The following is a 144,179-nucleotide window of genomic DNA, read 5'->3' on the forward strand; positions in this document are numbered from 1 at the left end:
CTTTGTTTGAGACAGGGTTTCTCTGTGTAACTCTGTCTATCCTGGAACTCACTCTGTAGACCAGGCTGCCCTCCAACTCAGATTTACCTGCCTCTGCCTCCAGAGTTCTGGGACTAAAGGTGTGCGCCACCACCGCCCCGCTTGAAGCAAGATTTTTGTGAACAAGATATATAGGAGCTGAAGAGATGGCTCAACAGTTAAGAGCACTAGCTGCTCTTGCAGAGGACCTGGGGTAGGTTCCCATCACCCACATTGCAGCTCACAAATCCCCTGTAATTCTGGAGATCCAACCCTGTTCTAGCCTCTGTGGGCACTAGCACACATACACAGTGAACATATACATGTAAATATACACATATATACATAAAGATAAATCTTTTATTTTGAATTTATTAGATATTTTGAGACAGTCTTTCTCTCCCTCTCTCTCTCTCTCTCTCTCTGATGTAGCTCTGGCTGGCCTAGAACTTGATATGTAGACCAGGCTGGCCTCAAACTCAGAAGAGATCCTCCTGGCTCTGCCTCCCAAGTGCTGGGAATAAAGGCATATACCACCAAAGCCGGCTAAAGCTTTTTTTGTCTTTGTTTTTGTCTTTCGAGACACAGTTTCTCTGTGTAACAGCCCTCGCTGTCCTGGAACTCACTCTGTAGCCCAGGCTGGACTCGAACTCACAGAGATCTGTCTGCCTCTGCCTCCTCAGTGGTGGGATTAAAGGCGTGTGCCACCACCACCACCACCTGGCCATGCTGAATCTTTTTGAAAAATAAAAAAGATGTAATTGTTTGCACTATTATGTCTTTCTTCAATGTTTTTCTCCTTAATGTTCTTGAACAGCTCTGCCCTATTTACCCATCATCACAGTGGGAAATAATTCTACTGTGAATTATTTATGCTAAAATGTAACTCTTGCCACAGAATTAACTTAGCCTTTCTTGAACAAATTCTTGTGACAGTGGAAACTATGATCCTGTTCATTTTGCATTGAGGTGTAAGGCTGTACCACTCAGGCTCAGTCCAGTAGAGAAGCCTGGTCCTGCTATATATTTTCACACAGGCCCTGTGCTGTAATGAAGACAGCTGTACCTATATTCATGTGCCATTGTCTTTTTTAAAAATTGTGTGTATGTGAATATATGTGTGTGTGTGTGTGTGTGTAGATGTCCACCGAGGCCAGAAGCAAGTGTCACAACTCACAGACACGGGGTTACAGGTGGCTATGGGCCATCCCACCAGTATGAGCACTAGAAATCAATGGAATCAAACTCAGCAAAAGATGGCTCAGTGGTTAAGAACACTGGCTGGTCCCCTAGAGGGCCTAGGTTCAATTCCCAGCACCCTCATGGCAGCTCACCACCGTCCGTAACTCAAGTTCCAGTGGATCTGACACCGTCATACAGACATATGTGCAGGCAAAACACCAATGCACATAAATGAAAAAACGAACAAGCAAACGAAACACTGCAAAAACAGCAGTCACTCTTAACTGCTGAGCTATCTCTCCAGCCCATGAATTGCAACATCTTTAACTGCAGCACGACCATGCTGAAATAGCTCTAAAGATCTTGTGATGCTATGTTGTGGAGCACCAACCCTGCATTAAAATCTACAATCTTAAGAAACCATTTCTAAGAACCTATAATTGCAGGGCCAGGGAGCTCAGGAATCCAAGAGTGAACCGAGAACCAGAACAAAGCTGCCAGATAACAAATCCCGGTCGGAATTTTGCCATGGCTTTGATAGCCCAGGGAGTGATTGATGACAAAATGAAGCCTGCCAGGGACCAGGAGTTGGAGACAGCAAAGTCCTAAAAAGCAGCGTCTGTGAGTTTAGTGCAGCATGCTTGACTTTCTGGGGCAAACTGCTAAGTACGGAGAGATAAGATGGAGAGTGAGTAATAGAAATGGGGAGAAGAGTGTAAAGATTTCATTGTAGATAGAACCAAAGAAGATCACTGTGTTTCTTCCCTAGAGACACTTACAGGTTTCACACTTCATTTCTGTCCTCATTCATCTTGTCACTAAGTGGGACTATAAACTACTATGGAGTCACAATGTATGTACATTTATTTTAACTAGCAAGCACTGTGAGGCTCACAAAGAGACGGAGAGAAAGAGGAAGGGAAATGGAGAAATGGAAGGGATGAGGAAAAGTGTGATCATTTAATTGGCCTCAGAAATAGTCTACTCAATGGAGAAGTGAAAACACTCCCTTTTCATTTCTGGCTTCTTCTCTGAGTGTGATCATTGAGCTCCAGTGCAGCTTTGCACCCAAAGATGCATGTTTTTCATGACTTGACCTCTTATACATTGGTGTCCAACGGAAGGAACAGAAAACTGTTTCTAATAACGGAGGGAAATTGGCTCTGGTGGCCTGAAGGACTTAATCTTTTCAGCTAGCATAGTGGTCTCATGCCTGTAAGAAGGGAGGCTGAAGCAGGGAATTTTCTGGTTCAAAGTCAGCCTAGGCTAGCAAGACTATAAGAGAGAGAGAGAGAGAGAGAGAGAGAGAGAGAGAGAGAGAGAGAGAGAGAGAGAGAGAGAGAGGTTTCTCTGTGTAGTTTTGGTGCCTGTCCAGGATCTCGCTGCTGGTCTCAAACTCACAGAGATCCGCCTGGCTCTGCCTCCGGATCTGGGATTAAATTCAAAGTACTGTGATTAAAGGCATGCGCAACAGCTACCCGGCGACTTAACCTATTTTTAATTTGTTAAAGTACAAAAGGAAGTATAAAAGATGATGATAGATATTTAATGTCATGAACTAATTAATACATGTTATTTTATTTGTGTGTGTGTGTGTGTGTGTGTGTGTGTGTGTGTGTGTGTGTGTGTGTGTGTGTGTGACAGGATTTCTCTGAAGCCCTGGCTGTCCTGGAACTCGCTCTGTAGAGCAGGCTAGCTTTGAACTCACAGAGAGCCACCTGCCTCTGCCTCCCAAGTGCTAGGATTAAAGGAGTGTGCCACCACTACAAAGCCATATTAAAATTTTCTAAAGTGGGGGCCTGGAGAGATGGCCCAGTGGTTAAGAGCACTGACTGTTCTTCCAGAGGACTGGGGTTCAATTCCCAACAGCCACAAGGCAAATCACAGCTGTCTATAACTCTAGTTCCAAGGCATGTTCCAACACCCATGGCAAAATACCAATGCATATAAAATTTAAAAAATATATATTTATTTAAAAAAATTTTTTTTCTAAAGTGATGGCTGTAGATAGTTCAATTGGTAGAATACTTGCTTAGCAGGAATAAAGCCCTAGTTTGATCTCAAGTGACACTTAAAACCAGGTGTGGGTGTGCACACTTGCAATCCTAGAACTCAGGAGGTGGACACAGGAGGAAGGTCATTTCATCCCTGGCTTCATAATGAATTCAAGGACAGCCTGGGATATGTGAGACTATCCAAACAAAATAAGATACAAAGTTCGTAAGTGAGTTTCCAAGTGTGTTTGGGACCATGTGTGTCTTTTGTGTTTAGTGTTGTGCTGTGTGTGTTATGTTGTCAAGATAGGCTATTACTATGTAGCCTACACTGGTCCTCATGCCTTGGGCTTCTTCCTGTGTGCTGAGATAACAGATTGTGCCATCATATCTGGCTAGCTAGTGCTATTAATCAAGGAAACTCCCAGGTCATAATACTCTTAAGTACCACATACATTCTGTTAATTATACATTGCTGTGCTCCAAGCTGATGAAAGTAACAGGCTTTTTGAAAAGTCCAATGCCTTCCTTCATTCAGATTTCTATGTGACTATCTCTGTGAGATAGTTCTACTGATGTCCTGTGTTTTCTACTACTTGTTTTCTGCTTCCAAGCTGCTTTGTTAGGCGAAGGCAAAACTGGGTACGTTTAGGTCATTTGAAATGGTTCATGATTGAATGCAGTGTCACTCGTTCTGTGCAATTGCTCTACCATGGAATGTAGAGTTGTGTCATTGCCCCTCTGGGAACTGGAAATAGGAACTGCGTTTGGAGATTGAGCACACTGTGTGTACTCAACCATGAAGTGTTTAGTTACTCTATACTCCACTATTGAGACCTCTACATTGGCTGACGCTCCCGCACTTCCCAAGGGTATGCAGTATTGAAATCTTGATCTGTTTCTTCCTTGGACTTCATAAGCCTACTGGGAATTCTCACAATAATCTTTTTCCTTCCTTTAATGTAGTAGTTACTTTTTGCTTCTTGCAGTCAAAAATACAAACAATACAATTTACTTTTCATATGCTCTTGGATATTTATTGAACAATTTAACATTTATCTATGTGTGTGTATGTATGTGTGTGCATGAATGCGTGTGTGTGTGTGTGTGTGTGTGTGTGTGTGTGTGTGTGTGTGTGTGTGTGTGTGTGTGTTTGGGAGGGCAGGGTGTTCCCATGCCAGGGAGCACATGTGAAAGTGTAAAGACAACTTGTGGGAGTTGGTTCTCTTCCTTCTACCATGGAAGTCCCAGAGATTGAACTCAGGTCTTCAGGTTTCTACTGAGCCATTTCGCCTGTCTGCTATTGCAAATTTAATTTTGTAAAAGCATTGTTGTGTCCCACATTACTCTATCCCTGTTTTAATTTGACAGGTGAAAGAATGGAGCCAACAACTACCTAATGTTGATTTTGGAAGCTGAACAGAACAGGAGAACTCCCATTATATGTTGCAGAAATGGTGTGAGAACTTTGGGGTTGCCTGTGTAGGAGCAAACAAGAATGGTTTAGATTTGGGGCAAAGCTGAGCAGTGGACTTTTCAAACAGATTATTTGAGGTCCCCAATGCATTATTAAATAAACCTCAAATTTTCACTTCACTCTCAGATTAGTGGGATCTAAAATCTGAGTGACATTATAAATCGTTGTGGGTTTTAGAACTTGAAGGAGGTTAAGTTGCATTATAGAAAATAAAGTTGAATTACAGAAAATAATATATATTTTTTTGAGACAGGGTCTCATATATATAGCCCTGGTTAGCCTGAAACTTACTGTGTAGACCAGGCTAGTCTTGAATTTACCGTGACTGCCTGCCTCGGTCTCCAAAGTGCTAGGATGAAAGGCACATGCCACCATATCTAGCTAGAAAATAAAATTACATATGAACTTTTACCTTCTCCTCTCTTCTCCTTTTCCTCCTCTGATTTGGCTTTGTTGTTCTTGTTTTTGTTGCTCCTTTTGAGATAGAATCTCATGTAATCCATTGTGATCTCAAACTTCTATGTATCCAGAGCTGGTCTTAAACTAATTCTCCTGCCTCTGCTTCCCCAGTGCTGGGATGACAGAAGGTCTGCACAACACAGTTGGCTCAAGTTAGAGTCCTTGTACATCTTATTTTGTAGTCTGATTTGCATGGAAGGGAAAGAGAAAATTTTCTAATACTTTAGGTGAAGCTTTATAAAATGCAAATTATTTGACCAGTCATTCCCATTACATTCTTTAGCTAGCCCGTCGGCTATCAAGATTAACTTTAAAATGTTCATCCAATCTTATGACATATCTTTGTTTTATTAAAAATAAAGATCAGATAGGGGTCTACGTCAATGTTTAACTCTGTGTGTGTGTGTGTGTGTGTGTGTGTGTGTGTGTGTGTGTGTGTGTGTGTGTCTGTGTGTGTGTGTGTGTGTGTGTCCTGAAAACATCAGAGTTCAGGTGCCCCTGGAAGCTTGAGGCATTGGGTCTTCCTAGAGCTGTAGTAACAGGTAGTTGAGTTGCTCAATGTGAGTGCTGGGAACTAAACTCTGGGGTTCTGGAAGAGCAGTAGGAGCACCTAACCACTGAGCCCTCTCTTCAGCCCCCACCCCCATGCTAATTTTTAAGTACTTCTACACAACAAATCCCCCAAATCTTGATTCTATTTTTAGAGATCAAACCAGAGGCTTGGCCCATATCAGAGTAAGCATTCTTTGAGCTACATCCCCAGTCCTATATCACAATGACGCTTATATAGTCACAGAGGTGTATGGACATATAAGCCCAGATCTATTGATCTATTGATCTGGTGGGATGGCTCAGCAGTTAGGAATGCTTTCTATACAAGCCTGACAGACTGTTTGATCCCTGAGACCATGGTGGATGGAGAGGACACATCCTGAAGTGTTGTTCTCTGACTTTCATATGCTCATGTGCGCACATTCAGACTTACATATGAAAGTAAGTAGTGAGAGAATGAAACAAAGGAAGGAAGGGAGGAAAGAGGGAAGGAGAGGAGAAAAAAAGAAAGAAAAAGGGAAGAGGGGAGGGAGGGGAAGAGGAAGAAGGAAGGAAAGAGAAGAAGGGAGGGAGGGAGGGAACGAGGAAGAAGGAAAGAAGGAAAGAAAGACGAAAGGTTCTCGATGGAGTCTAGGCACAAAAGAACTTCCTGTATCTCCACATCACCTAAAGCTTTTTAAGTAGTTTTGGACATTCTCATTCGATTCACTCAGTAACTGTCAGTATAATCGGGTAAAGTAAATACTGTCATCAACTCCAGTTGTGTATATTTCCTCTAAATCAATGTTGTCCAATCAAATTTTAATGTGAAGTTGGGCATGGTAGCACCCATCCGTATTCTAGCACATGGGAGGTGGAGGCAGGGGCAGACAGATCACTGCAATTTCAAGATCAGCCTGGGGTCCACAGCAAGACAAAAAAACCAAGTCAAAGAAATGTACACACATAATTAAAAATAAAATCGTATTGAATTAAACTCCTACATAATGCATTTGGTTCAACAGAGAAGTGATTATTCCAATATAAAAAGATTACTTTTTTTTTTTTTTGAGATAGGGTGGGGCCTAGATCTGCTTTGCTGAGCAGGCTGGTGTCCAACTCACAGAGATGCACCTGTCTCTGCTTTCTGATTAATGTTGGGATTAAAGGCATATACCACCAAGCCCAGCTCTCTTAGAATATCTTTAAAAAAAAATATTCAGGACATAGTCTATATTTAGTTAGTTCAGATTGGCTACATTTCTAGTGCTTATTAGCTGTGTTGTTATCAAACAATAAAGCCAAGTAATTGCAAATTTGTATTTTAAAATTTCAAGACTGGTTTTTTAAAAAGATTTTATATGTGTGGGTATTTTGCCTGCATAGATATGTGCACCATATAACATGTCTGGTGGGATGGATCCCTTAGAACTAGAGTTACAGTTGTGAGCTGCCATGTGGATGATAGAAATTGAACCTGGGTCCTCTAGAGGAGCAGCCAGAACTCTTAACTGTTAAGCTATCTCTTCAGCCCCTTCAAGACTTATTTTTATGATGTTTTGCATGCATGTATGATTTTTTGTGTGTTTTGTGTTTGTGTATGATGGGGAAAGAACATGCATATAGTAATGGGCTATCATATGAGTTTCAGGGACTGAATTCAGGTCAAGCAAGTAGTTTTTACTCACTGAACTATCTTGCCAGGTTCCCAGAAAGTTTCTAACGAGCTTTCATTTTTTTTTTTTTTTTTTTTTGGTTTTTCGAGACAGGGTTTCTCTGTGTAGCTTTGCGCCTTTCCTGGGACTCACTTGGTAGCCCAGCCTGGCCTCGAACTCACAGAGATCCGCCTGGCTCTGCCTCCCGAGTGCTGGGATTAAAGGCGTGTGCCACCACCGCCCGGCGAGCTTTCATTTTTAAAACTTTGTCTTCATATACAATATAGGTTTTGCCGGGCAGCGGTGGCACACACCTTTAATCCCAGCATTCGGGAGGCGGAGCCAGGAGGATCTTTGTGAGTTTGAGGCCAGCCTGGTCTACTGAGATCCAGGACATGCACCAAAACTACACGGAGACACCCTGTCTTGAAAAACCAAAACAAAAACAATATAGGTTTCATGAAAAATGAAAAACCTTGCTTTGTCGACTAGTATTTCTCAAGTGCTACAGCAACATCTAACGATGCTCTATAGTAAATGTTAATTACTTTTTGAGACAGTCTATATAACCATGGCTGTCCTGGAACTCTACGATTAGGCTAGTCTTGAACCTACAGAGATCCACCAGCCTCTACTTCTACCACACCCACCCCTAAATGTTCAATTCTTATTTACTAGAGCTCCTTTAGCTATAGGGTGTAACAACTATTTACAGGTTTTTGGTTGCCGTGAGTGCATGCATGTATATATATCACCCCATGGAGGAAAAAGGACAGGCAACTTGCCAGGGTACTTCTATTTGGCAGTGATCAACTGTTTTTCCTCGGCCAGTGTCCCTCCCTGTGGGTCACAGAAGTGAAGATGCCTGACTACAGGCCTCACACAGTACACAGAAACTGCTACTCTGGTGGCAGTGGGTCAAAGCCAGTGGGAGCAGAAATGGTATATTGCCCCAAGGCACAGAGATAACTTTCAGGAGATTCTGATGGAGTCTAAGATGCCATTCCTTCATAGCTGCTATATGCAAACTTCTGGAAACAACTCAATTACTTAAGTTGTGTACATTTCTGGAAAACATAACAGACTTCAGTTTTCCTTAAGGTCGATTCCTAGACTCTGTCCAAGCTCATAGTACCTGGCACATCATCTAACCAAAATAAAATGTTTATTATTCAAAAAAAAAATTCAATGCTTTTAAAATTCAACATTTTAATAAGAAACAGTTGATACTGATAGTCTGTTGCTCAAAGGAAGGAAAGATGAGAAAAAGAAAAAGAATGGAATATTTACCATATCTGCTTGTATCAAAAAGAAAAGATATGGGAAGGGAAAAGCAAGTTAGTTACTTTGCAGCTGGTATCCATCCATGCACTTTTATTTTTGTAATCATGTTGATTTTGTAAATAAAAACAAAACAATAATTTTCAAAACCCATTTATTTATGAAATCATTAAGTTGACCTGCATAATTTCAACAAGTAAGAGCTTCATTGAAAAAAAAAACTGTGACATATAATTCATTTGTTTTTAAGAAAAGTCTTATTTACACATTGAGGAACAAAGGTTTCTTTTTGTTTTTTTTAATGTAGAACTCAGTAGAACATCCATCAAGCAGTCCTAGCATTCTAAGAACGCTCCAGAAAGGGAAACCCAAAGGGAGCTGCCGTCCTTCTCAATCATACTCAGAGAACCGAATGTGCTGACTGGCTTGTTGAGTCTTGGCCAGTCTAATCTTCTCAGCTTTGGTGATTAACTATAGGGAAAAAAGTAAGAAATTAGAATGTCTTGGACACTCCAAAATGAAAACAAAACAAAACAAAACAAAACAAAACAAAAAACAGTCCCAACCATGAAGTCTTACAATATTAGACTGAATGACGTGGTTTTTAAAAGCCGGGGGTAGAAAGACAAATGGGATCATTATGTTTTACAGAGAACTGGAGTTTTTCATGAAATAGATCTGAAATCTCTGAAACCTCTCTTCCTCCAATTACAGTGCATAACTCAAAATCTTTCAATTGAAATATCTGTCACTCCTCATTGAAGACTCACAATTTAGCATTATATTGTATACCGTCTGGACTTGCTTATTAATTCCTAAGACGAAATGGTATGAGTGAGATTCGATACCTCTAGGCTGTGTATTACTCAGGTTTGCTTTAAAAACTGCTTACTGGCCAGGAATGCTAACGCTTGCCTTTAGTCCCAGCACTCCAAAGGCAGAGGCAGGTGGATCTCTGTGAGTTCAAGGCCAACCTGAGAAACACAGTGGGATCCTGGCTGTCCTGGAACTCGATCAATAGATCAGGCTGGCCTCAAACTCAGAGAGTACTAGGAAAAAAGGCATACGCCACCATGCCCAGTTTATTCATTTATTTTTGAGACCAAGTCTTACAGGGTTTCTCTGTGTAGACTTGGCTGTCCTGGAACTCACTATGGAGACCAACCAGCCTAGCCCTGAACTCCCAAGTGCTGGGAGTAAAAGCATGCATTACTACACTCAGCTAATGTTACAACTCTTTTGTGCTTATTACATCTCCTAAAAGGTTTAAATTTTGCTTTACAAATGAAAAATTATGATTTCAAATAATCTACTATTAAGACCCGTCTTTATTAAAGAAAAATGTACTATATTATATATTATATAAAATAATGTATATATATATATATATATATATATACTTTAAAGGAAGAAGATTTTTTTGAAACACAGAAGACAACAGATTGAAACACTCCCAAAGCAGTTGCTGCTGCTTTTCTGCAGTGGGTCTCTGTAACCCCGGGTAGTCTGAAGGTCACTCTTCTGTCTTCTGAGTAGCTGGGATTGCAGGTACAAACTATTGTACCAGCTTCCTTAACAGAAAAATTATAGCTTAGTTTTATTTTTTCTCTTAAAAATATAGGCTCTAGAGCTAGGGATGTAGCTGAGTTGGTAGAGTTCTTGTCTAGAATATACAAGGGCCCAGGTTTGACATCTAAACACCACATAAGCTTAGGTGGAGGGGCCAACCTACAAGTGCAGTACTCAGGTGGTAAGGGCTGGGTGATCAGAACTGCAATGTCTTTCTCAGCTATACAGTGAGCTTGAGGTGAGCATGAGATACCAGAGACCTTGTCTAAATCAATCAGTCCACGAATCAAATCTTGTGTCATTTATGATTGATAGGAGGTCATAACATAATTAAAATAAAACACTCTTTACAAGTGACAAGAGTAAAATTCAAGATTCCCCAGCACACCAATGATGTTGTTCACAAGTAGGAATTCTGCCTTTACTGGGAAACACACCAGAAATTTTCACTGAAAAGGCCATTTCGAAGCTCATCCAAGCTATTGGGAACTCACAGACTCTAGACTGACAGCTGGGGAGCCTGCATGGGACCACACTAGGCCCTCTAAATATGGGTGACAGTTGCATGGCTTGATGTGTTTGTGGGTCCCCTGGCAATGAGACCAGGACTTACCCCAGGTATACAAACTGGCTTTTTAGAGCCCATTCCCTAAGACAGAATGCCTCACTCAACCTTGATCCAAGGGGAGGGGCTTGTCCCTGCCCTAACTGGGTATGCCAGGCTGTGTTGACTACCCAAGGGAAGTCTTACCCCTGCCAGGGGATGGGGGTAGGATGGGGAAAGTGGGGGAGGGGGAGGAAGAGGGAACAGGGTATGTAAAATTGGTGTGTAAAATGAAAAAAAAAAATTAAATAAAAAAACTATCATTACAAAAAAAAGACCATTTTGATTAAAAACAAAGGCAAATATCTTAAAAAACAAAAACAAAACCATGGGTGGTGAGAGATCCTTTAGGGGTAAAGGCACTTTCTTCAAAGCCTGATAACCACAGTTCCATCATTAGGACCCACATGGTAGAGGGTGAGAACTGATTCTAGCAAGCTGTCCTTTAATTACCAAATGCATGCTGTGGTACATGCACATCCACATGAAATCTAAAAATATAATTTAAAAAATCACAGAATATTTAAACAACTGAAGAGAAGAAATAAAAGCTTTATTTTGGGGCTGAGAATGGCACTGTAAGGCCTTGGTTTTGATTCCTGACTTATCCTGACTCCCCTTTGGCAGATCCTTCCTTAAGTTCCCAATCCTGTGAGAGCTCATTTCCATGTGCCTCATTTTCACATGTAAATCTCTCTGTAGAGTAAACATACTCTGCACTGATTTACTTTTCTACTTTCAGTCCTAAAACTGAACAGGGATGCGGTCCAGACAATGTGTCCTACCGCATAGCATGAAACGAAGAAGAACTGTGAGGTTTTAAGTGGTTTTCTCCACTCAGGGCGCACCAGTCTCTACTGTGGAAACTGAGCTGTTGCATCAGGAAGGAATCATGCCAGAATCACTGAAATTCTGCCCTTGGTTTCCATACATCTACCTCCCATTCCTTTAGCCTAGAAGGCTGTGCTTCTGAACTCTCAAGTGAATGTAAAGCTACCTGGTTTAGTTTTCTGTGCCGCACTGGTAATGTTTATAGCAAGCTAAGGAAGAATAAGGGGATTTGTTATCCATGACTATTATTCTACTTGCAGGAAAGGGGCTAACACATTCAGAGAGTATTAGCAAGCTCCAGCAGATAGCTCAGCAGTGGAGCACTTACTTAATCTCTTCCAGCACCAGAAAACAACAACAAGGACAAGTGAGATTGGCAAACAAGTTAGCTGAGGTTCATTTTCTTCAAACAAACTTCCAACACCATTTACTTGGTGTGGAAGATCCATTGCATTTCACTCCATGAAATCTGCTGGCTTCAGCTGTTCCTACCTGGATCATAACAACAACAACCCTGATAACGAAGCATGTGAAAACTGGACAATGAGGAATGTAAATTGTTGTTGTTCTAGTTTAATTTTATAAAATACCCTGGAAATGTTTATTTCTTTGCCTGAGACCAAGATGAATCTTGATAAATTTCTAAAACAAAAAATAAATTGTTGTAATTACTAGTTAAAAAAAGTATAGACAATTTAAACAAAACTTCACACCAATTAGAAGAACAAATATTACTGGCCTGATTACAGTTCATTTATCTGTTCTGGATTACTGACTTTAACATCTTACCATCTCAAACAAGCTTTGAAATTAACACCTCCAAGACTAGAAAGAGCCTTGAGAAAGGAAGGGGGCCTCCCCATCTCAGCAAGATCAGGCTCCATTCAAGAAAAAAAAAATTCACAAAGAGCAATAGTCGCAAACATCCCTGTCAATCATCATAAATGCCAAAGGAGCACTGATGAAACATACACCAAGCCAATAAGCACAAAACATTTGAGTCAGGGCTTTCAAAGTTCTTAACAGGTTGTTCGAAGCATTTTGCCTAAACAATATTTAAAAGGGTAAAAATCTGTTTTCAAAGAATAAATGGCATTCTTGGTGAGAAGTTATATGAATATCATAGAAATAAAATTGTTGAATGAGTTTGTTTTAATTATTTTGGTTTGCTTGTACCACTTACTGATTATCAGAAAAATAATAAGTTTTAATAACAACAATAGTAATAATTCTCATTGTCACTGGGAACCTGATACATTAAGTCTCTCAATCCTATCTGCAAAAAACCATCTTTCTAAGGGAATCATGCCCAAACTACAAAACACAGCAGCTCCAAATCAAGACTGAGTCTGTTTAACATGCACTACTGCTTCAAAGCACAGAAAACTCTAAATTACAATTATGGATGCCTGTGAGTGAACGATTTTAATTTCACCCATTTTGAAGCCAGGAGAATCTGTATTCTTTCTCAGTTTGAAACAGTACTCTAACAGGAAAGCCAAAGTGAAAAGGTGTCCTCATTTATTGCTGTCAGAAGATGCATTTAACTCTGTCCTTACCTTCTCCGTGCCTCTTTTCTTCTCCCGAGGTTGATTAAGTTTGGCCTGTCTATCTACCAAAATCTTCTGCCAGTACCTCTGCTCGTGATCACCTTAAAAACAAACAATAGCTCTGATCAATGAATATAAGGATATACATTCTAATCTCACCAGCAGAGAATGTTTGGGAGGAAGAAAGCTACTTCCATTAGTCCAACGAAGAACAAATAGAAAAATTACCTACAATAACAACTGTTTATTAAAAAAAAAAAAACAAATTAGGTTTACCAGAAAGGACCTCGAGGTTCCAACAGTGCTTCTTTCTAATTTCAGTCTGTGCATTCATTACCGCCTGAGCATCCTCGGGAGTTTTGAACCGGGCATGGCATTCAGTATCTCCTTCTAGCAAATCAACGTAAACAACTTCTGAGATTGTGGCCAAAATATCCTACATGGTAAAGTATAAAGACTTAAAATCAACACACAAGATGTCTCACAATAAATGAATGTACCCACAAAGGTTGTCAAATGTATTACATCAATAAGCTACTCTGTAGTTGATGGGTAAATACATAAAACACTTCTAAAATACACAGAAAAACTCTTAAAAAAAGATTTGGACAAAAATGAGAAGCAATCTAACAACTCATCAAAAATTATTTTCCCTCACTCTCTTGGAAGTCTATCCTTAAAAGATGAACTTACATGGGGACCAGCTAAAGGCAAGGTTTGTAGAGGGGAATATAAATGACCCTTCTCCCAGCAACCTGGCTGTAGGCTAGTACAAGAAAGATTAAAAAGAAAGGGCTTGAGAAGTTTATTTTCACTCACCTATACAATACCATGTTTGACTTAGAGCACATGGAACCATCTTTCAACATTTTACAAAAACCAACAGGAATCTTAGGGTTCTTGGGTAGATTTACTGGAACACAGCTGACAGCTCTCAGTTTTCGATAAAATACCTAAGTAACCCTTTCTAAGTAACCCTTTTGATAAGTAACCCCTTCTAAGCAAGCTGAGGTCCCCAACAAGGGGGACAGTTTTACCTATAATGCCCCACTGTGAAGACTAATTAAGAAGATTCTTGCATTCTTAATCTATTTTTTTCTCACAGCAGGTTCTCTACAGAACATAATGCATTTATGCAGGAATGTTACAGTAAACTCAGTTGTCAAATTTCATTCATTAAAGCCAAAGAAATAAATAGATTTCCAACTGGAAAGAAACTCTAGTTTAGACCAGAATTTTCTAGACACAGGAACTCAAATTATTTTAATGTAATGACTTTCCAGAGCCATAGAAGGAATTGAATCTGAAAATATTATTTCATTGTAGAATAAAAAGTTTATTAGTTAACAGTAAAGGATAATAGGGATTTGCAAGTTTTTGGACGACAGAAACTAGTCTTAACTCACCCTTAGCACACAATATACTGTGATAAAAGAACACCCTTAGTGAAATAAAAAGAACTGGAGAGAATTGTACCTGAGAAGTCCTCAAAGGTTTTATCTAGTTAATCAGATGAACTAGGATACATAGTAAGAGATCAATCTGTATTAAGTTGATGAAATTGTGATGTATTCTCTGGTAGTGCTAAGATAGTTTAGAGTACCACAGTTCAAAAGATATTTACTATATTATATCCACTATAAAGTCAGGCTAATCTACTCATGTAAAATTCATATAATGACATATCTGTCTGGTAATCAGTAATAAGAGCACACACAGATTACAGGAAAAAAAAAACAAAAAAACTATTTCACTGTATTTTTCAATTAAAAAATGTAATTGGTACAGTTCTATAGAAAATAATGTAACAACATAATGTATAGTATTAAATGTCCTAAGATGCGAAAAAGTAATTTATTTTATACAGTATGAAATAAAGTGGCTAGGCTGGGAAGTAGAAACAGCAGAGTATCTGGCCTGGGCCAAATAATGAGTTAAGACAGCCTGTGCTACAACAAAAAACTTGTCTCAGAAAAACAACAAAAGGAATGATCATTTGGAAATCTTAGTCCTGGTTGATGAATATAAATCCATAAATACAGCAGGTGGTTACAACTTTCAAATAATCACTGAGCAAGTATATTATGAAATACATTTTTAAAAAATGATGGCACCAAATGTCTTTTTAGAACTCTTACAACTGAAAAAACTCTTTCAGAGCATAATACTGAATACATATTATTTCACCAACTGCAATTTAGAGTCTCTGCACTCTTCTTCTCTGAACTACACAGCAGCCAGCTATTAGTGACTCAGTAAGAAAAGGCAGTCAGACTGTTCGATGGGCCTCTCATTTCCTGAAGAATCAAGAGTTATCAGAGTTACCATGGATTCAAACTCTACAAGTAGTTTATCAGAGAGGTACAAATTCTAACTAGACTTGTTTTGTTTTCCATATTATTTTAAAAACGTTTCACACAGGGATCATAAACATTACCCTGACTTGCTTCCTGCCAGGTAGAGGCTCTGTGCTCGTGATCTTCACAATAACTCCGTTCACGAACTGTGGACCTTGTGCACTGGCCTTCCCCTGGGTGCAGCACTCTGGAGGGCCAACTGCTGATGTGAGAAGGAAAAGGCCAGAGGTCACTTTCACACCCCTGACATTTAACATGAGGAGCACTATCCTACAACAGCAGCAGTGATTTCTCAGGCTAATTTAAATAGCTTAGAATTGTGCATTTTAAATTAAGACTAATGCATTACACTGCCCATTTGGAAATTAACATGAAATAAAAGCATTATTGTCCTGAACAAAAGAATAAAACTCGAATAAAGGGGAACGGGGTTGGGGAGGCTGTGGCTGGGATGTAAAATAAATAGATGAATTAAATAAATAAATTTCTAACTAAACAATCTTTACTAATGTTACTATCAATAAGACCAATTCTTTAATATGTTCGTGTTCAGGGTTCATCTTCCACTGAAACTGCAGTCTTTACTGCCATGTCCAGGCAGTCATGAGGAAACTCGTGGTAATGAAGAGGGTAAGCAGGCTGTTAAAGGTCTACTGTTGAATATCAACACTGCAATTTCTTCTTTTCTTTAACCAGAGTCTCCAGTGCATCCCGACATTAATGCTGTGTAGTGAGCCTCACCTTTCCCATTATTCACTCCAGACTCAGCAGCCGCGGCACAGTCTGTTTCCATTTCTGACTCCAATTTTATCTGAGATATCGTTTTTTTCAGAGAAGCCATGCTGGCTTTCTGCAGCGCCAAGTACTCTTTTTTCAAATCCATCCACTCAGTTCTGTAAAACAAAAAACTGAGCGACTGAAAGAGTGACAAGATGACTCAAGGAGAAACCCGAAGTTGAACTAAAGATAGAAATTCCCAGTCTTTCCAACTTTCCTTTCTTTTAAAAGCATACACTTACTTAGTTTTTAGGCCGTAAATCTATCTAGTAAACATACAAATAAAGTTCTTTTTCATTAACATTCAGGTAAAATGCTTTAATCTTCCAGTTAAGTTCCTAATGTGTTTTTAAAATTTTTTAATTGTAAAAGCAAAATTTTGAGTTACTTCCTCAAAGTAACATTCACTAAATTAGGCAACTGTGGAGACAAGTGAGAGACTAAAATTCAAAGATTTGTTAAATTGCTTCCAATTTGAGAGATAACATTCCTTAGGATTTACTTAAATCAAAAGGAATTTCTAAGAAGAAAAAAAACACCCCATGGAAGCAATTTATTTATTTACATCCATTTACCATGTAGATGTCTCTTCAAACAGCCAAGGCTCCTCCAGAGAGCAGCACAATGCCTCTCCTGGCTCTGTGGGAGTGCTCATTGTTACCCTAATCTATGCCATCAAACAAGCAGATAGGAGATTTTTTTTTAAAGAGAAGGATATCTTGTGGTAATGGTTTTAGCAGTTAACATTGACATCTGTTTACTTCAAAAAAAAAAAAAAAATCCAGAGCTACCCAGGATCCCCAGGACCTACTTTCCCTGAGAGCTGATGCATTAAAATAACAAAGGCTCTTGTAATGATTCTCTGAGATAGAAAGCCAAAAGGAATTCAGGAGTTAGGAGTAGTATAAATAGAAGTGTTCGGAAGTCACTGGCTTTCACCCTCCAAGCAGAGAAGGAGATTCTTTGGGGCCAGCTCACAAAGGTAAGCTATCTCTGTGACCTGTGTCGTTTCTTTTCTCTCTGGTTGTGCCTGTCTTTTTAAACAAGTTGCCTTCTGGGTGGGTTCCCTTCCACTTTAACATGGGAGTGCTTTCTGTGTCACGTAAAAAGAGTAAGTGCTTCCATGTTTTAGTAGAAGTGAATTCAGTGTACACCTGGAGTGGATAAGCTAACAACTACTAAGTATGAAGGAGTCCCCTCTGCTTTAACATGGGGACACCTGCTGTGTCAGACAAAAGTAAGTGCTTCCATGTTTGAGTGGAGGTGTCTCAAACCATTCGGCATGCTCTTCTTAATTTAAAAATGTTGCAGGTTAAGAAGCAGAACTTGGCAACTATAAAGACTGGGTTCCCCATCACTTAAACGTGGATGTACTTGCTTTGGAACTAAGAAAGTAAGTGCTTCCATGTTTTGGTGATGGTGAGTTTTCCTTTTCCATTCTCGGGCCTCTTAAGAATTTCGCTGATACCTGTTGAAGGGGCCTCCTTTCTTTAACATGGAGGCACTTGCTGTAAGTTTATAAAAATAAGTGCTCCATGTTTCAGTGTGGTGGCTCCTGCTTATCTTCACTTTCTACTGCAAATGGACTGTAAGCCATCACTGTTGCTAATATGCAACTCTGTTGACTAGAGATTGGAATTGCACTTTAGCAATGGTGATGGACTGACTGCCACGGAGAACGGACGTACTTACTTGGACAACACTCTCAACGGTATAACCTCTTCTCCCATTTTATGTCTCTCCTTATGTTTTTTCTTATGCTTCCTCTTCACTTTCAGGAGTGAGTCACCTTTTGTGTCTCCAGTCTCTTTCTCCTCTTCTGTAGAGCAGAATTCTAAGTCTAGAAAAAACATTCTCTTAAGACAAGTTGTGGTTGGGAAACAGCTAAAAAGTCTGCACTATCTAATCCTAACACAGTACCTCTGCTTTCCTTGGAGACTTCAGAAGCAGCTTCGCTAAGGCCATCCTTCTGAGTCCTTTTCTTGGTTTTTGGCCTGGGGGGGAGGCAGTCTTCGTCCTCAGCGCTGCTTCGCTCCCTCTTCCCTGTTCTGACTTCAGGTAAGACGGATGCCTCGACCTTGTCTCGTTTCCTCTTTTTCTTTGCAGGTTGCTTTGGAACGTCAGGAATCTCTGCTTCAGAGCCTTCTTCGGAGGCCGTCCTTGGTCTCTTAGCTTTGCACACATCCGTGCTACCGGTGTCTATACTTAACTCTTTGGCCTGCACACTGTCTTCCTTCTTTAGTCTGCCTTTCTTCTTCTTCTTCTTTTTCTTCTCTTCTGTAACAACAATGTTGGAAAATGTTTATTTCTCTATGAATTCAGTATGTACCTCCTGTGTCTTAGGTACTCACCAGCTACTCTTAAGGAAGGGATGGGTTTGTTTTTAACTGTCTTGGGAAATATGCCAGGTTTTCTTGGTGCTTCTTCGGGTGGGTTGTTAAGAAACTGAAAAACAGCATCAAAAAATGATTGCAAGAAAAAATGTATTCATACTAATCCCGTGTTTTCTCTTTTTTTTTTCCCAAGGTCACACAGACCGTACCTCAATGGCTTTTGCTGCTTGTTCTTTCGTTTCAAACTCCACAAAGGCAAATCCCTTGGGATCCCCTGTAGACTTGTAATGTGGAATACTTATGTAAACCACATTGCCACATTTCCCAAATACTCTTTCAATCCAGCTATGAGTAACATTTTTGGGGAGTAACTCCTGGATAAATCAAAAGTGATATGAACTCAGTTTAAGCATTCTTTAAATTCCTACATTTTATCAATAAATGGAAACTAGAATCAAATTTGTGTATTTTCTTACCACATACACGGTGCGTTCCTCCTCATCCTTTGGCCTCTCACCTAGGGGCTTTTTTCTCCGGATTTTGGTTCCCTCTAAGTCCAACTTTAAAGAAAAAATTGAGGTTTAAAAGTACAGTTAATAATTAATTTGGTGTGATTAATTTGTAATGAAAAAACTTTACCTCTACCACAGATGAGCTTTTCAATGCTCTTGCTATTAGCTTCCCATCAGTGGTTAACTTCTTCATTTTGTTAAAAGATACCAGAAGAGAGATGTCCACATCTAGTTGAAATGCAGAAGGTGGTAAGATGTTAGCTTTTAAAAGTGGTGTGTGTTTGTGTTACTGAGCAATCTCTGCTTGTGATTTTAAATAAAATGCAGGCAGGCACTGGCCCCATAAACATGGATACCCATAGTAATTTTCTTAATGTGCATTGGTCCCTTGGAATTGGACAGTTATGAAGTGTTTGTTATGTGAGTGCTTGCAATTGAACCCAGGTCCATCTCTCTAGCCCCCCTAAAAAAAAAAGAAATGGGAGTTTAAGAGGAAGGAAACTTACATCCATCTCTAGATTTTTCAATTTGCTCGCGAAGAAACCTGTCCTTGTGAAGGTTTGCATCCCCAAACCAGAAGTCTACCTGCTTGGCAATATCTGCAAGCACCTGTTTAACCCTTGAGCGTTTCTTTTTTTCTTCTTTTCTCTTCTCAGTGCTTTCTTCCATAGTTTTTTTATTTTCAGTTTCCATTCTGTAAGTTAATATAGAAATGTACATATTACCCTTGAAGCCACAACCTTTCTGGACAAGAGGAACTCAGTGGCCCACTGTGTATATTATATATACATGGTATACACAGTATACATCTTCACAAGTATATGTACATATGCATATAATGTATGCCTCTGTTGCCTGAGCCTTCCTGCTGCCAGACTTAAAGCAGAAATAAATGTGTTTCCAAGGAGCAAGACCTTGATGCATCTCGCTCAACCAGTCAACTTTTGGCATTTTTAAAGCATGTTATAAAGCTGGTCAAGCACCAATTTTGAAAGTATAGAGAAAGCATAGAAAAAGATGTTGTATACAAGTATACAACATCTGGCAAAACAGTAAGGTGGATAACCAGGGGCCTCATAGATTTCATTCCTACCATTCTAGTGGAACTCTATTACTAGAGCTCAATGTCTGCTTGAGCCCAGTGCTTACCTGACCTCCCAGCAGCACTTACAGTCACAAATTCCTTCATTGTAGATCTTTTCTTCATAAAGTTTTAAAGAGTTTCCCTCTTCTAGTTTCTTCTACTGTGTTTTACCTTAATACGTTGTCTATGACTAGACTCATATCTTGGATCTTGGCCTCTGTTCTTGACTCAACCTTTCTGAGGGTCCTGCTAATCAGTATTGGGCTATATATATACCTCACAAACCATATTCTCTCATTAGTTCCACATTCCAATAGTCAATTGTACTTGACATCTCCATTTGTTCATTTAGAGGGTATCTTAAACTTAACATGATAAAAACAGAATTCTAAATTTATTTTTTAAAGATTTATTTATTGTGTATACAGTGTTCTGTCTGCATATATGCCCGCAAGCCAGAAGAGGGCACCAGATCTCAATACAGATGGTTGTGAACCACCATGTAGTTGCTGGGAATTGAACCCAGGACCTCTGGAAGAACAAGCAGTGCTCGTAACCTCTGAGCCATCTCTCCTGCCCCAAGTTCTAAAATTTTAACAGATTTTTATCACATTGAGAAATACCAACTACAAGGCAGAGAGTAAGATTAGAAAGTAGTCTCAATTCCTCCCACTGTACAGTCAATTCATTAGCAGTTGTACTAGCACTGGCTTTAAAATATAGCCTGAACATTAACACTTCTCATTCTAATAAACCACTCAACTCCAAGTTATTATCACGTCTCACTTAACTATCCAAGATCTTCCTTAATAGTTTACTTGCTTCTACTACTGCTTTCTTATAATCCATTTTCTGCATAGGCTAATAATCACTGAAATATGTAAATCAGGACAATTCTTTGTACAAACACTCCCAAAGACTTAACACATTCAGCACAGAGTCCAAAGACCTTACAGTGGTTTACTAGGTCCTATATAATCTGACCTGGACACATTTCTCCAACTTTATCTTCCACAACTCTTTCAGCAAGCTTATAACATGTCCACCCCTAAGTTCCTTAAATATGCTAAAGCCATTTCTGTCTGCAGGCCTTTGTTCTTTCTGCTGTCTCTTTCCCCAACACCTGTATAGTTTAATATTCACCCAGATCTGTGAATGTCACTGTCTCAAAGAGGCCTTTTCTTTCATCCAACCTAAAATAGTACCCTTGATGTCAAAGTAAACTATACTCCAAACTTTTCTTTCTATGCTCATCACTCTCTGGAATTAAGAGCTGTCTATCTACCCCACTATAATCTAAATATAGAGAGGCAGAGGCTTCAATTTGGTCACTACATATTTGTGAAGTGGTTAGATATATTTAAAAGTACCCAGAGCTGGGCATGGTTGTATACATCTAAATCCCAGCACTCATGAGGTACTGGCAAGTAGACCTCTGTGAGTCTGAAGCCAGCCTTGTTTGTATCACGAAAATATGGCATTAAGCATTTCAAATTCTTTTCTAAGGCGGTAAGGTATAAATATAAACATAGACTACAACAATCACACAGCAGGCTCTACTGCTAACAGTTACTTAGAAAGGGCAGACTTCAAACTATACAGTTCTCTTCCATTAAAGCCAACAGTCCAAGGCAGTGGTTCTCAACCTGTGGGTCGAGACCTATTCCAGGTCCCATATCAAACAGAAGTTTACATTACAATTCAGAACAGTAGCAAAATTAGTTATGAAATTGCAACAAAATAGTTTTATGGTTGAGGTTACCACATCATGAGAAACTGCATTAAAGGGTCGCAGCATTAGGAAGGTTGAGAAGCACTGATCTAAATAAGGCATACTGGAATCTCTATAGCCACACTATCTACATCTACTAGATCTAAAGCAGGGTAGACAGAAGAGTAGAAACACAGAATGTGGGGCTGGAGAGATGGCCTAGCGGTTAAGAGCACTGACTGTTCTTCCACTGGACCCTGGCTCAATTCCCAGCACCCACATGGCAGCTCAAGACTGTAACTCCAGTTCCAGGGGACAGACACCCTTACACAGGCAAAACAACAATGCATAATAAATAAATAAATAAATAAATAAATAAATAAATAAGAACAACCACAGAATGCCACAGTTATCAGTCCACTCTCTTAGCTTACAGGCCCTCCTTCCTGTTTCTCTTAAGGGTTACTTTTGTAGCTTAGCATATTCCAGCTCAGAATGATAAAATACATCTTCAATTTAGAACATGATACAGATTAAACAGAAAGTCACATAAACTATAGAACAATTTAGCCTCCTTACACTGGGCCTGAAGAGACCAGTTAGTGACATGGCAATACCTGGGTTACAGAGACCCTACACTTCACCCTCTTCTGTCTGTCTCCCTCATGCTGACGGTCTTCCATATCCTAGGCCAATATCCAACCACTGAACTACTCCTCAGTCCTTGCTATACTCTCAATGCTATTTGTAATTTCCCAGGGTTCTATAATAACATTCCAAAGGAAATTTATCCTTTCCTTCCAAAGCCCATTTACCCTCACTAACACTGTAACCCACAAATTTGATCAAGCAAGCCTGTATGTGCTTTGAGTAAGTTTCCTCATCTCTGTGGTTCATAAAATGTGGATACAAATCTTATCTATATAATAGAGTTACTGTGAAGATTAATTAGAAAAAATGTAATTTCAACACTTAAAAATGCTGCGGTGGAGAGGTCTGCAGAGATAGCATAGTGGTTAGGAACACTCACTGCTCATGAGGACACAGGTTCAGTTCCTAGAAGTCAAAGCTCACAAGCTCCTATAACTCTAGTTCTAGGGGATCCAAATCATTCTTCTGACCTCTGTGGGCATGTGGTACACATGCATACATTCAGACACATATATACTTAAGTTAAAAAAAGATTCTCAAAACAAAACCAGCTGCTCTGGAGAACATAATACGTAGCCATGTTATTCTTTACCAACTGGTCACTAAATCCTACCAATTTGATCTTTGAAATGGCTCTCATCCCCCTTTAGTGTTTTCCACAATTGTCATTAGAATATGATAAGTTTATAGCATGCTCTAGAAGTCATCTATCCTTTACAGAAGGCTATGTGTCACCTGCCCATAACATTGATATGGTTTGTGAAGTTTATTTCTCAACTTGCAACATTAGTAATTCCTTATCATTTTTCCTGTGGTGTCCTAAGTATTAAAATACTGCTAAATGGGCGTGGTGACACACAACTTTAATCCTAGCACTCAGGAGGTGGATCTCTGAGTCCAAAGCCAACCTGCTCTTCAGAGCAAGTTCCAGGACAGCTAGAAACACCCTTTCCACAAACAAACAAACAAACATGGTCTTGGAACAAAGAATAAAAAAATACTGTGAAACAATGCCAGTCACTTTATATACACTGTTCTAAATCTTTACAATCCTACTATGTAGTTTCTTTCAACTTTTTTTTTTTTTTTTTTTTTTAGGTTTTTCGAGACAGGGTTTCTCTGTGCAGCTTTGCGCCTTTCCTGGATCTCGCTCATCTAGACCAGGCTGGCCTTGAACTCACAAAGATCCGCCTGCCTCTGCCTCCCAAGTGCTGGGATTAAAGGCGTGCGCCACCACCGCCCGGCAACTTTTTAAAAGGAGGACAAAAGGTTATGGAATTTAGTCAAACCTAGCTAGGTAAGCAAACCATTGATATGTTTGAATGTTATATTGCCTATCTTTTAGTAGAAGCTTCTACAGTTTGTCACTATTCATATTATATCCTGATCGAGGAATTCTTTATCTGAAGTCCATGACACTTCAGGTGAATTTCAAGAAATCTTAGGAATCCATGAGATGGCTAGAAGATAAATTTTAAAGAAAAGGTAAAATCATGCTTGTACAAATACAAAATGAATATGGCAAAACTAAGTGCTACAAATCCATTTAAAGGAGCAAAGACCAGATCAGTATGCCATAGAAAGTTGAAATGAATGTTAACAGACATTGGTCAGGGCAATAACTAATTACGTCTTATTCGGGCAAACACGATTTCCATCTTTTACGCTTTTCTACAAGTTACAAAGTTGTAACGTTGTTCAAAGACAGTGAATGTCATAGATAATCTGGTAGTGAACTATACTAGATGTAAAGTAAAAAATTTTTTTCCCAATTTCAAAGTCACAGCTTTTGCTTGTAAAATCATACGCAAAATGTTTCCGTGGGTCCATGTAAAATTTCCAAAGAAACTTGGCCATGACATTTTTCAGGTTATGAACAAAAAGAAGTGTACCCAAAAGATTGAGAACCAAAGTTTGGTCATGGCAAGACAATATTGAAAGGTAGCAAAGCACTTAGTGGCCTGGATCTTTGCTCCCGAAGAACCTTCTAGTGTAAATACCCTTTATAAACCCATTCGACTTCCCACCACCGCCCTGCTTCGAAGGACTACTAAATGTAGTCTTCTTGAGGGCTTCCAGTCTCAGCGAACTGTCCACTCTTAATTTTCCTTAGCTCCTCATAAACGCACTCGGAACTTAATACTCATCACTTATTGTTAGCTCCTTCTTAAAACGTATTTTCTATAGGAGGCTAAAAGGACGAACGGCTTGCAAAAGAAAAGACAATTTTAGAATGCGAGTCCTCACAACTGCTGTCCTTTGGAAGGCGAAGCTCATCCCCAACCTGCCTAGCTCCCACAGCTCCACTCAGCAACTGCACTTCCGCAAGGACACCCTCCCAGAAGCCGGGCGTGCCCCCAAACTCCCAACACTAAGCTCGGCTCGCCCCCTCTGTCCTAAGAGTGGAACTGCAAGCGCGGCCAGAGAACTGCGCGTGCGCACAGAGTAGCCAAGCCAACGGACTGGCGGTGAGGGGGGCGGGGTGGGTCGGACCACAGCTAGGAAGGTGGACCTCAGGAGACCGGACTCAGAGTTTACACTTCGCCGGGTCTGAGCGGCTCTGCAAGAGGCCATCTGCGACTTACTCTGCTCGCGTCCCCAAATCCACGCTCAGCGACTGCCTTCTTCCACGCTTTCTGTCCCCCAAGCCTTCGAGTCGGCGTAAATTCGCGTCATCCGACGAGCGACGCGCTTCGTCTCAGCCCGCTGTGGAAAGCAGGGTCCGAGCCGCGGCTTCCGTGTGACGTCATAGGCGGCGCCTCTCGGGGGGCGGGATCGAAGGGGGCGGAGCCAGGCGGGGAGCGCGCTTCGATGTGGAATTCCATTGGTGGTTGGCGAACGGCGGCGGTGGGTGGGTGGGTGGGGCCTCAGCGGCACCGTCCCTGGTTGATGACGTCACGCCAGTTCGCGGGAGAAATTCGAAAGTGGATTCTGTGCCAGTGAGGAGGTGAAGACTTTCTTCTAGGGGATGGAGGGCGGCTAGGCCGGGAGACTTGGCACGGTTGGGAGAGCCTGGACACTGAGTCACCTCCACGGAAGCGGCCCACGGGGCGCCGTTAGGGTGCTGGGTGAGGCGGTCACCATTGAGCCCCGTCCTCGTCGTCGTGGTGGTTGTTTTAGGGGCTGACAAAGGACCGAGGCTCCATTGTTTTATTTAGGGACCCAAACCTTTGATTAGTCAAAATTTGGCAAGTGAAAGGTAATGTTTCTTTTAGTTATTTGTACTGGTGGTTTCTTAACAGGACGTGCGTGGTTTGGGCGGTGCTGGCGAGCGAACCTAGGACCTTGGGCTAGCTTGGTGAATGCTCTCCTGAGCCACTGTAGCAGCTTTCCTCATAAAGCAAGGTTATGCCAACGGCTCCCCGCTGTCTTCACGGAAAGCTCTCACGCCTCAGCATAACACAAGAAAGGTTGTATACATCCGATTACTGGTACTGATGACTCGCGCCTTATCGCTCACCTCGCCCTCTAGCGCTCAACCTGTGCTGTGCTAGTAAGGGATCAGGCCGCTGTGCATACTGCTTCCGGTTTGGGAGTCACCATCCCTGAAGAGGGCTTGTTGAGCTCCAGAACCGGACTTTCTAGTTTAATAGATCAAGGATAGGACCTAAAATGTTCATTACTGACTAGTTTTCGTGTAGTGGTCAAGTCATGTCTATGGAACGACTTGAAGATATGTGTACTCACTGTGTGCTTCAGTTCACCATCGATGATTTCAGATTTCAAAATTTGGCGCTCTCTCTCTCTCTCTCTCTATATATATATATGTATATATATATATAATTTTTTTTTCCAGTACAGGATAGTTACAGTAGCTGCGGCAACACTGTTCAAAAAGATTTTTCTTCCTGGGTGTTGTGGCACATTGCCTCTAATATCTCAGCTACTCCAGGGGCCAAGACAAGAGGATTGTGCAACAGGCCAGATCCTATTTCAGACAAACAGAAAGGACTAGGCATGTGGAAGCATTGTTACTTAGCTTACACAGGACCCTGTTGTCAGCCCCTTGAGTTGGAGAAAGAAAGGAAAGAAAAGATGTTTCCTTGAAGAGGTATAATATAATGCATATTTGGTCCAATGGTGTTGTATTACATTGACTAAGGTATATAGTCTGCCCTCTGTAACTGGATTCAGCTAGCTGTAGACTGGAAATATTCAGAAAAAAAATTGTCAGTACTGAGCATGCAGATTTTTTTGTTATAATTTCTTTCTTTCTTTCCCTTTTCCTTTTTTTTTTTTTAGACAGGGTCTCTTTTAGCTATGTAGTTCTGGCTGTCCTGGAGCTGTCTACGTAGACCAGGCTTCCAGGCTGGCCTTGAACACACAGAGACCCACTTGACTCTGCTGCCCTTGCTCTTGAATCAGAGATGTGTGCCAGCTGGGTTTGTGGTGGTGCATGCCTTTAATCCCAGTACTCAGGAGGCAGAGGCAGGAGGATCTCTGTGAGTTGTAGGCCAACCTGGTCTACAGAGCTATTTCTAGGACAGCCAAGGCTACACAGGGAAACCCTGTCTCTCTCTCTCTCTCTCTCTCTCTCTCTCTCTCTCACACACACACACACACACACACACACACACACAAACAAAAAACAAACAAAAAAAAAACCCCTACAAACAAAAAGATGTGTGCCACCAAGCCTGACTGCTTGCTTTGGCTTTTTCTCTCTCCCTTTTTTTTGGGGGGGTGGGGGCAGGGAGACAGGGTTTCTCTGTGTGATAGCCCTGACTGTCTTGGAGCTTACTCTGTAGACCAGGCTGGACTTGGAACTCACAGAGATCTGCCTTCCTCTGCTTCCTGAGTGCTGGGATTAAAGACATGCGCCACCACTGCCCAGCTATCATTTCTTAAACAATACAGTTTAATCACTCACTATATGCATATTGCTGACAATGCATTAGGTATAAGTAATCTAGGGATGATTTAATGTATATTGGAGAATGTGTACATGCTCCTGTATTATAAGCAAAAACTTTGACATTTATGTGAACTCAAGTGGCTACAGATGTTGATATTTGTGGTCCTGAAACTAGTTCCTGGATACGAAGGAACTACTTTAACAGGAAAAATTTAAGACACAAGGGGGCCATCTTGTGGTGAGTATAATACTTTAGGAAAAAAAATGAGGTTCTAAGGAGCAAAACATGTTGAAGGAAAAAAATCCATTTTCTGATACATATTAAGGAACCTAGAGAGATGTTTACAGATTACTAAAAAGTTTATGAATTTTACTTAGTTTCATTTTTATCTTTATTTTCCAGTATGTGTATCACCCAGTTGTGTCCTCCATGACAGATACACTTTTGTTTCACTTGGTGGCTAGGTAGACTGATAATCTTGGAATTCTTTGGTTTCTGTCTCTAGTCAAGATTTATTGGGAAACTTTGTATTTGATACTTATTCTTTTTATCCGGGTTGATTGACCATTTGCTGTTTTTCATTTTAGAGGATATAAACTGTTGAATAAAAACTGATTATTTTCTGGACCTGACTGGCTTATAATTTCAGAAGAAACAATGGAAAGTCAAGAATTTATTGTAAGTCTTAATAATTTTCCTTTTCATGGGGAGAGGGGTAGGGGACAAACTCTTGATGAAATTCAGTGTTACCTAGAATTTCTGATCCTTTTGCTTTTTTCTCCCAAGTGCTGAGATTATAGGTGTGCATGCCCACATTCTGTGTCTGTGGTGCTGGGACTCAAAACCAGTCTCCTGCGTACCTGGCAAACATGCTACTAATTGAGCTACTTCCTAAGCTCCTAAATCTGACTAATGTTTTCCTTCCTCCTCCCTTCCTTCCCTCTGCTTTTATTTCTTCCTTTCTCTCTCAAATGTCTTGTTAGCATTGCCAGATTCAGCAAAACCAAAAGAAACAGGATATTAAGTTAAATTTGAGTCTTAGATAAACAGTGAATAGTTTTCTAGTATAATTGAGTCCCAAATATTGTACTATATTTTATCTGGCAAGCCTATGTTGTCTTCTTCTCCTCCTCCTCCTCTTCCTCCTCCTCCTCCTCATTTGTATATACTATAAGAGTCATTTGTAAAAACTTCTTTGGAAGCTTTGGACTAGGAAACAACATTTTTCACTTTAAGACCTGCCAATGGTGACATCCCTATCTATAGTGACACACTTGATCTTAAGACCTTTTTGTATTCTAAAACAATATTGAAGACATTAAATAACTTTTGCATGTAGAGCTTCTATCTGTAATATTATTTATGTTAGACATAAAAACAGTGTAAAAATACTCACTAAAAAGTGGCTAATATATTACATTTTAATGTAAATTACACTTTTAATGGTAAGAAATTAATTTTTTTTTTTGGTTTTTCGAGACAGGGTTTCTCTGTGTAGCTTTGCGCCTTTCCTGGAACTCACTTGGTAGCCCAGGCTGGCTTCGAACTCACAGAGATCCGCCTGGCTCTGCCTCCCGAGTGCTGGGATTAAAGGCGTGCGCCACCACCGCCCGGCTAAGAAACTAATTTTGACAGGGTCTCTTATTGGCTTGGAGCTAGCCAGTTAGGTTCGATGGGCTGGGATCCTAGGTGTCCTCCTGTGTTTGCCTAGAATGCATCACCATGTCCAGCATTTTATGTAGACTCTGGGGCTCAAAGTCAGGTCCTCATGCCTTTGAGGCAAACGCTTTTTAGCTGAGCTGTGTCTCCAAACCCCTGCATCGCTAGGCATCTTTTCCCTCTAAATTTCTTTAACATTTGATTTAGTAATAGTCAGCTGGATTTTCACACTGTTTCTGTATTCAGTCTGTAATTGAATCTGGTACCACATATAATGCTTAGAAACTCGACTCTTCCACTAATGGAGGGGGAGTCTAAAGACAAAAGCAATGTGAAATTGTTCTGACCTCAGATGCTGTGAAGGTTGGGCAGACTGTCCAGTCTTTGGACTGTACTCAGAGAGCTATGTGAATAAGAAGTAATGTGTAACCCAGTAACTGTTTTTCCTTCCCGCTGATGATGTGGCAGTTCACAATTATTTTTAATGCTCAATAACTAAAAGACTCTTTAGGCTTTTCCTTGCCCTTTCTTCCTTTGCCTTTTGGTACTACCCAGCTAATCAACTGTCTTCCTCTCCTTAAAATAGTTTGTTTCCTTTTTTTTTTTGGTTTTTCGAGACAGGGTTTCCCTGTGTAGCTTTGCGCCTTTCCTGGCCTCAAACTCACAGAGATCCGCCTGGCTCTGCCTCCCAAGTGCTGGGATTAAAGGCGTGCGCCACCACCGCCCGGCTGTTTCCTTTTTTTATGCTTCGGGTTAAAGTCAGGGCCTCCTGATGCTGAGCCTGCCCTCTGTCTGTCATTGAGCTACACCTCCAGACTCTTTCACTGATACTGTTATTGTGGTGATACCTGTGTAATTATTTTGATATGGGATATTTTATTTTGTATGGCCTATAAACTATATAATATTAAATGTGTAAATAGCAATGATTTCTTCTGTTTTTTTGGAAATAAGGTCTTATATACTCACCAAAAGATGAAGAAGTCAAAAGTGTGGCAAGATGGAGTTCTGAAGATCACTCCCTTAGGCAACAAGGTGAGTGCCGAGCAGTTGACGCAGTGTGGAACAGCTGTGTTCTTGCCTTGTCACTGAGCATTAGGATAGCTGTCCATACATTGCCATGATGTGAAAAAGAAAATTTCAGATCATTTTTATATGTTTTTTGTACATTATGAAAGTTCAGTAAGTAAACATTATTCAATCAAAAACTTACTATGAGCTGGTCATAATGCCTTCAGTCTATCAGTTTGGTTTGCACAACTCACCTGAAAGTAAGGCATTTTGTCTTTATTTTACTGATGATAAAATTGAGGGCTCAGGTACATCTTACCAGGAGTCCCAGCTGAAAGTGCAAGAGTCATTCATTCATGAGCTTAGATATGGCTCCAGGGCCCATTTTCTAGTAAGTCTTTTTTTTTTTTTTTTTTTTTTTTTTGGTTTTTCGAGACAGGGTTTCTCTGTGTAGCTTTGCGCCTTTTCCTGGAACTCACTTGGTAGCCCAGGCTGGCCTGGAACTCACAGAGATCCGCCTGGCTCTGCCTCCCGAGTGCTGGGATTAAAGGCGTGCGCCACCACCGCCTGGCTTATATTAACTTATTACAGAAACTTGGTTGTGAGTTTGTGATATTGTGTGCATACTAATGACAGCCATGAGCTCCTGATCAAACACATGCTCTTACATGAAGCTATTAAGGCCCTTCACATTCTGGCTTTATTCTACTTCTCTGCCATTGTAAATCGGGGGTTCTCAATCTTCCTAATGCTGTGATCCTTTAATACAGGTCTTCATGTTGTGGTGACCCACAACCATAAAATTAGTTTTGTTGCTACTTCCTAACTGTAATTTTGCTATTGTTATTAATTGTAATGTAAATCTTTTTGGAGATAGAGGTTTGCCAGAGGGGTCAGAACCCTCAGGTTGAGAACCACTCTTGTAAAGCTATTACCGAAGGAAGCTTTTTAGTAGGGAAGAGGATATTTACTGTATTGTTTTTTTTTTTTTTTTTTTTTTGCTGAGACAGGGTTTCTCTGGGTAACAGTCCTAGCTGTCCTGGAACTTGCTTTTTGGACCAGGCTGGCCTTGAACTAACAGATCTGCCTGCCAAGTGCTGGGAGTAAAGGCATGTGCCACCACCGCCTGGCTATTCATTGTATTTTTAAAAAATATTTAATTAATTTGTGAAAATAAAAACTAGCTTTGTGGGCTGGAGAGATGGCTCTGTGGTTAAGAGCACTGACTGCTCTTCCAGAGGATCCAGGTTTTAATTCCTAGCACCCACAAGTCAGCTCACAACTATCTGTAACTCCTGTTCCAGGGGATCTGACACCCTTACACAGACATACTTGCAAGCAAAACACCAATGTACACAAAATACAAATAATTTATTTAAAAAACACTAGCTTTGCCTTAAGCCTGCAAGTTCATTTTATATATATATATATAATTTTTTTTTTTTTTTAAGACAGGGTCTTATGATGTAAAACAGGCTGGTCTTGAACTCACAGAGATCCACCTGCCTCTGCCTCCCAAGTGCTGGATTACAGGCATGCACCACCACACCTGGCTTTATTTATTTATTTATTTATTTATTTATTTACTTACTTACTTACTTATTTTGTAAATTTCTAAAGACATTGGAGTTGGAGTTACAGGCACTTAGAGTCACGTGACATGGGTGCTGAGAATGGAACTCATATCTTCTGGAAGCAGGTATTCTTAACCACTGATCCATCTTTCCAGTCCATGATCTCATTTCTGATTGGCCCCATTCAATACATTCCAGTTCTGTTTTCTTCCCAATTCCATTCAAGGATCCTTCTGGTAGGTTCTATTCAAGGATCCTTCTGGTAGGAATTACATTTTTTTATTTCTCTTTCTCTATTTCCTTAAGGGTTTTGGGTGTGTGTGTATGTGTGCGTGAACGTGTAGAGGCTAGAAATCCACAGTGGATGTCTCCTATCCACCTTATATATTTTTTTGAGATGGTCTTTCACTGAACTCAGAGCTCACTAATTGCTGGATTAGCCTCCTGTCTCTACATCTGCCTCTCCTAGGGATACAGGCTCACACCACCACACCAGTCTTTTACATACTAGGAACTGATTTCTGGTCCTTTTGCTTGTCAACATGTGCTTTACTGAGCTGCCCCCAGTGCCTGAGTCCTTGAATTTCTTCCTCCGTACTCAGCTCTCATGCTCAGGGGATGCAGTAACATTGGAAATAGATGTACTTTCAAATTCAAGTTATAGAATGATGTAATTCTTTTACTTACTTATATGACAAATTTTGATTTGCTATTGAAGATTCTAAGAAATGCAAAAGAAAAATTTGTAACTTTTATCTTGTTTTGTAACAGGCCATTTTATATGACGACAAAGGAGCATGTTTGGAAAGTCTATTTCTGAAGTGCCTTGAGGTATTTTAATGTGTTTACATTACTTCCCTTGAAATTTAAACATTTACTTACATCTTCTTTATGAATGTTGTTAATGGTTTAGTCATAGTGCTGATGCTGTCTTATTGTTCTTACTAGAGTTGTACCTTCTTCTAACAGCCTTTAGTTTTTATGACAATGGTACGAGGTTTGTACATTAGCAATGCAGCACAGAAAGGCTTAGTAGCATGTTGATGATCAAAGAATGGTGGTTGCAGGACATAGTCAAACCTAGGATGTGACTCTAGAATCAGCTTCTGTTAGGTGAGGGTTTGTTGTGTTGGGATGGGACCAAAGGCTTCATGAACATGAGGTATGTAGTCCACCGCTGAGCTCCGTCTTTAACTTTGACATGGTGGTTGATAGTCTTCGAAATTATTCCCATTTAAGTACTTTCTCAAAAAAATAAATATATTTTCTGTGTTTTTCTTGTATTTGAGGAAGGGAAGGAATTGAAGGCATTAGAACTGCTTTGTGCACCTTCCAGACTCTGAAACACCTCCTGTGTAGCCCGTGACCTGTGTCTACTCCTCAACTAGAAACATAGATCAGCATTGTTCAGAAGATTAGAAATTACCTAATATAATTTCATGTGTTAAAATTCATTAACATCACTATGTGGGTATTTGGCCATGAAATATTGTGTCATTAATAGTGGTTGTTCTTCTAGATTTATGAATGAGTGTCTAGGAGAGACATTTTCTTAGTAGGTGCTTAATTAATGTAGCTACTGTTATTTTATCCTAAGTAGTTTCATTACTAAACATTTTATATGATAAATATATATTTTCTAAATTGATAATCTTAGTGTTTGACTCTAGAGTTGGTGATAAATTGATGACTTAAAAAATACTCTTTTTCAGGGCATGTGATTATGTATGTAATTAAAGTTAATATTTGGGATAATTATGAAGTTCTAATTCACATACATTTATAAGGATACAGAATTGGTAACTAATGGCTTTGAGTTTTTAAAATATTGCATTTAGCCGGGCGGTGGTGGCTCACGCCTTTAATCCCAGCACTCGGGAGGCAGAGGCAGGCGGATCTCTGTGAGTTCGAGGCCAGCCCGGTCTCCAAAGCGAGTTCCAGGAAAGGCGCAAAACTACACAGAGAAACCCTGTCTCGAAAAACCAAAAAAAAAAAATATTGCATTTAGTTGTATGGATTCTAAGTGAATTATGTGAAAGGAAGCTTTCTGCTTGACTTTGTGTTCTTAGCATGTGATAAAGGGTCTCACCAGCACCACAGTATATGCTGCTGAAGAACAATATGCTGCTGAAGAGCAAATTAGTGATGTTTTATTGCATTATTATCATTTTTTTGTGTTTTTGATGGTTAACTTGTGCATAATAATGAATAGTGGAAGGATTTAGTTACTGATTGATTTCTTTAGCAACTTTGTTGAATATTTGTTGGATCTTGTTCATTGCTAGTGAGCCTGCTGGTATATATGGAAAATAAAATTACCCAAATGCAATTTTGATGTTTATTCTTTAAAATTAGGTGAAACCTGGCGATGACTTGGAAAGTGAGCGATACTTAATCACAGTTGAGGAGGCTAAGGCTGCTGGAAGCCGAGCTGTTAAAACAGATGGTACTAGAGAAGCCCTGGAGTCAGGTCCAAGGTCGTTTATATCCTCGAGCCGGTCTCTTGGGTGTCAGCCCTCTGGCTTAAAAAGGAAGGCTACTGTAAGTTTCTGTGTGGAAACTAATACTTAAATGTATAGTTATAAAGTTATTTTGGAAACTAGTAAATTTTTATGGTGGGTTACTGTTAAAATGGTACGTTTTAGTTTATTTAGGTAACAAAGTAAATGCAAGTTAGAAAAGTCTTAATAATAGTTTATATTTTAATTTAGCAAGATTTAAATGTTCTTTACCTTGGGCAAGACATACATATTCTTTGTTATTCCTTTTAGCAAATTTATTTCACATTTTCCTTAGAAATAATGGTATAGCTAATGATTGTTTTGATGTGTTTAGGGCTTTCAAAGACCATATAAGGTACCAAAGAGAGTGACTGTTACAGAAAATGGTGAATCAGCTGCCTCGTTTGGTGATTCGGAACCTGGCCCGACATTTCCTTCCCTGTTCTCCAGCACACCTCCTTTGTTTTCTGCTGTTGGTCAGAAAGACATAAGTCATATACCAGCAGACCCTGAGAATTCTGTCACCTTCAGGAGCAGAGAGAGAGGTGACAGGCCTTTTCCACTTGTCCCTTCAGCCTTCACTGTTAACTCAGACACACTAAGTAAAGAGGACAAGTCTTGCTCTCCCGTCACCTCTGAAACCCAGCATTCAGACTCTTTGCTGGCCAGTGAGCCTGTGAGAAGAAATGGTTTGGAATCTCACTGTCCTGGAGTTTCACGAAACCTCAGAAGCAAAGCACAAATATTAGCTCTTCTGAAGTCCAAATCTACCAATGTGAGTAAGGATCTGACCTGTGAGATTACAGGGCGATTTCCTAAAACACAACCACAGGGGTGTTCGAAGATCGCTTCTAAGCCAAAGGAAGAGTCTGCTGAGAGGAAGAACTCAGGGGGTTTACGCTGTGAGCTACAGGCAGAAAATCCCCCAGGAACTACAAGCCGGTGGACCATGTATTTACCGTCCCAGAGGTCGCCTCCCTGTTCTGCTACAGATGAGAACGATACAGAGGACAAACCTGAAGCCCAAGAAAATGTGAACATTTTGAATTCTGAACTTTTGGTAGAAAAAAAGGCAGAGCTCTTTGAAACATGTGCTGAAAAGGGAGAATTGTACGGAGAAGACGAGCCAGTAGACAGTAATTGCCAGTACTGGGAGCATGAAGAAAACTTAGGTGTGCCTTCATTCTGTGAAAACAACAACTTACTGGTTAGCTGTAGCAGTAAAGAAAGTGTGGATTTCTTATTAAAACCTGACATTCAGAACAATAGCCAAGTACTTTCCAGTCAGAATGACAGTGTGTGTATGAAGGGGTTGCTTTGCACTAGAGAAAGTATTCAGGTGGCAGACGCAGATGCAGCACTGGAACAAGAGTATCTGTCCTGTTCATCAGAAATAGACCATAAGCAAGCTGAAGTTGAAGCTTCTCTAAGTAACCACTCTAGGACCTCTGATGACATTGCAGACATGGGTTCTAAAAGTAGAGCTGATAGAGAAAGTCTGGATACTATTCATCCACCTTCACAACCATTTTTGGAAGTTTCTTTTAATTTGAGCAATTTTGAGACCAGTGACACTGATGAGGCATCACAAGAAGACAACAAACTTTCCCCGGATTCAGAGAGAAGGGAAAAGGAAGTTTTGCTTACAGATGATTCATGTGGGGACATAGGCTGCCAAGAAATTGCACAGACACCCTTGCCACTCCTACCCTCTGCCAGTGGCAGGCCTAAAGAGATCCTTCCTGCTAAGGAGACCCCGTTGTCAGAGTTTTGTGATAGAACCTGTGTGGGTTTTTACTCAGGACCTCATGAAGATGCAGACACCGGAAAAGCAGCACGGGAGCAGTGCGGTGATGCAGGGAGCAGTCTGGACTCATTGCAGGAGTGGAATGAGGAGGTACCCAGAGATAGCGGAGAAGATGCTGAGAAACCTATCCAAAGAGATGGAGATAATGATGGTATTGTTTCGTCCTCAGATAAACCCAAAGGTATAAGTACAGGTCTATATAGTCCTTATTTTTTAAACACAGTCACTAATCCGGCTCCTGAAAAGAGTGACCTGTTCTCAGAAGGTACTCAGCCTCAGCCTTTTATTTTGGGAAGTCACATAGATGAAAATGATGAGCAGATTTTATCATCAGTCTCTAGCAGTGGCATTAGTATCCAGCTATTGAATACCACTCAGGATCACTCTGAATATCGTGGACTAGATGAATCCAACACCCAGGTTTCTAGTTCTTTATTTTACCCTGTGGGAACAAAACACCCTATTTACAAAGACACTGAAGCATACATTCCTGAATCCGACGATTTAGGAAAGATTAGAAGTTTGCCATGTGATCATTTTGAAATGGAAACTACACAGAGAAGCAAACAATCCTGGGCTACTTCTAGAAATTCTTCAGATCTTTCTGAAATAATAAATAACATGTCCCTTTTAAAGTCACTGTCTGAGCATAGCACAGCTGTAGGAAGCTTGGCACCGAAGTTTAGAAAGCACGCCCTTCAACAAGAAGCTCAGCACATCCGAGACCCGGATGTCAGTCCTGAAGGTTAGAGTCACCTCTCTTACTTTGGTTGTTCCCTTTGTAGCTCAAAAGAAAGGAAGATACTAGCTGTCTGCTGTATTAGAGATTTACATGCGTGGTGGCTGAACGTGGTGGCTTATTCCTGTAATCTCAGCACTTGGAAAATATAGGCAGTATCAAGAGAATCCAAAGTTACCTTCAACTATAGAGTGAGTTTGAGGCCAATCTAGGCTATGTAAGACCGTCCCTCAACACAGTGTAACCCACATGTTTGGTAATGACAACTCTAGTATAGAGGATAATATAGTGATGACTAAGTCTCCTTCTACCACAGTTCCTTAGTCCACTTAACATTAACCAGTCTCTAGGGCATCCTTCATGAGATGCCCCATGTGTATGCAGAACACACATTGACAGGAATAAGCAAGGATATGTTCAGCTTAAGCATACCAATCCAAAACCGTGGTGCTTTCCCTTTACATATTTATACATGTTTATAAGCCTGTGGTACAAGAGTGTCCTCTACTCCATTCTGTAATGTTTATTTACTCCCACAGTGTGAAAGGGCCCTGATTCAGTATAGTTTACTCCCTAAATTCTACAGTGCATACCCGATAGTTGCCAAATTGTCAGAACAGTGTTACTGCCAGCAAAACACTATCAATTTTGTAAAGTTCTTTGTGAGTCACTTGTGAGTAAATGAAGTTGAGCATCTCAGATTTCATAATCATCCTGCCATTTTCATGAACTCTCCCTACCTTTATCTGTTTATTTTAAATGGGTATTAATCTTATTCTTGATTTATAAACAGTTTTTTAATGTATTGGCAATGTTAATCCTTTATGATATCTGTTGAATGTGTGTGTGTTTGTTTTTTTTTTTTTTTTTTTTTGTTTGCTTGTTGGTATTTATAGACAGGGTTTCTTTGTGTAGCTCTGGCTGTCCAAGAACTTGCTCTGTAGGCCAGGCTGGCTTCAGACTCAGAAATCCACCTGCCTCTGCCTCCTGAGTGCTGGGATTAAAGGCATGCGCCACTGCCCAGCTTATGGGTATGTGTTTAAAGATTTATTTATTTTACGTGTAAGTACTCTATCTGTGTGTATGACTTTATATCCAAGAAGGGCATCAGATCCCACTATAGATGGTTTATAGATGGTTGTGAGCCACCACGTGGTTGCTGGGAATTGAACTCAGGACTTTTGGAAGAACAGCCAGTGTTGTTAACCACTGAGCCATTTCTCCAGCCTCAATGTGTGTATGTTTTAAGACAGCATCTTGTTGCATAGCTCCAACTGATCTATAATATATGAAGGTAAATGATGCCCAATGTTAAAATTAAATCTTTTTTTTTTTCCAGACAGGGTTTGTCTGTGTAGCACTGGCTGTCCTGTAACTCACTCTGTAGACCAGACTGGCCTCGAACTCAGAGATCTGCCTGCCTCTGCCTCTCAAGTGCTGGGATTGGTATTTTCTCTGCAGCAGACATCACAGCTGTATCACACTTAAGAACGCTAGCTAGCACTAACTCTAGGGGACTTTAAAATAGTGAAATCGGCCGGGCGGTGGTGGCGCACACCTTTAATCCCAGCACTCAGGAGGCAGAGGCAGGTGGATCTTTGTGAGATCGAGGCCAGCCTGGTCTACAGAGTGAGATCCAGGAAAGGTGCAAAGCTACACAGAGAAACCCTGTCTCGAAAAAACAAAAAAAAAGTGAAATCATCAATGAAAACAAAGATATGCTAACTATACTGAAAACATACTTATGTGTAGAGTATAAAATAAGGCAGAGTGTTGTCTTGTTGGGGATGTGCTCATTCTATGCTGCTGGCCTGTCACTTTGTCAGCCTTCCCCTCTGCTTGCTTTTTCACACCTGCCTCTGTAGTAATGCTTAGCTTTGCTTTAGCTCTCAGTTAAGTGTACTTGCCAGGAGGGACCTTTGCAGAACATTCTGTTATATTACATCACCTTCTGTAGGACAGCCTTTCCTATGGTACTCTGAATTTGTCTGGTCTAATTGTGTGGCTGTCTTCTTTGTTCCCTTTTCACTGCTGTGCTCCAGTGCTGGCTGGGCGGTTTAGTACCTGCCCTAATTCCAACACTGGGCAGCAGATCTCTGCTCTACATAGTGAGCTGCAGGCCAGCACAGAAAACACAGTTCCCAAGCCATAGTCAGATGGATGGGAGATAGGTTTGGATAGACTGGTGCTTCCCCTGACCCATTGGGGTTGTGCATAGCAATACTGTAGAAGTTTTCTTACCTTTCTTGTTCTCAACAATTGGGCAGTACTTCATTTTTAGCATTTGTAATATAGGTGAAAAATATATTCTATTGACTTAGAATATATTAGTTTTTTAAGTTAGGTGCCAAAAATTGCAAGAACATATCCCCACCAAGACATAGTGACCAGTAAGAGATCTGGAGAGATGACTCAGCAGTTACAAAGAATTTGCTGCTTTTGTAGAGGATCCAGATCTGGTTCCCAACATCTTCTCTGGCCTTGGTAGGCACCCAACATGCACGTGGTGCACATATATTCATGTAGACAAATACTCCTGTAAAATAAATTTATTTATTTATTTGAGGCAGGGTGTCTCTATGTATCCCTGGCTGTCCTGGAACTCACTGTAAACAAGGCTGGCCTTGAACCTACAATCCGTCTATCTCTGCTTCCTGAGTGTTGTGATTAAAGGCATATGCCCACACCTGGTCTTAATTTTCTTTTTTTCAAAGAAAGAAACCAGTACTGTTTTTATTTTAAATATATTGAATTTTTGCCTTAATGTACCAGCCTATACAGAATAATACAATGAATCTTTACTCATGTTCCAGATTAAACCCAGTATTAAGACATTCCTTTTGAAAATGTATTACTTCAGTTTTAGAAATAAATGTATTTTTGGAACCATTTGGTGCATATGATAACTAAGGCTGTTTAATTTTTCCATCCTAGCCAGGAAATCACATGCCACAGTAGTTTCACATACTCTGCTAGAGCGTCCTCTTGAGCAGTGGCCTTCTCAGCAGGTACATATATCTCTCTTTCTTTAAACTACTGTATGTTTCTTGTATAGAAAATAATAATATTTTCATAAGTGTATAGCATATACTTTGATCATACTTTCTCTCTACTGCCTCCTCTTATGGCCCCATCCTATTATTTATGCATCTCTTGCCATATAGTTGATAAGAATTGTCTTTTTTAGGGTTGCTATTGCTATGATGAAACACTATGACCAAAAGCAAGTTGGGGAGGAAAGGGTTTATTTGATTTATACCTCCACATCATAGTTCATCGAAGGAAGTTGGGGTAGGAACTGAAACAGGGCAGGTACCTGTAGGCAGGAGCTGATGCAGAGACCATGGAGGGGTGCTGCTTACTGACTTGCTCTCCGTGGCATGCTCATGCTTTCTTATAGAACTCAAGACCATCAAGCCCAAGGGTGACACCACCCGCAATAGGCTGGACTTTTCCTCATCAGTTACTAGTTAAGAAAATGCCCTACAGGCTTTTCTATAGTTCAATATTATTGAGGCTCCCTCCTCTTTGATGACTAGCTTGTATCAAGTTGACAAGACTAGCCAGCATAACTGATCCCTGGTCAACTTGACACATGAATGCATTACTGTTAAGCTATAATTTTTCTTTCTTGTTTATCTGCAAGATCATACGTTAATATAAACACCACAATATGAAACATTTTTAAAAACTTAAAAAGTCTCATTGTCTTTACAAAGTCAAACACTTTATAATCAATCTTTAAAAAATTCAGTCTTTTTTAAAATCCAAAATCCCCTTAAAAGTTCAAAGTTTTCAAACTGTGAGCTCCTGTGAAATCAATAAAAAGCTAAATACCTTTATAATCAATCTTTTTTAAAAAATTCAGTCTTTTTTAAAATCCAGAGTCCCCTTAAAAGTTCAAAGTTTTTAAACTGTGAGCTCCTGTGAAATCAATAAAACGTTAAATACTTCCTTACTTCAAGAGGGAAGAACCAGAGCACAGTCACAACCAAAGCAAAGTAAAACAAAACAACAGTATGAATAATTCAGCGTCCAATATCTGGGACTCACTCATGATTTGGGCTCCTCCAAGGGACCTGGATCACTTCTGGGTCTTCACCCTCTGCAGCACATACAGCTTGTCCTCTAGGCTCAGGTCGGTTTCCCTTTACACTTGCTTCTGTTCCTGGAGGCCATTCCATGGTACTGGCATCTCCAAAGTGCTCCAGTCTTATAGCAGCTGGGCTGCACTTTCATCAGCAGTCTCTCCCTTCTCTGCATGACACCTTTAATCCTGGCCCTTCAACTGCTACTGAGGGTGCACCTGCACCAGTGGCCTCTCCTGGTCTCACAGGGCCAAGCCTCAGCTGCTTCATGCCTTCACCACCAGTACCACTTGGGTGACTCTTATACCACCAAGTTCAGCTGCCAACACAAGTTACAACTTTGGCCACCTCTGGAACACAGCTGTGTGCTGACCCTGAGCAACCGCTCTCCAGAAGATTTCATCTCAAGGATGTTGGTTTCTTCTCCAGCTCCAGCTGACCAGACTACACAGATTCTTCACACAAGTGGCCCGGTAGAGTCTTTGCTTCCCTCTGAAACTTCAGAAGCAAAGCCTCCATTGCCTGCCCTGCTCTCAGCGTTTACTTTCCATTCTCCTGTGGAGCAGCCTACTGAGGTTCGAACACTCAATGGCTTTTCCAGCCCAAAGTTCCAAAGTCCTTCCACCATCTTCCCCAAAACACAGTAGGCTGGGCCCTTCTTTATCAATTACTAATTAAGAAAATGCCCTACAAGCTTCTTTACAGTCCAGTCTTACGGAGGCATTTTCTCAATCGAGGCTCCCTCCTCTCTGATGACTCCAGCAGGTGTCAAGTTGACATAAAACTAGCCAGCACAAGAATATTTTGTAATTTATAATTGTAGCAGTACAGAAGGTTCCAAACTCTTGATTCATGACTTCCCTCACAAGCAGTTTTTAAAACTCCATTTCTTGGCCCAAACCAATGTGTAACAGTCCGTTTGTTAAGCATGGAACAATAAGTATGCATGTCCTAGTATCTTAGCAATTTATTACCAAGTGAGCACAGCTGTGAATGCAGTGTATGCCCATTAGGTACTATACAGCATTTTTCTCAACTGAAGCTCTATGTAAAAAAGCATTTAAGTTTGATTGTCCTTTTACATGAGCTTTGGGATCTTTATTCCTAAGTAACAGTAGAGTCATAGTGTATTTATCCTCTTGTTAATTCATCCATCCATTAGAAATGAATCCTTTAAGGATATTCTTTTGACCTTTTAAGCTATTTTATTTTCCCATATTCTGGGTGGGCTTTGTTAAAAAACCTCGTGTGGAGTAAAATGCTCAAATCCTCAAGGGGGCAGCAGAGAAAGCCATTTGAGCCCTGAAAGCGGACCACATGGTAGGTGTGAAGTCTCAGAGGGCGTTAGTCTGCATTGCAGTCACACTTCTGAGTAGAAGACTCATATAGAGCTGCAGAGATCCCTCAGTCTCCCTCATAATTTAGTCTGACAGTGTGCAGGCCTCTCAGGCAAAGCAAAGTGCTGCTTCATTTCTTCTTTTTTATTTTATTGATTGCTTTCTGTATGCCAGGCACTGTATTAAATGGTGGGGCTTCTTAGGTGAAGCGAAAAAGTCTGTGCACTCAACAGGCTTATAATACATTAGTGTACAATACTATATGTGTACATTATGAATATACATGTCTTATACTTACCAAGTTCTTATTTTTAATAATTTACCTATAGCCTGTTGAGTTTCAAGGACATCAGGTGAAAGGATCGGCTACTAGTGGTGTTATGGTCAGAGGACACAGCATACAGCTAGGATGCAGTCAGTTTCCAGATAGCGTTGACTATGAAAACTTCATGACACAGACTCCTGTTTGGACACCAGAGTTGCCTAGCACTTGTATGCAAACTAACTTCTTGCAGGTAAAAGTAATTTTTAGAGTTACATTTCCCCAAGTTGCTTTCTGTTTGTCAGTACTAAATTTTGTAAATCCTTATAGAAAAGGAGTCCAAGGGTAAGTTGACAAGAACCACAGTAGCTCTAGACAGACTACCCAAGGCACACATGCTTTCTGATTGGTTGGCATGTCTGTAATTTCCCGTTTTCTCCTTTCAGCAGTACCAGGCAGGGTTTGAGGCCTTCTACAGTTAGTGGGGTAAATCAGCTCACATAGTCTTTCCTCTAGTGAGTACTTTGGTTTGCCCTTCTCTGTGTTGCCACGTCTGTACTGTTCCTTACTCTTCATAATATTATAATTTGTGGTCACCATTGCTTGAATTATTGAAAAAGAAACTTACTGTGTGTAATGGCTCTGGACTGTAAATTCCAGCCTTTGAGAGGCTGAAGCAGAAAAATTTCTGTTTGAGGCCAGCCTGGGCTGTATAGTGAGTTCTAGGCAGTCAGGAAAAACGAACAAAAGAGGAAGAAATTTGTGTACTTGTGTCCGTTGCCATATTTCTTTCTTTTTTTTAATTATATATATATATATGTATATAGTGTTCTGCCTGTATGTTTGCCTGCCTGCCAGAAGAGGGCACCAGATCTCATTACAGATGGTTGTGAGCCACCATGTGGTTGCTGGGAATTGAACTCAGGACCTCTGGAAGAGCAGCCAGTGCTCTTAACGACTAAGCCATCTCTCCAGCCCCATTGCCATTTTTCTCATTATTGAGATATGTTAGTTATGGTCATAGGGTGTGGATTCTGAGTTTGTCACAAAATGACTAGCCCTTCCAAGACAGTGTCTCTTAATAAATGTGATGGATTGCTAACATACGGTGTTCTCCGAACTTTAAGATATATTCTCTATTTCATCTCTTCAGCCTGTTTTTTTCATTTTTGAGACAGTGCATCACTCAGTAGGCAGGTTGGTCTGAAACTTACATACAGCCCAAGCTGGCCTCAAGCATTTAATGATTCTCCTACCTCATCCTCTAGACTGCTGGGATTACAGGCATGAGCTAACATGTACACTTCTAATTCCTAACTCTGTAATTTAAAATATTTTATATGTGGGCTATTATTCAAGTAGGGTAATTTTTCATTGTAGTTTTGATTTGCATTCCCTGTTGACAAGTGATGGTGAACATCATTTCATATATCTGATAGCCATTTGTGTATCCAATATACAACATTTGTATAATGTTTGAAGAAATCTCTGTTTAGAGTTTAAGGCTAGTCTGGCTAAATAAGAAGTTTTAGGAGCTTTAATAAGGAGTTTTAAGAGAGATGGCTCCAAGGTTAAGAGCACTAGCTGTTCTTCCAGAGGTCTCATGTTCAGTTCCCAGCAACCACATGATGGCTTACACCCATCTACAATAACATCTGGCGTAGAAGCATACATACCAGAATACTGTATACATAATAAATAAATAAATCTTTTAAAAAAAAAGTTTTAGGCCTGGTGGGGCTACCTGGGAGACATTGTCTCAAACAAGGAAAAAAGAAAGATAAAAATTGAGCTATGTGTGGCCATATCCCTGGGGTATATAATGATATTCTTGAAAGAAAGAGAGAGGTAGGGGGAGAAGGGATGGAGGCAGGTAAGTAAGCCTGCCCCATCATTTACCTTTTGTGTCGCTTCGGTTGTGGTGTTGAATCTGAGCCTTGGCTGTGTGATTGTTGATTGCTAGGCAAGCTCTCTACCACCCAGTTATCCCCCAGCACCACTTGCCACTTTCAAATCCGATTGTTCGGGTGCTGAGTTGATCTTCTAGTCTCTTGTCAGATGAATACTCTGCTCGTATTTCTCCCATCCTGTATGTGGTCACTGTTGATCTCTTCTTTTTCTATGCAGAAAATTTTTAGTTTCTTAGAACCCCTTTAACTAATTTTTCCTTTTATTGCCGCTTGGAGATTGATTGTCATCTCCAGAATGGAGTCCATTATTACTGAGCCCTCCAATAAAAGGAATATAGAAATATGTCCCATTTCATTAGCTACTTGGAGATCATCGGTGACCTTGGCAAGAGCAGGTGCAGTGAAATAGTGTTTGTAGAGGCCAATTCAGAGAGAATTAAAGAATGAATGAGAGGTAGGAAAGTAGAATTATGGCTAACTCCTAAAAATGTATGCGTTCATCAACCATTTAACCCCTCCACCGCCACCTCCACACAGGGCTGGGAAGTAAATCAGGACTTCATACTTGCTGAGCATGTGCTCTGCCATTGAGTTGTAGCCCCAGGCAGCAAACATATTCTCACGAGCAGCTACCTCCTGTCTATTGTACTGTCAAAATAGACCTGTGAATAAAAGGCAAATTCTTGTCCTCATAATGAAGTGAGACTAATAAACAGATAAATAAATAATGCCTGGAAGGGCTTAAGTGCTCCGAGTAAGCATATAGCTATATAAGGGGTGGCAGTACAGGTGTGTAGATGTAATTCTAAACAGTCTTACTAAATAAGAGACCCAAGAGGTCAGGGCACTAGCGAATAGCCTTTAGCTTACCAACTGCTGCCGTCCTTCCCCTGAGAAAGAGACCTACTTCCTGTGTGTCTGTATTTTTATTGACTTTCTGTTCTGCCTTCTCATTGGTTCTGAACTCAACCACATGACTTCTTCATCACTGCCTGTCTATACAGACCTCCAGGTCTCAATGGTTGGTACTTGGATTAAAGGCATGTGTCACCAAGCTGGCTGTGTCCTTGAACATACAGACTCTGCCTGCCATGTGATCGGATTAAGGGCATGTGCTACCACTGCCAGACTGCTGCTAAATGACTTGCTATTAGCTCTGACCCCCAGGCAACTTTATTTATTAACATACAAACAAAATCACATTTCAGCACAAATAAAGTATCACCATACAGGTGGGCTGGGGTTCTGTTCCATGTAGGTAAAGGCAGCCTTCTCTGATAAGGTGACACTGGAGAGAGATGAGAATGCCATGCCAGTATCTGGGGGGAAAGGGATTTGTGGCAGGAGACATACAGTAAGTAGTGAGGAGTGAGTGAGGGACAAGGAAGGTGACAGAAGTGAGGTCACAGAGCAGGCCATGTAAGATGTCACAGAGCAGTCATGTACATTGAAAGAGACTGGGGGCGATTAGAGGGTTTGGATCAGTGAAGAAAAATGATGGAGCTTAGTTTTGAGAAATAGCTCTGGCCAGTTGTGGAGAATGTACTAGGGGAACAGGGTGGAATCCTTAAGTATTTCTTCTTTTATGTGTGTGGGTGTTTGGCCTGCATGCATGTCTGTGCACTACTTGCATGTCTGGTGCCCAGGGAAGCTAGAAGAGGGTGTTGGATTCCCTGAAACTGATCACTTGTGAGCTGCCATATCAGTGCTAGGAACTGAAGAATACACTGTTTTTAATTGCTAAGCCATTTTTCCAGCCCCTTGTTTTGTTTTTTGATTCAGGGTCCCACAGTGTAGCCCTGGCTGGCCTCACTCACTGTGCAAACCAGACCAACCCAGAACTCACAGAGATCTGCCTGCCTCTGTCTCCAGAATGCGGAGATTAAGCGCATGTGACACTATGCCTGGCAGTTCTTTATTAGTTTGACAAAGCCTAGAGTCACCTGGGAGGAGGGAACCTCCACAGAGGAATTACTCAGATCAGATTGGCCTGTAGTCATGTCTTTGAGGAACTGTCTTGATTGTTGATTGATGTGGGCAAGTGCCATCCCTGAGCAGGTGGTTGTGAGCTGTGTAAGAGCCAGCGAGCCAGGAAGGATTATTTCTGATTCAGTTCTTGCCTGAGTTCTTGGGCCAACTTCCCTCAGTAGTGGACTGTTACCTGAAAGTGTAAGCTGAAGTGTAAACGTTTCCTCTCCTAAGTTGCTTTTTGTCATGGGTTGTCATAGCAACAAAAGGCAAACTAGAGCGATATTGAGGTTCTGATCTTGGGGGAAAGATGCAGTACAACTTAGTGCTGTTCTAATGAGATTAGCAATGAATTATATGGCTGTTCATATCTGAGTATATTTAAAAATTCCCTGCACTTGGAAGGAACATCTTGAAATGTGTATCAGCTATGCTTAACCCTGAGTCCAAAAACATAAGAGAAAACTGCTCAGATCTGGTCGAGTATGCAGGAATATAGTTTTCACAGTCCATACGTGAGATGGGGCTTGCGTTGAGCCCCTTAGAATGGAAATTTATCTTCAGAACTAAGTCTTCATAATGGAATCAGTCCAAATCAGAATGCCACCTACTTCACGATAAATCCTAATCTTTTTTGTACTTAAAATTATTGTTTATGTTAGTAAACTTCTCCTAGCTGGTCCTTTTTGGTGAAAATTTTATAGTTCTTTGCTCCTAATGTGTTTAGAATAGAGGTTACTAGAATTCAAACTAATAGAAAAGGCTGCAGTAAGAACATTTTAGTTAGTGATTTTCTTTTTTCTGGACAGGTCATTTCACCAGAACAAAAGATCTCTGCGTTGAGCCCCGTACCTACTTTTTCTTTCAACACAAGAAATGAAGACTCTGTCCTTGAGTTCTCTGAGGAGTGTCTGAGAGCAAGGACTTTCCCTGGTGATTTTCATTTTCTCCACTGTTATCTGGGAGAGGGTTACTGGGCCACAAGTGTCAGGGAACCCACTGTCTCTTCCCTTAGGCCTTTTCTGTCATGGATACTGTTCCAAATGCATTTTCCTCTCTAGTTCTCACTCCCTCCTCTGCCATCTCTTCATTCCCTCTGAAACTGTCTCTACTGTGGATGGACTTCTTGCTGCTGAAACGCCAACTCTGGTCTCCCCTTTCTATCCTGCTGTGAAGTGGCTCATAGCAAATACCTCCTCAGCACCATGGTTGACCTTGGCATATCCTCTTTGTCTCCTCTTTTTGCTTTGGGATACTGTCAGTATCAGGAACTCCTCAATGGCTGATGCCATCATTGTTCTCAGACCTCAAGTGTTTACGCCAATTTTGACTTTTCTTATAAGTCATTTTCTGCTTCTTGAAAAGTATATTGTTGGGCTAGAGAGATGGCTCAGAGGTTAAGAGCACTGCTTGTTCTTCCAAAGGTCCTGAGTTCAATTCCCAGCAACCACATGGTGGCTCACAACCATCTGTAATGAGATCTGGTGCCCTCTTCTGGCTTACAGGGATATGTGCAAACAGAACACTGTATACATAATAAATAAATAAATCTTTAAAAAAAAAAAAAGAAAGAAATTATATTGTTTAATAGGATCTCTTTTTCCTGATAATTTCATTATTGTATATTTTTCTTAGTCTGAAGTTAGGTTTCATGACAGGCAAAGTTATAGGTGATCGGTGGTTTTTCGGTTATGAGTTGATGATTAGTATGAAAAAGAAAAAAACTTAATGTGAATCAGAAGTTGGGTGTGAGTTGGTTTCATGGTTGTGTCTGGTTGAAGGTAGGGAAAAAAAGGTAGGGTAGGAGATGCGAATGGGGTGGGGATGGGTGTGAGGTAGTATTGTAATATCAGCCCTCAGGAGACAATGCGGGAGAATTACTACGTAAAGGCTAGCTTGGGCTACTTGGGAGCAAAAACAGGATGTGGAAGAGTTTGTATGGGAGGAGTACATCCTCTGAAGCGGGCTTAAGTCTTTAGTTCTGTAGTGGAGTTTTAATTTTCTATCACTATTGCTGTTGAATTTTAATGTAACACTTCATTGAAGAGTATTCGTTGGCTCACTTACTGCTCTACCTCTTCTAAAATGATCATCAAAATTTATTTCCTATAAAATAAACTGTCAAATAAAGTAAGATTCTATAACATTTTTAGATAAAAACTTTAATAATATTTAATTCCTGTGCAGTTTTGCTGATTCATTAATATATCCAATAGATATTTATTGCTTTTTACACTTTCAGCAATGTCTATTCCAATAGCTGCTTCTAGATGGAAGGAATTGTAAAACTCATTCAGGCAAAATCTGATATGAGTTCACCATCCCATCTATGTGATTAATTTAACATATAAAGCTAAAAATCTTTTTTGTTGTGAAAGGTATTATAATTCATAAATACAATAATTTAAAGATAGTTACAATGAGGGCTGGATAGATGACTCAATGGTTAAAAGTACTGACTGTTCTTCCAGAGGACCCGGGTTCAACTCCCAGCAACCACATGGCAGCTAGCAACTGTCTAAAACTCCAATTCCAGGGGATCTAGCACCCTCACACAGACACGCAGGAAAAACACCACTGCACATAAGATAAAAATAAAGGAAAAAAAAGATAGTTACAATCACATCATATTAAGTGAGCTTTGTCTCCAGAAGGTATGTGACTAGCTATCAACTCATTCTGTGTTCTTTCTGACTGTGCCACTTGATATACACTGATCTCTGGACCTCATCTGTAAAGTGAGAGTGATGCAGCTTTTCTCATTTTCGAATGCTTTGAGAACTTAGATGTTCTGTAAATACAATGAGGAATTAAATTAGATATTTAGTTGTGTAGAAGAAAAGAGAAGGACTTGTATTGTCAGTCTTAATAGAGTCTTCAGATCTGTAAATTAAATTTTGAACCTTTAGATTTTGGTCTGAAAGCATTTACTTTGGGAGGGGACAATAAAATTGTATTATTCTTCTGTTTTTACACAGCAAGTCAGACCTTCTGCCCTTGACTATGTCCCCACTGTTTTCTAGAGTCTGGGTAATGACTGGTTACATTTGTATTGATCAGCATTATGTTTTCTTTCAGGACTGAAAAACACTGATTTTCTGGAGAGTAAGGACCGTCAAAGGTTTCCATTTGCAAGTAGAGCCTCGGTTCCCTTCATTACTTTGCCACCTGGTGATGGGCCAGCAGTCTTAGATTCTTGTTCATTTATGACTGATGACGACGCACGAGAGCCTTCTGGTTCTCCTATGTTGGACCTGTGTGAAGAATCGGTCCTTTCATTTGCCCTTGGACCTGAGGACCAGGGTGAGCTTTCTTTCTGTGAAGGGTCTAGAGAAGGGACTCCAGATGTTTCACTGCTTCCTAAGAATTCTGCTCAAAGCAAGTGGCTGAAATATCAGAACATGCTCCAGTGCAACTCAGCTTCTCCAAACAGAATTGACAGCGAAGTGACAGAGGGCCTCTTTGCTGAGGTTGTCTCTGGGATGCAATGTAGCCACACACGTGAGAGGCAGAGTAATGCTGTGAATGAAAGCTCTGTAGACCCTGTGCACTTGCAGATGATAAAAGGCATGCTCTATCAACAGCAGCAGGACTTTAGCAGTCAAGATTCTGTTTCCAGAAAGAAAGCTCTTCCTTTGAACTCAAAGCACACTTCCAAGACTGAGGAAATTCAAGCTATGTTAGGAAGCTCCGCCAGCTACAACTCCAGAGTCAAAGATTTACAGGTGAGGAAAGTGTTTTTCGCCCAGTAGTTACTGTCTGAATTCCAGCAGAAGAATAAGCAAATTGTTTGGGAACAGTTTACTTTTTGATCAGATACCTATTTCCCAGTAATTATGAATATTAAATTATGTGTTTAAAAGTCTTGGGTATACTGTTGGATATATAAAAGGTATTTAATAAATGTTAGCTCTTATTCCTCTTTCTGCCACTCCTTCCAGTACCGATCTCACTGACTGTTTTTATTTTTGACTATCAAATCAGTCTTACTTATAGGATTATTAAGGCACATACATCTATTACAAATTTGCTAAAAGTCATTATTATAGTCATAACAGAAATAGAAATATAAAATGATCTATTTGTAGCAAAACATATTCAAAATCATATTAAGAGGCCATTGAGAAGAGTTAGTCTATTTAAGACTCAAAAGTTCATGTAAATATTCTGGCTTTATTTGTTTTTTTATTTTAAATCATAAAACATGGATTCTAAAGATCAAAAGTACCGTTAGTGTTTTCTTCATTATATATGAAAAAATTTATTGGTAAATGGTGTTTCTCCCCCCCCCACCCCAGGAGATAAATGGTTCAGAGCTATGCTTCCCGAGTGAGCAGAAAATAATATCAGCTTATCTTCCTCAAAGGCAAGTTCACATACCAGCTGTTTTCCAGTCTCCCACTCACTATAAGCAGATCTTTACATCTTCTATCATAGGTATGGCTCTTATATTTTTATTCTGATGATCATCTAGTGTGATATTAGAACTACAAAAAAGAATAATATGTTATAGACCTTCATAGTAAATTCTCCTCTGGAGATTTATTTTGCATATGTTTAACTCTAGAACTTATTAGTAAATTTATTCTAATATCAGATCAAAATTGAGCTTTAAAAGTGGGAAATTGCAATATTTTAAAAATAATGTCTTTTTATCTATTAAAATGGAAACAAATGAGCCCATTACACTTTAATGGAAATGTTTAAGTATGATGCATGCTTAGGTCTGAATGTTTTGAGGCGTAAGACTAAAACTTGCCTTTTGAAAGATGGATTGTTATAAGGTGTGGCAGTGTTAGCCCAGTATGTAGGAGACTTCAGGAGATTGAGAGCTTGATCAGTTTGGACCTTGTAGCACAAATCCTAATTGGTCTTATAATAAAAACCTGGAGCCAAATATCTGGGTAAATGCTGAAAGATTGGAGACAACAAGCCACAGTCACTTCTCATCTTGCCAACTCCTCAGCTGAGAGGGGAAGATCCTGTCTCCACGAATCCTCAGACTGAATGCTGTCTCCACGAGTCCTCAGCTGAAAGGGTACCGAACTCCAGTCTCCTCCTGTCTTATATTCCTTTTTCCGCCCAGCCATATTACTTCCTGTCTCAGTCTTCTTAGTGCTGGGATTAAAGGCATGTGACTCCCAAGTACTGGAATTAAAGGTGTGTGCCACCACTGTCTGGCTGTTTCTCTTTTAGACTGGATTAATCTTGTGTAGTCCAGGGTGGCTTTGAACTTATAGAGATCCAGATGGATCTCTGCTTCCCGATTGCTAGGATTAAAGGTGTGTGCCACCACTGCCTGGCTTCTATGTTTATTCTAGTGGCAGGCTCTGTCCTCTGATCTTCAAGCAAATTTTATTTGTTAGAGTACAAACAAAATATCACCACAGGACCAACATAGTAAGCCTGTCTCAAAAACTAAAGTAAAATAAGGTAAATAATATATGATGTGGTTTCTAAAAGCACAATGTTTATATGTATTGAAATGTTACAGTGAGGGGCTAGAGAGATGGCTTAGCTATTAAATGTGCTTTCAGCTCTGGCAGAGGACCTGTGTTCCATTCCATAAGCCCACAGTGAAATGATTCACAACTGTCAGTAACTCTCCTTCAGGGAGCCAACACTCTCTGGCCTCCTTGGGTACTGTAGTCATGTGCACAAACCCACACACACAGGCATACATATATGAACATAATTAAAAATAATCCTTCAAAAAGAATGTTGCTGTGAAATACATTAATATATATAATTAATATGCAACAATAATAAAAAGTGTAGATGACTGTCAGAGGAAGTATAACAGTCTGATAGATAAGGGCTTAATAGAATAGTATTTTGTCTTGGATGCATTATTGGGTTGGCTGTGAAACTAGGTTTTTTTGTTTTGTTTTTTGTTCCAATGTGACAAAATTGAGACAATAATAAAGTATAAAAGGGATTGTTAGAGAGCTGGCTCAGTGGTTAGAGTACTCAGTGCTTTTACAGAGGACTCAGATTCAGTTACTGACACCCATATGGAAGTACAACCATCTGTAACTCCAGCTTCAGGGGATCTAACTCTTTTTGACCTCTGTGAGCACTGCACACACTTGGTGTGCTTACATACATACAGGCACTCACATAAAAAACAAATCTTTAAAATAACAGATGTTATAGTATTGTGTTACAGTTGAGTGTTAAAAGGCTATTTTCAAACTGGCTAGGAAACAGTGCACTTGATACAAATACAAAATAATTTTGTGTTTAACTTTTAGCTCTTTTTTTTTTTCTTGTAGAGCATCTGAATATATTACTGTTTGGATTGGCACAAAGGTTATACAAAGCCCTTTCCAAAGTTGACATATCCTTTTATACATCATCAAAAGGAGAAACACTGAAAAGTGGAAAAAGTAATTCACCATCCTGCCATCATAATCAACCTGCCAAATTAGTCATGGTTAAAAAAGAAGGCCCAAATAAGGTACTGCTTCTGCTCCCTCCCCACACTTACCTTATGCATAGCTTAGGAACTATGGAAACTCAGACGTGAGTTTTCTTTCTGGCATAAGTGGTATAATAAGCTCTCAATACTTTTCTAATGAAGTGAATGATCTGTGTTCCAGGATATAAAAATAAGAAAGTTAATCGTCAAAAATTTTAGGAATTTATTGCATAATAGTGGATGGAAACTAATACAGGGAAGAAAATTACGTATATAAGGCGAGAAGAATGTGCCTGAGCTGTAGTGTCAGCACTGAGAAAGGGAGCTGCTTGAGGGTTTAGAAAATGCTGAGATGAGACAGGAAGAAATGAAGGTTGAAAACTTCTGTACCAGCACTAGACAAGGCCAAGGGAATAGAAAAGCATGCTGACCTAATGTGTGTTGTGGGTATCACAGAGAAGGGTTAGGAACACATGGATAGCTTTTACTCGTTTGTAAAACTGCTTTCATCTATAATAACAATTAAATCATTTCACTATTTGCATGCATCATTAGTTGAATGTATAAATTTGACCTTAAAAAAATCAAAAGCAGCCAGGCAGTGGTGGCGCACACCTTTAATCCTAGCACTTGGGAGGCAGAGGCAGGTGGATCTCTGTGAGTTTAAGGCCAGCCTGGTCTACGGAGCAAGTTCCAGGATAGCCAGAGCTATACAGAGAAACCCTGTTTCAGAAACAACAACACAAAAGTCAAAAGCAAGAATTCGTAAATAATAGCATAGCTATAGATTGAAATACGTAGCTACTAACAATCCTTGTGTTGTTTTTAAGATTATTTGATTGTATGCTTTGCATGTCCATGCTATGTTGTTTGTTAAAAGGCTTAGGTCACAGAGTATAAAATGCTTCATTTTGTGAATTGTGTCTGTGTGTGTGTGTGTCTGTGTGTGTGCACATGCGTATGTGTAGAAAGAAATGTACGGATATTGCTAGTAATTGTTTCTGGGTAGATTCCAAGTTGTCTAGTGCACACTTAACTGGGGAACAATAAAATTATAATTATTGCTAGTTTTAAAATAAGATTTATTTTTATTTAATGTGTATGTGTGAATGTCTGCATATATATATGTTTACCACATGTATACCTAGAGCCCATGAAGGCCAGAAGAGAGTGCTGGATCTTTTAGGACTGGAATTATAGGTCATGTGGTTGCTGGAAACCAAATCTGGGTCCTCTGTAGGAGCAGCAAGTACTCTTAATGCTGAGCCAATTCTCCAGCCTCTCAAATAAGGTTCTGTTCTCAGAGTAATATACTCTTTTGATAAAGAGAAAGTAAATGGAAAAGTAGGTACTTTATAATTCTAATGTATTGTTTAAGTTAATAAGTGATTTATTTTTTGGAATACATTAATAACAGGCCGCCTTTATAAAATGCTGGACAAGCATAGTGCAGAAAACAGTAGAAAAATAGAAATAAATTTTTTTACTAAATTCTAATATGCATGCTAGCCAAACACTGAACCTTAAATTCTTTATATCTTCTCCATTAGGGTCGTCTCTTTTATACATGTGATAGGCCCAAAGGTAATCAATGTAAATTTTTCAAATGGCTTGAGGAAGCAACTCCGGGACAGTTATCACAGGATGAGTCTCAGCCCAACATGGTTTTTAATGATGTTAAGAGTATTGGCTCATATTTAAGAAGTCAAAAGATACCAGTCTATGAGGAATGCCAGCTTTTGTTGAGGTATGTTTTGGTACCATAACATGTTCTGTAATTATATCAGAGAATAGCAACCCTCACAGAATTGCCCACGGGTACTTGGGTTGATCCTAGAGTCTTGCACATGCTATGCCATCATTCTCCTAAGCTACATTCCAAACCCATCAATGATTTTAAAAGAAATTGAGATGGTGTCTTAGTTAGGGTTTCTATTGCTGAGAAGAGACACCATGGGAATTCCTGTAGAGGAAAACATTTAATTGGGTGGCTTACAGTTTCAGAGGGTTAGTTCATTATCATCATGGTGGAATATGGCAGCATGCAGGCAGATGTGGTGCTGGAGAAAGAGCTGAGAGTGGGAAAGGAACTACATCTTGACCCTGCAGGCAACAGGAAATGGTCTGAGACACCAGGTGTGGCTTGAGCGTATGAGACTTCAAAGCCTGTCTGCACAGTGACGCATTTCCTTCAACAAGGCCATACCTACTCCAACAAAGCCATACTTCCTAGTAGTGCCACTCCCTGAGTTTATGGGGTCGATTACATTCAGACCACCACAGATGGGGAAGTATATATAAAGGAGACAACTTCCAGCTCTATTATTTTAAGTGAAAGTAAGGCTTTAAAGTTATTTTGGTCCTCTCTAAATGATGTCAACAATATCAGGACAACTGACAAAAGGTAGTTTGTTTTGTTTTCTCCTCCCTCCCTCCCTCCTTCCTTTCTCTTCATGGCTATTCACAAACATAAGGGAAACCCTGTTTATAAAACCACTGTAACAATTCTTTAGCAGTACAGGGATAGGTTGTTTCCAAGCCTGAATTATAGAGCTGATAGGATAAAAGTGGGCTTACTAAACAACTAAACATAATGATAGTTTGCATGGAAATTAATAACTTATTGAAAGCTTACAGATGATAGGGTCTTTCCCAAGGACTTTGTGTATATTATTTCCTCATAACAATAATGTATAGGATGATGGTAATTAAGATTATTTATTATTGTGATTTTACAGCTATATAAACTTAGATAGTCTGGCTTTTTCTGTCATTATTATTATTATTATTATTTTGTTTTTTTCAAGACAGGGTTTCTCTGTGTAATAGCTCTGGCTTTCCTGGAACTCTCTTTATAGTTCAGGCTGGCCATGGACTTAGAGAGATCTGCCTGCCTCTGCCTCCTAAGTGCTGGGATTAAAGGAATGCACCACCACTGCCCTGCCTTGATTGTTACTAAAGCTGATGACAGATCTGTGAATTATTCTCTCTCTCTCTCTCTCTCTCTCTTTTTGTTATTTTTAATTTTTGGATTTTTCCTGACAGAGTTTCTCTGTGTAGCTTTGGAGCCTGTCCTGGAACTCAGTGGACCAGGCTGGTCTTGAACTCACAGAGATCCACCTGTCGTTGCCTTCTAAATGCTGGGATTAAAGGCGTGCACCACCACTACCCAGCTGATAGAATATATTTATATTTTACAACATCTATGAAAGTAAATAAACATGTACAACTCTAGTTCTTTGCATTACATGCTGTGTTCAAAATTAAAATAATTCTTCCTTAATCAAATTTATTTTAAAAAGATTTTTAACAATCTTTATGCATATGGTATGTGTCTGAATGTATGTGCACATGTTTGTGTGTACTGTATGTGTGCATGTTTGTGGGTGGGTACTGTATGTATGTTCACGTTTGTGGATGGGTATTCTATGTTTGTAGGTGGGTACTGTATGTTTGTGGGTGGGTACTGCATGTATGTGCTCATGTTTGTGGATGGGTACTCTATGTTTGTGCACATGTTGGTGGGTACTGTATGTATGTGCTCATGTTTGTGGGTGGATAATGTATGTATGTGTGCATGTTTGTGGGTGAGTACTGTATGTATATGTGCATGTTTGTGGGTGAGTACTGTATGTATGTGTTCATGTTTGTGGGTGGGTACTGTATGTATGTGCTCACATTTGTGGGTGAGTACTGTATGTATGTGTTCATGTTTGTGGGTGGGTACTGTATATGTATGTGCTCATATTTGTGGGTGGGTACTGTATGTATGTGTGCATGTTTGTGGATGGGTACTGTATGTATGTGTGCATGTTTGTGGGTGGGTATGTATATGTGCATGTTTGTGGGTGGGTACTGTATGTATGTGCGTATGTTTGTGGGTGCTTGTGGAGGCCAGAGAGGTTATTGGATCTGTTGGAGCTGGAGTTACAAGTGTTTATGAGCTGAAGGTGTGGGTGTGGGAACTGAACTCAGGTCCCTGGAAGAGCAGGAAGTGTTCTTAACCTGAGGAGTCTTTTAACCCCTCAAATTCACTTTTATTTTTTGTTCTTTTTTTATTTTTCAGGAAAGGATATGATTTTCAGAGAAAACAGTATGGTAAACTAAAGAAGTTTGCAACTGTAAATCCTGAATTTTACAGTGGAACAAAAAGTAAGATTTATCTTAAGCTGAGTCGGAAGGAGAGCTCTTCAATTTATAATAAAGGTAGGCAAACCTGCTCATGTTCATGATTGAGTTCCACACAGTTGAGCATCTTGGTTAACATGCAGCTCTGCAAATCCTTTATAGTAAAGAGAATTCCTAAAGTAGAATTTAATAGTGCCATACAGTGAAAGGTGTGGTATAATAGATCATTCCTAAATAGCATACTTTAAATTTTTAGAGTTTTTAATTACAGCACTCAGGAGACAGTGAATTGAGACCAGCCTGGTCTATAGAGCGAGTTCCAGGACAGCGAGGCTACACAGAGAAACCCTTCTTCAAAAAACCAAAAACAAAAAATTTTTAGAGTTTTTAAAAAATTTTATTCCAGCTGGGTGGTGGTGGCACACACCTTTAATCCCAGCACTAGGGAGGCAAAGCCAAGTGGATCTCTGAGTTCAAGGCCAGCCTGGTCTACAGAACTAGATCCAGGACAGGCACCAAAACTACACAGAGAAACTCTGTCTCGAAAAAACCAATAATAATAATAATAATTCCAGAAGCTACTTTATTGAAAAGTTACACTACATTCTTGGTATCATATAAATAATAAAGTAATTTAACTCTGTGTGCCACCATGGCCCGACATTCATGACCTATTCTTTCTTTTTTTCTATTAGTTTTTCAAGACAGGGTTTCTTTGTGTAACATAACAGTCCTGATTGTCCAGAATTCACTCTGTAGACCAGTCTGGCCTCAAACTCACAGAAGCCTGCCTCTGCCTCTGCCTCTGCCTTTGTCTCTGCCTTCTAAGTACTGGGATTAAAGGTGTGCGATTCTTACCCCAGTCCTCACAATGCTTGGTATGTTGTTAAGGTTTTTTATAGAAATACAAGAAGTTTTTGTGGATATAGTCCTTGAATGGAAATGTTACATTATATATCATGAGAATGTAACATGCATCTTTATTTTAGAGTTCCAAACTGATTTTTTTTTTTAATCAAGTGTAGTCCTAGTACAAGAAACCCTGTGGATCAACCTACTCAAGTGGGTGTACAAAGAACTTGTAGTTTTAGTTTGCACCACTCTGTTCAGCAGTGATTTCAGAATGGTCTTTATGTTGCAGAGTTCTTTAAGCACCAGCTCAAACCTAGTATTGTTTGCCCAACGTTAACTAGCTATGGGCAGTCGGGCTGAGTTGAACCCTTCATTGCGGCGTACATTCTCCTTGCTGGTTTGCTGCTTGCCGCATCTCACAGATGAGGCAGGTTTACCAGATGGACATGCGTTCTAAGTTATCTTCTTGGTGGATGGAAACATTTCCCATAGAAATGAGTCATTCCTTGAAATGTATTATCAGGATAAGTATAGCAGGTTTACTGTTACTAATATTTACTTGGTAAGTCATTTTCCAATACTTTTTGTGTGTGTGTTTTATAAGTATGTTTCTTTTAGACATATTCTAGTATAAAAATTTTACTTATATGGCCGGGTGGTGGTGGTGCACGCATTTAATCCCAGCACTTGGGAGGCAGAAGCAGGCAGATCTCTGTGAGTTTGAGGCCAGCCTGGGCTACAGAGTGAGTTCTAGGAAAGGCGCAAAACTACACAGAGAAACCCTGTCTCGAAAAAACCAAAGAACAAGCAAACAAACAAACAAAAAACCGGAAAAAAAACAAAACAAAAAATTTTACTTCTAGATTATGCTCAATAACTAGATTTATTATGATTGATAAACTTGTATGTTTCTATAAACTTGTATTTTTATTTATTTATTTTACTTTTTCTTATGCTTTTTTTCTATTTTATTTTGTTTTTGAGACAGGGTCTTAACTATATAGTCTTGGTTGGTCTGGCACTTGATATGTAAACCAGGCTGACCTTGAATTCAGAGATCCACCTGCCTCTGCTTCTGGAGTGCTGGGATTAAAGATGTGCACCACCATGCCATGCTATGTTCTTTCCTCCTTTTAATTATAAAAGCTAAAAAAATAAAATTTGTGTTTGGGGGTGTTTTGCCATGTGGATGCTAGAGATTGAACCAGGGTCATCCGCAGTCAGTGCTCTTAAGGTCTGAGCCATTGTTCCAGCCCCACCCTTTTAAAAAAATAATTTGACTGATTTACTTGTGAGTGTGTGTGAGGCAGGTACACACATGCTGTGACACATGTGTGAAGGTCAGGGGACAACCTCTCAGGCATCAGTTCTCCCTACCTTGTCTTAAGGCAGGATAGTCTTGTTTCTGCTGTTGTGCTGTGTATGTGAGCTTCTGGCCTGCTCTGCCTCTGCTTCCCATCTTACCCCATAGGAATTCTGGGATTATTATCCACCCTACCTAGCCATATACATAGGCTCTGACCATCAAAGTTAGGTCATCAGGCTTAAACAGCAAATGCTTCTCTCTCTCTCTCTCTCCCTCCCTCCTCTCCCCCCTCCTTTTGTTGTTTATTTTATTTTATTTTCTTTTATTTTATTTTATTTTATTTTGAGGCAGGGTTTCTCTGTGTAACTCTGGCTGTTTTGGAACTAGCTCTGTAGACCAGGCTGGCCTTGGACCTAGAGAACCTCCTGCCTCTGCCTCCCGAGTGCTAGGAGTAAAGGTGTGTGTCATCATGCTCAGCAAGAGTTTGATTTGTAACTACTCTTGAGCCATCTCCTTGTCCCTTTGCCCTTTTCTATGCTTTTTTAAATCCTTTTCTACCTCGAAAAATGTGTAGTTGAAACAAGTACTTAGAAAGCATTCACATGCCTTACCTATTTACCCTGACTCTGTCCCTCACCATCTCCCAACTGCCTCCCTCCCAGATGATGTTATCCAAACAAGGGCTCCTCAATGTGCAGGTAAGTTCTGATCCACAAACTTACTAGTTCCTGACTAGAAGTGAGGAGTTACTCTAGTGTTATTAAGCTGACGACTGTTGGAGTTCATCAGTAGTTTTATTTGTAACAAGACTTTCTGAATGAAGGAACATTATGTTGAAAGGTTGACAGAACAGGTTGAATGTCCATTATCTGAAAAGCTGGATTCTAAAATGCTGCAAAAGCCACTTTGAGTGATGACATGATACCACCAATAGACAATTCTGTACCGGGAAAATTACTTTGTGTTTGTATCTATATCTCAATTATTAAACATATTGTATAAGGTCTGGGGAAATGGCTCAAGGGGTAAAAGCACCTACTGTGAAAGTGTGAGCACCTGAGTTTGTATCCCCAAAACTCACATAAAAGCCAGGTGCATGGGATGAACATCTGTAATCCCAGCACTACCATGGGGAGATGCGAGGCAGGGACAGGAGGATCCCCAGAAGCTTGGGCCAAATGACCTGGGGGAAGTAGTGGAAAAAATAGTGAAGAGACTCCACATGGTGGAAAGCAAGACCAACACCCAAGATTGTCCTCTGAGTTCCATACAAACAGTGTGGTGCATACACACGCAGATTTACATACACAACACATACATACTTTTTTTTTAAGATGTATTTTTATTTTATGTATATGTGAGTACCTGCCTGAGTATATGTGTATTCTGTTGTGAGTTTTAGTGGTCTGATATCCAGCATGGTAACAGCAGTCAATCATAATGTATCTTGTACTTGAAATCTGCAAAACGTGGAGATCTTAAGGGTTCTTACCATGCACACAGAAGTAACCATGTCAGGTGATGGATATGTTAATTAGCGTGATTGTGGGAATCATCACACAAGACATATCAAAATGTGTTGTAACTGGAATTGTAGTGCAGTGGTAGATTGATTGGGTACGTAACATGCACAAGGCACTAGGTTCAATCCCTGCTACCACCCCAAAATGCTATGCTGAATATCCTAACTAGCTGTAGTTTTAATTTGTTTGTTTGTTTTGGTCAAACTTACCTCAGTAAAGCTGGACTTTGAAAATGTTTGGCCTTTCAGGTGATCTTTGGGTGATTTCAAAAACCCTAGACTTCAAACTAGATACCTTCATCGCATGCAGTGCCTTCTTTGGGCCGTCTTCGGTCAATGAAGTGGAGCTGCTGCCTTTGAAAGGCTATTTCCCTTCCAATTGGCCCACCAACAGTAAGTGTCCTGTCCACCTAAATTCTGTTCATCCAGAACAACAGACACAGGAGGTGGTGAGAGCGAGAGTGATATGTGTGGGCTTGTTTGATTCAAGCCAGTGAAAGGACCCGTCTCCAGTTTCTAATAGTGTATGCAGAGTGATCCTGAAAACACGTATTGTTTCTGTCTTGTAACAGAACCCTGACCAAAAGCAGCTTGCGGGAAGAAAGGGTCTGTTTTGGCTTACAGGTTATGGTCCATCATCAAGGGAAGCCACGGCGTGGAGGCAGGAACTAAAGCAGAAATCAGGGAAGAGCACTGCTTACTGGCTTGCTTCCCATGGCATGTTCAGCCTACTTTGTTGTGCAGCCCAGGGTCACCTGCCCAGAGGTAGCACGGCCTACAGTGGGCTGGGCCCTTCCACTTGAGTCATAAATCCTGAAAATGCACCGCAGGTTTGCCTAACAGGCTGGTCCGATGGAAGTATTAGTATTTTCTCATTTGGAGTTACCTTTTCCTGGTTTGTGTCAAGTTGACATAAAACTAACACGTGTATGAAAGTTGAATTTGTAAATATTTCTATAGAACTAACAATATAATGAAGTCTTTAGGGGCTTGAGAGATGTATCAGTGGTTACGAGCAAGTATTGCTCTTGCAGAGGACCCAGGTTTAGTCCCAGCACCCACACAATAGTTAATCATCATCTGTAAGGCAGTTAGGAGGATCTGGCACCTGCTTCTGACCTACAAGGGCACTGGGCACACATGGAGTACACATATACATGCATGCAGATAAAACACTTATCCACATAGAAAAAGAAATCTTGAACTATCACTTAGTATTTGGTTAAGATTGAATTTTATATACTATATACCTGATTTTTTTAAAATGTGAACATTGGACATGAATCCTTTTTCATATAATTTTATTTAGATGAGTTCTAATTTTCTTGGTCTTTGAAGGTATATTTTGTAAACAGTATATCTTTACATTGAGAAGGTTTTAGAGATTTGAGATTCAGCAGAATATAATTTTTATCTTGAGTACCTAAGCTATTTTGAGAAATTCTCTTTTTAGATGCATTTATTTTTATGTGTCTGAGTGTTTTGCCTGCTTATATGTCTGTGCCACACATGTATGCCTGGAATATGCAGCAGTCAGAACATGGCATTGAGACCCCTGGCACTGGCATTACAGATGGTTGTAAGTTGCCATGTGGGTGCTAGGAATTCAACTCTGGCCATCTGGAAGAGAAACAAATACTGAACTGCTGAGCCAGCTCTCTAGCCCCTCTTGAGAAAGTTTTATGAAGACAGACTACTCACCTTATTTTTCTTTTAGTAAGGGAATCTTTAGGCCTGGGCTACGTAAGACTTGTCTTCAACGGGAAATTATAAATTCCCTGACATTTAAGGTCCTGAGAAGTCTTGTAGCAGAAGAGACTTTAGTAAGTTACACTCATCTAGTTCTATGAATATGGAAGTTTCTGGAGACTTCTCTATACATTTTAGTCTCTATTTCTGATAGTTGAATTTGGTCCATAGTGAACTAAAGAGACAGCATTTAATGATCCTAGATTTCTAGTATTTCATGTTTTTAACCTTTGATCTCCCACCACCCTCCAACACCCTTCTTTTTGGTTGAGGCAGGATCTTGCTGTGAAGCCCAGCCATGAACTCACAGAAATCCTGCCTCCACTTCTGGAGTGCTAGGATTTTAGGCATGCGTGACTTCCTCTTTTTTCCCCCTTTATGTTGTTTATTTATTTATTTAATGAGACAGAGTCTTACTATGTAGACCTGGCTGGCTTCAAACTCACAGTGATCCACCTGCTGTTGGGATTAAAGATATGATCCACAGCTGGGCGGTGGTGGCGCACGCCTTTAATCCCAGCACTCGGGAGGCAGAGGCAGGCGGATCTCTGTGAGTTCGAGGCCAGCCTGGTCTACAAAGTGAGTTCCAGGAAAGGCGCAAAACTACACAGAGAAACCCTGTCTCGAAAAACCAAAAAAAAAAAAAAAAAAAGATATGATCCACTCTACTCAACTGATTATTTTTACGTAGTCAACCTGTATGAACCCAACAAGAGCCCAATTAACAATTAGTCACTTTTCAGGTGGACATTTTTGTGTTTGTTGCAGATGCTTTCTTAGCAATGTTCGCATTCCAGTTTTCTGTTTTTCATATGTTTAATAAATGATTGAGGAAGAAATACAAGAAAGTTTAAAAACTGCACACACTCCTCTCCAGCACAAGCACTATGGAAACAGCCGCCGCTGTCAAGTGGTGTCCCGCCCACACTAGCCCTGTTCTTCATGTACTATACATTGTTCCAAGTGTGATTGCTGTTACACAGTTCATGAGTGCTCACACTCAAAATGAATGTAAAAGGTAGATGTTTAAACACCTCTGCATGTTCCAAAAATTTCATTTTATGTCATCTGACTAGTTCGGAGGCTAGCCTCTGAGTTAGAAGAGCATTTAATCAGTTTGTTTGTGTTGGTTTTATTTACATCTAATACTCATTTTCTGTGTTGTCTCTGTAGTAACAGTCCATGCATTATTGGTTTGTAATGCCAGCACAGAGCTGACCACTCTGAAAAACATTGAGGATTACTTTAACCCAGCTACTCTTCCAATAATGCCACACCTGTTAGCAATGTAAGTCATTTTTTATCTTTGGATCATTGGTATTAAATTATAGTGGCCTAGTTTGCTCTTTATTGTTTTCTAATGCTGTGATAAACACTGTAGTAGAAGCAACTTGGGAGGAAAGAGTTTATTTCATCTTACAGCATATAGTCTATCGTGAAGGGAAGTCAGGGCAGGAACTCAGTGCCGAAACCTGGAGGCAGGATCTGAAGCAGAGACTATGGAGGAACATAGCTTATTGGCTTGCTCAGTCTACTTTCTTTTGCAACCCAGAACCCCCTGCCTAGGGGTAGCACCACTTACAGTTGGCTAGGCCCTCCCTGATCAATCATTAATCAAGAAAGTGCCCCACAAATTTTCCCATGGACCTATGTGATGGAGGCATTTTCTTGATTGAGGTTCCCTCTTCCCAGATGACATGAGCTTGTATCAAGTTGACAAAATAATTAACCAGTCCAAATGGTAACTGAAAGTGCAATAACAGAACATTAAGTCTATTTTACCAACAAAATTTTAATTAGCTTTTAGATCAGGAGATTGCTATATATTAGAAGTTAAGCATAAAACAGATGTGGCTCAGTGGTGGAGTGCTGTCAGCATGTATGAGGCTCTGGCTTTGATCCCCAGCACCAAAAATAAATAAATAAAATTTGTAAGAGGAAAGAAAAAAATGTAGGTATTACTTCCCTTCCACCTGCTTATTTGTTGTGGTTTGGGCTCATTCTGAAACTTATTCCTCTTTATCCCCAGGGGTTACTTTTTAAAGGATCATTATAGTGCATAATTTCATTCATCTATATGGTTTTTACTGTGTATAGTGTATTCCCTGCATGCATGTATGTGCACCATGTGTGTACATAGTGTCTGGGGGCCATAAAGGCTATTGGATCTCCTGGAACTAGAGTTACAACCAGTTGTGAGCTGCCATGTGGGTGCTGGACTAGAACTGGATTCCCTGGAAGAGCAGCCAGTGCTCCTCCCTGCCGAGCCTTCTCTCCGGCCGCTTATCTGTATCTTTATGCTGTATATCACTGAGCAGTCAAAAGAATGATTTGATAGGGCAGATGTTGAAATCGTTTTCATTCTAATTACCTGTATCTCACTTTTAAATTTCTCTACACTGAGGCTCTTTTTAAAAAATCAGAAATATGGCTCTTTTTGCCACATCCTTGAGGCCCTAGGTTTCATATTCATTACCACATAAATCAGCTGTGGCAATATATTGTACTCTTACCACTTCTGGTAGAGGTAGAGATAGCAAACACATGAATTCTAGTTCATCTTTAGCTACATAGAGAGTTCCAGGTCAGCCTGGGATACATGAGACCCTGCCTTAATAAATCACCGAATGAATGAATGAATGAAAACAATTGGAAAGTCAATTTATACTTAATGTATTAAAATGAGAAAAGTACGTTTTCTTGCACTGGGCATTCAACCCATACATGCTAATCAAGTGCTCCAGCACTGAGCTACAGTCTCAGCGCCTCTCTTCCAATTTGGGTTGTTGTTATCATCTGTCTTGCAGCATTACCCTTTTCTTTGCCACAATGCCCTAGGTTGTTGTTTTTTATTTATTTTTTGAAGCCTTGTAACTTCATTTTTATATATTTTAAATAACAATAAAATCCATTTGCCTATTATAATTTTACCTGATGTAGAAGCTATGTTAATTATCTAAGCCAGTGTTCTACTTATTAGTGCTGCGATTTTGTGGAAACATTTCAATATTTACTTATCTTTATTTAGGATAATTCCTTTTTATGTGAAGAGTATATAAATTAGTATGTAAATTACTAAAATCTATGCCAGCATATAGTAGGTATTCTGTAAATATTAGTTCTCTTGCACCCTCCAGATTGAAGCCTATTCTCCAAAAATGTTCTCTGACGATTGTAAAGTGAAAGCTAAGTTATGAATGAGTTCACTCACACACTTCAAAAGTCCCTGTTTCTGATGTACTCTCTTTTTACTAGGTCTCGGCCAACTACATTTAACAATAAAAATGTCAGTAAAAGAAAATTTATCCCACCAGCTGTTGCAAATATTAAAACAAAAACTGAACTCCTGAACCTAGGAGCAACCCTGCAGTTAGCTAGTGAGTTGATTGACATACACAGGTTGAACAAGGATCAGGCTCGAGCACTAATTCAGATAGCTCAAATGATGGCCTCCCAAGAAAGTGATGAAGACACACTGGAGCCCTGCACCCGTTCCCTGCCTGTCACAATTATCCATGGTAAGAAAGAGACAGTCGTGGTAGATGTAAACATTTATAGGGTATTCTGCTCTTTTGTAGTGTTCTAGTGGGTAGGAATGTATTGTTTTCATATCCTGACTCCATCGTTTATTGGCTGTATGTAACAGGGACTATGGGGGTCCTGCTCCTCTCCCAGGGTCCGGGAAGAATCTACAACCAGCTGTTAATCTAATCTTTGATGATATGAAATGAATCTACATACACAAAACTCTTTAGTCCATACACTTTATTCCTCTGAGTCAGTTCTCTCTCTACACAGCTTCTATTCTGCTCTCATGCCTAGCTCCTTGCCTGATTTCTCTCTACATTTATCTGCTGTCCCCTCTAAATTCTATCTTAATTCTCTCATCTTAGTTCTGCCCTGTCTAGGTTCTCATCCATCTAGTTCTTTCCCATCTCAGCTCCTCTCCCATCTCCTTCTTTCTCTTCTTGTTCTTCCTCATCTTGTTCTTCCCCATCTGGCTCTTCCTCATCTTCCATCTCATTCCTCTAGTACTTTCTTCTAGCCCTTTAATCTAGTTCTTCCCCATCTCAGTTCGTTCCTCTCCAGTTCTTACCCATCTAGTTCTTCATTCTCTTTTCTCGTTTTCATCTTGCCATCTGAAAATAAAACTGCTTTTTTTTTTTTTTTTAAATCACTTTGGCCCTTATCTCTCCAAGCTATCTCTGCTCCTGACATTTCTGGTGAGTGTGCTTGGTTGCTAGGCAACTTGGCTAGGCATCTTCCATCACAGCTAGATGTACCTGTAAGTTGGAACCCTTTAGTTCTGAGTAAATTGTTAAGGGTGGATCTAAAACTAGAGATAAGACTTTGGAAAGGGAGAAAGTTAAGCTTAATTAGCACATCCACCAGGCCTTCTCAAACAGATAGTCTGGATGCTTAGTCTGTTCTTAGAGAATCTCTGAGGTGTCTGTGAGGTATCTCAGATAAGATACTTTCATCCATCTGGGGATGGTCCTGGCCAGATGCTGCTAATCATGATAGTGACAGAAAGGCCTGAAATTATGGATACTGGCCATGTCACTGCACAGAAGGTTATCTAAATATTCCTTTAGTATAGAGTAAATGGTGCCCAATGAATGATGGAAAAGCTGCAATAGCACACGAGAAATTCATAGCAGGAAACGGCTAATAATCAAAAGCCAATATCACCAAGACTCCATGAGCCTCAGCTTGACCTATGGAAGGCCCTTGGCTTCTTTTAGGTATTAGCTTGTCATAATCAGCTGAAATCCCATTTCATACATTTTTTTGCAGCTCGCAGCATGTATGATCTTGGATAGGTGACTTACTTCTTAGCTTTGATTTCCTGTTCTGTGAAATGTGGAATAAAAATAGCACATACCTTGTATGGTTGGGTGTTTAAATGATTAAATATAAATAGAATGCTTAGAGGAGTGTACAGTGTATGGGGCCCTCATTAAAGTTGCATTTATTATGTTGACAAGTGCTAGGATTAAGGGTATGTGCCACCATGCCCAGCTTCCACACAGTTTTTCTAAGACATATATTCTTACAAGTCAGTCCAGTTGCTTAAAGTCCTTCAGTGTCTGCCTGCCAGCTTCAAGAGAAATTTCAAAATTTTTAGCTATAGTGGACTTACGATTTATCTTTTTTTGAGACAGTATTGCCTGGTGGCCTAGAACTCACAGAGAACCACCTGCCTCTGCCTCCTGAGTCTGATTTGTCCTCTTATGGTTTATCCCTTTACCTACCCAAGCCTCCTTTCTTGCCTCTTTGCTGTGTACCTGTGGAAATTTCTGAAAGTGCTGTCAACACGCTTAGCTGACTTTCTGTAGAGTGTCAGTGTGGGATTTTGGGAGACTTAGTTCTGCTTCTTCTTTCTTTAAAGGACACTTTCCCATCTCCACCAGGCCAAAGATAGATAGTTTTTCTTCTCTGGTCCCATAACAGTGTTACCCTGTTATCATAATCTCTTTACCTATTTATCCTGTTTACTGTAGCCTTACTGAAGATGATAATGTTTTCTTTATCTGTTTATCCTCTTGCATAGCACATAGTGGACACTCTTTTTTTTTTTAAATATATTAATTAGTTAAATGAAGGAAGGTAAGATAGAGAAGATATTGCTTGTGCATTCATAAAAAAGTTTTTATGGTATTTTAGGTGTTTTTGGAGCAGGCAAAAGCTATTTGCTGGCTGTGGTGATTTTATTCTTTGTACAGCTGTTTGAAAAGTGTGATGCTGGAACAGTTGGAAATGGAAGGCCATGGAAACTTCTCATTTCTTCTTCCACTAATGTAGCTGTTGACAGAGTGCTTCTTGGGTAAGTATGACAAGTGGGTTTAAGTAACTGATATTTTATATTATTGCTGAGAGACAGTACACTGAATTCCTAGTGTCCATATGTATTCTTGCTGCCTGACAAGAGTGTAAGGCCATTGCTTGTGACCCAAGAGCTATGAAGTAGTAACAGTCTAACTTCTTAAGAAGTAATTGTTCATTTAGCTGACAGTTTATTTTTAACAGTTTGGAATAACCCTATAAAATGCAAGTTCAGCCAAGAACATGCAGGGCTGGAAGTGTGTTGCTGAGGGAGGCAATCTGGTGAGCCCTGAGCATTCCTTTGAAAGGCATTTTTCAGGGTTACAAGTTGGACTGATGGGGTAATGTCTTCCTCTGGAATTAAAAGGATGATTGCCCACTGCTTGTTGCTAAGAGTAGAGGATTTCCAACCTCAGTGCCCCTTAGCTGTACAGTTGAACTCATCGCACGTGCAGGCATCTGCTAAGATGCTCTACATCTCCTGGTGGATCCTGGGGTGTAAGCAGAATTTCTCTGTCCCACCCCACTCTCAAATAATCACTCAGAGGCTTAATATAAATTATAAATGCTCGGCCGGTAGCTGAGGCTTATTACTAACTGGCTCTTACATTTAAATTAACTCACAATTCTTACCTATGTTTAGCCATGTGGCTTGGTACCTTTTCTCAGTACGACATTCTCATCTTGCTTCCTTGTGTCTGACTGGTGACTCCTGACTCCACCCTTCTCCTTCCCTGCATTCTCAGTTTGGCTTTCCCTCCTAACTTCCTGCCCAGCTACCGGCTGTCAGCTTTTTATTAACCAATGAGAGTAATACAAATTCATAGTGTAGAAAAGGATTATTCCACAGCATTGGGGACCAAAGGACTCACACGCAGCATGGTGCTTATGCTATTTCCTGTCATATTTGCCTCTGACTCAGAGGGTTGGTTTATTATCATAGACATCGGTTAAATTCCAATCACCAAACCAACAATTATAGGCCATTCTCTTGCTCATACACCTGTATAAACGCATTAACATAGCTGAACAATGTAAGTTATGTCATTGTTTTAATAAGAGGGATACAAAGAAGCCAATAACAATGTAAGTAAATACAAAAAGAATTTTTAACTCTCTCTCTCTCTCTCTCCTCTGTGTGTGTGTGTGTGTGTGTGTGTGTGTGTGTGTGTGTGTGTGTGGTACAAGTGTACACCTTGACATGTATAGAAGTCAGAGGAGAATGTCATCTCCTACTTTATCACTCCGCCTTATTACTTACTTTGAGACAGACTATCTTTCTGAGCCTGAATCTAGCCTCTGCCCCTCATAGTACTAGGTTATAGGTGATTGCATGACCATGTCAGGTTTTTGGTTTCTAATGTGGGTGCTAGGGATTTGAGCTCAGGACTCCTGCTTGCATAGCAATAGCAAATGCTCTTACTTTTGATTTCCTGTTTTTGTTTGCTTGTTTAATTGCAAAGAAGGTCTGGTGAAATGGCTCAACAGGTAAAGGCATTTGCTGCCCAGGTGGTGAACGGAGGCACATGTGTGCCCAGATTGGCATGAGTGTGCACACACAGGGACAATAAATAAGTATATTTTTAAATGCCAAGGAAATACTCAATGTTTATCAGTAATTTAGTATTTATCTGAATTTCAACATAAACAACAGCTTTGTTTTTAAAAATTCATGATTCATATAGCTAGTCTTTTTGTTTAATCTCTCTGTGTGTTTGTGTGTGTGTGTGTGTGTGTGTGTGTGTGTGTGTGTGTGTGTGTGTGTGTGTGCCACAGCATACATGTGGAGGTCAGAGGACAACTTCAGGTCCAGGGTAGTATCTGATGGCCTCTTCTGGCATTCTCAGACACCAGATACACACCATACATTCAGGTAGAAAGAAATATTAAAGAAATATTAAAAAAAATAAACTTTCAAAATTTTTTTATTTGCCAGGTATAATGGCACAAGCCTTTAATTCCAGAACCTGGGAGACAGAGGGAAGTGGATCTATGTAAGCTTCAGTCTAGCCTACATAGTAAGACTCTGCCTAATTTTTTTAAGTCTTATTATTTGGTATATAAGGCTGATGTGTGTAGGCACACATGCTACATTACGTGTTTCACAGCCAGAGGACAACACTATGAATTCATTTTTTTCCCACTACCTTTACATAGGTTCAGAGATGGAATTCAGGTTTCCCAGCTTGCATGGCAAGGATTTTTTGCCTAATGAGCCATTTCCCCAACCTTAAAATTAACCCTTCGTCAAATTAATGTGGTTGCTGGAAAATACTTAGGTTAGAGAAATGAATTAGCAGTTGAGAGTATGCACTGCTGTTCTAGAGGACTGGTGTTTGTTTCCTAGCACCCATAACAGATGTCAGCTCCAGGGAATCCAACACCTCTGGTCTCTGTCTGCACACACTCACACTCACACTCACACTCACACTCACGCATATACCCAATTGAAAAACAAAACTAAAATATTTTGAAGAACGTATATACATTATATATTTTATATTTCTTCATGGATTATGTTTATATCCATTCACATTTACTTCTTAAACATGGAATTCAGTAACATAACATTATGTATTGTTTCATGTCTTGCTTTTTAAATTTAATAAAAAAAATAATAAAATAAATAAATTTAATAAAATTTTTTTTTCTTTTTTATTGAGACAGCGTCTCATATACCTTAGAGTTGGCTCAAAGCCACTGTTAACCAAGGACGACCTTCTGCCGCTCCCTGCTAAGTGCTGGGAAGTCAGGCACATGCCACCAGGCCCAGCTATGTCTGATTTCTTTTTTTAAACTTAAAGTTTATTTTGGACTGGAGATGAAGCTCAATGATAAAGCACTGACCTAACATATACAACATACATGCGCGCGCACACACACACACACACACACACACACACACACACACACACACGAGTGCGAGCGCACGTATGCACGTACTGGGTCTTACTCCTTGGCTGTCCTGGAACTCACTTTTTAGACTGGGTTGGCTTTGAACTCAGAGACTCATCTGCCTCTGTTTTCTGAGTGCTGGGATTAAAGGTGTGCAGTGCAATGCCCAATGACTTTTTATAATTATATTCAGTGATTTGCTGATACCATTATTCAAGTGAGTTTTAATCAGTAAATTACAAAATTTTACCAATATAAATTATATTGTGACAAAAACTTTAAGTCTTTATATCTATCTCTGAATCTTTGTCTTTTAAGTAACTTTAAAAAAAACAACTATGTGTGACAGAGACAAAGAGAGACACAGATATAGACTAGATCCACCGTGGGTTCTGTGCATCAAACATAACTTGTCTGGCTTATCCAGCAAGCTCTTCTATCCACCAAGCCAGCTTGCAAGCTCACGAAAATGTCCTAAGCTAGGGTAAAAATAGAAACATCTTATGTTTCTTGATATATTTTAAAAGATTGCCCATTGGACCAGATCTTGTGCTCATTGCATGAGTTGGCTGTTTGAAACCTGGGGCCTATGCAGGATTGTTTGGCTCGGCCTGGGAGGAAGGGACTAGACCTACCTGGACTGAGTCTACCAGGTTGACCTCAGTCTGTGAGGAAGGCTTTGCCCTGGAGGAGATGGGAATGGGGGGGGGTTGGGGGGAAGGTGAGGGGGACGGGAGGGGGGAGAACAAGGGAATCCGTGGCTGATATGTAGAACTGAATTGTATTGCAAAATAAATTAATAAAAAAAAAAAAAAAAAGATTGCCCATTGGGAGAGTTTTGCTATTGTGCACTCTCATGAGATACCTAAGAGTGAATAAGGACAACATTTTTTTTTTTTAATCTAAGATAATGGGGAATTACCTGGGACTTAGAACAAACTAATTGCTTTTACTTTATTTGAGTTTAGATATTTCAAATTGAATTATATAACTCATAAAATGCAGTTCTGTGCAAAAAATAATAATGAACATGTTTGTGCACATCTATATGTCTAGTTCTCAAGAGACTGAGGCAAGAGCATTGAGAGTTTAAGGATAGTCTGGGCTACATAATGTCTTTAAAGAAAAGTTCACAGGGTTGGAGAGATGGCTCAGCAGTTAAGAGCACTGACTGCTCTTCCAGAGGACCTGGAATTCCCAGCACCCACATGGCAGCTCACAACTGTCTGCAATTCTAGAATCCAGTACCCTCACACAGATACACATACATTCAGGCAAAACGTTAATGCATACAAAATAAAAAATAAATTATATATATATAAAAGAAAAGCTCACATTAAAATAAGTAATACATGAAACTGTGTTTTACACTCTGCTTTGTAAGTAAAGAGAATCTCTTTTGTCTTATTTTCTTTAAGGCTTCTCAGTCTTGGATTTGAAAAGTTCATCAGAGTTGGGAGTGTTAGGAAGATTGCCAAGCCAATTTTACCTTACAGGTGAGACTGCTAAATCCTAAAAGTTACAGAATATTCTAAGAAGTAGGAAACTAGGCCCACTCCAACATCTACTCTATCTGTGATCTGCTGGGTCATGGGGGAGGAGGGGGGCAGGGGGCTGCAGATCTCCATGACACAGGACAGCAATGGAATGTCTAGGAAGAGTCCCAGTGAGAGCCCAGTGTTGATGGTGTGGCAGAGACCAGGGGCCTTGAACCAGACCAACTGTTCTTTGCAATGAATGCCTGTATGTAAAGATGTATGGAGAAAGGGGTTTACTGTGTGACTCACTGTGTCACACTGCAGCTTTCATGATGAGATTTTTCCCCTTCTTTTTTTTCTCTTAAATTTTATTTTATTCATTTATTCTTTTGGTGGGGAGAGATTGGTAGGATTGGCAGGCATGATATGAAAGACACAAATAATAAAAAGAAAATTAAAGAAAAAAGGGGTATGAAAACGTTATGTTTTTTAACCTTAAATTTGGCCTTTGATAGCTTAGTTAAATGAGGAAACCTAAGTAGAAATTCTAACTTAGAGTAAACAAAGTAGGTGTGGTGGTGCCTGCCTTTAATTCTGGCTCTGGGGAGGCAGAAGCTGGTGGATCTCTGAGTTCGAAGTCAGCGTTATCTCCATAGCTAATTCCAGGACAGCTAGGACTAGACAGTGAGATCTTGTCTCAGAAAAACAAAAACAAGCAAACAAACATAAAAAAGTCTAATCCATTTTATTCCTTCTGGTGTATAAGAATGTATAAGAAATGAAATGAGCAAGGAATATTTTCTTATGTTACTCAATTTCAGCTTGCATGCTGGCTCAGAAAATGAAAGTGAACAATTGAAAGAACTGCACGCATTGATGAAGGAAGACCTGACTCCTGCAGAAAGGGTTTATGTGAGAAGAAGTATTGAGCAGCACAAACTGGGGACCAACAGAACCCTGCTGAAGCAGGTGAGGTGGAATTGCGTCAGTCCTTTCTTGATCTGTATGTTCTGCTCAGATTCTTCTTAGTTGTGGGATGGATGATCTTTAATTCAACAAGGTGTATGCCTCCTGTGTCCTTACAGACTCTACCTAGTGCATCTTTTGATTGCTGCAAACATTCTTCAAGTTGGGGATGAACATCTTAGTCACCATGCCTGCGGCATTCTTTCTTCTCCCTTTACATAGAGGCTTAAAGACAAAAATGGGGAGCTTTGAATAAATTCTTGGTATGCTCAGTAAAATTAGTTGTATTCTAGGAGACAGAAAAAAGGTTTTTACTCTGGGTAAAATATCAGAGTGCAAATTTGTCTTTGATGTGCTCCTAGAAAGCCGGGTCTCTCAGGATCTGTCTGTGTCCAAGAACCCCAGTAGTACTCCACTGGCTCCCAGGCATTGGGTGCCAGGTGCCTGGACTGCAACAAGAAGTTTTTTTTTTTTTTTTAAGTTTTTCGAGACAGGGTTTCTCTGTGTAGCTTTGCGCCTTTCCTGGAACTCACTTGGTAGTCCAGGCTGGCCTCGAACTCACAAAGATCCGCCTGCCTCTGCCTCCCGAGTGCTGGGATTAAAGGCGTGCGCCACCACCGCCCGGCTTGCAACAAGAAGTATTATCTCCTTGGTGAAGGGCATCATGGGTAGGAGAGAAAGATCAGTGGCTTCATCCTATGACAGTGATGCCTGAGGAACAGAACAGTGGGTGAAGAAAAAGGGAAGTCATTGGCTCCCTTGGACCGCATGGACATTGACCATTTTCTGCAAAGAGATTTTGGGAAACCAGCCTGTCTTGACCTTGTCTTGGTCAACTGTTGCTGAAATCATGCTGCTGAACAACAGGATCTCGGGACAACTTAGCACACCATGTCAGCTGCTATGGCTCAGCTTCGACTGTGAGCCAGTCTCGTTCTTTGTGCTATCTGCAAACCACCTTGTACTTAAAGCAGCACAGGAGAGCAGGCTAGACCTTTAGAGCTTCTGCTCATGTCCTGGCCCCTACCATCCTGTTTGCTTTAAGCCCACATCAGTGAGGCAAGAAAACAGCCTCCACCTGCCCCTCTGGTAGTAAGCACGGCTAGTGTGCTGGATGTCATACAAACCTTACAGGGAAAGCAAAATAGAAAGTAATGACCAGTACATGACAGGTCTGCATTTTAGGAGTCCCCACAATACTGTCTTTGTTTTTGTTACAGCATCTTTCTGTGTAGCCCTGGCTGACCTGGAACTCAACAGTGATCCCGTCTCTGCCTTCCTAGTGCTGGGATTAACAGCATGAGCTGCCACAGCATCTAGAAGTTCCTAGACTCCTTGAGATTAATTTTCTATAATCAGAGTTGTAGAATTTACTCTATGCTACCTCTCCTCAACCAAATGCTGAATTTGGTTGTTCTCCATGAATACAAATTGTCATTTGTGTAAATTACTCAACTGGCTATAATAACAATATATAAGAATAGCTGCTGCCGGGGGTGGGGGGTGCCCCACGCCTTTAATCTCAGCACTTTGGAGGCAGAGATAGGCGGATCTCTGTGACCTTGAGGCCAGCCTGGTCTACAGAGCAAGTTCCAGCACAGCCAGGACTAACTACACAGAGAAACCCTGTCTCAAAAAACAAAACAACAAAAGAATAGCTGCTGATATTTTTTGATAAATTTTAGTTATAACAATCTTTTGCTTATTAGCATTACCTATTCACAAATGAAACTATGTTTTTTTTTTTTTAAAACTGCACTAACTAGTCCAGTCAAGCAGACAGACCTGATGCTCCTCAGTACTTCTGACTTTACAATAAAACTTTCAAAGCATGCTTTATAGTTCCTACTTCCTAGTCAGCAACAGAGTGTCTTCTGCTAGTCCACTCTCAGCAGTATAACAATGAATTGAAAGATAAAAACGGCCTGGCCTGGTGGTGCACGGCTTTAATCCCAGCACTTGAAGGAGGCAGAGGCAGGTGAGTCTCTGTGAGCTGAAGGCCAGCCTGGTCTACAAAGTGAGTCCAGTGCAGCCAGGCAGGGCTACATAGAGAGACACTGTCTCAAATAACAACAACAAGCTAAAAATAATAAAATGCTTAAGGAAAAACCTTCTTTTTTAAATATTTTTAAAAGCTTATTGATTTATAAATTTAAGATTTTTCTTCTAAATTGCTTTTGTTAGATATAGTTTCCAGAAATTAAATAACAAATAGTGTTTCAGAGTTGTACCAAGAGAAGTGTATGAGCTACAGATTGGATATTTTTAAAGAACTAAGTGCTTACACTCTGGGATTTCTAAGACCAAGTGGCTTTCAGTTATTTATTTATTTATTTTAGTTTGTATGTATGTGTGTGTGACTGTATATGGATATGTAGGTACCTGCAGAGAACAGAAGAGAGAGTTGGGTCCCTTGGACCTGGAGTTATAGGGGTTTGTTAGCTGTCCAGTGTGGGTGTTGGGAACTGAACTCAGGTCCGCTGGAGAAATTGTAGGGTGCCTAACCTACTGAGTCATCTTGACAGCTCCCAGATTTCTTTTTAAGGTTATACTTTTTTCTTTTGTTGTTTGTTTGTTTTTAAGATTTATTTATCTACTTAAAGATGTGTGCTCTATCTGCATGTACAACTTTATGCCAAAAGAGGGCATCAGATTCCACTAATAGATGATTGTGAATTGAACTCAAGACCTCTGGAAGAGCAGCCAGTGCTCTTAACTGCTGAGCCATCTCTCTAGTCTGCTTTTGTTGTTTGTGTTTTGAGACAGGGTTTCTCTATGTATCCCTGGCTGTCCTGGAACTTGCTATGTAGACCAGGCTGGCCTCAGATTCACAGAAATCCACCTGCTTCTGCCTCCTAAGTGATGGGATTAAAGTCATATACCTCACCTGGTCTTATTTTTTTTTTAATACATTTTTTGTGTGCGTGCGTGCGTGCGTGTGTTTGTGTCAGAAGACCGTTTGCAGAGGTTCTCTCCTTCCTCCATGTTGGTCCTGGGGAGTGAACTCAGACCATCAGGCTTAATGAAAGAATAAAAGTGTAACTGATACAGAGCTATTGTGTATGATAAATGTTAAGAAAATAATGCTTATAATTTTTTCTTAGGCTCTATGGGGGCAACAGTTGAGAACCCTATTTTTGTTAGTTAGGTTTATTGAAAAAAACCATTTGGTATTGATGCTCTGAAAGCATATATACAAGTAACAATATACATGTAGACTGAGCGGATTGTATGGGTGTATTTAGGAAAACACACATACATAACAACAAGTAATGAAAAAGAGGCCATGAATTTGAAAGAGAGCATGAGGGGATATATGGCAGGCTTAGAGGTAGGAAAAGGAAGGGGGAAATGATGTAATTATAATGTCAAACCCCAAAAATTTTAAAATATTTATGTATTTATTTATTTATTTCACATATATGGATATTTTCTATGAATGTATATCTGCACATCAGAGGGCATCAGATCCCATGGGACTGCAGTTACAGGTGGTTGTGAGCTACCATGTGGATATTGGGAATTGAACTCAGGCCTCTGACAGAGCAAGGAGCTAGTGCTCTTAACTGCTGAGCCCTCTCTCTAGTCCTAAAAAGAAGTAATTTTTAAAAAGAGATCATCTGTTTATTTGGACTGCCCTTGCTATGCGGTGCCATTATACTATAGATATTAGGAAGGGAAATGGATCTATACACACATATCATTCATACAATAAATATGTGTATAACTCACAGATAGTGGACCACGAGCATGTCTAATTTCAAAAATTCATTGATTTTTCTATTGTATATTATATAATAAGTAAATATTAGCCTTTCAAGCTTTGTGCCTTGAACACAATGGTATTTTCATACAATATTTAAGGTTTGTACAATTCAGATACAGTTAAGGGTAAAAGTACATTTGAAGTTTTATTTTATTTGAGTCAAGGACTCATTGTATAGCCCAAGTTGCCCTTGAATTCCTGATTCTCTTGCTTCAACCCCCTGAGTACTGGAATTACAGGCATGGCCTGTTTAGACAGCTACCTTCTTAAGTAATCACAGTGTTATAGCGTTCATAGGTTTCTTAGCATATTCTGTGTTCTTTGTGGAAAACATGGGTCATTGTTGATAAAATGTGCTTCCTGTTAATTCAGGCTCTCCTAGAAGACAAAGGAAGTTATCCTTGAAGCTTCTTGAACCATTCCTGCTTTAATATATCCTTTCTGTTGTAATATAGAGTAAGCATGTTCTTGCTAGTGACCTTATAAAGTAGCTCATTTCCTGTAACACCTACTTTATGTGTGAGAGTAATGAAAATGTAGCTACAAACTGACAACTGATTTCTAATTAGCAGGAACCAAAGGTTTGATTAGTCTTCTGACAGCCTTCAAATTCTCCAGTAAATTCTTGATTTACTTTTTTTTTTTTTTGGTTTTTCGAGACAGGGTTTCTCTCTGTAGTTTTGCGCCTTTCCTGGAACTCACTCTGTAGATCAGGCTGGCCTCGAACTCACAGAGATCCGCCTGCCTCTGCCTCCCGAGTGCTGGGATTAAAGGCGTGCGCCACCACCGCCCGGCTGATTTACTTTTAATAGCCATTGGTTAGTGATATTTTTGTTTTTCTGGGCATGGTGACTCACAACCATGATCTCAACACTCAGGAGAGAGGTTGAGGTAGGAGGTTTTCAGGCTAAGCATGGCCTACATAGTACATTGTAAGCTAGCCTGGTCTGCCTTGTCTCAAAACACATTTTTTTTTTAATAAAGGTCCGAGTCGTTGGCATTACCTGTGCAGCCTGCCCGTTCCCATGCATGAATGACCTTAAATTCCCTGTGGTTGTGCTGGACGAGTGCAGCCAGATGACAGAACCAGCCTCGCTCCTTCCTATTGCAAGGTAACCCACTCTCTTCCCAATAGTACACACAAGTCAGTTAGTTCAGACCTTTCCTGGGTTCAGTCTCTCAACAAAGACTTGTCAGAATTCTTAGCAATTCAGTTACTAACATTCGCTTTGTAAATAATAAACTTTTGAAGTAAATATATCACAATTTTGTGAGCTTATAGTGTAGCTGTTAGAATCACACAGTCCTTAGAACCTTAAGAGCATTAGTGCTAGGACCCTTAGAGGACTTCCCAGGTGTGTCAGCTGCGTAAGTGGTTCCTACCTCCACTGGGCAGTGTCCTCCAGGTCCCTTTCTTTTGTATGATTTGATGGTTTAGCTTTTAAAAGTATTCTTTAAGTTTATGAAAGAATATGTAGAAAAGTATATTGAAAATGAAAGTTTGTTCCCAGAATTTTTTTTAAGATTTATTTATTATTATATATACAGTGTTCTGCCTGCATGTATGCCTGCACACCAGAAGAGGGCAGCAGATCTCATTACAGATGGTTGTGAACCATCATATGGTTGCTAGGAATTGAACTCTCTGGAAGAGCAGCCAGTGTTCTTAACCACTGAACCATCTCTCCAGCCCATCCCCAGAAATTTAAGAGTATAAAATATAAACCTTTATAGCCAGTGGAAAATTGTGCTTCTAAAGCATCTTTGGGTCTGGGATATAGTTCAATGGATAAAACATGTATTTAATGTGATTCCTGGACTTAATCCCCAGGACCATGAAAACTAAAAATAGAAGAGTCCGACACAGTGCGACCAGCAGACCTTGCTCAGTCCCCAGTTGATGAGTCAGTAGGGCACCAGTTGTCAGGGCTTGCCTGGGACTCGGGAGACTCCTGGGCACAAGGTTTTTTAGCTTTTTACTGAAATGGTACTGGGCAATCGGAGTGATTTGGTCACTCTCCAGCAGCCAGGTTTGGAGGGTCACTGAGGCCCTGGGTGGAGCACGGAGGTTAACACAGTTCTGCTGCATTCTAAACACATTGTGGCCTCCATTTGATCCTTAGCAGCCGAGCTCAGAGTTGCTACCTCCAGCTTACTGGTAAGAATGTAAAGCAGGAGGGGTTGGGGATTTAGCTCAGTGGTAGAGCACTTGCCTAGCAAGCGCAAGGCCCTGGGTTCGGTCCTCAGCTCCGAAGGGGGAGAAAAAAAAAAGAACATAAAGCAGGGAGAGCTACAGATTAGTTGAGTTGAGGTTTGGATACAGGTTTGTTTGTGAAGCTAGGACTTCCCACACTGTCTTGTTCCTACTTCAAATGACATTTTGTCCCGAGGGCCTTGTTCATCTCACTTCTTTGTTTCTTTTTTTTAATGTATTTTTATTTTATGTGCATTGGTGTTTTGCCATGGGTGTTGGGTCCTTTGGAACCCGAGCTACAGACAGTTGTGAGCTGCCATGTGGGTGCTGGGAATTGAACCCGGGTCCTCTGAAAAAGCAGTCAGTGCTCTTAACTGCTGAGCCATCTCTCCAGCCCTTATCTCACTTCTACAACGGAGTTCAAGCCAAGGAATTCCAAGACAGCTTCAGAGTTTCTGGGGTCTTGACTTCACTGTTTCTCAAATGTGTTCTGTGAAACACTAACTATGTAGAGGCAAGGGGCGCCTAGTACATTTACTGTGGAAAAAATATATGTTAAGTGAACGTGTGTGCGCATGGGTGCGTGTGTCAGTGTTCCCCCTTGTATACTCAAATAGGTGTACATGTGGAGGCTGGAGGTTGGCACCTAGTGCATTCCTTTGTGGTTCTTCACAGTCTCTTCTTTTCCTTTTGAAATTTTAAAATTTTATTTATTTATTTTATGTGTATGATATTTTGTTCATATGTCTGTGTATCATGTGCATCATGGAATTGGAATAGAGTTATGAACAGCTGTGAGCTGCCCTGTGGGTGCTAGGAATCAAAACTTGTCCTCTGCAAAAACAAGTGCTCTTAACCACTGAGCCGTCTATCCAGCCGTCTTCACCTTATTTTTTGAGACAGGTTCTCTCACTGAATCTGCAGCTCACCATTTCAACTATCTGGCCAGTGAGTCCCTGGGGTCCTCCTGTCTCTCAGCTCCCAGAACTGGCATTATAGATTTGTACTATAATGTGTTCAGCTTTTATGGCAAGTGCCAGCATATGAGCTCAGGTCTTAGAGCAATTTACCCCCTGAACATCTGCCTAACCCAGTATTCTCTGAGGTAATATTTCAAAACCTTTAAAATGCCAATTAGCCACTCTTGACACGTGAATTCTAAGAATACATTTGGGAAAGTGCAATGAATGTTGTTAGTATACCCTTTCTATTTGCTTAGATATTGTTTCTTTTTTAGGTTTGAGTCTGAAAAGCTAATTCTCGTTGGGGACCCCAAACAGCTGCCTCCTACAATACAGGGTTCTGATGCAGCTCATGAAAATGGATTGGAACAAACTCTTTTTGATCGACTTTGCTTAATGGCATGTACTTCTAGCTACTTTAAGTTATCATGGATTGTATACTGTGAGGGTGGATAAAGGATGGAGATATGGTACCTTATCCTTGTTCTTAAATACTTTATAATTGGAGTTCTTTGGAAAGTATTCATCTTAAAAACATTTGGAATCCTCTTGTTCTAACATGCCTTTAAAACAGAAGTGTTTCTTAGTGTACATCACCTTCCATTATCCATGAGTATTCCATTTAAGAAGAACAGTGAGCCGGGCGGTGGTGGCGCACGCCTTTAATCCCAGCACTCGGGAGGCAGAGGCAGGCGGATCTCTGTGAGTTCGAGGCCAGCCTGGTCTACGGCGTGAGATCCAGGAAAGGCGCAAAGCTACCCAGAGAAACCCTGTCTCGAAAAACAAAAAAAAAAACAAAAAAAAAAAAAAAAAAAAAAGAAGAACAGTGAAGTGGCATTTCGTCACAGTACCAGCAACCACCACATTTGTCTAGGTACCCAGCAACCCCTACCTCTATCTAGGTACCCAGCAACCACTACTTAGTAGTAATGGAGAGAAAAAAAAAATTTTTCAGTAAATACTTAAATTTTTATTTATTTTTTGTTAGCATGCCAAAAATGGTTTTCACTGTGACATTTCCCTTATACATACATGTCATTCTCTTTTGATTATATTTGCATGCCCCTTCTCTCCCACCCCTACTGGTTTCCATCATCCCCCAATAGTTTCCCTTCAGCTTTCGTGACATTTGTATTCAATTACTCTCTGTTCTTCTGTTCTGCTCTCTTCTGATAGTCTTTCTGCTTTCATGTCCTGTGTGTGTGTGTGTGTGTGTGTGTGTGTGTGTGTGTGTGTGTATGTGTAAAGCGTAGGTATATTTAAATGTACATTTCATGTATGAAAAAAGTACAGTGTTTAGCTTTCTGAGTCTGGCTCATTTCATTGACATTCTGATTTCTAGTTCCATCCATTTTCATACAAATTACATCACTTCATTTTCTTTCTAAGTTGAATAAAACTGTTGTATATATGTACCATCTTTCCTTTACAAATTTGTTTTGTTTTGTTATTCTTGTGTAAGTGTGTGTGAGAGAGTGTGTGTTTCATGTGCTACAGTACATAATGTGGAGGTCAGAGGACAGCTTTCTGGAGTTGTTCTCTCCTTCCACTGTGGGCCCCAGGGATTGGACTCAGGTCACCAGGCTTGCATGGCAAGCACTTTTCAGCTGAGCCCCAGGTTTTCTTTATGCACTCCTCTATTGGTGAGTAACTAGACTGCTTCTACAGTTTTGCTGTTGTGAATAGTGGAATAAGAAACATGAGTATGCACATATGTCTGGTTTGCTGACTTAGAATCCTTCAGGTAAAACCCAGAAATGCTATATCTGGGTATAGTTTCATTTTTAAATTTATATATATATATATAAAATATATATTTAAAAATTTTTTTAAGGAACTTCTATACTGATTTCATAGTTGCTAGATCACTTTTCACTTCTACCAACATGAGACCAAAGGGTTTCCTTCTCCACCTGCTTGTTCATTTGTCATCATGTGTCTGCTTTTCTCTTTTTAATTTTATTTCTGAGATCGTATTGTTTTTATGCATAAGAGTGTTTGCCTATGTACCATGTGTGCAGTGCCTGCAGAGGCCAGAAGAGGGCACTGGATCCCCTGGGACTGGAGTTAGACAGTGACTGAGCTGCCATGTGGGTGCTGGGTTTTGAACACTGGTCCTCTGGAAGAGCAGCCAGTGCTCTTAACCTTGGCACCACCTCTCCAGTCCCCATTGTGTGTTTTCTTGATGATAGCGACTGGTTGAAATGCAATCTCAAAAGTTTTCATTTGCATTTCTCTAATGGCTAAGGATGATGAAGGCTTATTTTTTGTCTTTTTACATTTATTTATTTTGGGGGCAAAGTAGGGGGCACACATGCTGTGGTACAGATGAAGTCTTCAGACAACTTGTGTAAGGTATCTCCTTCTACCATCCGGGTTCTAGGGATCATAATCAGATCTTCAGGCTTGGCAACAAGTACCTTTAACCGCCAAGCCATTTTACTGTCCCAGGATGTTGAACACTTTTAAATGTATTTATTGACCACCTGTTTTCCTCTTGAGAACTGTGTAGTCAGTTTGCCCGTTTAGTGATGGGGTTAATGTTTGAGTTTTGGTATTTTGGGAGAGCTCTGGAGATTTCAGATATTAACGCCTGTCAGATGTGTAGTTGGCAGATTGCCTTCCATTCACCAGGCTCTCTTCACTCTGGTCATGGTTTATTTTGCTATGTAGAAAACTTTTTAATTTCATGCAGTTCCATTTGTCAATTCTTGTTTATTTTGTGTGTCATTTGTGTCCTTGTCCTTGCCTACATTTCCTCTACTTGTTACAGTTTCAGGTTTTATATTAAGGTCCTTGATCTAGTCTGGATTGGTTTTTGTGCAGGCTGAGAGATACACCTTCAGTTTCGTTCTTGCATGGTGTGTTTCCCCAGTGCCGTGCTAAAAAAGCTGTCTTTTTCTGTGCGAGCTCTGATAGCTTTGTGGGTTCGTTTCCCGGTGCTTTCTTCTGTTTCACTGGTTCCTGTGTCTGTCTCTGTACCAGTGCCGGCTGTTTTTGTTACAGTGACTCTGTGGCAGTTTGAGATCAGGATTGTGAGGTTCCTGGCGTTGATTCCTCTGCTTGGGATCACTTTGGCTAATTGGGATCCTTTGTGGTGTCAGTTGAATTTTAGAATTGCTTTTGGGTTTTGTTTGTTTTCTAGTTGTGTGAAGGATGACTGGAGTTTTGATGAAGACAGCATTGAATCAGTAAATTACTTTCAATAATACAGCCATTTTCTAATGTTAATTTCGCCAATCTGTGTATGAGAGGTCTTCTCATTTAATGTTTTCCATTTCTTTCTGTGTCTAAAAGTTTGCACCACAGAGCATGCAGAGATCTTCCACATCCCTGGTTAGGCTTATTCATAGGTATTTAAATTTTTTTATTATAAATATGAATTGCTCCCTAATGTGATTATTTATTTTTGTTTTTGGGGGGCGTGGTGAGACAGGTTCTCAGGTAGCCCAGGCTGTCCTTAAACTCACTATGTGTCCTTAGGCTACTAATCTTCCTGACTCTTTCCCACTTGCTGTGACACCACTCCCAGTCTGCTTTCTGTTAACACAAGTTCATTATTGCTGTATAGAAAAGTGCTGATTTTTATATGTTGATTTTTATTTGTAAGCTGCTACTTTGCTGGAAGTATTCATCAGGTCTAAGAAGTTTCTTTTGCAGTCTTTGAGTTTGTTTAAGGAAAAGATTATGTTATCTGCAAATAGGGATAATTTGACTTCTTTTCTTTCTTAATTTATTTAATTTTTTTTCATTTTACGTACCAACCATACTTCCCCCTCCCTCCCCTTATTCTGCTCCCCCTAACCTCCCTCCCACCCCATCCCCCATCTACTCCTCATAGAGGGTAAGGCCTCCCTTGGGGAGTCAACATAGGCTAACACACTGAGTTGGGGCAGGACCAGGCCCCTCCCCACTGCATCAAGGCCGAGCAAAGTATCCCACCATAGGGAATGGGCTCTAAAAAGCCAGTTTGTGTACACAGGATAAGTCCTGGTCCCACTGCCAGGGGCCCCACAAACAGATCAAGCCACACAACTGTCACTCACATTCAGAGGGTCTAGTTCGGTCCCATGCAGGTTCCCCAGCTGTCAGTTCAGAGTCTATGAGTTCCCATTACCTTGGGTCAGCTGTCTCTGGGGTTTTCCTTATCATAATCTTGACCCCCCCTTGCTCCTATAATCCCTACTCCCTCTCTTCAACTGAATTCCAGGAGCTTGGCCCAGTGCTTGGTTGTGGGTCTCTGCATCTGCTTCCATCAGTTGCTGGATGTAGATTCTATGATGACACTTAGGGTAGTCACCAATCTGACTACAGGGGAAGGCTAGTTCAGGTACCTTCTCCACTATTGCTAGGAGTCTTAGATGGGGTCATCCTTGTGGATTTCCTGGGATTTTCCCTGGTACCAGGTTTCTCCCTAACCCCATAATGGCCCCCTCTGTCAAGATAGATCTCTTTCATTGCTCTCCTTCTCCATCCCTCCCCCAACTCTGCCATCTCAATCCTTCATGTTCCCATTCCCCATCCCTTTCCCTCACCCCTATCCCAGTTTACCCAGAAGATCTCAACTATTTCCCCTTCCTGGTATGATCCATGTGTGTCCCTCTTAGGGTCCTCCTTTTTACCTAGCTTCTCTGGGGTTGGGGATTGTAGCCTGGTTATCCTTTGCTTTGCATCTACTTATGAGTGAGTATATACCGTGTTTGTCCTTCTGAGTCTGGGTTACCTCACTCAGGATGATTTTTTTTCTAGTTCCATCCATTTGCCTGTAAATTTCATGATGCCATTGCTTTTTACTGCTGAAAATACTCCATTGTGTAAATGTACCACATTTTCTTTATCCATTCTTCGGTTGAGGGGCATCTAGGTTGTTTCCATGTTCTGGCTATTACAAATAATGCTGCTATCAACATAGTTGGACAAGTGTCCTTGTGGTATAATTGAGCATCTTTTGGGTATAAGCCCAAGAGTGGTATTGCTGGGTCTTGAGTTGGATTGATTCTCAATTTTCTGAGAAACCGCTATACTAATTTCCAGAATGACTGTACAAGATTGTACTTCTACTAGCAGTGGAGGAGTGTTCCCCTTGTTCCACATCCTCTCCAACATAAGCTGTTATGATCTTAGCCATTCTGACATGTATAAGATGGTATCTCAGAGTCGTTTTGATTTGCATTTCCCTGATGGCTAAGAATGTTGAGCAATTCCTTAAACGTATTTTGGCCATTTGGGATTCTTCTGTTGAGAATCCTCTGTTTAGATCTATACCCCATTTTTTAATTTGATTGTGTGGTATTTTGATATCTGATTTCTTGAGTTCTTTATGTATTTTGGAGATCAGACTTCTGTCAGATGTGGGGTTGGTGAAGTTCTTTTCCCATTCTGTAGGCTGTCGTTTTGTCTTATTTACCATGTCCTTTGCCTTACAGAAGCGTCTCAGTTTCAGGAGGTCCCATTTATTAATTGTTGCTCTCAGTGTCTCTGCTACTGGTATTATATTTAAGAAGTGGTCTTCTGTGCCAATGTGTTCTAGGCTACTTCCTACTTTCTCTTCTATCAGGTTCAGTGTAATTGGACTTATGTTGAAGTCTTTGATCCATTTGGACTTGAGTTTTGTGCATGGTGATAGCTATGGATCTATTTGCAATCTTCTACATGTTGACATCCAGTTATGCCAGCACCATTTGTTGAAGATGCTTTCTTTTTTCCATTGTACAGTTTTGTCAAAAATCAGGTGTTCATAGGTTTGTGGATTAATGTCGGGATCTTCAATTTGAGTCCATTGATCCATGTGTCTGTTTATATGCCAATACCAAGCTGTTTTTATTACTATAGCTCTATAGTAGTGCTTGAAGTCAGGGATGGTGATGCCTCCAGAAGTTCCTTTACTGTACAGGATTATTTGGCTATCCTGGGTTTTTTGTTTTTCCATATGAAATTGAGTATTGTTCTTTCCAAGTCTGAAGAATTGTGTTGGGATTTTGATGGGGATTGTGTTGAATCTGTTTATTGCTTTTGGTAAGATTGCCATTTTTACTATGTTGATCCTACCTATCCAAGAGCATGGGAGATCTTTCCATTTTTTTGATATCTTCTTCAATTTCTTTCTTCAAAGACTTAGAGTTCTTGTCATACAGGTCTTTCACTTGTTTGGTTTGAGTTACTCCAAGGTATTTTATGTTATTTGTGGCTATTGTAGTGGGTGATGTTTCTCTGATTTCTTTATCAGCTCATTAATCATTTGTATATAGGAGGGCTACTGATTTTTTGAGTTAATCTTGTATCCTGCCACAGTACTGAAGGTGTTTATCAGCTATAGGAGTTCTCTGGTAGAATTTTTGGGGTCACTTTATGTATACTATCATGTCATCTGCAAATAGCAAAAGCTTGACTTCTTCCTTTCCAGTTTGTATCCCTGATCTCCTTTTGTTGTCTTATTGTTCTAGGTAGAACTTCGAATACTATATTGAATAGATATGGGAAGAGTGGACAACCTTGTCTTATTCCTGATTTTAGTGGAATAGCTTTGAGTTTCTTTCCATTTAATTTGATGTTGGCTGTTGGCTTGCTGTATATTGCCTTTATTATGTTTAGGTATGTTCCTTATATTCCTGATCTCTCCAAGACCTTTATCATGAAGGGGTGTTGGATTTTGTCAAAGGCTTTTTTAGCATCTAATGAGATGATCATGTGGTTTTTTTCTTTCACTTTGTTTATATGGTAGACTACATTGACAGATTTTAGTATGTTGAACCACCCCTTCATCTCTGGGATGAAGCCTACTTGATCATGGTGGATGATTTTTTGATGTGTTCTTGGATTCGATTTGCCAGTATTTTATTGAGTAATTTTACATCAATGTTTATGAGGGAGATTGGTCTGTAATTCTCTTTCTTAGTTGGTCTTTGTGTGGTTTGGGTATCAGGGTAACTGTGGCCTCGTAAAAAGAGTTTGGCAATGTTCTTTTTGTTTTTATGGTGTGGAACAATTTGAGGAGTATTGATATTAGCTCTTCTTTGAAATTGTGGTAGAATTCTGTGCTGAAACCATCTGGCCCTGGGCTTTTTTGGTTGGGAGACTTTTGATGACTGCTTCTATTCCCTTAGGGGTTATATGTCTATTTAAATTGTTTATCTGGTTTTGATTTAATTTTGGCATGTGGTACCTATCCAGAAAATTGTTCATTTCTTTTACATATTCCAATTTTGTGGAGTACAGGTTTTCAAAATATGATCTAATGATTCTCTGGGTTTCCTCAGTGTCTGTTGTTATGTCCCCCTTATGCAAACTAACCAAAAGGCAGACAGAGAATATCCAAGTTAACAAAATCAGAAAAGAAAATCAAGATCAGATAAACAATAGAAGGGAATTCAGGGCAGGAATCCAAGGCAGGAACCTGGAGGCCGGAACCAAGAGAGAAGGCAGGGTAAGTTGCTTACTGACTTGTGAATCTTGCTATATTATACATGGGGTGGCACATCTATCTATCTATCATTAATCAAGAAAATGCCCCACAACTTGCCTATAGGCCAGTTTGATAGAGGAATTTTCTCAATTCAGGTTTCCTCTTCCCAGACGATTGTAGCATGTGTCAAGTTGACAAAAACTAAGAAACATAATACCTCATATGATTTCTGTTCTTAAGTCTGTTTGTACTGTATTGCTTTTCCTCACTGACATATGTTCAGTCATCCTTACAACTGTGGGATGAAACTAGATTTGTTATGGTGTATGATCTCCCTAATGGAGTTGAATTATTTTGTATGTATTTTATTGGGAATTTTTATAGCTGTGTTCTTCAGGTATATTGGTGTATGGTTCTCTTTTTTGTGGTGGTCTGGTCTTCTTTTAGTATCGAGGTAATGTTTGCTTTGTAGACCAACTTTGTAGAACAATTTTGCCTCCAAATGAAACCTCATACCATTCAGCAGTTACTCCCCACACCCTCCTCCCTCCAGCCCCTGGCAACCAGTCAGTAGTCTGCTTGTATGGGTTTATCTGTTTTGTGTTTTTATCTTCATGGAATCCTACAATATGTATCTTATATCTGTCTTTTACTTAGCATAGTTTTAAGGTTTGCCCACTGAGCCATCTCACCAGCCCACACTGTTTTGTTTTGTCTTAAATCATCCCGAATGGCAAATTTGTACTTACTAAATAACAACTTCCCATTCCTCCTTCCCTCCTGTACCTGGTAACCTCTGGTCTTCTTTCTGGAAGGCTTGGTTTGTGATCATCAGTGTTGTCAGAAATCACTGAATATTACTTTGTGTAGCTGTACATAATTTAGTCACCTCTCTACCATTGAAATCCTAGTTATATCTGTTACAAGTAATGGTCCTTGCAGTATTTTTATACCTGCGGCTTCATCCTAGGTTTTGCATGTGTGCTGATTTAGACTTAGAAATTTCACCAAGTCTGTACCGCTTAGAGTAGCGAGACTTGATGTCTTCATTGTTTTTTATGTTTCTCGTAGAAGATGCTTTGTTCATGAGGACATTAACTCTACACTTACTGTAAGTTTGTTATTGGCAGTCTTTGCACCTACTCAAGATGTTTTAATAACAACCGGAAAGTTTGGCCGATAGTGTGCTCAGAAGCTTGCTGGAGTGGTGAGACTTGGATGCAAGGACACAGTAGTGAGAGCTGGAGCTGTTTGAATATTCTGAATGAAACAGTGGCTTTAGCAAGGAAGACAGTGAACAGACTGTCAGTAACTTTCTGTGCTAGCAGGTGTTGAACGTCGGGCCTGGTGTGAACTAGGCAGCACCATGATGGCATTGGGCAGCCACCACAGCCCTCTTTTCACTTGGTGTTTTGAGACAGTGTCTGACTAAGTTGGCCTTGAATTCCTTGTGTAGTTCAGATAGAGCTTGGACTTGTGACCTGCTCACCTCAGCCTCCCAAGAGCTGAGATCACAGGCTTGTACTCCAGGCCTGCCTGATGTTAAAAGACCTTCATTATTAGGCCAGACTCCAGGTAGATTATAAAAGCATAATGTGGTGGGGGGAGCGAACATTAAGATTTGGTTTACTCTATATTTCATAATGTGTTTTAAATATTTTATCTGTAGTTTGTTCACTCATTGTTGTAATTTATCTAAGAGCATAAGAGCATGATGTAACACTAAAACGTTTTAAATGTGGTTTCTCTTTCTCTAGAAAAAAGGAAATGCTGTGTTTTAACTTTTTGTTTTCCTCCATCTAAATTTCTTAGGGTTACAAACCCATTCTGTTGAGAACCCAGTACCGCTGTCACCCTGTGATCAGTGCCATAGCTAATGATCTGTTTTATGAAGGAAACCTCATGGATGGCGTTTCAGAGACGGAGAGGAGCCCTGTCCTGGAGTGGCTGCCCACGCTGTGTTTCTATAACGTAACAGGAGCAGAGCAGGTGAGTGACGGCACTGTTGATGGGAATCATTACTTAATTTCCTGGTTTAGTGTTGTTGTTGTTGTTGTTGTTGTTTGCGTGGCTTCACTCAGTCTTTCTGTAGCCTTTCTGGGAAGATAATTTCAGATCTGTTTCTTACTCCAGGTCGAAAGCGAGAACAGCTTTCAAAATGTGGCAGAAGCTGCTTTTACACTCAAGCTAATCCAGTCACTGCTCGTAAGTGGAATAACGGGCTCCATGATTGGGGTGATAACATTATACAAGTCGCAGATGTACAAGGTGTGTGCTACATAGCATGATACTTATCACATACTAAACATCATAGTCTATGTTATAGTATTGGTGTTACACTATCAGTAGTTCACTTTGGTGCCTGAGACCTTGGGGACTGTCATTTGTGTACTTACAAAAGAATATTCTGATGTATTTTCTGGCCTGGATTTTTTCTGCATAACTCAATGTAAACCTAACAAGGTTTAATTAAATTCACTTTACAGCTGTTGGGACAAAATGTAAATAAACAGATTAAAGGAAGAAAATGAGGTGTATGCTTTGTGTCTGGGGACAGATGGAATTGAGACTGTTTTTCAAAATGTTCTTGCATTATTACATTTCATCAGTAAATTAAGGATGGATACCAGGTATTAATGTACATAAGAGCCAGTTACTTCTAAGTAGATTTTTATAGTCTTTTCTCTCTTAGTATTTTTTCTTTTTCATTATTAGTTACTTCTCAGTTCAAATTAGTATATAAAAATAAAATCCCTTCAATAGGTTAATCGTTACTCGATTATGCTTCATAAACAAAAATAATACTGTCATTTTTAATTTTAGAAGCTTTCTACCTAAATTCATATAAGTCGTAAGAAAGAAATAAACAATGCTCCTGAATTAGTTTACTCCAAATGGTTGCATTGTTGACCAGTTGGGGACTGAGTTCTTCATGATCTCTGCACTTCCTGAGCCTGTCCTTTCTCTACAGATATGCCATTTACTCAGTGCTGTGGACATTGGCCATCCCGACGGTAAAGCTGTGCAGGTGTCCACAGTGGATGCCTTTCAGGGCGCTGAAAAGGAAATCATTATTCTGTCCTGTGTGAGGACAAGACAAGTAGGATTCATTGATTCAGAAAAACGAATGAATGTTGCATTGACCAGAGGAAGGAGGCATTTGCTGATTGTGGGAAGTTTATCCTGTTTGAGGAAAAATCGACTATGGGGGCGTGTAATCCAACACTGTGAAGGTAAAATAAAAATGTACTTATTTCAAGCATTTTTAATTAGAACTGACTTTGTGGGGTCAGTCCCTGGGCGGTTAGTGTGGTTAGTGAGGAGTAGCTGTGACTCATGTCCCCTTGGGAGATGCCCGAGGGCACACGAACATGGAGACCCCTGTAAAGAAGTGTTCTTATGTTCTGTATCTTTTAAGGAAGGGAAGGTGGATTGCAACACGCAAGCCAGTGTGAACCACAGCTAGACCATCTTCTTAAAGATTATTTTGAAAAACAAGCAGAAGAAAAACAGAAGAAAAAGGAAAAAGAAAAGTCTAAGAATAAATCTCATTAACAGAAACAACCACCAAGCATGGCCAGGAGTGTTGGATTGGTGTAAATTCAGAATCTTTTTACACTGTGTATTTTTAATAGTTTTCTTTATTCTAAAGCCCCTAATACAAAAAGTTATATTATTTAAATAACATGCCAAATAAGTGCATGTAAAAATTTGCTCTTTAAAAAGGTCTGCATTTTATATTAAGATAGGCAGATGTTTGTGTGATAGACAAATGTCTTGTTTGTGAAAGAAACAAATTTTACAAGAGTCAGGAAGGCATTCAGTATGCATAAAAAATACATGGTGGTCTCAAAAGCACAGCCCCAGTCAAGACTACTAGCAGTTTCTTCTGAGCTGGAACATTGGGATTGAAATACATGAATTGGCCCAGCATTTAAAAACTAAAACCATTAACAGTAAAAACTTCAATAAAAAATACAGGAGAGAAGGTGAGTCACAGCACTGTGCCGCATACAGTAGGTGCTGTAAGTCTCCGGGCAGTGGACGGGACAAGTGGACGGGCCGGGCCACTTTCAGCTCTCCTCGGGTCTCCTCCCTGTGCACTTACCTGCACAGTACTTACTGTATATATGTAGAATAAATGGATAATGTACAAAATAGAAAAGTGTACAAAATACAGAAGCTATATAAAAGAAAACAAAATTACCTAGAAATCCACTGTTCAGGTTATCATTAACAAATTGCTCCAGTCTTTCTGTGTTTATAGTCACTCTGTAAATATATACATGGAAGTTTTAGGCATTGTTAATAAAGGAATGTATTCATATACAGATGGAAAAAATGGCAAAGTCTTGATCATAATTGATATGTGTATTTATTTTTAGCAAATAAAACATTTTAGTGACCCAAGTCATTTAGTGTTTATTTAAGAATTATTTTAGCATTTATTTCAAGAACACAGAAAATTGTTTCCTTAAATTTCCTTGTAATAAAATCTTACCAGTCTAGGGCTGGCAGGATGGTGCAGTGGGTAGAGGTACTTTGCTACCAAGCTTGACAACCCTGAGTTTAGTCCTGGATCCTCACATGGTGCACAGCAGGGAGAGCCGACTCCTGCAGCTTATCCTCCGACCACACACGTGCCATGGTCCACAGGGCCCACCCCTCTCACATATACTAAATAAATTAATGTAATCAAAAAACGGTAGCTGATATTTACATTAAAAATGATAATTGTCTCTGTGGAACTCCTGTGTGAAAGAAAAAGTAAATCCAACCATAGTTACTCTTTTTCATTTGTGTGTGGGCGTGTTCATGCTTGTGTGTGTACATGTGTGAGTAGGGCAGGTGACAGCAAGTGTCTGCTATTACTCCATACATTATTCCTTTGAAATACCGTCTCTTGGCTGGAGAGATGGCTCAGGGGTTAAGAGCACTGGCTGCTCTTCCAGAGGTCCTGAGTTCAATTCCCAGCAACCAATGGTGGCTCTCAACCACCTGTAATGAGATCTGGTGCCCTCTTCTGGCCTGCAGGGACACATGCAGGCAGAACACTGTATATGTAATAAATAAATCTTTAAAAAAAGAAAAAAGAAAAGGAAAGGAAAAGAAATAAGGTCTCTGAACCTAGAGCTCATGGTTTTTTGACTAGGTTGATTCTCCTGCTACTCTTTGTCTTTCTCAGATCTGAGTGACAGGCATATGGGAGGTCACCTAACCTGTTGTGTAGGTGCTGGTATCCAAATTCTGGTCTTCATGTTTGCTCAGCAAGTGTTTTTGCCTGCTGAGCTATCTGCAATCCAGGAATTACTCTTTTTAAGTGCTCTGTGAAGTAAATGATAAGATTCCCCGTGTGTCTTTACAATGTATGAGGAATATTTGAAGCAAGAATTATAGAACTGTGCTTTGCCTGTGGGCTGTGTAATATAACAACTAATATTTAAAATGAATTCCTGTACTTTGCTGTTCAAACTTCCCATTTTTTAAAAAAGATTTATTTATTATATATAGTGTACTGCCTGCATGTATCCCTGCCCACCAGAAGAGTGCACCAGATCTCATTATAGATGGTTGTGAGCCACCATGTGGTTGCCAGGAACTGAACTCAGGACCTCTGGAAGAGGAGCCTGTCCTCTTAACCTCTGAGCCATCTTTCCAGCCCCAAACCTCCCATTGCTGTGGGATGGTCTGTATGGCAAATGTGTTGCTGATTAGTCAATAAATAAAACACTGATTGGCCATTGGTTAGGCAGGAAGTGTAGGCGGGACAAGGAGGAGAATAAAGCTGGGAAGTGGAAGGCTGAGTCAGAGAGACACTGCCAGCTGCCACGATGACAAACAGCATGTGAAGATACTGGTAAGCCACGAGCCATGTGGCAAGGTATAGATTAATGGAAATGGATTAATTTAAGCTGTAAGAACAGTTAGCAAGAAGCCTGCCACGGCCATACAGTTTGTAACCAATATAAGTCTCTGTGTTTACTTGGTTGGGTCTGAGCGGCTGTGGGACTGGCAGGTGATAGAGATTTGTCCTGACTGTGGGCCAGGCAGGAAAACTCTAGCTACAAATGGCGCCCAATGTGGGGCAAGAGTTTCCACCTAAAAACTGAGGAAAAAAAGATTCTAAAATGGAGCTAAAAACAGCTTCCTAATTGTCTCTTTCAAATGAGCGGCAGCTGCAGGTTTGAGCTACTGGTGGGTTCCTAGCGTGCGTGCTCGACCTGCAGTATGGCAGGAATGAGGCCTCTGCAAGTGGCACATTAAGCTGCATGGTGGATTTAGACTTTGCTAGTACAAAACAAAAAAAAGAGGTTTCTGGGCTATACGCTGCTTGGATAAAAGCATAGACCCACGATAGCTCCCAGAGCTGGCGGTAAAGTACCACGGCCATGTTGGGAAGCTGAGGTGGACAGAGCCATCAGCCACAGCTGCTGCAGCTTAAAGAAATAGATTCACAATAAGACAGATTCAGATGTAATAGTTTAAAATGTGTGTAAAATATTCGTAGGCTTGAAAGAGACAAAAAAGGTGATATATACAGTTATATAAACAAATACATAGTTTTAAAAAATAAAGTCTTTAAAGAGACAGTAAAATTAATATAAAAATAAGCCACGTAAAGATGAATATTACACAGAGAATCTGGATTGTGTTGTCTTTGGGATTTTTTTTTTTTTGGTTTTTCGAGACAGGGTTTCTCTGTGTAGCGTCTTTGGGATTTTTAACTGCAGAAAAACATTTGATTGTAAAAGCTGTTGAGTTATGCCAAAATGTATATTTTAAAAGTACCTTGACTTCAAAATTTGGATATAAGGATATGTTGCTTTGGAAAAGAGTCTCTGCTTTTGTTCCTACAGAAAGCCAAAGGCTATGGATTTGTTCCAGATTAAGATACATCAGGTTTGACCCACCAAGACCCCCTGAAAGATCTCCGATGACACCATGACCCAGATGATCCAACATCCAGAATGGTTTGAAGGCAACTGACTCAGACGATACAGCCTCACGGACTACTCCATGATCCTAAAATTTTCTTTGTGTCCCCATAAGATACAGCGCCCCCCTCCAGCAGGAAGTAGTAAGAGAAGCTATGCCCAAATTCCCAAATTATATGTAATTTTACTTTGTTAAGGTTAAAACCTTCCTTTATGAAAAAAAAAAAAAAGGGGGGGGGGAATAGAGATTTGTCCTGACTGTGGGCCAGGCAGGAAAACTCTAGCTACATCTCATGTTCTTTTTTTCTTAATTTTGAGTCTTTTCTTGGCTAACTCGAGCAAAGGTTTCAAGTGATTTTATTTTCTAAGACAAATAAAGAGCTATGTCTTTTGTTTACTTTAATTTTTAAGGTTTATTTTATTATTTTTATATATATAATCGTCTTGCCTACATGTATGTGTATATATCACCAAAATGCCAAGACTTACAAAATGAAGAAACACCAGCTCTCAGAGGCAAATCTGTAAGAGACCTTTGTAGAGATTCTGAAAACCAAGAAAGGATGGTATGCGAGTTCAAGCCCTGATTGTGAATAATTGCCAGACAAATATCTAGTAAAATTATCTTCTAAGAGTAACAGAGAACTTAACAAGCATTTCAAGACAGGCACAAACTAACCAAACTCATGATGGCCAAGCCAGCATTGTAGGAGATATTAAAGGAATCCGACACAGAGGAAGAAAATCACAGTCGTGAGAGTACAGAAAATAATAAATTTCATGAGAGGAGTAGATGAACAAAAAAGCTAGTGAAGGATAAGAATCGGTTGTGTTCAACTCAGAAAACCCTAAAACTGTAAGGAAAGAGAGACAATAAAAGAACAAACACTGATTGAACCAAGCAGGGAAACACAAAAGTACAGGAACCAGCCTGTCCCTCTCAACAACTCAGAATGTACACTGTCATTAAAAAGACCTTGCTATTGGGCTGAAAAACAAGATCTAACTTCTTGTTGTCTATAAGAAAAACACCTCTCTGGCAGACATGCACAGAGAGTCAAATGATGTTAGTTGGTATACCAAGCCAAAGTTATAATGAACTCTGGTAAGGTAGACCTCAAGCAAAATGGTAAGATAAAAGAATGTCACTGCATTTTACTGACAGGAGTAATTCATCATGAAATAATGGTGTACTCAAGTTCAAAAAAGCATAGCAACCACTCTTAGCTATGAAAGTCAGTGCTGTCCAGTTACGGTAATAGTGGGCAACTTCAATATCCCATTCTCATTACTAAGGACGATTCAACACACAAATCAGTACATGTAACACAGACTCATGGGCAGAAACCACATGATCATCTCAATAGAGACAAAAGGGTTTTGACAAAATTCAACATCCCTTTGTGATAAAAATTCCATATGGAAGTAGGAATAGAAGGAATATACCTCTAAACAGACTCATAGGGAAGAGGAGGGTAGGTAATGGGGTGGAATGGAGATAAGGTGGTAATAGTAATAATTTGTGTGTGTGTGTGTGAAATTGTCAAAGAAGAAATTTGATTTTTTAAAAGGCTATATTGGCCCGTTGTGGTGACACACACCTTTAATTCTGGTATCCAAGAGGCACAGACAAGCAGATCTCTGCAAATTTGACACCAGCCTTTTTACACAGGGAGGAGTTCCAGGCCATCCAGGGCTACAAAGTGAGACCTGCCCCTCCCTTGAGAAGGCTATATTATGCCAACCTGTAATCTACATTGTATTGAAAGGGAGAAAAATTGAGAGCATTCCACCAGAAAACTCTTAGAGCTGATAAATGCTTTCAGCAAAAGATCAGAATACAAGTCAGCATTAAAAACTTAGAAATTTTTCTTTATATCAGTGATAAAATTTTCTAAGAAGTGCCAGGTTGAAAAAAAAAATCTCATCCACAATAGCTTCAAAAAACAAAGTATCTGGCTGGAGAGATGGCTAAATGGTTAAGAATGCTTGCTGTTCTTGCAAAGGACCCAGGGTTCAATTCCCATCACCCACATGGAGGCCCACCACTTTCTCAGCACCAGGCATGCATGTGGTGGACAGACACACATGCAAGCAAAGCACTCAGACACACAAAACATTTTAAAAAGCATAAAATTTCTAGGAATAAACCTTGGGAGCCAGTCTAGATCCAATCAATGGATAAAGAAATGCACACACAGGCGCGCGTGCACGCGCACACACACACACACACACACACACACACACACACACACACACATGCGCGCACACACACAATGTTTTATTCTGCAGTAAAGAATAAAATAACATTCCCAGAAAAATGAGAGGACTGGAGATCACCGTGTTAAATGAAACAAGCCAGATCCAGAAAGAAACTTTTCTATTATATACAGAATGCAGATTTTTAAATAAATGACATGAGAGTTGAAGGGGAACTATGTAGGTAGGAGAAGGTGTATAAGGGGAGATGGGAGGTGGGGCAAGAGAGGGTAATGGGAGAAAGACAAATATGTTTTATTTTGAGGCAGATCTCTACCTATCTGATATGGAAGCTGAAGGGAGACTATTTGGGGAACACAAGAAAAGGGGTAATGGGTGAGTGAATATGAGTAAAGTACAGTGATAAGAATGTATGAGGATGTCATAAAAAAGCCATATATTGTATATAAACAAAAATTGAGAGAATATAATAGAAGAAAAGGCTCCAGCATGCTACTCAAAGCAAGGAAGAACAATGCTTAACTGAAGTGTATTAGTAGCCACGCTGGTTATTCTTACAATTCTCATGATTTGATAATCAAAAGTGGGTTGAGACAATATACTTGTTTTATGATTCTCTCCTCTGCAGCCAATCCTGTGTTTGGAAGCATATATTACAAGTTAAATTCTGAAGTTACAAAGCCCAGTTTTAAACTTCAAAATAAAATGTAACTTTTGGCATTATTATTTCACGTTTGAGAAAACATGGTTGATTTGAAAATGCCAAGGCAAACCCCCGAGGCTGCATGCTCTCAACTACAGTTTAATTTGAAGGCAGCTGTGAAGTAGCTTTATACTAATTAGATTTTTTTATATTAAATAAGAATGAACTGGAAATTGGTGATTTACTTGACAGATAATTGGGCTTTGAAAATTAAATAATTGCTCTAAAAACATTAACTCAGCACTGATTTGAAATGCCTGCTTTGTTATTACTCATGAGCAGAAAGTAAGTTTGGTCCAAGTTGCATTAATATGATTTGATTACACAGTCAAGGAAAAATACTGCCTACCTCTCCCTAATCCTCCATTCTTTCCACCCAGAAACACTAGTTGTATTGATTAGTCTCAAGTTACTGGTTTTCCTTAATTTTCTACTCTCTAATTAAACAAATTTGAGTGGGGATAAATGAGTGTGTGAGAGCATGTGTGTAAAAAATTACGAAGTGGGCAACAGAATAGTCTAGTTCAAGTCTCCACAACACGTGTGTGCAGCTTGTTTTATGGGTCAGCCTAGCCAATGAGGGACTGGTTACATGCTACTCTAACCTCAGCTCCTGGAGGAAAGGTATACTCTCCCTTACAGAGAAACTTTCAAGCATTCTAGAAGTACAAACACTGGGCTCTGACCACTCTTGGAATATGCCCTTCTTCCTCCCCTCTTCTTACTTCCTCTCCTCCTCCTCCTCCTCCCCCTCCTCCTCGTTCTCCTCCTCTTTCCTCTTTAATATATAATGCCTGGGGACTGGAGAGAAGACTCAGAAGTTAAGAGCACTGGCTGCTTTTCCAGAGGACCAGGGATCAATTCCCAGCACCCACATGGCATCTCACAGTCTTCTATAGCTCCAGTTCCAAGATTTCTGACACCCTCTTCTGGCCTTTGTGGTTAGTACATATATATATATGCACGTGGTGCACAGACATACATGCAGGCAAAACACCCATATACTGTAAGATTAATCAATTTTTAAAAATTGTTCGTGTGTGTGTGAGAGTGAGAAAGAGAGAGAGAGATCAAATGGCGTCCTTCATTGTTCTTGTGGCTCCTTTTAGGTATTGGAGGACCTATGTGGTATTTTTTTTTTTTTGTTTTTTGTTTTTCGAGACAGAGTTTCTCTGTGTAGCTTTGCGCCTTTCCTGGAACTCACTTGGTAGCCCAGGCTGGCCTCGAACTCACAGAGATCCGCCTGGCTCTGCCTCCCGAGTGCTGGGATTAAAGGCGTGCGCCACCACCGCCCGGCTATGTGGTATTTTGAATGGATGATGGTAACCTTGAACACCATGGTGCCATCAAATAGGTACAGAATCAGGGAACAGCAAAAATGTAATAAACAGCAAGCAGGCTACTCATAACAATCATCATTTGCTAATAATACCTCATTGTTCGGAGAGAGGGGGTGGGGCGGGGAGGTGCATGCCTTTTATTGCAGCATTAGGGAAGCAGAGGCAGGCAGATCTCTGAGTTGGGGGTCTACAGAGGGAGTACCTGGATGCACAGGGCTACAAAACCCTGTCTCAAAAAACCAGACACACTGGAGAGGCGCACGGACAACGTTTATCTGTGCACACACCGCATGGATTCGCTGAGACGCACAGCTAAGCCCTGTTCACTGTCTGGAGTCGAAATCTTCCTAGTTATTGGGCCCCGTCGTCGCTTCTGGTTGGACAGCGAAATTCTCAGAACAGACTTGAGGCCCACGTGCCATTGTTCTCAAGCTTGGCTGCCGACAGAACCCCGAGGGGAAGTGTTGGTCAGTCTATCTCCTTTTTATTCGCCGTCTGAATCCGCAGGCTGGGTACCGCGCATCTGGGAGCAGCAGGTGGAGACTCCCCGGCAGGGCGTCCGAGGGCGTCGCCCGGGGTGGATGCTGACCGCGAGTTTCCCCGCAGGCCCCGGGAGGCGTCGTCCTGCCAAGTCCCGCCAGGGGGAGCAGCGACCTCGCTGCCCGCCCTGCGCTCCTGCCGCCGTCGCGGGCTGTCGAGGCTCAGGTGTGGCCTGAAGGCCGCAGCAGCCCCGGCCGCCGCCCCGGGCTGCTGGAGCCCCTTCCCCGCTGCTGGGCGCTGGAGGAAGGCCCGGTGTTGTGTTGTAAAAGCCTTCTCCGCCCGGCACTGCGCCTAGGCGTGAATGAGGGAGGGGTGGGAGGGGCACGCGGGCGAGATGGAGAAAAGAGGCGCTGGCGGCCTGAATACCTCCTTTAAATTACTGCTGACACCTCGGTTCCAGGCCCCTAAAATCTCAATCAACAATCCATTAGAACTCAACAGGAGTAAAACTAAATCCTCGTTTAAGTGTATTTATCCGATCTCCTTTCTCTCTTTCAAATGCTAAATCCATTTCAGCATATGCCCCTTCTTTCTCTCGCCTTTTTCTTAAGACTGGCAGCCCATACCTCTCTTGTAAATATGAGAGATGCTAATCATATGACATATCACGTCTCCGTCGGAGCCGGAATAAAGCCTTCAGATTTGGGATCATTGCCTCCAGACAACAGCTTCATCAGCCGGAAAGTTGGTTTTTTTCTCCTTTCCTTCAACTCTCAATCCCCTCTTTGTCTGGAGGAAAATGCGGCCGACTCGAGCCACCCAGGCCATATGGTTCACTCTGTATTTTTTTAGTTGAATTCTGAATTGTTTCTGTGACTTGCGAAGTTTTTTTGGAAGTGCATATAAAGAGGTAGAAGAGCTACTTGTGCGGGGTGCGCTTGCCCCGCGCGCAGCGGCCGCCCCCTCCCGGCCGGGAGACCCAGCTCCGCCCCGGTCTGCACCAGCAGAAGCATGATCTCAAGATTGTGAGCAACTGCAGAGCTGGGAGACAGCGTGGTTCGCCCCAAGTGCGGACCCGGCGCCCCTCTCCCGACTTGGCACATAGGGTGTGCTGGAGTAACACTGGGGAGAATGAATGAAAGAACAAACCAGCTTTATAGGTGTATATATACCCTGACTTGTTGGGGTGGGGTTAAATATATCTTGGGCACCTCTGAAAATTAATTCTCTTCCCTCCCCTCCTCCTGCCACGCTGTACTGCATTGCACTTGTGCGTTGTCTTCAGAGCACGGACCATTCACAGACGCCCGGAGTTTAAACAAAATTCTGTTTGTTTGAATGTAAACCCCATGCAGCTGTGGAATGGTGCCCATGTTGTGCACCCCAGCGTTGGCCAGGCCGGCCCAGGGCTAGCAAGTCTCGGATGCCCTTAAGAGTATCCTTGAATGTAGGAAGAAGGGAGAAGGCAATGAAGAAATTAAATAAATATCTCATTCCCCGGAAGCATAGATTAAAGAAATCGTGTCTGCTGAAATTCAAACTTATTTGCTCCAGTCTCACTATACAACACTTAAAGATAAGAAATAACACTCTTGTTTATTTCTAGAAGTGTTTTTAGGTTTTTTTGTTTTTGTTTTCCGTAACGGGAAAATGAGAGGGGGGAACATCAGCTTTCAAGATCTTCATCCATTTCTCTGCGTAAGTTTTTTGCTTTCCAGGTTGGGGACAGTTCCCGAAGGCAGCAGGCTGCCAAATTTCCTTTCTCTCTAACTCCTAACACAAACCCCAAAGGGCCCTTTCACCGAATCATTCCATTCTACAGAGGTGGTCAAGCTAGCACCGCTTTTCATGAAATGGAGAAAGAAAAGGGTCCTTGAAGTTTAGAAGATGCCCAAGGAAAGTCCTTGAATGACATCAAAAGAAGGAGTTTCCATAGCTGTTGAAGCGCGAGGGCAGTGTATCCGCACAAAGGGGACGGGGCACCAGGACGGGCCCACTGCTCTGTCCCAGGACAATTGGGTCACTGAAATAGGGAATTAATTACCATTGGAGAGTGGGCAGCCCATTCACTACTGGCTGAGTTTTATTAAACGCCAATATAAATAACAAAACAACTCTTGTGGGTGCACTATTCCTACACGCCAAAGGAAGGATTATGCCGAGGATTAACATCTTAAAGTCTATGAGACTTTCTGACTCAGGGCTCGGGGCTGGTAATCGCGTTTGTCTCCTGGTTCAGCGATTAGTGCTCTTTCTTGCACTTTCTCTGGATAGCCAATGTCCCTTTTTGCAGGCACACAGGCTTGGGGAGGAGTTCTCTCCCTAGAAGAACCCCCCCCCCCCAAACTTCACATTCAGGCATCGGCAGTTCTTTCTCCTTCACTTGAGTAAAACAAGCAGGAAGCTAGCCTGGACAGGCAGGATCTCTCCTCAGTGAGTTCTTTCCTTCGTCGGGGAGGAATTAGGGATGAGAGTCTTCCAGGCTCTGCCTTCCCCATAGCCGACTAGGCGAAAATGAGTGGAAAACCTAAGCTGGGCCTGTCCCGCACTTACCGGACCCGGTGAGGCAAGCCGGGTCACCAGTGTGTTTGGTTGGAGGCGCCCAGAGCACGCTGTGAGGCTTGGAGCCGCGGTCTCAGACCGGGGAGAAAGGCCTCTGACCTCAGTTGTTCCCAACTGGTTTCTCCGACGCCGAAAGAGGGGCTGGCACTGGGACGAGCTAGCACAGTCAAGCAGTGGGGACCCCTCCAGGACTCGGTGGAAACCGCACTCTCCCCTCACAGGATCGAAGGAGGAAAAGAGAGTGAGAATCCCAAGTCTGGAGCTTGAGGGAACCAGGACTCAGTAGGTGTGAGTTTACACTACTTCCCGCAGCTCCATGGCTCCAGAGGAGAGCTCTCCGAAAACGGAAGTCCCTCCTGCCTCCACCACCAAAAACTAACCATAAAATCGCAGGGTTGGGCCGGGCGGTGGCAGTGCACACCTTTAATTCCAACACTCAAGAGGCAGAGGCAGGCGGATCCCTGAGTTTAAGGCCAGCCTGGTCTACAGAGTGAGTTCTAGGGCAGCCAGGGCTACACAGAAAAACTCTGTCTTTAAAAAAGAAAGAAAGAAAGAAAAGTTGCAGAATTATCTTTACAAAGAAAGCTGATTGTTCTCCCGCCAGTGACCCGAGCTCTGGAAACTGCACCTCTAATTCGCAGGGAAGCCCCAGAAATCCTACAGCTATAACATACCGGGATTTGCTAATTTAACTTTCTCGCCATCTTTCCGCCTTTCGGGCAGCTCACTCGGAGGGTTAGGATTAAGGCTACACAGCAGTTTCTTTCTGTAGAGTGTAGACACGTGCCCTCTTGGCGTCGTCCCGGGATAGCCACGAGCACTCACAAGGAAGGGCTCCCTCCTTCACGCCCGAATAGTCGTCTGTCGAAAGTCTGGACCATTTGTCCTCTCTTGCCACTTGTGAGGTCGAAGTGCTGACCTCCCCACAGAGACACCTACCCTAAACTTTAGGGCTTTGGGCCATCTCAAAGTTCAAGCTTCTCAGAAGGAACAAAGGTTTTCTAAAGATCTCCACCCCTTGACCCCACCCCTTACTTCGACTTTTTCTCTAGCTACACGCAATCCGCCTCCTTTCTAAGGCTTGGTTGGGGACGAGTTTAAATCACTAGGCTCCCGTTTCTTGATAACAGCGTGCTTTGAGCTTTTGTTCTCTTAAAGTAGGATTGCACACTGAAAGAGGGACTGAAGATGAACAGTTTGACCCTTTAGGACAGTTCACGCTATGGCCAGGCGCGGCCCTGGGTCGCCAGCCTCGCCGGGGCTATTCACGCGATCCCCGCCCCCTTCACACAACATTTCAGTCGGGTCTCATCTACACAAACTTTCAGACCACACAAGTGCCTCTTGAATTTATGTAAGTTAAAAGAGTGCTAGAAGGATCTAGCTAAGGATGTTGGTCACGTCTTCGCAAAGCTGAGTACAAATCCAAATTGCTTTTTCGTTCGTTTTCCCAGCAAACTTGAGCACAATCTCGAACAAATAGAAATCTGCTATCCAGACAATTGAACACAGTCAGTTAGTTGGTCTCTGGATTGCACAGTATTGTTAGCTTGTCTTTGGATTTGTTTCTTTTCTTTTTTGAATATTATTTTTATAGTGAGAAATATGTATAGAAGTGTTTCAGTATTAAGAGCTAGCAGAAGGCTGGACCTTGTGGCACAGGACTTTATTCCCAGAACCCAGGAGGCAGAGGCAGGGGGATCTCTGAGAGTTTGAGGCCAGCAGTCTCCATAGTGAGCTCCAGACAAACCAGGGTTATATGGCAAGACTCTGTCTCAAAAAATTAGAGGGGGGTGGGGAGGAGAGAGACAGACAGACAAAGAGAGACTGACAGACAGTGCCAGACACAGAAAACAACTCTTGAGAGCTACTGTACAAACACACATAATTCTTAGTTTCAGAACATTTACATCTGTACTTCACAACGTAATCTAACACACACCCATTGCATAAACCAAGGAGCTTCTTACTCAAAAAGTGAAAAATCTATGAGCCCATGACATCTTGATGTTTAAATGAATTAGGGATTGATAATATCAAAATCTGAATATGCACACAATTCTAAGTTTCTTCACAGTTTTGAAATGCATTTTGCATTCTTTGAAGAAAACCTCCATAATAAGAAATGTGCAGCCAATCCTAAAACTATTTTACCGTTTGTCAGCATCGGCTCAGACAATTCTGTGTGCATTATTTACATGAACTGTAGACATAGTATGGATTTGTCCTCTTAAAAAAAAGATTTGTTGCTGGGTGTGGTGGCACACACCTTTAATCCCAGCACTCAGGAGGCAGAGGCAGGGGGATCTCTGTGAGTTCAAGGCCAGCCTGGTCTTGCACAGCGAGTTCCAGGACAGCTGGTGTGGTTACACAGAGAAACCCTGAAATATTTGTTTATTCTATTTTATATGTATGAGTGTTTCGCCTGCATGTGTGCATATACTCTATGTGTGTGCCCAGTGTCTGTGGAGGCCACAAGTCTGTGGAGGGAAAAAGGTGGGAAGAGGGTGTCAGATCTGGAACTGGAGTTAGGGATGGTTGTGAGCCTCCATGTGGGTGCTGGTTACTGAACCCAGGTCCTCTGCAAGAGTAGCCAAGTACTGTCAAGCGAAGTGCTGAGCCATCTCTCCAGCCCTTTAGGTGTGGACTTGTCAAAGGGAGGCCTGTACATACTCAGGGAATCGTAACACCATAAAAATGAGAGCAGCATAAAAAAGTGGGGAGTCAGACACCCCCATGCTACTAACAAGCAGTGAAAGAATTCCATTATGTGTTCCACTGGCACTAAGTGTTAGACCCAGCTTTATGTCGTTGTTATTCTGGGCTACACAAGGCTCATCAGCTTTCCCTTTAAAGCTTGTATTTAACTGAATTATGATTATGTTCTGCCAATATTTGGTCTTTAAGTCACCCAGTACACCCTGCTAGGCAAAGAAAAAGGAGAAAAGAAGAAGAAGAAGAAGAAGAAGAAGAAGAAGAAGAAGAAGAAGAAGAAGAAGAAGCAGAAGAAGAAGCAGTAATTTGCCCAAAGAGATGGATTTCTCCTGATACCCAAATAAGCCTTCCTTTGTTTTCTATTGCATTAATTGAGTGGCTTGTCTTGCTGGCCGGCAGCCCCCGTGGAGAGGTGGAGCTATCCCCAGGCGGACACAGCAGGTTCCTCTCATCACTCTGGTATTTGTTTTTAATGATCTTTGATCATTTCATCAGATCCTACTGTTCCCATCCTTTACTCCACTCAAGTTTATGAACAAACACAAACTCCGCATCCACTCCCACACGTTCCTCCAACTCCCATCCTTCCAGCCAAGGTCAAACTGGCCCTTAGTGGGTTTTCTTTTAGGGGGATTTGAAGAGTGGTTAAGTGTTCGGTGTCAACGGTTGCTACTTATAGAATAGTGATCACGTGCACCTGCAGCCTGTGGAGTAGCCCTACATCTTACACTCTGAATCTATGTTTTGCTTAGATCACATTGCCTTCCGAGATACTCTGCTTCTGAGGGTTCCTAGACAGGGCCAGAGACCCCAAAGAAGACACTCTGAGAGGGCCAGAGGCTGTATGCTGAGGACACAATGTGTCTTTTCATGTCCAGTCACTTCAGTCCTATCTACAAGGGAAATCAAACTGTTCTGAGAGGATCTAGCGGTAACTAGATAAAACAATGCTTTTAAATTTAGGAAACTGGTTTTTAAAGGAAGAAATGAAAACATGTATTAAAAAGCAAATTAAAAATCACTTCCATCTTGACAGAAAAAAAAGACCTTAATTTTCCTTTTCCTCACCCTCTGCACTCCATCCAGTCTTGCTCGTTAGTACTCTGGGGAAACCGAGCCAACACGCACACTCCCTGGCGCACTCTTCTCGGAAATTCAACTTATTTTCAGTCCCCACGAGAGGAGGAGTGGGACACCTGCGGATAATCTCTTTCTCTGACTCGGGTAGACTGCTAAAGTCACTCCCGAGACGCTCCTAGTTTAAAATGTCTTTGCAAAAAGTATCTCCAGGGGTGGAGTCCAGTGACACCCGCGACTCGTCCAAGATGGTACTCGGCCCAGGACTCACTTCTGGGATTCTGGTTCTGCGCCTAGGAGAAATCAGTAGAGTGACAAGAGGGGCCTGCGCGGCGTGGGGGTAAGGGCTGACAAGCGGTTCGGAGCAAGTCCCCCCACCCCCACCCCCGCCTCCTGTGGTTGAAAAAGCTGGAGATTCTGGAGGACGGGCCTAGTGTCTCAACACCGCCCCCCTTCTCCCAAGTGGAGCAGAGGTCACACAAGAGTCAGCGTGACCCATTCGCTCCTAGGAGCAGCAGCCCTCCTGCCTCTGCCACCCACACGGGAAGTCACATTGGTCTAACCTACTGTCGATACCCACTCCCTCTTGCACCAGAAGCCCCCCAAATTACGACAGCGCGTGAAGCCTTACTGTGCAGCAGGCCAAGTGAGTGCGTTTATGTCTTTAAATGCCTATCAACTGCTCTCCCACCGATCTCCCCTTCTAGGGGACATCTCTGTGAATTCCCACCCCCCTCATAGTCCTACGCGAGTTTCTCTAGAACTCAAACACACTCGCTCACAAAATGCCTACTGCCTGGCACCGGTATGTACCCCTTTCCTTTCCTAACCAAACGAAGGGTTTTTTAAAAACCATCTACTATCTGATACAGCCCCTAAGAGGCTTTGCCTTCTCCGGGATTCTGACCCCATTAACTAATTCCGTGGCTCCCATAGTCCGCGAGGCGAGACTCCAATGGGTGGGACGCGAACGCGCGCACGACGCGCGCATCCGGGCAGGGGCAGCCCCTGCTGCCTTGAGGACCCGGGAGGGAGCAGTACTCCGGGTGCACCCCCCTCCCCGCTCCATGGGCCCCCAGCGCTCGGGCCCCTAATGAGCTGCTGAAAGGGAGCGGGCTCCGGTGCGCGTGGCTCGCAGGCCTCCCGGAGTCCCGGGAACACTGATTGGCCAGCTGCGCCTCGCGACCTCCTTTCATTAATAAATTAGCGGCACGCTCCAGCCGAGCGCGAGCCACCAATCACAATAGACAGCGGCGGCGACAACGGCCGCAGCTTGAGCCGCTGCCGCCGCCGCCGCAGCTTCGGGAGCTTGGGCTGCAGCCTGGAGCGCCAACAGGAGCTTTAGAACCATTTTATGCTGATTAGATAAAGGGGGGACGGAGGGGAGGGGGTGATGAAGGAGGAGGATGGATGGCCGGGCGAGGGGAGGGAGAGAGGGACTAAAGAAAGGGAAAGAAATGAATGATGATAATACGATGAAAAGAATAAGCTGGGGAGGGAGAGCGGGGGACCAGGGGGAGGAGGAGAGGGCGGGGGAAGGGTAGGTGAGGAGGGGGCCCCGGGGCAGATCTGATTGTTTTCTTGGTGGTATATAAGGGGTTTTAAGGAGAGTCGTGTGCCAGACACGCAGCCACTGAACCACAAGCAGCTCGGCTTTAACTGGAGTGCCTGGGAGTCGCGTGCCAGCAGCCGCACGGCCAGGGACTGACTGACAGACAGACACGCACGAGCACGACAACACACGAGACCCGGGCGGGCTGCCGCGGTCGCCGGGGCTCTTGGCAAAGTCACCCAGCAGAGAGGCCCCCCGCAGAGGTGCGCCTAGGAAGCGCCAAGCCCTCGGCTCTCCAAAGGAGCTAGGGACAACGCTCTTGGTTCCCGGCTGCGGGGACATTCCCGGACACACACCAGAGCAGCAGCTGGTACCGGGGACACATCTGGAGCCCAGTAGGTAAGTGTGCGCTCCGTGCCTCTCAACTTCGCAGGCAGTTTCCCCGCACAGGCTGACTTTCGGTCGCCCTAGACGCAGTGGCTTCTGTGACCCAGAGGCCCTCCTCCCCAGCTCCATTCTCGCCTTCTTCACGGGTGCACCTTGCGGGGACCCGACAGAGACACGTCTACCGGTCTGTTCTGGTAGTAAATTTCGCGCCACCACCGCCCGGCCTGGTAGTAAATTTCATCTGCCTCTTCTTTTGCAGGATGTTCGTCAAATCCGAGACTCTGGAGTTGAAGGAGGAAGAGGAGGTGCTGATGCTGCTGGGCTCGGCTTCCCCGGCCTCGGCGACCCTGACTCCGATGTCCTCCAGCGCGGACGAGGAGGAGGACGAGGAGCTGCGCCGGCCTGGCGCGGCATTTGGGCAGCGTGGGGCGGAAGCCGGGCAGGGGGTGCAGGGCAGTTCGGCCTCGGGCGCTGGGGGTTGCCGGCCAGCGCGGCTGCTGGGCCTGGTGCACGAGTGCAAGCGGCGCCCCTCGCGCGCACGGGCCGTCTCCCGAGGAGCCAAGACGGCGGAGACCGTGCAGCGCATCAAGAAGACCCGCAGGCTGAAGGCCAACAACCGCGAGCGCAACCGCATGCACAACCTGAACGCGGCGCTGGACGCGCTGCGAGAGGTGCTGCCCACTTTTCCCGAGGACGCCAAGCTCACGAAGATCGAGACGCTCCGCTTCGCCCACAATTACATCTGGGCGCTCACCGAGACCCTGCGCCTGGCGGACCACTGCGCGGGCGCCGGCGGCCTCCAGGGGGCGCTCTTCTCCGAGGCCGTGCTGTTGAGCCCCGGAGCCCCGCTCAGCGCCCCGGGGGACAGCCCTTCGCCCTCCTCCTCCTCCTCCTGGAGCTGCACCAACAGCCCTGCGTCGTCCTCCGCGTCCTCCAACTCCACGTCCCCATACAGCTGCACTTTATCGCCCGCTAGCCCCGGGTCAGATGTGGACTATTGGCAGCCCCCACCTCCGGATAAGCACCGTTATGCACCTCACCTGCCCGTCGCCAGGGACTGTATCTAGAGGGGACGAGCCTCCTTCTCCAGTCCTCTACCTGGCCCTCCTCCACCCCCTTCTCCCGCCTCCACCTCCCACGCCCTGGACTCCGCTGCACAGAGCAGAGGTAGCCGCGGCAATCCCTGGGCAGCTGATGCATTCTTGGGCTGTGGGTTAACTTCACACAGACACCGTCTCTGATGTATTGAAGATGTGAGGATTTATGGTCAAAGAGGATTGTGGCGTGTAGGGTTGGGGTGGGGGGGTTGGGAGGGGAGACTTCGTGAGACTCTAAAGACAGACACTGAGAAAAGATGCCGGTGCCATAACTAAGGAGTTTGCAGAGCGGACTGGCGCTCCTCCCCTCTCTCTGAGCTGCTGGAGGAGAACTCCAGGGGCAGTTCGTGTGAATCTCACAGAGGGAACGCAACGGGTCCCTGTGATCTTTTCACCTTCGTTTCTGCATAGAGATGTTAATGTCAGTCGAAAGAAATGTATCTTAGCATCTGAATGAATTTACCGGTAATAATATTATCCACACATTTGCAATGGCTGGCATCTGCTCTATTCCCATTGCTGTCTGCAGGCTGTGGGAATTTCACCTGTCAAACCAAACTTTCCTTCTCTGATATGCACTTTGTTCTTTTTCCCAGATTCGTCACAATGCCTATTGTCCCGCCCTTCTCTTTCCTTTTTTTCTCCATTTTGCCATCTGTCTCTTATGATTTATAAGGGGAAAAACTTGTTTTGTTAGAGGGCCAGGTTAGAAGTCATTGTATAATTTGTAGGCTTTTGTAAGGATTGAATACAAGCGTGGAAATTTAGGCTGAACTCTCTATCAAAAGGAAAAATGTGGAGGAAAAGGGAAAAATCAGGAGGGAGGATTGCTTCATGCATTATTTATCTCGACCTTTTAGGGGAGAAGGAACTCCCCCATCCTTTCAAGAGATTAAAAATAAATCAACAGCCTGAAATCCTAAGCAGACACGGGGCATTACCAGGATCAGCCACACACGTGTTCCCTTCTATTTATTTTGAAGAAAATTTTCATGGGAAAAGTATGTATTTTTTGTATATTCTACAGAGTTTATTCTAGTATGTATTTACATCTTGGAGAACAAGAAAATTGTTTTGTGATTAAGCTATAAATAAAGTATATAATTTTCATAAATTTGTATTGAGTTATTTATTTTTTGCTGATGTGGTCTTTAATGTAGAACGACTTGTACTTTACTAAAGTTCTTGGCATGTTGAATTGAGTATATTTGTATTTCTTGGGTAATGTTTGGAATTTAACTAAAAAATTACAAAATATGGAATCAAATTTGAAACACCAATACTGAGATAAGAGTGTAATTCATCACAAACCCAAATTTTGCCTTAAGAAATCACTTCTTAGAGGCAGGCAGATCTCCGTGAGTTCAGAGCCAGCATGGTCTACAGAGTGAGTTCCAGAACAACCAGGGTTACACTCTGAGACCCTGTCTCCAAATAAATGAATCATTCACTTCCCAAGCTGGGGAGGTAGTTTAGTGGTAGAGCACTTGCCCAGCATGCCAAAGTCCTGATGTCTAAATAAATAAATACGTGTTTAGTCAAGGAAACGAATAAGGGGGGGGGTCTTAAATAATAATTACGTCACAACAGGCTCAGAGTTCAGAAAAACTTTTAATAGTGGTTGGGTCAGAGCGGTGATGCACACCTTTAATCCCAGCACTTGGGAGACAAAGGCAGGGGATCGCTGTGAATTGTAGGCCAGCCTGGTCTACAGAGTGAGTTCCAGGACACAGCCGGGGCTATAGAGAGAGACAGACTGTGTGTCTGTTAATAAAAAGTAAGAAAAAGAAAAAGAAAAGAAATTTCTTGGTAGAATGTGCAATTTTTTTTCGTTAACTTCTTTTGGACTCACCTTTCATCTTTAAACTGTAGGAACTGTGTATTATCCCCAAGGACTCCCTCTTCCAGTTCTAACTTGAGGAACTAACAATATATTTTTAGTTTGTTATGGGTGGCTGATTTTGTACTAGCCACTTTGACAAGCTAGTTGGCTTCCAAAGGTGAAGTTCTAGAGAGAAAGAGACGTTCAGAGTTGGTTTAAATACAAAGAGTACACTGAAGGAAATAGCTTTGCCTTCTAATCTTTGTTAGAGTCATTTGAAGAGGAGGCAAACGTGACGCCACTTACAATTCACTCTCAAACACTTCGGTGGCTGAAAAATGACCAAGTAAATGTTGACCACATTCAAGAATCAAGTCCCAGGTGAACAGATGCACACAGCAAAATTAAATCATGTAATTAAAAAAAAAGTTGTTCATGTACTTTCTTCCTATCAATGTCACATCTGATTTTGTCCTGACTAAACCCTCAGTTCCTTTGCATCAAGAAATAACTGCTTCTTCTGGGGTTTCTGTCTGAAATTCTCCACAAATAGGGAATTTTTGGTGCTTTACACCTTTGAAAATTTTAATTTTTTATATTTATTTTATATGTAAGTTGTTTTTTGTTTTTTTTTTTTTTTTTTTTTTTTTTCCTGTGTGTTTGTCAGGGCACCAGGTTGTGCAGTGCCGGGAGAGGCCAGAAGAGAGAGTTACCACCATGAGACTGCTGGGAACTGAATCTAGATCATCTGGAAGAGCAACTGGTGCTCTTAAAAGCCACCTTCCCAGCTCCAGTGTTTAGTATCTTTCATAATTACATTTTAATCAAAGGAAGAACCAACCCAAAGATTTGTTCAGCTTTCATACTGGACAAAAAAAGGGTCTGCTGGACCCACCCTCTTCTTGTGATCAGCTAGGAATTGAACCCAGGGTGTCGTGGATGCTAGGCCAGCACTCTATCAATGAGCTGTTCTTCTGCCTCAAAAACAATTCCTTGTAGTTTGGATCCCCTTGTTCACAGGGTGATGATATGTTTTGGGGACAAAGTGGTATTTTTCTTATTTGTACTGAAATGTGATTTTAATTGTATGTTAATAAATAAAGTTCCCTGGGGGTCAGAGCTATTAGAGCCATAGCAAAAGCTGGGCGGTGGTGGTGCATGCCTTTAATCCCAGCACTTGGTAGGCAGAGCTAGGTAGATCTCTGTGTGTTCAAGGATACAGCCAGCATGGAGACACATGCCTTTAATCTCAATACCAACCATAGAAGACCTGGAGGTCTATACAGACAGGCAGTGACGAGGCAGTCATGTGGTTGGTTTTGCAACCAATGAGAAGGCAGAACAGAAAGTCTATATAAAGACAAACAGACAGGAAGTAGGTCTCTTTCAGAGAGGTCCCTTGACTGAAGAGGCTAGCTGCAGCAGGCGGGTAAGGCTCTTAGCTCTGATCTCTTGGCTTTCATCTTTGCATTGGCTCTGTGTTTCTTATTTAATAAGACGGTTGGTTACATCTACACTTATTCACGTTTGTTCCTTTAGTACTTAAAAAGCTACCCAGCTAGCAGAGGGTGGCAGTGAGAAAGATCGACGACAACAAGGTTTTGATGCCAAGTGTGTCATCCTGTGGATGATGATTACAGTCCTACATCACATCTCCTTTGGAAAACCCCTGAAGAAACAGCAGTTGAGAGCCAGGTCTTCTAAGGCCTTAAGCAGTAGAGGGCACAGCCATGACAGCTTTGAGTAATGGTTACATGGTTGATGACTCACCGCCAGGCATCGGGTAGTTTCCCCTGTCCAGTTTTTCCAGGCCCAGAGGTTTGCCTACTTCCTGAAGGTGGGGGCTTGCAGGTAGTCCACACATAAGCATCATGTGCTACAGCCAGGGGTTCTGGCTTCACGCCCCAGAGCCCTACGGTAGCTCTTTCTTCCCCATTTAACAGCAGGTTATCATACACCAAATTTGGTGTAGTTGTTTTTATGGTGCCCAATCATCTTCAGTAGTTGAAAATGCTGTTCTCAGGGTAGTGATGACGGCTCAGTACAGAGCATGCTTGATGTATAGTAGGACCTGCGTTTGATCCCTAGCGCCCAGGTTAAAAAAAATCCAGGCCTGGCAGTTCTGCTGTAATCCCAGCGCTAGAGAGGCAGAGACAAGCAGATTCCTGACATTTACTGCCTGGTCAGCTAAGCCCAATTTGTGAGCTCGGGTTCAGCGATGCCCATGTTTTTCTTTCGAGATTATTATTTAATGGCAGCTTTTCTCTCTTCCCTTTCTTCCCTCCACCCCCCCCCCCCACCGTGTACTCCTCCCTGTTCTCCTCCAAATTCATGGCCTCTTAAAAAATTGCTATCGCATGCATATCTGAATATGTAATACACATATATTCCTATATATAACCTGTTCAGTTCGTATGATGCTGCCTATAGGTATGTTTTCGGCGCTGACAGTTTGGCCCCGAACAGCCAGTTGGTGTGCTCTCCACACCCATAGAGTCTCACCAGCGTGGCATCCCAAACGGGAGCTGAACAAAGACGACACCAATGAACTCGAAAACTGGGTGGAGAGCAGCAAATGAGGCCTCAGCGCTACACACAGACTTGATACAAACCAACAAAAGGTGAGCAGGGATGAGGGAGAGTCCTGATGGTGACTTCTAGCTTACACACACACACACACACACACACACACACACACACACACACACACACACACGCGCGCGCGCGCGCGCGCGCGCTGCTGTTCTTCCTGGCTCACTTAGCCCTGGGAGTTCTCCATGACTGTCGCTCCCCAAGCTAGTGGGCTGAGTCCTTTCAAAGCCCAGTAAAGATGAACACAGGCAGAGGCACCAGAGCTTTCCCATTCTCCCTGCTCCACACCGTGAGGTCTTGGTGAGCTGGGTCTGTCTGCACTACGGTCTGGGTGATTCCGGACTATGTCATTCCAGCTCGGCAGGCTCTAACCAAGACAGGTTTCAAACAGCACTGCCGAGATGCTCTTCGGGGGACAGTTCACTGCGCTGCGCTGCTGTTCCCAGATCTTTCTAGTAATGGGGCTTAGTTTCGGTTGGTCCAGTCCTCGAGGGCCAGTCGGAGGATTGACATTGGATGCATTATTGGTTGTAATGTATAAAACTATCTGAGGCTGAGAAGTGGGGAGAAAGAGCAGGACCTGGCCCAGAGAAACGTCTGAGTTCAGAGGAGCAGCTGGGGCTTGTGGGCGGTTCCAGGCTCTGTCGGAGGAGAGGGTCGTCGGTGGCCTTGGCCGCTAGGGCTGGGTCGTCAGCACAGCTCGGGAGGCCTTCACGCCCACGCTGGCCTCCGCAGAGCCACTGGACGGTCGCGGTCGCAGGTGCTGAGGCTGCGGAAGGGCTTGGCCCGCAGATCAGGCTGGGAGCTGTGGCGCCCCTCAACCCCGAGCATCTCCTGCATCCCCCAGCCGTGGGCGGGTGGTGACTTCTGGGCACCGACACCTGGAACCCGTTAAAAGCTCCTTCTCAGGCGGGTCCAGGACCTCCCCCCACCCGCCTAAGGCTCCCAGGCAAGCTTTGAATGTATTAATTAAATAAAGCAGGCTGCCCTTGAATCGGCCAGTGGTGGGAGCTCCCAGGAGCGTGAAAGTCCTGGCCTGCGAATCAGCAAAAGAAATGTGTGAAAGGAGAATTAGTGAAATTAGGTTAGGCCAATAAAACGTGAGGGCTGCAGCACCCCTCCCTTCCTGCTCCCCAAGCCTGGGGCTAGAAGGGCTATCTGGTCTGATCTATTGTTTCCCGCCCTGGCAGGGGGTTCATTGTGTGATAAATAATTCCCCCTCCGTTTTCTTTTATTCTTACTAAAAATGGGTATTTGCATAATCAGTGCTTTGAAGTGGCCAGAAATCAGAGGTTTGGTGTCCCCCAAGTCTTCTATTGGGAGTGAAGCAACAAAGCTCGATCCAGATCTCTCTTTCATTTCGCTGCGAGCGTGTGGGGCAGACTGTCACTAACAGCAACGTTAAGCCGCTGCCTCCCTTTTAAAAGGATCTACTTTAATGATTAAACTTAAGGAATGTCCAAAGTGTGTGCGTGTGTGAGAGATGAACGAACGCTCTCATCCCTCTCCGGCTTCTGCCTTTGGAGTTCATTGTCCGCCGAAGTTTGTTTTCCAAGGCTCTTGAGGTGGGGGCGGGGTGAGCCTGGATTCAGGCCGTCCCACGTGGCTTGGAGAGGGTCCCCACAGGGGTCCCCAGGGATCATGGGAGGCACGGTCTGCTGTAGAGTATCTTTCTACACCCCCTCCCCGCTTGGCGTTTGATTTTCCCAGTTTCTTTTCTCCAAGCCAAGATGGACCGTGTTCATCTAATGGAGGATCCGGATCAAAGTAGAGAGATTCAGTCCCGGGGTACAATCTGAAGGGAGGGGGGGCCGCAGATTGGGGCCAGTTTTAGCGGGTACTCTTCCCGGGATAGAAGAGACCCAGTCATGCGGAAAGCAGAACGCCAAAGCCGGTGTGTCGAGCTATTATTATTCCCACTGCAAGGATGGCCGGGTGGGAAAGTTTCCTGATGGTGCATGCTCTGTAATAAATGACTTTTCTTCCTCCCAGTACCAAGGTCCGGGGGCGGGGAGGTGGGGACGGGTGTGCCTGCGATCTCTTACTTTTTAGGGTTGGATTATTGATGCGAAGCCCAGGCCCAGGCTCAGCCTGCGTACAACCACCATCTCTCAGCAAGAGCAAATGGATGTCGGGAAGCAGCCTGACTCTGGGAACACACCCTCACCGCCAGGGCCGAGTTCTCCTAGCCCGCTCTTCACCTCCCGGGTCATTCTCCAGGTGACCCACCAGCTTTGGATCTCAAAGCTTCAGCGGTGGTCCGCTCACCTGCGCTCGACTTACCCTCTGATTTTTTTCTTTTTACTTTTCAAGGCTGTAGATGTGTTAAGTGTTTGGCTTTCATTGTATCTACTGTTAAAAGAAACAAAACAAAGTCGATACACGTTAGGAGAAAGAAAGACAGGGTTCCTTGATTCTTCCGGATGGAAGCTTGTCCTCAAAAACTGGCTTAGGGTATTGAGACTGCTGGTACCTGGCGGACACTACACAGAGTACACCCAACTCCAGAAATGAAGACCCAAGAGCTAACGCCATTTCTAGACACACGCCCCGAGGGGAAGCTGTTCCCACTGTAGGTGGCCTTTGAAAAAGGACTAGAGATCTCTCTGGTGGGTTCCATCACCCCGTTGTCTGCAACGCCCCTCCTTTTCTAATGAAGCCACCATCTCCCGTTTGCCCCCCGCCCCTCTTCACCTTGCCCACTTGTCCTCACACCATCATTTCCATTTTCGGTGCCCTTTGCTCCCTACCTGGAAGCATGCCTGGAGACGCTAAACAGTGGAGAACCCAGATCTCGTGATTGCATTTGATGTAGGAACGAACGAAAGCGTGAAACTCCATAGAAAATGGAAGCAGGAATCTTGAAAGTGAGAGCTGAGAGCCGGTTTCCATGGCAGCAGCTTGCAGTAAAGCTTAATTCTATGTGACAAAGAGGTCATCTTCCCTTTCAAACGTGTTTATGATCCTTTTGTGTATTGTATTTTGGCATAAAAGCTTGTGTGCCCTGACAGGGCTCGGCAGGCCTCTCTGTGACTCTCAAGGGGGTTTATTGCCTCCTTGGCATAAGAATAGCAGAAAGAAGCCAAACCAGTGCCGTTGTGACAAAGGAGGGATGCTATAGCTTGCCATTATTTCCCCCTGTAATACATAAATCTCACTATGCATCGAAGCAATTAAAAATGAAGAATTATTTTTGTTTGCGTTTTCCACAGCCTATTGCATTGGCTGAAATACCCATGCAAACCCACCTGAGAAGACAGATACAATGGAAAGCCATAATCCATTTATTTCTTGCTTTATTTTCACTAATCATTTTGGAAAACAAGCCAAACACGGTAAAAAGATTTAAACATGCCTAGGAAGCTTTGTAGCAGGATGGCTAAGCACCAACTTGAGAAGAATGTTGTATTAATGCATTTGTGCTTCTCCTACCCCCAAAGTACCCAGAATATGGCCACGATGTGTTTTCAAAAATCAAATTTATCTCAATCAGTCCTATTTATCTACTCTCAACGTTTCCATGCCTCTAGCTTGGAGGCAGATAAGGAAGAAGCAGTGTGCATTGCTGGTGAAACAGCTATGCTCCTCCGAGGTCCTCTGTTCAAACCCAGTTTCTCTTGATTTAGGAGGGAGTGACTTGAGATTCTGTCTGTGTAACAATAGACACGTGCACAGCAAAGATTTCCAGTGGCGCCCTTGACAGCACCTGCAATGGAGCCCCATCATTTCACTAGATAAAGAATGCTTCACCAGACATCTTCAGCTACCGGGAAACTGACTTTTAGTATTCTGTACGAAAATAATTTGAAATGGGTTTCCATGCTCCATGGCTGCATGCTCAGGTACTGTAGACTGTTACGGTCTCCAGCATTGGGGGGGGGGGGGGGGCAGGGATTTCTTTTCTAGATTGCCCAAGTGTTTCTTTTTCAGGACATAGCTGTTATGTGCTCCAGATGAAGCTAGACTGCACAGGGCAGATGGCAGTCGTGCCTCCCTGACCCACACAGTGCTCAGCGCTTTGTGGCTAACTCCCAAGCATTAAGACAGCGATGACCACAAGCGCTGGAAAAGCAGGCTGGTGCAAAACTGCTGGTCATAGTTTGCTAGGTAAATGGTGTTTCTTTTTCTTACCAAATAGTACATTTCTTTTTTTTCAATAGTGTCCTTTCCTTATCTCAGCAACAAGATATGTGAATGAGTGAAAAGTGAGTAAAACCCTGCCCAGGGCCATCCTGATATTGACCTCACCACTTTGTGGTTAGCACTTATTCCTTGGGCTTCTCACTCACCCCTTTTATTTGTAATGCATCTTCAAATTCTAGACAATCTTTTTTTTCCTTCAAATCCAAGAAGATTAGGATCTCAAAAGAGCATTAAAGCTGTGCCCGGTGGCATGGCACACACCTATAATTCCAACACGGGCAGAGAACTCTTGATTTTGAGACCAGCCTGGGCTAACTAGTGAGGCCCTATCTCAGAAAAACTAAATCACAACAAAAAACGCAAGACGAAGTATCATTAAACAAAGTGGTATATACCACTCAGATGTATCTGAGCCTTATAGAATCCATAGTATCAGATGACTCGCCTAATTTCCTTCCATGTATTAAAAAATTATTATTATTATTATTATTATTGTTGTTGTTTCTGTATGCATGGTATGTATGTGTGGGCACATGTACCACAGTGCACGTGTGGTAGTCAGTTTTTGGAGTCGTTTCTTCCTTTCTAGTCTTGTGTGGATGCCATTGGGTTTCAGCGTAGGCCATCAGGTTTGTGTGGCAAGCATCCTTTACCCACTGAGCCATCTGGCTGGCTCATCATTTCATTAAAAAAAAAAAAATCTTGGGCTGGAGATTTGAGTCAATGATTAAGAACACACGTTGCTCTTGCAGAGGACCTAGGTTCAGTTCCCAGCAGTTCCCAATGGTCTACAGCTCCATCTCCAGGGGATCCAATTCCCTCTTCTGGCCTCTGTGAATACCATGCACATATGTAGAACACATGCATACTTGCAGACAAATACTCATACACATAAAATAAAAATAAACAAATCAACAGTTTTTGAGTGCACGGTATAATTCACTAGTGCTGTGTGTATCACATTATTGTAAAGATGGTACAATTTTTACAGATTTCTAGAACAATTTTTTCATTCAGAAAACCCAAACTTTGTACCTACAGGACCATAACTCCCCACTTCTCCTTTTCCTCAGCTCCTGGCCACTGTTATTCTACTTTATGCTCCTGTGAGTTTGATAGCATAGTGTATTTCATGTAACAAAAATGATTTCACTTTCCAAGCATGAAAGGCTCTGTTTTTTTTTTCTCTCTCTCATTTTACTAAACTTCACATTTTCATCTTACTGGTGTACGTATAAAATCCCACCCCTCACCATATCCAGTCCTTCTGGTCAATTGCATGGAGCCGTTCTCCCCTTTGCACAGTGGCTCATCAAGGGCCATTTTGCAGAAGTGCTCCCATTGCCTGGGCCCTTGCCCCTCCTTAGTGACAGTATCTACTCCCAAAAGAGTCCTATAGGTAGTGTCTTAGTGTTTCTATTGCTGTGATGCTGTGAAGAGACACCATGACCACGACTACTCTTATAAAGGAATATAAGATTATAAACATTTAACTGGGGTGGTTAACTTACAGTTTCAGAGGTTCAGTCCATCACCATCATGGTGGGGAGCCTGGTGGCATGTAGGCAGACATGGTGCTGGAGGAGTAGCTGAGAGTCCTACATTTTGCAGGCAACAGGAAGTCAACTGAGACACTGGGCAGTATCCTGAGCATAGGAAACCTCAAAGTCGGCTCCCACAATGACACACTTCCTCCAACAAGGTCACACATACTCCAACAAAGCCACACCCCCAACAGTGCCACTCCCTATGAGATTGTGGGGGTCAATTATATTCAAACTACCACAGGTCGTTATGGTTTTATTTCATTTGTTCTAGGAAGGGCCCAAGACAGTCCTATAGGACTGGAGGGTCATTTGAAGAGTAGATGAATCTTGGGACACATGGATAAAAGTCACTGAGATAATGAAGCCTAAAAGGGACAGTATGGTTAACTGCTGCTAAACTAACTTAGAGTGTGTGCTGAGGCTTTCTTTGTTTGGTTTTGATGTTGTTTGTTTGTTTGTTTCATTTTCCCATTTGGGGGAAGCCAGAGTTCATGAACTCAAGAGGTCCAGTTCACAGTCTTCCTAGTTATTGAGTGACTCTGTGGCTGGTAGGCCTAAGATTAGACCAAATCTTGACAATCAGAACAGGGTTCCCGAAGGTTCAAGCCAGAAGATTGTCAATTTTTCCATGAAACAGAGAAGTTTTGCTAAACAAAAACTGACATCTTAATTTATTTTCAGAAAGACTTTTGTGTGTTTGCGTGTTGCAGATTGAACGTAGACTTTTGCACATGCTAAGCACATACTGCACCACTGAGCTACAACGTCAGACTCTATTTTCAAAAAGCTTTTAGTTTTCAAAGAGCTCATATTGGTATTCAAACTAGCCTCAAAAACACAGAGATTTGACTGCTTCTTCTTTTGGAGGGCTGGGATTAAAGACATGCCCCATCTTTTTTTTTTTTTTTTTTTTTTTTTGCATGTCCCATCTTACATGACCTCCTTAACAAGCTTTTTATGGCTATCTCTTTAAAAGTGAAAGCCAGGGACTAGAGGAAAGACCCAGTAGGCAAATGCCCGACTTGCATAAGCCTGGAGACCTGAGTTCAATCCCTGGAATCCACGTAAAGCGAGGAGAAAATGGACATTACGAAGTTGCTGTACATACATGCATCCACATGCTAAGAGTGACGATAAACACAAATTTAATAAAATAAAAGGTAAAAGCTTGAGGAAGGAGACCAAAAGTGTCCTTCAAGCTACGTTAAGGTTTGTCACTGACATCTGACTTGCCATGGACCACTTATCTTTGAAGAGAAGCCGAGTATTTCAGTGGTGGGGGCTGGGGTGCGGAGGTGTCTCTTTAAGCTGATTCCAGGTGTGGGGGGCATGATTTCTCTCATTCACAGACTCACCCTCATCCTGCCTCCTCTCTCCCTGGCTCCCTGATCTTCACAGGTGTTTCTTGATTTAGGCAACATGGCTCTGTAAGCCCATCACATAGTCATTTAAAATTGCTCTTCTTGGGGGGAAACAGATTAAGTCTCGGCTCTTCATGAATAGCTCTGCTCCTTTTTAATAAGGAAGAGCTAGACTGGACGAGTGCCGACGGCATATTTACCTTCATGAGCTAAAAGGGGAAAAAAAAGTTAATTACTGCTCCGAGCAAGTTAGTCTGGCTGTCCTGAGCTGTCTTTTATTAGTTATCCCCTTCATTAATTTCCCTCACTGGATTTGCTGCTAATAGCTGCCTGGTCCAGTCATCTCAAAGCTGCATCTGTGCCATTGAGCCGAAAAGTAGGAGCCTGGCCAAAGGGGGATGGAGATGGGGTGAGGGGACTCTATTTACAGATCAGCTCTGATTAACATGACGGGCTGGTGTGCTGAAGAGGGGAGAGGGTGGCCTCAGAGCCTAGGGCTGGAGAGCGGAGGGAAGGCCGTGAAATCTGAAAGACCCAGAGGAAAAGGCTTTTGGATTCTCCCTTCTCCTCCCTCTCAGAGTTCCTTGAGCACCAGCTTAGAATTATGGGCTGATGCAGTGTGCTACCTTCACTAGAAGTTGTAAAAACATTTATCTTTTATTAAGGAAACTTACTTTTCTTGTGTTTTCCTTTAATAGCTTATAACCTCCTAAAAGACATTAATTCAGTCATAGGCAATGTATAGAATGATATTGAGTTTTCATTCTTGACCCACATCAGAGGTATGTTGTTTTGGTCATACCCAACTGTATTTATTTTTCATATATTATCATTGACAAGCATACTCTCATACTGACTTAGTTTGGACTGTCTCCCCTCATGAGAATGTAAACTTCAGGAGGACAAGTTTGTGTTTACCCACATGTGGGTTGTTTAATGCTGCTGGCTCCAGCATTAACATAAATGCCCCCACAGAGTAGAGGTTCGAGAAATGTGTGTCAGAGCTGGGTGCAGTGGCACCGGCCTGAAGTCCAGCTACTCAGCAGGATGAAGTGTGAAGACTGCTTAAGGTCATAAGTTGGAGACCAACTCAAAACAAATAAAAACACTAAAGATGTTTAAAAATGAAAAGTATTTGAGGTAAAGTCAACGAATGAAGAGGTATTTCCAGAAAGAATAGTTTTACTTCCTTGTTTATGTACATAATAGTTTAGTAACCAGTGAACTTTGTTTTTGCTATGAAGCAAATAATTAAAGCATTGGCCCCCATTTGTAACACAGGCAGGCACAGTAGCAGGTCTGCTGATACATTCATTTCCCCTGCCTTATGTAGTAGTTCATCTTCTCAAGGTGCGCCAGACTCTTCAAGGACTGAAACAGCCTGCTTTCAGTGATACTGTAAGATAGTGGATGCAGTAGGAGTCAGGGGTTCAGAATATAGTATCTGTAAATAAAATCGCGTGAATAGCAAAGAGAAAATGGAAACATTTTCCTACCTTCATTGTGACACACTTGAGCCTGAATTTGCATTGTGTTGTTATGATCAAACAGATGGCATTTCAGTACTCTGTTATGCCCAAGTTTTTATGTCTATCAGCTCAGGTTCTGATCTCACTTCTAACATATATTAACTTTGTCTTATTAAAAACAAAAAAACCTAACTTAATCTTACTTCTTTTCTTTTTCAAAAAAGTTTATTCTTTGAGAATTTCACACATAGATACAATAAAATATGATCATATCCGTCCCTCATTTTCCACTTCTAGCTCCCTGCTTTCCTGTATCACCCAATAGGTGCCCCTTCAACTTTGTGTCCTTTCCTCTTCTCCCCTCCTGCTCCTCCTCCTTTTCCTCCTCCTCCTCCTCCTCCTCCTCCTCCTCCTCCTCCTCCTCCTCCATCTTCTTTCACATCACCTTCTCGGTCACTAGGTTCAACTGGTGCTATTTGTGTGTGCATAGGTATGGAGGCTTCCACTGGATGAGGGGCAACACCCCCAAAGAAGAAGGATCCTCCTCGCTAGCAGCCAGTAGCGCTTCAGTTATAATGAGGCCTCATGAGCCCCTCTTCCCCATCGACGCTGGCATTTTTGCTGTCTTGATCTTATGCAGGCCTTGTACAAGCAATCACAAAAACACTGAGCTCATGACTGCAACAGCAACGTCCTGTCTAGAGAGAAGACAGCATTTCATGGCACCCCTCCCCACCCTACATTTTTTCCCACCTCTTCTTCCCTGATGTTCCCCAAGCCTCAGCAGTGTGTGTGTGTGTGTGTGTGTGTGTGTGTGTGTGTGTGTGTGTGTGTGAAAGATGTCCCACTTAAAGCTGAGTATTCAGTCACTTGCTCTCAGCACCATGACCACTTATGAGTCTCCATGTTGACTACTGTCCACTGCAAAAAGAAGCTTCTCTGAGAGAGGTAAACAGCAGCCCAGGTGTATGGATATCGGTATTTAGAAGGCAGTTTGACAACGTGACCATTTAGCAAGAAAAGACCCATAGGTTCCACCCTAGGGCCTACCACCTTTCCGGCCATAGGCTTTGGACCAGGTTTGCTACTACATCCCTAGTACTCCAGGGATGGGTTTTATCCTTCAGAATAGGCCTCATTACAATCAGAAAGCAATCGCTATCCTATAATAGTCATGCCACTACTGAACCACTGGGCTCATCCTCCCTGGAAGGTTAGTTTTGTAGCACTCAGGGTTCAGTTCTTGGTAAGATCAGTGACATCTTTTCCCTTCCATCAGCCTGTGAAAGCCAGCCAGCAGGGAAGACGTTTGTTGGTGGTTTGAGACTGACTCTCTACATTCTGTAGTTAAATTATGTGGTACCTTTAATAAGAGTCTTACCGTGTGGTTTTGGTGGGCAACCAAGGCCAGTGATTTAGTCTGTGTTGTTGGGGAGAGCTCCAGGGCCTCCCGGACCAAAGACTCACAGGGAGGTAGCCCGTGTCCAGCACTGTGAGTTTTGTTTAATAATCGGTGTGTGCTGATTGCTTCATCTTTGTCAGCTTGACACAAACTGGAGTCACCTGGGAAGACGGAGCATCAGTTGAGCGATTGCCTCCATCCGATTGGCCTGTAGGCAGTTCTGTGGGGACATTAATGATTGGTGTGTGTGTGATTGATGTGTGAGAGCCCAAGCCTACTGTGGGTGGTGCCTTCCTGGGTCATATAAGGAAGCTAACTGAGCAAGCTATGGGGAGCAAACCAGGAGGCAGTGTTCTTTTCTGCTTAAGTTTCTGCCTACAATTCTTCTCCCATCTTCCCTCAATGATGGACTATAAGCTGTGGACTGAAATAAACCCTTTCCTGCCCAAGTTGCTTTTGGTAGTGGTGCGTACGGCAGCAATAAAAACAAGCTAGGGCATCATCTCTTCTGGGAGTAGCAGCACTGCCCACCTACAAAGGAGACTTCTGATTATCACCGCCCCCCAAAAAACTTTACTTATTTTTATGTGTGCTGTGGATGATTGATTGATAAATAAAACACTGATTGGCCAGTAGCCAGGCAGGAAGTATAGGCGGGACTAACAGAGAGGAGGATTGGAAGAACAGGAAGGCAGAGTGGGGGGAGATGCCAGCTTGCCTTCCAGGGACCTTCATGTAAAGGCAGCAGGTAAAGCCGTGGAACACCTGGCAACATATAGATGAACAGAAATGGGTTAATTTACAATAGAAGAACCAGATAACAAGAAGCCTGCCACGGCCATACAGTTTGTAAGCAATATAAGTCCTCTGTGTGTTTACTTGGTTGGGTCTGAGCGGCTGCGAGACTGGCAGGTGAGAGAGATTTGTCCTGACCGTGGGCCAGGCAGGACTGGAAAAACCTTCAGCTACATATGTGCATGAGTGCTTTGCCTGCATGTATGTATGTGTACCATGTGCATGCCCGGAGTCCTCAGAGGTCAGAAGAGGGAGTTGTATCCTCACCATGTGGGTGCTGGGAGCCAAACCCAGTTACCCTGTAAGTCATCTTTCCAGCTCCACCCCAACTACATTTTGAAGTTAGTTTATTAACTAGTGGGATTCCATAAGACTTTATCATGCATCCTCAGTTTTGCTTTAATCCACCCCCCTGTGCCTCCTCCTCTCCATCCCTCGAACCCCACCCCTGCTTAAACCTTTAACCTCCAGTAATTTTCTCTTTTTTTAATTTCGTTTTTATTTCTTTTATTTGTGTGAGGGTTTTGCCTGCATGTTTTTATGTGTGTTATGTGCATGCCCGGTGCCAGCAGAGGCCAGAAGAGGGCAGCAACAGATCCCCTGCCCCTGGAACTGGAGTTACAGATGGTTGTGAGCCACCATGTGGGTGCTGAGAATTGAACCCAGGTCCTCTGGAAGAACAACCAGTGCTCTTAACCGTGGGGCCATCTCTCCAGCCTCTCCGTTCTTCTCTCATATCACTGTGTTCTACTGTCCTTCCTAATTGCATTTTTTTAACTGGGTTGTGAAATAGTGGTTTCCACATGACTTCCCTCCTCTCCCTTCCCCCACCCTCCCGTCCTCCTCCCTGCTTAAGCATTTCCTCCCCCAGAACTCCCTCGTTGTGTCTACTTTACCTGCAGTCTGCTTCCCTTTGTGAACCCCACTATGACCCCTTTCTTTACAAGCATTTTCTCCCGCTTGATGCTGTGCTGCGACGTTTTTCTTTCTGAGATGAGCTGGGCAGTGATCACAGCTGGATTGACTAAGGGGAGCAATCCTACACTGTACAGCATCATTTTGTTCAGAGATAGACCACACTTACCACAGTAGTTCCATAAAGTTTATACCAGGGAGCCTAGCTTTGGTGGTACACGCCTTTAATCCCAGAACTCTGGAGACAGAGGCAGGTGGATCCCTGTAAGTTCAAGGCCAGCCTGGTCTACATAGTGAGTTCCAGGCCAGCCAGAACTTCATAGTGAGACCTATTTCAAAACAAAACAAAAGTATAGCAGTGCTGAAATTTCCTATAGCCTAGCCTAGTAGTGTCTAGTTAGGGTCACTGATATTTCACTTACATGGATTTTTTTTTTTAAATAAAAAAGCCTCACAAGTACCCCCAGATACAAGCATTTTCTTCTCTTTTATAGAGGAAGGCAATGACCTTTAAATAGTCATCCTAATGGCTGAACTGTAGCTATTTTAAAATTAGTAGCTATCATTCATGTGATACTTTCCAACCCCAAACATGTATTGCTCTTGTGTTGTGATGAAGCAATCCTAACGCAAACTTTATCTTAAATGGTTTTTGTTTTGTTTGTTTGTTTTGTTTTGTTTTAATTTTTTTTTCCAGATGGGGTTTCTCTGGGTAGCTTTGGTGCCTGTCCTGGATCTCGCTGTGTAGACCAGGCTGGCCTCGAACTCACAGAGATCCGCCTGGCTGAGTGCTGGGATTAAAGGCGTGCGCCACCACCGCCAAGCCTTGAATGTTTTCTTTAAGAGCAATTAACTGGAATTAGCTGCGTTCATGATGCTGTACAGTCTGCACTCTGTCCACTTCCAGAGCTTGCTTAGCATCTCAGAGACTTTGTGCCCACCAAACCACAGCCGTATGCCACTCCTGACTCCTGGACACACGTTCTCTCCACACAATTGCCCACTTTAGGGAACTCGTAGGAGTGAAATTATATCCTGCTTCTCTTTCCTGTCTTGCCTCTTTCAGTTAGTTACTGTTTCCAAGATTATTCACACGCTGAGTGAGATGGCTCCGTTGGTAAAAGTGTCTGCCTCCGAGCCTGACTACCTGAGGTTGATCTATAGACCCTCTGACTCTCGCCTGTGTGCCATGACATTCGCGCGCGCGCGCGCGCGCGCGCGCGCACACACACACACACGCACACACACATTTATTCTTTTATTTTGGTTTGCTGTGTGTTTGATACACTCAGTCACTCAGAACAGAAGACATGTCTGTTGCAAGTCATTCTCCAGAACACATGGGAAAAGTTCAGTTATTTTCATCAGGTATAATTTGTTTGTTTTTGAGACAGCATCTCACTGTGTCGCCCTGGCTGTCCTGGAACTCTCTGTGTAGAGCAGGCTGGCCTCGAACTCACAGAGATCCACCTGCATCTACCTTCTAAGTGCTGAAACATGTGTACCACCACACTAGTAACAGGTGACTTTCACTGTTTAATTAGCAAATTCAATGCATGACAAAGTCTGACACTGCCCCAGGGAACTATTTTGTCCATTTTGGTTGCTGGGAAGGCAAAGGGAAGGAGCCAAGGAGGAAAGCCACTGAAGATGGATATTCAGTGGACCTGGCTTTGAAATTCACCCACAGATGGAATGGCTTAGGTCAATGCCTTCCCTGTGCTGCTGCAGTGAGATGTGCTGGGGAAGCTAATACTGCACTAGGAGTCAGCAGATGGGACTTGGACTCCACGTCTATGTACGGATCTGAATGGTGATTGGCTCTCATCTGACTTTCAAGACCCAGATAGTGAGTTCAGTAACCTCTGACTTATTTTCTGTCCCATTCAGTCACCCTCCCCTTGATCAACCAAATAGTGTTTACCAGGGACCCATTTTGTGCCAGCTATATTTTGAAAGCCAAGGAGTCTCAGAATGGGCAACATGATTCTTGCTTTCATGCCTGAGAGACTCGTCAAGCCCCCTGGGGATTACAGAAATGCAGTTTTCTTCAGGATGAACGACACAGGGAAAGTGGCCAGCACATTCTGGACTGGGCAGGATGTGATGTGTTAGAAAATATGTATAAAATTTCTGAATGTTTGGAAGAATGTGAGTGGATGCCTGGGGCAATTGTGGAGACTTGGATTTGTCACTGAAGAGATGTAATTTAAGCCACAGGTGTGGATTGTAATACCTAAGGAAAATGTATAGAATGAACAGTATATTCGAGAAACACCCCGTGTGAATGCCAGCAGCTAAGAAAAAAAAGAGTATGAAGACCCTGGAAAAAAGGACTAGATAGGCTAAGGAAGCCCAGGAAAGGGTCATCAAGAAGGTGTCCAGGAGCAGGACGTGGCCCACAATGTAGATGCCACCTGAGAACCCATGGTGGAAGGAGAGAAGTAACTCCTGAAAGCTGTCTCGTGACCCCTACACATGGGCCACAGGATGGATGCCTACACACACCACACTAGTAAGTGAAACATTTAAAAGATCGAATTTTCAATAAAAATTTCTTAGATAGCCATCCCAACTGCCAGGCATGTTTCCCTCCTCCTGTTATGAATCCTTGTCATTTTCTTCCACATAATAAAGTCTGACCCAACTTCTCTGCTATCTGTTCCTGTTTGTCCCTAAACAGAAGCACACTGTCTGAATAATACCTTTAATGATAGTTCATTTTTTGATAGTTTTCATTTTTCCTTCCTTAGGCCTCAAGATTTTTATTTTAGATTTATATATTTAGTATTTTCAGATGAAACAATAATTTGTCAGATTTTAAGAGAAAATTTAATGCTGTTTTAATAAGAACTATGGATTAGAAAGTCAAATATAAAGTATTGAAGGCTGATCTAAAGTGGCCAAAGCTAATGAGGGAACATTTGGGCTCCATCTAAAGATGAAATATGGATACAAGCATGACTTGTTTGGGGTCCCCAGTGTGCTGGGAAGACTCAGCTTCTCTCTTCTAACTTGAGTATAGCTGCCTTTCTGCCACACTTGTTCTTTGTGGCTTTTAGATTGTTTACACTAGGAGGTCCCAGTTAAGAGACATGAATAGTCGTCTTCCCTAGCGGTGGAGGGCCTCGCTCTGCAGCTCTGGCTTAAGGCATGTACCATTGTGCCTGGTGATTATTGTGGTTCCCCATTCTGCCCAGGAACCTGAAGACAACGTTTTGTCAAAGTAGAGCCTCTGCAAGCCGGTGAGAGTCATTCCAGTGACTCGGGATGATGTCCGGGGATACTGCAGTTAGCCTTCAGTTATCTGTTGTCCTCTACCGCGGAGGATGTCTACTGATGACTGGGCCTTTCTGAGAAATGCCGGATGCAGTTGCCAGCTGATTAATCCAAAGACCCGTCCACTCCCGGAGGCTATCTTGACTAATGTAGTGACCCAAAGGGCAGCTCTTTTGCCTCATACTGAGTTGACTCTGAAGACTCATGCAGCTGAGACACATTGAAGCCACACTGCCATCTCATTGTCTCATCGGGCTCCAGTTCTATATGTCTCATAGCCTTAGGGGTGTGACTCCTGAGGCACGCTCCCCTGAACCTTCTGCAGGCCTCTGTTGCGGAATCAGTAACAAGTCCACAAAAGCATGTTTGAACCGGAGGAGCCAGTGCCTTCCACGGGTGCCCTCCCTCTTCTCTTATTCTGTTGAAAACTGTCAACTCATCCCTCCTTGGATCTGTCATCAGGAACTAGCATTTGTGATCTGGCTGGGGAACTCCAATGTTAGCTTATTCTGGCGAGCCTGGCAGAGCTTCCAGGGAGACTAAAAAAATTCACTTCATTGGTTTCAGGATTTCTTAAATTTTGCTCAGGAGCAGTAAATGACCCATCAGATTTTCAGCTGTTCTTGCAGACAATGGCAATACATTTGGTAATGCCCATGAGGTAAAATCAGAGGCTTAGGCACTAGAGAGATAACTCAACAGTTACGATCTCCAGGGGGATCTGAGATCCCTGGCCTCTATGGGCACCAAAACTCAGGTGTACATATTCACGCATAAACACACACACATACAGATTTTAAAAATAAATCTTTCATTAAAAAGAAGAGTGACTTCACCAGCATTGTTTATTTTTAAACAATGGGACAAACTTATGGATATGCATAATTCTCGCTTTCATTATTCACTGACAGGAAACTGAAGGCAAAGAAAGTGAGTGCCCTTGAAGAGTCACACAGAGGGATGGTGGTGTTGGTGGGAGCCCAGGGTGCGGGTGGAACTTTCAAGATGGGTGGTAATCCAGAGGTGCTTAACCAGATACTTCTTAAAGTTTGGCATTCATTTTTTCCTGTTAATTTTCATCAGATCTCTGAGCTGGAAGGATCTTATCAGCTTACATCACTAATGAATAGGTATTGAGACATCTCAGAGAATACTGAGTGGCCTTTCCTTTCTTTTCTCCATATAGAGAAACATATGTGACAACTTTAAGTCAGGGCTTCTTCAACTTGTGGCCCCTTTCCACTTTATATAGCTAGATGACCCTAGCTATATAAAATGAGTATATAAATAAAACATTTAGGGAAATAAATCATAAAGAACTTCATTTTAAAACAATTCTTTCATATACATATAATTTTACCATTTATTAAATACAGATATAGATTTGTATAATAATGAAGTGGCTGTGCTTTGTAATTTCTATATAAGGAATTAAATCTTGGCTGACTATTTGACATCTCAGGACATAGATCTCTTTCTTTCCTTCTTTCTTTCTTTCTTTCTTTCTTTCTTTCTTTCTTTCTTTCTTTTTCTTTTTTTCTTTTTTTAAAGACAGGGTATCTCTGTGTATCCCTAGCTGTCCTAGAACTCACTATGTAGACCAGGCTGGCCTCAAACTCATGGAGAACCTCCTGCCTCTGCCTCCTGAGAACTGGGACTAAAGGCATGTGCTACCACTGCTCAGCTTCATAGATCTTTCCTGAAGTTTTTAAAAGTTGATATATATTTTGATTCACAGTCACTGATATTGAGAGTATGGCTTTACAGAAACACAGAACAAAGTGGCAGCAGTATATCTAGAGCCATTTCTAAAAGTGTTAGGAATTCTGTCCCAATCCCAAGTCCAAATTCTAGCCTTTTCTGACTGCTAGAGTGGCAGCTGTGTTTCTCTCGTGACTTTCTGTATTCCAAGTAGAATAAGAACAAGAAATGTAAACTCCAAAGACAAAGAGGAGAAAATCAGTGAGAGCGGCTTTGATTTTGTTGATGGTAAATCACCAAGGGGAAAATTCACCAGCTCCTGCTGTGGAGTCCCAGGTTGTCTTCCTGGTCTTGGATTTGCATGTGAGACCACTGCTGTGACTGTCGAGCACATATTCTAACTAATGATCCCTAAAGGTGTCTATGTTCCCTGCAACTGAAAACTTTCTAGGATCAGAGCCCACTCACATTGTACGGAAGGCAATACGAAAATGGCGCTCTGAACATTCTCATCATATTGTACGGAAGGCAATACAAAAATGGCGCTCTGAACATTCTCATCTTTTAGTTACTCAAAGTAACGCAGTGGCTTCTGCTAAGAGATTTCGAGGATGTCATTAAAGTTTCAAACCAGGTGACACTGAAATCTAGACATTATCCAAGTGGATCTAACTCAGCCAGATGACACCTTCTAAAAACAGAGATTTGCTCTGACTAGATATTATTCAGTATGCTGTTGCTGGCTTGGAAGGCAGAGGGGCTTCAGGCAGCTGAGAGCGATCCCTGGCTAACAACCAAGAAGAAATGGAGACTTCCATTCTACAAGTGTAAGGGACAGAATTCTGCCAGTAACAGAAATGGGTTTGGAAGAAGACTCCATGCTTGTGAGAGCATTGCCACCTGCATATAAATTTTAACCTTCTTAGACCCATGAGCAGAGACCTCACTCACAATATCCTGATCTCTGATCTATAGACCTGTGAGATCATGAGCTGATATAGTGTTAATTTGATGTGCATCTGATAGATGGCCAACACACGCTGCTTCCAATCTAATGGATCTCTCTGATGCTATACGGTGCTTTGGCCCTGATGGCAAGAGACTTTGTGATTGTACATTATCAGAACCAGATGCTTTTTGGAAAACCATGTTTATAGAATCCAGATGGAAAGTCATGATGTTAAGTGGGGTACAGAGATGGAATAATAGGAACCTGGAGGAAAGGTCATGAAACAAAATGTGAATGAACGGCACTAACAACACAGAAAGGGGATGTTATCAATAAACAAGAATGGAAACAACTCACATGCACAGAGTGAATACCAGCTAAGTGGGAATGGACACTAGTGCGGACCACTGTGGTTCTGCTGGTTGAGGGGATGAAAATATGATGCACAAACAGTAGCCACAATGACAAAACGACCACTAAGCCTGGAGCATCCATTCTGGGTTAAGTGGTATTCTAGAAACTTCTAGGTGCTCTTTCTGGTTCTTACAGTTCATCTTCTCCTTAGTCACTGGGCAACAGGCATGAAGAATAATCCTGAGTTAATCAGGAAAGAGAGAGGAAATAAGGACACCATTTTGGCATCGGAAACATAAGCACCCCTTTTAGCTTCATCGTGGTCTTTAGATGCTTTGTGTATTAAGTAGGAGACACATTTTTAAATTCATGAAACATGAAGAAAGCTATGCTTGATGGTTACTAAATATTTAAAAAATAACTGATGCTTGGACACTTGCTTTGCAAGTGTGCTGACCTGCGTTTGATCCCCGGAACCCACCTGAATAGGTTTAGTCGTCTGTCTGGAGTCTAGCACAGAGACAGACCACTAGATCCAGAGGGCTACTGGACAGAGACAGGGGATTTACAGAGCTAGTTGGCTAGCTGGACCAGCTGAACCACTGAATTCTGGGGCATCCAGTGTGAAGATTGAACTCCATATGCACTTGCACACTTGTGCACATACACCCACACATGTGTGTGTTCTAAATGCCAACACATAGGCACATGTACAATGTATATGTGACTTCATGTGTTGAATACACACACATATATGTTGAATACACACACATACATGCATGCCACAAGCAAATACACACACAGAATTAAAAAAAAAAACACTTGGGCATGATTAATCTCAGCACTCAGGAGGCAGAGGCAGGTGGATCTCTGGGAATTCAAGATCAGCCTGGTGTACATAGGAAGTTCCAGTCCAGCCAGGGCTACACAATGGGACCCTGTCTCCACCCACAGATATATATATATCTGTGTTTCATTGGAAGCATGGCACATAAGAATACACAGAATACAGTTTAGGAGACTATTATTTGTCTTAGACGATTGGGGTTCAGTACATTTTGGCTACACAGCAGTAGAATACTCCTAGAGATAATGACATCCCATCTCCAGAGCGGCAGAACAGATGTCCCTCAAGTCTCCGGGGTGTGTGGCTTGCAGATCCATGAACAATGACATGAACCCGCGGTGGCACAACACTAGTATCACTACTTTCCCTGCTCTTGATCCTTGTGCCACAGATGACTTAATTTTAGTGAAATAAAATACTAGAAACTCCCACAGACCAGAAGAGGGACAAATCTCTGTAAGTGATGGCACATGTTCAAGCATTTTTGTTTTTTTAAAAGCCCAGACAAAACCCAACGAACAACCCCCCCCAACTCCCCCACACCACCCCACATCCCCTCACCCTGTCTGTGCAGGAGCCAATCCCTTTTCCACAGTCATTATCATTCAGATGAGTCTTCTCTGAAACAAAGATGTGGGCTTGGACACAGCTTCTTCAGACTCCGAGAATGCCTTTCTTATTTGGATTTACAAATAAAGAGGGCCCTCTGGATCTAATTAAGAGAGTTTCACCTGCCATCATTTATTCATTCACCTCACAAACACTCATGAAGCACGTGCTGTGTTCAAGGCGTAATGCTAAATACTGGTTACACTGAGAGTTGGCCCACAATGGACCAATCATAAACTCATACTCTTAATTAATCTTGTGATTTTTAATGATTTAATTCTTTCAGCCACTGAGGCCTTATTAACAAGGAAGTGCCAGGCTAGGCACAGAGGTTGCCAAGATGAACTCACGGCCCCTGGTTTTATGTGCTCATAATCTAGTGTGTGTGTGTGTGTGTGTGTGTGTGTGTGTGTGTGTGTGTGTGTGTGTACAAATAACTAATTATTGTGCAATTTAAGTCTCATCGGAAAGGTCTGCAGTGGCTTAAAGGAGGGAGAAAAGGAGAGGAGAGGAGAGGAGAGGAGAGGAGAGGAGAGAGAGAGAGAGAGAGAGAGAGAGAGAGAGAGAGAGAGAGAGATTTACTAGGAAACATTGCTCCTAGGGGAGTCACAGAAGGTCTCCTTGAAGACAGTCTTGAAGAACAAGACAGTTTTCCAAGCTGACACAAGCACAGGGAGACAGTTTGGAGAGAGCAGGTCTGCTTGCCTGGGAGAATGGGATTCTACCTGGAGGTCAAGTTGGAGCGCTACGGAAGGAGAGAATCACGCTTGAGAACATTTAGGGAGAGCCAGGAGCTCTTGCTGATATTAGAATAGCTTTTAAAACAATCCTCTTACTAATTCTGTGAAAATTTCATACAAGGTATTTTGATCATATTCACTTCGTTCTCCCAATTCTTCCCAGATCCTCCCCAACTTCGGCACCCACACAGCTTCATGTTCTATCCTCTTCTCTGTCACTTTAAGAACAAACCCCACACAGGCCCGCTTGTGTTGTCTGAGTACTCGGGGACATGGGGTCTGACCTGGAGTACAATACATCCACTAGATGTCAGATCATTAAAGGAAAGTGACTGTCCTTCTCCCAGCAGCTATAAAATGCCCACAGCTCCGCAGCTAGGGTTGGAACTTCCTACCGACTTCTCTCTTCTCTGCTGGGATTCTGCCTGGCGTGAATTTGTACGAGTCTTGCGCATGCTGTCACAATCACTGTGAGTTCATATTGGCATCTTCCCTGTTGTGCCTGGAAAACGCCATTTTCTTGAAGTCACCTGCCATCTCTGACTCGCACACCCCTTCTCACAGATCCCCGAGCCTTGAAGAGAGTGGGGTGTGACAGCAACACACCATTTAGAGTTGAGCGTTTCTGACACTTACTCTTTGCATGTTGTCCAGTTTCGGGTCTCTGTGTTAATTACCATCTACTGCATGAAGAAGCTTCTCTGATGAGGGCTTGGAAATGCACTGTTCTAGGGGTATAGCAATTAGTCATTAGGAGTCATTTGGCAGGATAATATTAGTGGGCTTTCTCATAGGGCCCATGAGTCAGGTTCCTGGCCTAATTGACAGTGTCAAGTCTCATCTTGTGGAAGAGCCTGAAATCCAATCGAAAAAGTGATTGGTTACTCCCATAACATTTGTGCCACAATTGCGAAAGTGGGCCGATTTTTTTCCCAGGGATGTTGTTATTGTAATTCTCAGGATTCATAGCTGGGCGATATAAATGATTATCTGGTAGCATGCACTGCACGTTCTAGCACTGTGAACGTTAGCTGGTGGGAAGAAGCATCCAGGTAAGGTCCAGCTTCGTTTCTCCATATTCTATGACTCAAGTGTGTGGTTTATTCAGCAATAAGATCTTCCTGTCAGGTTCCAGAGGGTAATCAAGAGCATTGGTAAAAGGCTGCAATGTTTGTGGGTCTATGGGACCCTACTCACAAACAACTGAAAAAGAAGCAACCCATTCCTGGTACCGGGGTTTTTATTTAGTAGTGACTATGGGATATCTAGTTAGAGTATTGTCCTCCATTATAGGGTAACTCCACTTAAACTTTCTTTCTACATGTATCTATGTCTATTTTAGGAATCCTCTACAGTGGTAGGTTTCCATGTGGCTTTTCAAAAGGCCTTTAGTATTAGTTATGCCTCCCCATATTTCCTCCTCTACCCTCTTCTCCCACCCCACATAATTTAATCCATTCCCCTCTGTTTTTAATATTTTATTTCCCCTTCTTTGAAAGATCCCCCATATCTTCTGGCCCCTTTTTATGGACATTTCAAAGGAAACATACATGTCTAAAGTTAAAAATCTAGCATCCACATAGGAGAGAAAATGAGAAAATCGATTTTTAAAAAAAATCTGGGTTACCGTACTCAGAATGATTGTTTCTGGTTCCATCAATTAACCTACAAATTCCATTTTTTTCTTAACAGTTAAATAATCATTCCATTGTTTGAATGTACCATTTTTTTCATTATCCATTTATTAGTTGATAGACATTTAGGCTGTTTCCATTACCTGGCTATTGTGAATGGAACACCAATGAACATGGATGAGCAGGTATCTCTGTAATATGATACAGAGTCCTTTGGGTATATGCCCCAGAGTAGCATAGCTGCATCTTGTAGATCTATTTTCTGCTTTTGGAGGAACTTCCACATTGATTTCCACAGGGGCTATACTAGTTTACATTCCCACCAGCAGTGATTAAGTGTCCCCCTACCCAATCATTGACAGCTTCGGCAATCTTCTCTTTTGTTTTGATCTTGGCTATTCTGAATGGTACATGGTGGTGCATTCCTTTAATCTCAGCACGCAGGAGTCAGAAGTGGTGAATCACCCTAATACTAACCCTAACCCTAGCTGAATTCCTGGACAGCCAAGGCTACGCAGAGAAACTCTGTCTTGAAAAACAAAAACAAACAAACCAACAAAAAACAAACTTCAAAGTAGTTTGAATTTGCATTTCCCTGAAGAGTAAGGATGTTGAAACTTCTGTTTAGTTTCATGCTCTGTTTTTCAGTAGGGCATTTGGGTTTTATTGTTATTGTTTTGATCCTTAGGTTTTTTTGAGTTCTTTCTGTCAGATGTTTAGCTAGTAAAACTTTTTCCCCCATTCCATAGGATGCTTCTACATTTGACATAAAGTGTTCTCTGTGATACTAAAATGATTTAGCTTCATTGTGGTCCCATCTGTCAGTTGTTGGTCTTAATGTGTTTGCTACCAGGATCTTATTCAGAAAGGCCTTTCCTGTGTCAATGAGTTCAAGCTTATTCCTCAATTTCTCTACTTTCAGATTCAGGGTTTGTTATGCTGAGGTCCTTGATCCATTTTCAGTTGAGTTTATGCAAGCCAGAGATAAGAATCTAGTTTCTTCCTTTTATATGTAGCTCTTTTATCAGTCCCATTTGTTGAAGAGGCTGTCTTTTCTCTAGTGTGTAATTTTGGTCTCTTGGTCAAACGTCAGTTATCTGTAAGCGTATAGACTTGTGGCCTGGTCTTCAACTCTATTCCAATGATCACTGTATCTTATCTTTTAAATGCCTCTACTAGGCTATTTTTTTTATTATTATAGCTCTGCAGTGTAACCTAAAGTCTGGAATGGTGATATGCCCACCAGTTCATTGTTCAGGGTTGTTTGAGCTATCCTGGGTATTTTGATCCTCCTGCCTCAGTCCAGAGTATCTGGGACTCCAGCTGTGCAGTACCACACCCGAGGAGTTAAGTAATCTTGGGAAAGTGAATTTAACAGAACTACGTTGGGGAAAGAGGTAGGTAATACTGACATCAAAATGCCACTCTTGGGGCTTAAGGTGTAGGTCAGTGGTAAGGTATTTGCAAGGTATACACCAAGTTCTAGGTTCACATCATCAGTTGCATCAAAACAAAAGAAAAACAACCCTTGGTCCTTTTCTGAATACCAACCAAAATGTGACACTGTGCAAAGCCCTTCACAGACATTAGTTCTGACTCTTAAAGCAGTGTCCCCAAGGTGGATCTTTTTAAACAAACAAACAAACAAACAAAATTTATATGTGGGGACACCAAGGCTCCAAGTGGTCAAGAGGACTTAACAGGGACCAATTTGCTTATGAGTGACAGATTTAGATGCATTTTTATCTAATTTTCTAGACACCGCCCTCCACGGAGGCCTGAAAGTGTCTATAAGCAGCCACTTATCGAATGGACTCGATCACTGACCAAAGTTTGCCAGCCACTGCCCAGAAGGGAAGGACCAGGAAGGATATGTAACTCCAGGAATTATTGCAGAGTGCAAGTATTTGTTTGCTAATTTCTTTTTATTTATTTATTTTTTTTAGTCTCAGGGAAGGAGAAAGAAGAAAAGTTATAGAAAATGGGTGTGGGAGCAAGGCAGAAATAGTGAAGGCAGGGTACCATTGCACAGCCCTGCCATCTCATGCAGAGGAACCAGCTGGTTCTCTAATTAAAGCCTGTGTTTATTGAGGCAAGAATAAAACACTGTGCTTAGTGATGTCCGTGTCAACTGATTCATATCAAGAGGGATAGTTATATCATCAGATCTTCACTAATTTATTCCCTTAGAAGACATGCCCAGCAAGGAAGATGTAGTCAAGAGAATATTACATGAAAATCTAAAACCAGTCAGTAATGGGGTGTTCCTAAATTTTTGAAGTGAGACAGCGCCATCATCACTTTGCAGTGGCCGTGGGGTCGAGCCCCTGCAGTCCCCCACGGTTCATAGCTAAGCCTCTGGAACGTCATAGCACCCAGGGAGATCAATGCATCGGAAGCTCTGCTGTGAGCACAGCATCTCATCTATCATCCTGGGGGTCTATTCTAGAAGCCATCTTTTGGGTGTGTCTTTTCATTTGTTTCTTAAGTCCCCTCTGCCAAGAGCCGTGACAAGGGCTGCTCCTTAGTACTGAAGAAAATGCACTCAAAGGAAATTTGCCAACTGAGAAACAGCCATTCATAGTATTTTAAAACGGTTTGAAGAAAAAATCTTAGGCTCAGCAGTTGAGAACATAGACCGTTTTTGCAGAGGACCTGAGCTTGAGTCTAAGCACCCACACTGGAGTCCTGCATTCTCTGCTGGCCTCTCTGGGCACGTGCATTCATGGGCCCGCACCCACCTCCCAACATACTTATAATTAAAAATGAAATAATAAATGTTAAAAAATTTTATCAGTTTGAATCTAGACTTGGGTTTCTCTGACTTTCTTAGTCTTAGCACCTTTGATAAGAAATATGACTTTGGTATGGTTGTGACTAAGGAAGTGACCCTAATTATTTTGCAGGGTCAAAAGGGAAATGCTTCAGCAATACGGAGTATGTAATTCATCTTTCCAACAGAAGACATTGCAATAAATAAGCAACCCTCATCCAGCTCTGCTTTAGCAATGGCATGACGTTGGCATGACCAAGCCAGAATAATATTTACTGAAAACATCATTTTCTTGATTACTGAAATGGCTATTAAGATGAGTGGCTATAAAGACATTACCTTTCCTTTTTCATTTTTCAATTTTGTCTTTTAAGCATTTGAGATGCAAACTGGTTGGAAGATGTTTGTAATTGGACCCTTTGGGGCAAATCTTCAAATATGATTGAAGAGATAAAGGGCAATACATACCAAAGGGGCTGGAGAGATGGCTCAGAAGTTAAGAACACTAGCTGTTCTTCCTGAGGTCCTGAGTTCAATTCCCAGCAACCACATGGTGGTTCACAACCATCTATAATGAAATCTGGTGCTTTTCTGGCATGCAGACATACAGAACAGTGTATATATAATAAATAATAAAAAAATTAAAAAATACATACCAAAGCACCAGCGTGCTCAGTTCATCCCAAGTTGCATTTTAATCAAACTTTTAAAAACATTGAATGAATAGGTCTTTTGATATCTTGGGCAATTTAGAATTGTCTGCCCTCTGGTCATCAGTTGTGATTTAGCAACTATACTTAAAAAAGTTGTTGACCCAAGTAGGTTGGACCATAAACAACAATGTTTCTGATCACCTTGCATATCCCCTCCCCCGACTGGGAGCCGAGTGTTGAGTGCAGTAGAAGCTTATCCTTGGCAAGGCAGAGCACTATAGACTGCAGTGTGATTCACCCTTGTGCCTAGTTACATCCCAAGATGCTTAGGAAAACTTCTCTGTTGGTTGACAGGTATCCCAGCTTAATTCAGACAGGAAAGCGGGGCGCTGTGGAGTGGAGAGAAGACGGAACGGGGAGGATGGGCTCAGGTCTCTCTCATAGCTGATGTTGCCAGTCAGCGGAGCGGGGGGAGCTCTGACTAGCCAGCCCAGTTTCAGTCTGTCCTAGTTGGTGTTGGTCTGTAAGTCCTGAGCATTTGCAATTGCTTTTGTCAGGACGAAAGGCAGTTTTGAGTCTTTGCACATGTTTCATGGTGAGAACTTCCAGGCTTTACTGCTCTGAGCCTTTATGTTTTTTCCCCATTGACAGATCTTGTTAACTTGTCTAGGATGAGGCTGAGGCTGGCGGTAGGATGCTTGTGTGTGGGCCCAGCCAGACTCTCTGCATGAGCTCGCCCTGGAGGCTGGGGAAGGATACAGCTGGCCAGAGGCTCCTGGCCCTCGTCTTCCATCCTCTCTGCTGCAGGTGGCTGGGTGACTGCCGTCCAGCCCAAGGGAACACAGCCCACGATCCAGGTGCTGAGTCCAGAGAGAATGTTCCCTATTGAAATCATGTTGGGAACATGGCCCCTCAAAGCCAGTCGCTGTGTGTTCTTCTGTTTTGTAGAAAAGACCATGGCAAATGTCTAACAAAAGTGCTTAAACGGTCCCTTTCATTTTTGGTGATTTGTAGAGGGAAAGGAGTTTAAATCTCATGACTGTCTTTAACAGAGAAAATACGTAAAGTCCAATGCTGACTCTTGTTGTATGTGTGTATACAACGCATATATTTCACAGAATAGAGATTAAAACAGATGAAAATCACAAATTAGGATATTCTTTGACTTGAAATCTCTATGAATATAAAAACTGTGCTTTAAAAATATAGTAACGAAGAAAATTTTAATAATGGTGTTGCCTGAAATGATGAAATCCAAAAGAAAACACAGAATTCTTTTTAATCAGTATTATTTATGGTAAGGTTTAAATGTAGGATGTAAATTAAACTTGAGAAGTCTTTCTAGTTAAAAATATTTCCTTGGCAAGGAATGGCGGTTTCCTACGTTGTATATTTTAACTGCTACAACTGTTTCATGTGACATGAAACATTTTGATACTTAATTTGTCTTCCAGCTTTTGAAAAATTTCCCTAAGAACAAGAGTAACAGTTACATATTTGACTGTGTGAAAGTAAATCTTTGTGTAACAGCAGTTATTTGCCTCTGCCTTGTGAAATAAAGGTTATAGCCTTGTCTTTCAATATGAGCTTATGGCTATAAGAGATTTCTTGAAAATTTGATTACTGTGTGGCTAGGACAATAGAGCAGCAGCCTTCATAACTGGACACTGTGGCTGACCGATCTGCAACTTCCTCCGATGAAGCCCACTGCCTGGGGGCCAACGGCTGCTCATTTATTTCACCAAATTTAAATCAATCCTGGAGGCAATCAGACAATAAATCGTGTGTCCATCTCTGGTAATCGAGTTGGCATCTTCAACAGCGAAGACTTGTACAAAGATTTCACAGCTCCCTTTTCAGGCTGGATTCCTCTTTGTGCTAGCTCATGCAGGGGATAAAAACGGTGCTTAGCTGTAAAATAACATTCTCTTTCTGTTCTCTTAGTACATTCCCTGCCTTACCACCTAGTAGTCGAGACGAGGGTTTTCAGCTCCTGTGAGACTGCCACTTAACTGCTTGAGGGGGATTCTTTTGTCTGGGCTTTGGAACAAGATAACCGACTTAATCTTCCTAGAAACACGTGAGTCGCCATGTATCATTTTAATCTGTAAAACACTAGGGCTGAGTAGTGTCACATGCTGATTTTACTTTTCTATGAGAAAGTGACTCCCTGGCTCAATGATGGATTGCTTGTTCCCTTTAAACAACAGTCAAGATGGTGAATGCCCTGGGGTGATAGACAAGAGTGTGCAGTGGGAACGGGGGCAAAGCTGATGGCCCAGTTCAAGTTCACCTGACAAAGCTGGTGCAGTTTGCAGGCAGCATTGGCGAGAGGATTATTCACACTTGCATTATATTTCTGAATGCATTTTCTCTCCCGTGCAGCTGCAGAGCTCCGGCACACTGGAGGCTTATGCACCATAATAAAGAGATTTCTTTTCTCTCTCATTCTCTCGTTTTTTTTTTTTTTTTTAACGTGTTACACCTAGTTTCCACAGAACTGTTCAGGCTGAGGACGTCTGTATAGCCAAACAATACAGAACAAACACCGTTTTCAGAACAATGGCCCCATTAAAGTCAGTAATGCTAAAGTCAGTAGTGCTAGCCTTATATTTCTCATCTCTAAAGGGGTAAAGACTAAATATTCTTAAGTTGAATTTAACTCCTGAAACTCAACTTTTAAAACAGAATTTTACACACTCAGTAAGTGTGAGAATAAGATCAAAATTAGTTCACATTAGAAAAATGATAATGGAGTTTTCCGAACATTCTCAATGTTCATCTGATGAAGAGTGAGATACATTAAAGAATGGAGAAGGAATCTGGAAAGCATTGAATACTCTAGTAAACAAGGTTTCTGTATAAATTAAGGGTTGGACCGAGGAAACTCTGAATTTTAATTCCTTCTCACCACCTGGCTGCTGAGTAACTTTCTGAAGTCTAGGGGCTCAGACACTTTCCCATTGCTTCTTATCTTTCTAGCAAGAAGGAGGGAGCAATAAGAAGTTATTGAACATGAGAGTCACATACACTCATCTCCAGCAGCTCCCTCCTTCCTTTCTTTAGTTTTTCACCCTCTTATTAAAACATTGGCTGTTTAAGAAGACACTGTAATAAAAATGTGCTACACTGCAGGCCTGGTGAGACATTCAGCCATGTCCCTAAGGCCCCCAGTGATCCCAACATGCCCTTTTACTCTTCCCCACACTATTCCAGGATGTGTCTGCGTGGACAACACAGGGTGGGAGTGATGGTGTAACTTCTGGGGTGAGGTGTGATAGGCACCGTGGTTTCTGCCTGTCTGGCTGCTGGATTTCTCACTCTGCCTGAATCAAACTGTCAGGTTCTATGGAGGAGGAGAAACATAGGCCTCTGACCCCGTGGCTGTGGGAGAGACAGTGGATGCATAGAAAATAATGGACTTCATTATGACATTTTCTTTAAAAATTTTAAAAATAATTTTATCATTATTGTATGTATGTGCGTGTGAGGGATGAGAATGCTGCAGTGTGTGTGGAGATTAATGGACATATTTTGTGAATTGGCTCTTTCCTTCCACCTTTTTTTTTTTTTTTTTTTTGGTTTTTCGAGACAGGGTTTCTCTGTGTAGCTTTGCGCCTTTCCTGGAACTCACTTGGTAGCCCAGGCTGGCCTCGAACTCACAGAGATCCGCCGGCCTCTGCCTCCGAAGTGCTGGGATTAAAGGCGTGCGCCACCACCACCTGGCTCCTTCCACCTTTTTGTAGGCTCTGGGTTTTGAACTCAGGCCACAGACTTGCATAGCAAGTGCTTTTATCCACTGAGCCACCTTGCAGGCCCCATTATGACATCTCCGTATACTCATGTTTCCCCTCACTGTCGTTTCCCATCACTTCTCTCCCCAAGTAGTGCCTCTTCGGCTTCCATGCCACACATATGTGTTTAAATCTAGGTTGTAATGTGACCAAATATACAATATTCCATCCTTTCCCCTCCACTCTCTTGTGCTGTAGGAATCCACACCAGAAAGATGCGGGCAACCATGCCGATTAAGTCAGCTAAAGTATAGGAGTCCTTTGCTAACTGGCAACCAAGAAAGGGCTCATGAATTAAAGTATCTTGGTGTTGAAACTCAGGGATACAGTGTTTTTAAAGGTAAAACTCACAAAGAGCATAACTCATGGCAACGTTAGATGGGGGCCAAAATAGCCTTGGTTTCTGGCAGGGCGCAGTAATTATTTCAGACATACTATGACAATTATTTTTTTTAAAGATTTATTTATTGTGTATTATGTATACAGTATTCTGCCTGCATGCCAGATCTCATTACAGATGGTTGTGAGCCACCATGTGGTTGCTGGGAATTGAACCCAGGACCTCTGGAAGAGCAGCCAGTGCTCTTAACCGCTGAGCCATCTCTCCAGCCCCCATGACAATTATTTTTGACTTATACTTTCTTCAGTTATTTTAATTTACATGAATTAGTTAGGTTAATACACTGGGGCCACCATCAAGGTCATGGGAATCTCAAATGTGTTGCCAAGGCAGCTGGAGCTGTTGATGGGTAGAGGGCAGAGAATTGTCCAAGCAGATACAGAGTCAGGACAAGACGGTAGTCCCTTCACTGTGACTTTCCTGGGGAGATGTAAGCAGATGTCTGTTCACCCCAGACAGCACCAATGACAAACTAAAGCATTATCCCACTCAATTTAGCTTAGTGAATCAGTGAGTTTTTTGGGTTACTTCCAGGAGCATGGGCGACTCAAAGCCAGCTACTGTCACCAAAAAGCCCACCCCAGCATGGGTGACGATTCATGAAAGCAGTGTCCTTAGAGCTAGCGCCCTGAGAGCTACTCTGGTCTGGTCAGAGAATATCCTTCCCAGCAATGTTAACTGCTTATGCAACCCTGGGAAGGGCCTTGTGAGCTTCTAAGTTTTAAAGCTTCCAAACACCTTACATTTATTTACTTTCTGAGCTCTTTACATGGGGATAGCATGCAGATTTGTCTGAGTTCAGCTTATTTTGCTTAACACTTTCTTCCAATCCATACTTTCATTGTTATGGTTGGATAATAGTCCATTTTATATGGATAACACATTTTCTTTACTTATCGTGGGCGTCTGGGCTTGGATCTTCTGCCCTGGTGTGTGTATGTGTGTGTGTGTGTGTGTGTGTGTGTGTGTGTGTGTGTGTGTGTGTGTGTGTGTGTGTGTAATGGTATTTGCTCCGCCCATGACCTTGGGCAATATGGCCAGAAGGAGGTGGTGTATGTGACCACTTAAAAGGAAAGGGAGAGGGGTCATGAGGCCCCTTCTCCCTGGTTCCTGCTTCCTGGCGTGAGTGGACTGCCGGGTAGATGACTTCAGCTGTTTACTCGGTTCTGTATTCGTGAGTGTATTTCCTCAATTTATATCCTAATAAATTCCCTAATACTCCTTAAGCAGACTCCCGTGGATTTCTCGCTTATGTGTGTGTGTTTGATCATGTTTGTGTTTATGTGGAGGCCAGAGATCTAGTCATCTTCCTCTCTCCTACCCCATCTTATTTTTTGATACAGGGCCTCACACTGAACCCGGAGCTTTAACAATTTGGCCAAGTTCACTGGCCAGTGAGTGACCTGAACTCACAGGAATAAAGGGTTTGAGGAGGAGGACCAGGGATGAGAAAATAAAACAGATCAAAAGCTGAAACCAGCTAAGCAAGTTTATTAAGAAGTACAGTATCTCAATGGGACTGAGTCAGCAGAAAACTATCTAAGCAATGTTGGAAAGAAAAACACAGGATACCTCAG

General features: G+C 41.9%; 3 protein-coding genes across 7 annotated transcripts; 2 read left to right on the top strand and 1 right to left on the bottom strand.

The window, feature by feature from the left end:
* Nucleotides 1–8,734: 8,734 nt before the first annotated feature.
* Larp7 (La ribonucleoprotein 7, transcriptional regulator) lies at nt 8,735–25,318 on the bottom strand. 5 transcript variants are annotated; one of them, XM_052731109.1, is made up of 13 exons: nt 25,162–25,318; nt 19,637–19,824; nt 19,258–19,358; nt 19,095–19,178; nt 18,828–18,992; nt 18,637–18,730; nt 18,206–18,562; nt 17,978–18,125; nt 16,250–16,401; nt 15,589–15,710; nt 13,428–13,587; nt 13,161–13,252; nt 8,735–9,068 (listed from the first exon to the last, which is right to left on the bottom strand). In XM_052731109.1, exons 2-13 carry the CDS (start codon nt 19,821–19,823, stop codon nt 8,988–8,990), a joined length of 1,743 nt encoding a protein of 580 aa, XP_052587069.1. In that variant the 5' UTR covers nt 19,824; nt 25,162–25,318; the 3' UTR covers nt 8,735–8,987. The 5 variants fall into 5 exon arrangements, 4 of the variants coding, with proteins under 4 accessions (XP_052587069.1, XP_052587070.1, XP_052587071.1 ...); XM_052731110.1 differs by lacking the exon at nt 25,162–25,318 and adding an exon at nt 24,824–25,104; XM_052731111.1 differs by lacking the exon at nt 25,162–25,318 and adding an exon at nt 20,280–23,624 and having other exon boundaries at nt 15,589–15,707.
* Nucleotides 25,319–25,474: 156 nt separating this feature from the next.
* Zgrf1 (zinc finger GRF-type containing 1) lies at nt 25,475–94,434 on the top strand. Its single transcript, XM_052731505.1, has 27 exons — nt 25,475–25,523; nt 25,819–25,986; nt 28,020–28,110; nt 30,046–30,126; nt 32,448–32,507; nt 34,032–34,217; nt 34,512–36,165; nt 39,658–39,731; nt 42,478–42,663; nt 47,098–47,221; nt 49,367–50,013; nt 50,587–50,725; nt 52,564–52,748; nt 54,260–54,456; nt 56,776–56,915; nt 60,767–60,910; nt 63,440–63,554; nt 65,522–65,784; nt 67,934–68,093; nt 72,406–72,483; nt 73,287–73,434; nt 78,182–78,309; nt 80,629–80,752; nt 89,568–89,744; nt 89,889–90,023; nt 90,727–90,988; nt 91,174–94,434. Exons 3-27 carry the CDS (start codon nt 28,090–28,092, stop codon nt 91,308–91,310), a joined length of 5,565 nt encoding a protein of 1,854 aa, XP_052587465.1. The 5' UTR covers nt 25,475–25,523; nt 25,819–25,986; nt 28,020–28,089; the 3' UTR covers nt 91,311–94,434.
* A 12,824-nt stretch (nt 94,435–107,258) lies between these two features.
* Neurog2 (neurogenin 2) lies at nt 107,259–109,889 on the top strand. The gene is made up of 2 exons (XM_052731103.1): nt 107,259–107,738; nt 107,986–109,889. Exon 2 carries the CDS (start codon nt 107,987–107,989, stop codon nt 108,791–108,793), a length of 807 nt encoding a protein of 268 aa, XP_052587063.1. The 5' UTR covers nt 107,259–107,738; nt 107,986; the 3' UTR covers nt 108,794–109,889.
* Nucleotides 109,890–144,179: the final 34,290 nt, after the last annotated feature.

This window comes from Peromyscus californicus, unplaced genomic scaffold, assembly GCF_007827085.1.
Source record: "Peromyscus californicus insignis strain IS unplaced genomic scaffold, ASM782708v3 Scaffold_9__1_contigs__length_137607984, whole genome shotgun sequence".
Taxonomy (NCBI): Eukaryota; Metazoa; Chordata; class Mammalia; order Rodentia; family Cricetidae; genus Peromyscus; species Peromyscus californicus.

Bases quoted from the DNA above. Each gene is read 5' to 3' on its own strand.
- Larp7 (XM_052731109.1), bottom strand. From the start codon at position 19,823: ATGGAAACTGAAAATAAAAAAACTATGGAAGAAAGCACTGAGAAGAGA. The intron at 19,179-19,257 runs GTAAAGTTTTTT...TTTTCTTTAAAG, and splicing joins AAAGCTCATCTGTGGTAGAG to TTGGACTTAGAGGGAACCAA. The intron at 15,711-16,249 runs GTGAGGCTCACT...TTCTCACATCAG, and splicing joins TGGAGTGAATAATGGGAAAG to CAGTTGGCCCTCCAGAGTGC.
- Zgrf1 (XM_052731505.1), top strand. From the start codon at position 28,090: ATGGAAAGTCAAGAATTTATT. The intron at 68,094-72,405 runs GTAAGTATGACA...ATTTTCTTTAAG, and splicing joins GTTGACAGAGTGCTTCTTGG to GCTTCTCAGTCTTGGATTTG. The intron at 73,435-78,181 runs GTGAGGTGGAAT...TTTTTAATAAAG, and splicing joins ACAGAACCCTGCTGAAGCAG to GTCCGAGTCGTTGGCATTAC.
- Neurog2 (XM_052731103.1), top strand. From the start codon at position 107,987: ATGTTCGTCAAATCCGAGACTCTGGAGTTGAAGGAGGAAGAGGAGGTG.